This window comes from Sycon ciliatum, chromosome 2 (genome assembly GCF_964019385.1).
Source record: "Sycon ciliatum chromosome 2, ocSycCili1.1, whole genome shotgun sequence".
Classification (NCBI taxonomy): Eukaryota; Metazoa; Porifera; class Calcarea; order Leucosolenida; family Sycettidae; genus Sycon; species Sycon ciliatum.
The window spans coordinates 26,727,310-26,868,886 of NC_088644.1; the positions used below are offsets into that span (position 1 = coordinate 26,727,310).

Here is a 141,577-nt window from a genome sequence, read left to right on the forward strand (position 1 = left end):
CTTTGCAGGTCACTCGACAAATTTTGTGGTGGCCGTGTACGTACCGTCGGACAAGCCCCAGGATTATTGGATTGCCAAGGGTACAGCTCTGCTCTGCCAGGTGTCTGATTAGGTCATGGTGTACGTGTGTGTACACCGTGTGTGCAGCACCCGTACGCATGTGCCAGTCTGCTCTGGACTTTGTCGTGCATTGTCACAGTAGCTGTGCGGCGGGAGTCTCGTCTGCAGTCCCTGCGCACGTACATCGACCAGCCCCGATGTCTCTAGTGCAAGCGCGGTGACTGGTCTGGTCTTTCCTCCATTCCGTGTCAGAACCCCTGGCCGGCTACGTGATCACTTTCTGTTTTATTTCGTATTGATTGCATTGTCTTGCTCGACATTGAATACAACAGGTTTGGCCCTTGAAATAATTGTTGTTGGACCGTTTGAGCAATACTCAGAGCATAGTGGTCTGAGAGTCATCATTGTAATCTGTTGCTAATTCTGAATTTCTTCTTTCCATTCTCTGTGTTCATGCGATTGAATTGTTTTGCACATACCATACTTCTTTGGCCATATGTGTGGCCGTTTACCGTGAATGTGCTCCGTGCCCCCCCCCCCCCCCCCCCCCCCATATTCACTTGTTTTGCTAGTTCATTCTTCTATTCGCAAGGGAAACCTGGGCTGTCTTGCTCGGTGTCTTTACTGTCCAAAGATGAATGCACATTTTGTTTCCTCATACCGACTGCAATGTATACCGTGTTCACTACAAGCACTTGTAATTTTTTTCTCTACCTAAACCTGAGCTTTCGTTGAAGATTGTGCTTTTGTCTCATCACATTGCCCCGTTTTGGGTGTTATTTTGTATGTGTTCACTGTTTAGTACGAACGCTGTGCAGTACACGTAAGGAGTTTTCTTGGGGGAAAGGATGGGTGGGTGTGCCTTATAGACACAGTGGCGTATTTTTTTGCAATCGAAAATGTGTGGTAAATTTCTACTGAATTCTCACTCACCATCACCGTGAAAGGTAATAGCAACATGCCACCATGAACCACACACATGCCACCACACACATGCCACCACACACACGAACGAACACACAAGTATTTGTAATTGTATATCACGTATTCGGTTCAAGGATCCAAGTTGAAGTGTGACCAGCAAACAACACAAGGAGCAGCATGACACACAGCACATGCTGCTGCTGCCGCAAGAAAGGAGTAATGAGCTAAGAAGAACAGCGTAGAAGAGAGCATTGTACAAACACAACGCCAACGCACCACCAGTGCACACCTGAGCCAGCACACTTCCACCCCGTAGTAGAAGCAGCAAGAGGAGGCGGAGGAGGCAAAATAAAAGCACACACAGAGGTAGCTGAGGGTGGAGTGAGTAGTAGCAGTGTGGTGACCTCCGTAAAAATGGCCAGGAAGGAGCCAAAGCTGCTCAGGAGAAAAAGTAGAAAAGATAAGTTGAACTAATGAAAACACACACACACGGCCACACATATCAATGAGCCTGACACTAGGACATATACACACACTAAACCTAGACAACAACTAAGACACCTAAAAATAATGAAAAATAAAGGCACGGACAGTGTCAGCAGCAACAGCAGCCAAATGGGATTCGGATCCTCAACGACATGGATAGCAGGACAAAGAGCGGTGAATAATAGCAAATCAATATGTACAATAGAATAGAATAGGTTAGACAAGAATAACAAACACCAGGATAACACATACTCAGGAAAGACTCGCAGCCATCAAGACAATCTACGATTTTGTAGTCGGTGGAAGTTCTACATTCTATGCACGCACTCGCTCACGCACACTAATCCACAGGAACAAAAGGGGTGAACAAGATACGGTTCACTATGAGTCTTCATCTTCCTCTTCCTCCTCCATTTGACCACTTTCCTCATCTTCCTTTTCTAGCATATCTTCCGGCGGCAGCGCATGGCTATCCGGGTCTTTTGCTGACCTGGAGCGTAACTGGTGCATGAGAGCACGGTCAAATGCCTTGCTGACTGAGCGCCGCGTCCCGGGCTTGCGACACTCCATTAGCTTCTCAGCATCCAGTGACTGACGGAAGCCCAATGGAGCCAGCTTGGATCTTGGGAGCCATTGCCTGTATGCACACACACACACACACACACACACACACACGTACACACACGTACACACACACACACATACCCATAGACCTACGTAAGACACATCGGGATGTGCAGAGATGATTTTGTATTCTCCAATAACCGAGAGAAATGTAATGTAATGAAACTCGGATGTTGAGCCAGTAATAAATGTTGAAAGGAAAGAGACACTGTGGATACAATTTAATGGTAACCGTCCATCACTGTAACAGTACCGAGACATTCAGCGACTCGATATCAAGCTCAAACACATCTCCGGAGCACTAACCAACAGCCTCCCAATTTGAAAGGATCTCGTCATCGTCCAGTGACAATCGACATTCTTTGTTTCCGTGGGACTTCGCTTGTACTCATTTTCTTTGATCATTCCTTAATTGGTTAGCGCTCCGGAGATGTGTTGGAGCTCGGTGTCAGGTCCTCGAATGTCTCAGTACTGTCAGTTGTGTGCCTAGTTGTTGCACTTTCTGTCTGCATATACATGTAGTATCTAGTTACAGTGGTGGACAGTTACTCTTAACTCGTATCCATATATTCCTTTCCTTTCTACAGTTTATATTTCGTTTCGCAAAAAAATTCGATAATTACGGATGGCCCCATATAGTGTGTTATTTTATGACACAGTTTGTGAGACCTCGTGAGATGGCAGACACAAGTCTGAACAAGCTCATTGTGGACATAATAGAGAGGTTCCGGGGTACGATTTCAGTGTTGCCACATCATCATAGCCAAATATCATTAGGATGAAAAAAATAAAAATGCATCATCCGGGGGCTTTGCCCCCGGACCCCCCCCCCCCCCCCCTCCTTCAGAGTAACCCCAATACACAGATACACAGACACACACGCGTGCGCGGAACTGTTAAGAAAACCTTTCACGGCTTTGCATGAGACTCAGGCTGAGTTTGCCGATTTTCCCCAGGCAGCTGATGATTCGCTTAGCACCTTAGGAGAGAGCTATGGAAACACTCGTGATGAGCAGTAATAGCCAAAAATCTGGACCATGACTTCTAAACCAAGCACAAGGGCAAACTTGGATACTTTCATGGCTGTTGTCGGCAGGAGAAGGTCAATTGTCAGCAGGTCATTACAGGCCTCAAAAATCGGCAGGCTACTGACATGTCGGCAGGTGTGGCAACACAGCGATTTTCCGTGCCAAAAAAAGTCTTAGAGAGGACACACCACTGCTTTCAGAGGATCATGTTGGACTCGGGAGCCAGTCTGTCACACATTTCGATGTCCCCGCACGGAGAACATGCATTCTCCCATGGCCCCTTACATGGCTCCCTGGGCTCTAGCCTCTGCAAAATGCTGCAACTCACCAAGTGCGGCGCGAGTCAAAGAACAAGACAAGGTTGTCATTGTCAGTGCGCTGGACACGCAAGACGCCCACTGGTGGTAGTGGTACGTAATATCCGCAACCAAAATCACCTTCCTCTTCAGTCATGGCAGGATCCACAATCTGAACAAGCCAACAAAGTAGAGCAAGACACATCGTCGAAGCTCAAAGAAACTACAACTGAGGACTACTTCACGAGGAGGCTGAGGTGCATCGCTCATCAGATATCTCCTCTGAACCATTTCATGGCATCACATTTGAAAATCGAGCACTGGTGATCGATTACTAACTAGCGTAACTCAGTCAATTTTGGCCACAAACTCGAACATCTAAATATCTATTTTGGAGAGAAAACTCCAGGCTATCTGTAGGAACAATCGCTGAAGCAATACAGTGAACAGCTGCAATGCGAGTTTTCTAGATAGCCCAAGATCAGGAAAATCTGCCAAGGGAAACTGGAGTTATGGATGAATGAAAGTATGAAATAGTTGAATTCTGTGAAAGCCTATTTTGAATGCATTCTGAGAGTGTGAAAGGGATAATTACCGTATGTCCGCACCTTTAAAGCCATGGCGCTATATTCGATTATAAAGCCATGGCGCTATATTCGATTATAAAGCCATGGCTTCAAACTTCCAGCCCAGCAGAAAGGGTGAACCAGTGGATGAAAATTGACATTTCAGTGTGTACTTTGACTTTTACAGCATGGCGTAGTGGGTGAGTCATTTTGCATCTAAAATATCTAGGAAAGCAGCGGTGTTTCGAATATAAGGCCATGGCTTTAAAGGCGCTGACATCAGTAACCCGTTTACCACTGCAGGGTAAAAGGGTTAAACCAGGGTAAAAGGCTCGTGCAGGTGTAAAATATAAATTATAAACCTGCACGACATCGCTTTCCATTCCTGTGATGTCATGAAATCCAATCGGAGAGCCACACCCGCCCACCCACACCCACATAACAACACAGTGACACACATATCCACAAGGCACACAGCAGAGTAAACAACAGTAGAGGACGGGGTGACCGACCCCCCCCCCCCCCTGTTACCATGGTTACTTACCACAGCGGGATAGGAAGGATAGCCACGGCACTTAGCCCATACCAAGTCCATGGGCTTTAGTTCAATAGGAAGTGCGGATTCCTCTGGCTTGCCATCTTCCGCATCACTGCAGTTTCTAAGGTGGCCATTAGAAAACTTGAATACTTCTTCACTAAACGTGGAGTCAGACGATGACAGGGATGTCACACTCGGATGCCTTGCCGGGTTACGCGGCCGACCAGGCTTACGTTTCTTTCGGCCAACGGGTGATGATAAGCTGTTATGGCTGGGTGGTGTTCCTGATGAACTGGGTTTGGGGCTGCCAGGATGATTCTCATGTGGCTGTTGAGTCGAAGAGGAGGCGGAAGAAGACGAGGACGGTGAAGATGCGGAGGACTTCGCCGCAAATGATCTCGGTGTGGCCACGCCTGCGGCGACTTCATGACCATTTACCACACCATCTGCAGAGGTGTCCATCTCCTCTGGTGCCGCCAGATCTGAAGATGAACTTGTAGGACTTCGCTTTATTCTAGGCAGAGATACGACTGGATTGCTGGCACGGCTAGCAACAGCTGGATCAGGGTGCGAGCCAACCAAAGCTGCACCTGATGATGTATCCATTGCTTCTTCTCCAGCTGCAACTGGCACCTGGCCGTTGAAACCACCAGAAAGCGAGACGGGAGTAGCACCGGTGGGAGATATGGACGAAGGTGATGCAGGTAAGTCCAATACAACCTCTCGACTAGATGTACGTGTTACTGTAGCGCAACGCAGCGTGAAGTCATCCGTCTCTCGCATGCGATTGCTCGGCTTGCGCTGGCGCTGCGGTCTCGCACCGGAATCACCTGCCACAAGGCCATTGCGACCGGCTCCATCAGGAGACTTGATCCGCAGCGGTGTTTCCGAGTCTTCCATTGTGAGGTCAGCGGGCCGATCTCCTTCCACATCATCGGTGTCCGGACAGCTTTCTGCCGTGGTACTGTTGGCAGCGTCATTGGACAGATCACTGGCACGGTGGCGTTTTCGCCGTGGGCCTCCACCAGTGCTGCGTCTTTTCTGTGGCTTGAGCTTTGATGACGGGGTTACGCCGTCGGGAAAGTCCATGGGTTCACCTGAGCATAGAAGCGAACACACAATATAAATATCAGATTCGATGTATACAAAGTAAACCAGGAAGCCAATGCTGTGCACTCCATTCAACTTCCTGTCATACGAGAACAAGCATCTAATGTTACAGCCTATTCGGATATGAGTGCAGTGTGACCCTGCTTTCCTGAGCTCATGGTCCATGTGACATGCCATCAGTTTGCAGTGATGCCAAACGCCCGTATTTGTCCGTATTTTTATGGAAAAACGAAGTTTTGTCCGCAGTACGGATTTCAATCGAAATATCCCGCAAACGATCATGAATGATCGATTACTAAAACCTTCGTAACTCCATCGTTTCTTGTGCAAATTCAACAATCGAAGGGTCTACGTGGTAGCGAAAACTCCAAGCTGTCCAATGCAACTATCACCGAAGAGTTACGATGTCGGAATTCATATCACGCGCCGTACTCAGGTAGTCGTACCTCGGCAAATTCAAATTTTTGATAGATTTCTTCGCCATTTTGGGGGTTAATCCCTTTTCGCGTGATCTTTGAGCGACCGAGCACATCAGAATGACGTAGCCGGCTGAAGTTTGAATCGCCTCGAAAAAAATTGAGCGTCCTGCGATAAAGGAGAGTGGTGTTGATGGGACAAATTTGCTTGCATACTGTATTATCTCCCTTATAAACACTGTACTTATATTTTTTCAACCCACCTCGCACCCGTGCTTATAGAGGAGACCGTGATAATACTGGAGACCGTGTTTATATTTTTTCAACCATGAAAAAGTCAAGAAAGTTGCATACCGGTAACACACTCAAATTGGAATTGAACTCGGTTTTCATGATTAGAGAACAGAGAGAAGAAAAAAGAATGATGAGGAAGTGGAAGTCACGCACGTGGAGCACTTTTATGTTTTATATGACTGTATGACTGGCGCACAGCTGCATTCCAGTATTATCACTGTGACTATGTTGGAGACTGTGCGTTTGTAATCTCAACAGCCCTCCGACCTGTGCTTATAATGGAGACTGTGCTTATAATGGAGACCTGTGTTTATAAGAGAGATGATACGGTATTAGGCTTGGACTTTGCTGTGTTACCGCGCCTGATTTGTGGTGGCTTCATCATGCAGCTTAGAATCCTGGCGTTGCTCCTGCCAAGACCTTTCCAACGAGCCCTAGATTGTGAAAATCAAGAGAAGTAGACTAAATTGATGTCCTGGTGAAGTTGAAAATTGTACTGAATTCGTAGGCTTTACAAGTAAACTCCGTGGCTGGAAAATTTGTACAGTATTGATTTGTTTTCCAACTTACACATACAAATTACAGTCAAAATGTGGACCTGAAAAAACGAACACGGAAAACTCTGAAAAATTCTGCAAAATGGCACTGGGCAGTACGCATGGGGGTAGAGGGCACTTAGCAACACTGAGTTTGCAAAAACCAAAGGAGTGGAAAGTGGAACGTCTCTCAAAAAGCTCATCATTTCCACGGCAGCCTGCTCTGATCAAACAGACTGCCAAGAACAATCATTGCACACATACATATAAATCCTTGGGCTAACTTCACAATCAATTTCCACACAAAACAACAAAATAACCCCCTCTTCAAGCCCACCCATTTGTATACCCTTCACACACAAACACACGCGTACACATACACACATGTGTACACCCCCACACACAAACACACACACACACGTGCCTACCATCTGCAATCATGACGCCGACCTGAATCTTCTTATCTACAATCTAAAATTAGTAAACAAAACAAGTCACATGCACACCGACACCCACACACCCACACACACACCCACACACACAAACATGATACATGAGTGGTCATGTAGGCAGCAGCCTTGGACCTTCGGCATGTACTGTACAGTGTATATAGGAAGCACAGCATATAGGTAGGAATGACCAAGGTCAGAAGCAACAACAGAACCACCACACTCTAGGCTGTCTTTCTGTATAGCAGCATCCATGGGCATTCAACTGGAACAACAACTGGCCATACCTCTTGCGCCATTTTCTTCTTAACGACCGTGATCTGCTTGCGAAGAGCACGTAGCCTAGCCGTCTTGCCTGCATGAGCACGAGAAAGAAGACAGGTGGATCGTGAGCGGACGACCAGCAATCACACACAGCACAAGCAAAAGCCCCGCAAGTTATAAACAACAGCCGTCAGGGTCCTTTGCTTCACTTACCGAGACTGGATGATTCCTTTACTTCATCATGCTCTGCCTTAAGTTCCACCAGCTGCTCGGCTAGAGTAAGATCTGAAAGAGAGGGGCATGTAGAGGTCCAGTAAGACCTGGTCAGACAACTGCGCCTGCAACTACATACAAGTGCACATAGTGTTACAAGCACACGTAGTGTATGCTAAAATATAAAATAAAGTAACTTATCGTGTCCGTTCCCAAAGGGAACTCACGACGGACACTAACACCCGGCAAACCCTACAAGTACGCGTGGTGTATGTAGTTCATCTGAAAAGAAACACAGGATACGGCTCTAATTCAGCTCCAACAGTACAGGCAGAGTCCCCCTGCCGGGCTAGAAGTTTGTTAGTATTACTAAAGAAAAATGAACCACGAGCTACAAGTATTACTAATTCCTTCATTTTTTTACAACAACAAAAACATTTCTCATTTATGAAGCCCATGGCTTTATAACTGAGACTGGCTTTATAATCGGAATATCCCTCCATGGCTTTAAAGGTGCGTCCATGCGGTACGCACATTGACTAGAACATCCGGGTAAATGGAGATTTTCCTGGCAAATCTGTAGAATGCTTGAGGCCATGATTGAAGCATTCATCTTTCATTACTGCTAGTGTGGAGCACTACACGCCAACGCAATATCTTCAACATTCGCAACACAGTGTCAATAGAAACAAGTCAAATAACACACTGACCTTGGTCGAGTTGCTGCTGGAGTTTCTCCGGATCAAGATCCTGTTCGACATGCATGCCTGTTTCTGGGTCAATACCAGCCTGCTCCGCTTGTTTGCGAGCAAAGCGAAGCAGCGCAGAGCCGCAGTCGCGTATCTTCACCGCAGCCCGGAAATAGACAGTGTCCTTGGCATTGTAGGTCATGCAGTTGCGGTGAATCAGATGGAAGTCTTCGATGAACGCAGACACCGACATGTACACATGGTTGTCTAGCTTGCGACGCATTGTGCTAAAGTCCATCGGCTGATCAATGATTTCAAGGTAGTCGGGGACCTGAGCACACACACACACACACACACACACACACACACACACACACACACACACAGAGGAACGGAAATTTAGTTAGAGGTCGCCTGGAATCCATTATGATTACAGTAGTTTGATAGCTCTTCATCCAACAAGGAAGCAGAAACCCTCAACACACTGCCTATAAGCCTTTTCATCCATCGGACATCAGGAGCCATGGCTGCAAACATCTCAAATTCTGTCACGGTCTGGCGCAAACAGCAAATGCAAAGGTGCTAACATTACATGGTATAGGGGCACACAACACGGGGGATGAGAACTAGGATGCAGTGTAGACTGAAATCCTAGTACTAGTGCTTGTAGAGAGGTGCTCTACACAACACACACACCTCACCCGCGACAGGAAAACCCATGTAACAATATTCTCTCACCCCCCCCACACACACACACACACGCACGAAGTGTTGAACAGATGCTGCAGCAGTAAATGTAGCACAAGCGAGTCACAATCTAGAATCCAAAGGGTACTTTACCTCGTCAACAGATACAGGCTCAGCAAAGATCTTGAGAACATCCTTCTGCTGCAATTGGTCTAATGTGCGGCGCAGCAGGACTGTAAGTGGCTGTAGCTGAAGATCCGTCATATGCTGGTGCATTCGCAACTACACAAATCAAAACAAATATTAATGAGAGCACATTTAGAAGCCTACAGATTACACAAAAGAAAGCTTTCCCAATTAAAAATTCAAGTCACACATTCAGACAATAGAGAAAAATCTGATAACAAAAGCCAATAATACAATACTCCATAAGGCTCTGCACTAGGCATATTGATCTTCATTCTGCTGTTTACCATCGTCTTCACGGAGTTCGGAATAAGAACAGCAGTGCCATTTCAACAACCGTCAGTGGGTGTGTTCGATTACTGCCATGAATCGATTCATGAATGGAATCTCGTCGCTCGACTTCATGTCACGAGCCCTGGAATCGGTTCGGAATCCTTCACCCTATTCACATGGGGTGATGTGAATAGCCAGGGGCGATTCATGAACGGATTCAACATCGATTCATGGGCAAAATCGAACACACTCACTGAGACATGGCTCTCTGGTATTGTGCCAGATAGCACCAGGGTATTAATTTCAACTAATTTCAGACGATTCCCTTTTCTATTCCCCAAAATAATGAATTTCAAATGGTTTCAAAAAGTATTACTGCCTCACACCCACACCACACCAACACGCACAAATCAACCATTCAGTCCTAAAAGCAATAACAATAAATCAGGACTCACATCTTCTCGCTTTAACTTCTCTCTCTTCCGGATTAATTCGATCAAGAGACGAGACCGTTCCAGGTCATGACGCAACCGATGCCAATGTACAAGCTGTTCCTTGAGAGCAGCAACAGTTTCCGTCTATCACAGTGGACAAGAATGTGGCAAGCCAAGTTGAGCTTCCAGAAACCAAGACCTAACCTGATTAAGCATATGGCTGTAAGCTGACAGAATACTTAAAAGCACTATCTACAGTGCAATGGTTTCAACCTGTACTAAACTGCATAGACAAGAGTCGCTAAAATGTCCGTCGCTAGCTACATGCACGCACACATGTATACACGTACACATACCTCCAAACCACTCTTCTGGCTCTGATGAGACGCTTGCAGTCGACGAAGCAGCGGCACGCCACTCCTAGACTGTCGCTTCAGTGCCCAAAAGCTTCTCAGCTCTTGCAGAAAGGCCATCTTCTTGTTGATGCTAACAAGACCGGCAATATCTGCAAGTCTGAACATTCAAACACAATAGCAAACGGACACGATCAAAACCCACCGACAGGAAATTAAACACAAGCCTGAGAACAAACAGCTCTACTATTCACATACCAGCATTACGTCCCACACCGGACGTGAAAGTTAATTATTAATCGAATTTCACAAGTACACACACTGTGCACATCGGCCGGCACAGCTGTAATGTACAGTACATCTAGCCATGTACTGCAGCCATGTACTGCAACCATGTACTGCAGCCATGTACTGCAGCCATGTACTGCAGCCATGTACTGCAGCCATGTACTGCAGCCATGTACTGCAGCCATGTACTGCAGCCATGTACTGCAGGTGCTTACAATGCAATCACAATGCGGCAAATGGACATGCAACGTGCATACCAGTACGTAGGAAATTTACACTCCAGTTATGTCCAGGCATAGAGACTGGCACCGTAGCCAAGAGCTAATATTTACATTTAGTTTTTCATTTTATTCTGGGCATCGAATGATGCTAGAGCTTGGCCTAAATATCCAATGTGCGCATGTACGTGAGGAATAGTGAAAGGCGGTTACATGTACTGTACAATATGAGGTCATTCGAACTGAAATAGAGCTCGGTTCAGAGCTTTTCGGGCAAGATTATGTAGTCTGTCAGTCAAGAATATCACGTCCATATTTGTAAGGGGCCGTCCAGGGTTACCAATAGCATTTCTAAACGAAAAGTTTTCGTTTGGGGGTGGGTGGGTTTTAGGAGTTTCGTTTTGAAAATAATTATTGCATGCAGATGGAAAATGCCCGGTTACTTCTGGGTGCCGAGAATTGACATCAATATTCTGTCGGAATTCGTATTACCTGCAGAAAAGGTAGGTGGGTGGGTGGGACTGAAAAAATACTAAAATCTTTCGTTTTGTAAAAACAATCGGTAACCCCGGACGGCCCCTAGCCCTAAGCATGTGTGTAGACAAAGTGCGAGATACACACGCCTTGACAACACATTCAGTGAGTATCTACTGCACTTACTTGCTGTCAGCAACGAACGGGATGTTAACAATGGGCGCCGCCGATAGAGCACTGAGCCGCCGTTCGGCCTGCAGCTTCTTTTTTAGTAGGTCGGACGGAGGCGCACGCGGTGCTGTCTTGCTGACGATGGCCTTGCCAACAGTCAGGTGACAGGATAGATCCTCACTGGGCTCTTCTCCCGACTGAGGTGAGTGAACGTCACAGTAGACCACTTTTCGAATGCTCGGTACCGTCTTGTCGCCGTCCGTCTTCTTCAGCACCTCCATTTTCATGTAGAGGCCGGCGTGCTGCGCACACGTGGGATGAAACGCGGTGTAACAGGTACGATTCACGCACTGTATGCACGCACCACCACGCCGATGACAAATGTAGCACGTCAGCCGCCACCGCGCGCCCGGGATCTCGTCGATCGAGTCGATTGGCTCCAGGAAGACGGCGTTAGCAAACTGTACCTCCGGGATCCAGAGTGCACAAACGACGTGCGCCCACTTGCCCTTGTCGGTCTGCTTGAACGCACCGCCTTTGTTCGGACAAAGAGCACAGTCCACAGCACAGCTTGGTGAGTTGAGGCAACGACGGCACAACCACTGGCCTTCCGGAATGAACGGCACACCATAGCACTCTTGATGCACTGCCAGATTACACATGTCACAGAACAAGATGGCATTGCTGTTTTGTACTTCGCCATCATTGCAGATACAGCAGACCGCATCCTCGTCCAGTGCTGGATCTACACCATTGCTCCCGTCACGTCTACTCTCAAAGAACGACTCTTTCTCTAGCCGATCCATCAGCAGCTCGAATGTCTCGCGCGACACCGGGGCCACACCGTCCTTTTTCCGTCTAGCATTGATGCCATCTAACCACTCACTGTCATCTTCATCCATATCATACTCAACTACTTCATCGAGCTCCTCATTCGACTTCTCAATGAAACGGAAATATGCTGACTTGTCCGCGAGCGTCGAGCTCGTACAGGGCGGCTCAATTATGCGTACAACAGCAACAGGCAAGGCAGATGTGCACGCTCCGCTGGATGCTGCTCGCCGCTGTTTCTTTTTCACATCAGGAGTAGATCTGACAGTCTCCATCCCGACATTTTTCGTACCAGTGCAGGAGCGTTTGGGCATCTTACGGCAAGTCTCGGGTGAATCAGAAACTTTACCACCAGCATAGTTTAGACCTTCTGCAGTGGCCTCGGGCTGTCTGTCCGTGATGTTTTCCCGTTCTCCAAGGTCAACAGCTGTGGATTTACAAATTGAATGGTCATTCAGACTGATCTCAGTTGAAGGAGGGCAAGTCAAATCCATCTCTTCATCTTGAGTATTGGCTCCATCCGTTGTTTCCATTCGCGCTTCAGGCTCATTAGCAACAACAACACCAAGGCCATTTCTCATTGAAACACGGGAAAGAGATCCATCCACGTCGACTTGGACGAGCCGTTGAGCTTCGCTGTAAGTTAGAGTTTCCTTCTTGGCAGGAGCTGGCGAGGATGCACAAGACGACTTGAGGCCACCCGACTTACGACTTTTGGGCCGCGATGAGGCTAAAGCCTTCTTCGGGGTGTTGTTCATTGGTCTTGAAATAACGTTTTTAGAGCGCTCCTTGCCGTTTTCATCGTGACCTACTTCCTTCAGGTGATACTCCATTCCACTGAAACTTCGATACATTTTTTGACAAACGAAGCAGCTATACGGCGGCTCCTGCTTCCGAAGGCTGCTCATGAAGGCCTGAATCGTCGCGAGATCTTGTGCTACAGCCATTGTCTTGTCTAGGCTTTGTCTCTCCCTATCTCTTGCTCACTCTCTCGCTCCTCCACTTCACTTCGGCATCCCTGGAAAATATATTTGAAGCTGACTGTTCCAAGCGTCAGGCAACGGCTCTCGCAAACTCAGAAAGACGCGAACTATAAACTACACAGCTAGAGAGAAGACAGAAGTGCACGTCTTTGCTACTTGCAGAATCGTCACTGGCCCAGTAATGGCTGCCGTGCCTACAACACTGCCAACGGCCGCACTGAAACTACGCAACTGATTGCACTGACTGTGATGACCGTGAGTGGGTGATCGTCGTGGGGCCGCAACCACCAACGGCGACGTGGTCGAGTAGCTCACAGAATAGAACGACACTCACTGCTTTCGCAGATTTACACAGCCTTTTTGCTTTGTGCTCTGACAACATGTAAGTCGGAACCATCAAAGCAGAGACGATGCAACGGCCTTTTCCACCGCTGAAAATAAGCAGTAGATTGGTGCAGGTAGTGATTTTGTCTTGGACGATACGTGTTTCATGCGGGAGTTGACTCTTGTGACCTGTGTGCATCATCCTCGCACTTTCTCACACACGAGACAACTAACTAACTTCATGTGGCCTGCAGAAGGCCGACTATACTGTGGGTTCAAACAAAGGCATTCAAGTAGGAACCGAAGGTCAAGAAGAAAGGGGATTACTTACTTGCACCGCCAAGCCTTTGGCTTTGAATCAAAAGCGGCAAGTGTGGTTTTCCAGATGCAGATCAAGAAGCAGTGCACAGCCAGATATGCGGAGCTAGCCCGCGCGCGTGTGAATCCGTTACACAACTGCACCGTAGACTCGTACTCGTAGTACACGCTCCACCACCGCTCGCGTGCACCACATCGCGAATACCGCGTACCGGTGTACCATGCACGTCGAGTCTAGCGTCTACGTCACGTCGACGTCTGGGCTTGGGATGTGCGTGTAGAGTCTACGCCGTGCGCTTTGGCCTGTACCGCGTAGTCGTAAGCTGTAGCATGCATGTAGTCACATGTGCACAACGTCACAAGACTACAAATAATTCAAAGGACTCAAAAACACAGAATTCTTGACATCTTTTTTCCCGCGCATTCTGGACTACAATAATAATTACATTGTATAGCATAGCATACTCTTGATACTGATTGCAATTTCAAATTTGGACTTCACGGAGAATTACTCTTGATACTCCCAAGAGTACATAACCATGAAAACCCCCAGCTGGTTATGTACTCTTGATACTCCCTATATATGATGTCATTTGATCATTTGATTTATGTTTTGGCAGAGCATTCTATTTCCGGCATATGCGAATACCGGTATGTGGGTTGCCAAACTTGCCATTGTGCGGCTGACAATTGCCGCGGAAATGCATAATAACAAGAGTACACATTATTTGCACTCTGTGCATGATATAATTATAGATATAGGGTTGTACGCAGCCCAGCTTTGGGTACAACTCTCTTGTGGTCACTTTGCACTGTTTGCCAGCATAACCTTTTGAACCATGTCACGTGATGTGAATTTTTGGCGCTGCGGCTCTCGCAGCACAGCATACAGGTTGTGCAGGCAGTTGCACACTCTTGGGGGTTATGTACTCTTGATAATAATAATAATAATAATAATAATAATAATAACTAACTCCCTGATATTGTGATACCAAGAGTCGAGTCAACAAGTGTTTATGCACTCTTGGAGTCTTGCTGATACCAAGATTACTAGAGTGCATAAACTGATACATATAACATGTACATCCACGATACAACATGGTACAATATGGCAACGGATTATTTTAAGAAGGAGGCACATTTATGCAGTCTCTTTTCCGAGAGGATTTAAGAACGCACCCTTAGATAATTATGGAGTTGGCTTGCCGAGCCAACTCCATGATCATGAGTGGAGCATTGTCTCGGAAAAAATAAAACCACCGTCTCCAATAACAGCACAGTCTGTAACACATGTAATAGCACACAGATAGCTTTCACCGAAATAATTACATAAGCCTAGGAACCCCGGCGGCTCTTCACTTGAAAAGTGCCGGTATCAGGGCAGGGGCGTCGGACACGGGTACGGTACGGTCACTACGGTATTGACCGTACCACTCCTTTCCCAGGTACCCGTGAATTGATAAAAAGCACTGATTTGGACTCTAAATTTCCAAAAAAATTGGCTCAGCCACCCCTCCCCCATGAGTAAATTGCACTTTAGGTGGATGACCGTACCGCACTAAATTACTTTCCGACGCCCCTGTAGAGAGAGAGAGAGAGAGAGAGAGAGAGAGAGAGAGAGAGAGAGAGTACAATTTTTAATTAAATGTCCTTAGGTACTCTTGCCAGGCTATAAAATTGGACTATTTTCAAACTCCTTGGAGGTCATACTGAAGTTTCGCTGCATGTACACAAATATGAAGAGACTACTCGTATGTCGTCTTGGCTATAATAATGGTGTCATACTCCCTGATATCCGAGTGATAATATTATTATCACTCGGATATCAGGGAGTACATGGATTAGATATTCCAACTCCCTGGACCAGTGGTACCCTCAGTCTGTAGTCTGATGCGGAGTCGTACCACTCCTTACAGACAATGGCATGTGTTTTTTTGTAGTACTGATGAAACCTGGTTTCGGCGACCACACCACATGGCATGGTTGAGAGGCCAAGGCAACCCTTGACCGTTACACACCAGTTCAATGCCAAAAAAGGGTTGCTCCCACCCTGCAGCTCGCACTGATGAGGGGTGAATTCCCGGGAAAAAAAGGAGCAGGGATTGGTGCTTTCTTGTAGGTTTGCCGAGTGGAAGGTTCAACGGATTTCTCGTGTGCTCTGGATGGCAGTCGTGAGTCAGTCAAGCCGGCGGGAAAAACGCGAGTTCCAGGGTGGGAGCAGCCAACTTACTACTTATCAATAAAATCAGCGAAACGGTTGCAGCGGTATTTGCACTGAGGTGGGAATTTCCCATCTGTGACTCTTTGCACGTGCGTCTGAAGCGCTCCAGCAGACATGTACATCAGACCTGCTTTGAGCTAGTACTCCACACACAAAACAGTCAACAGGTTCGAAGCAGTGTCTTTAGTTTTACATGGTTTCCATGTTGCCGAACCTTAAATGACTGATTGTATTGTCTCAACATCCCAGGTATGGTGCCTGGGCATATCTTGAACAAAGGCAAGATGAGTACTCTCGCAAACGTTGCTACTCACAACTAAATGGAAAGTGCAGATCACCTGTGAGATATGGTTAGCCGATAAGCTGATCATTACGGTAACAGCTAAGCCACTAACAATAAATCGTAATCGCTTCAGCACTACATGTAATGGTCACAGTGATCCACACTATTCACAACTGGGTTTCATTAGTTTTCCGACATCATACAACTTGCTCCCAAAGGTTCCAGCAGAAATTTATAAAAAGAAAATAGCATCAGTCCGGAGCTCCCATGTGCAGAGCAGCTCATAGAGCACCCTTCTCTTTCAACTTCTGAATAAGGTCTGGCACACTCTCGACTTTGCTACCAGCCTGGCGCACAGGCGGTTCACTGACGCGAACTGTGCTGACTTTTGATGCTACATCAACACCCAGATCACCAGCAGACATCTTGTCCAGGGGCTTCTTCTTAGCTTTCATAATATTGGGTAACGTGGCATAGCGGGGAGTGTTAAGGCGCAAGTCAGCAGAGACAACTGACGGCAAGCGTACCTGAACGGTCTCCAGTCCACCATCGACTTCTCGGACAACATTCAGCTGCTCACCATCAACATCAATCTTAGATGCAAACGTTCCTTGTGACCATCCCAGTAGGCCTGCTAGCATCTGACCAGTCTGATTGCAGTCATCGTCAATTGCCTGCTTCCCTACAATAACTAGGTTCGCCTCCTCTTTTTCGACCAGCTTCTTCATGATCTTAGCCACTGCCAGAGGCTGCATATTCTCATATTCAGCGCCCTCAACGTTTACGTGAATGGCTCTGTCTGCACCCATGGCTAGGGCAGTTCTCAGAGTCTCCACGCACTGTGCCGGACCACAGCTGAAGGCGACAACCTCCGAAGCCAGCTTCTGTTCTTTCAACTGCAGAGCCTGCTCTACAGCAATCTCATCGAATGGATTCATGCTGTGCTTGACTCCTTGCGTGACAACTCCAGAGCTGTCGGGCTTGACTCGGACTTTCACAGCATAGTCAATCACCCGCTTGCATCCAACCAAGACTCGTAGCGACATGATTCTTTCTTGCCAAGCTACTCAACTCGAGCAGTCCGCCAAACTCAAGACCCAACTAACACTTCTCAAGGCCAAGACAAAGCATCAGAATCGACTCTTCAATCGTGGTGTCAAAATATCAAAAAAGCAAGAGTCACTCTGACCTTTTCGATGAGATTTTTGCGGGCAAGTGCACCAATCATGGTAATGCAGTGATCTAGCGCGCGCGTCGATGACGATGAGCCAAAAACTGCCAGTCCACGACACCACGATCACGAGACTACGCAGTACGAGTGCGACCTGAATCAGATTTTCAGGTCGGGGAGTCGGTATTTGACGACTCCTCCTTGCAAAGACTTCAATCATGATTGTCGTTTTCATCTCGGACAGGAGGATCCACGCCTCGGCCTCCACGGAATTGAAAAGAATCACGAACCAACAGAACTCCTCATAAGTCTAGAAAAGGTTGTTTGTACTTCTTGCCCATGTCGGATGCCTGTTTAACACCGACCACCAATCCGCTCAAACTAAATACTCGTATGAGGCTGTTGTTTGCTCCAGGCAGTACGATTATTTTGTTAGACGATTGTGACTGGATACGTCAGGATTTGTGTAAATTGTTCAGTATGCAGCTGAAGTACAAACTCTTCGATGTTGTGTCGAATTGTTGAATTATCTGCGAATGTAGAATGATGGCAATAAAGTCCTACTACTAGTACTACTAAATTCTTGGTGGAAGCTGCCGTGCACACAGGCTATTGGTACAATCTGCCGACGTATCTCTTCATATTCAAGTTTTGGCGATTTGAATTCCCAACCTCAATTATCACAATGGCGGAGATTAACCACGATAGTGCATTGCAGGTGGCTGACTGGGTTTATAGAGACGAGGGCCACGCCAATATCATCATAGCGAGTCGCTCGGTACGTACTGAATGGCCAATTCCGTCAGCCTGATTTCAAATTATTTGTCGATCAATTACGGGTCCTCTGTTCCACCTACATTTTTCTTCACTCTTTAGTCACGGGACGTATTGAGGTTGCGGAAGTGTGAAATTTCCCACTCACCATCGCAGCAGGAAGTGCCACAAGCCAAAGTACGTACCAGTTCTCTCTCGCAAATAATTAATTGTAGAAAATTACTGCTAAAACTGAGGTGTGTATTGAAAGCTACTGGCAATTTTCTGCCATAATGCACTTGGAGGTTAAGAAGCTTTCTCGTCCTCTGTATCATTGTCACGACCAGCTTCAACTCACGATAAATCCTGCTCGATGTGTTGTATTGTTTCAACCATATACTCTGTGTATTGGTGCATTTATGGCATGCCCTTGTCATGATCATACAATGGACGCATTAGATTACACGTTCTGGACCCAGATTTTTTTATTATTCTCGAATGACCAGAATGAATGGATTGCGCCCACGTAAACGAAGACCTGGAATTTCTCGTGAATTCGTACTCATGATCAACTCGACAAAACCGTGGAAAGAGTTCATAGGCTGTGTTTACATGAGGCGTTTCAACCCGGGTTGAGTTCGACCTGGGTCAGATTTCAACCCACCATGCACACAAAATGAATGGCGCGTTTACATGACGCATTGCGCTTGACCCGGGTTGAAGTTTCGCCCCGGGTTGATTTCAACCCCCCCCCCCCCCCCCAAGGGGTGGGTTGAAATCAACCCGGGTCAAGAAAATCGTACAAACGTACTTCTGTGCGTATCTCGCGCCAGGTTTGAACAGCACTGCACATGCAAATTTCGCGCGAACGGACTCACGTGACCATACAGGACTCTAGAAGTGGACTTTTGGCGGCATATCAGTATTTGACCCGGGTCAACTGTCTTCATGTAAACGCTCACCTATTTTGTCTATCGTTACTAGTATCGTACAGACTTTCAACCCGGGCTGAACTCGACCCGGGTTGAAATTTCTCATGTAAACACAGCCATATACAGTGCTGCCAAACCGTCCGATTTTTGAAGGCTCTTCCAAAAACCGGTCCGAAAAAGGAAAGGTCCGAAAAGCAGCCAAAAATGCCACAGATCAGTATACCAGGTATACTTTCCTATGCAAAAGTCCTGTATTTTCACTTTTCAGCGCAAGTGAGGCACAAATCACTGTCTGTACATGACTTTGTCACTTTGTGCTTCTAAACAGGTATCGGTAAGCTAGAGCTTGGCTGTGGAAGTGCAAAGTACAGACTGTCCGTGTAACATACCTGGATGGCATGTACATGTACACTGTACGGTGTGTGACCACACTTATGCATTGCAAATTCATGACAACTAATGTCAGTAGTGAGTAATGTTACTCTGGGGTGCTATATCGGTTACCATGGCAACGAAGCGAATTTTCATGGTATTTTTGGTGATTTTTGAATTCTCTGGAAAAATTTGCTGAGAAGAAAAATTCACACCCCGTGGCCAGCCTTGGCATATACGGTATAACATTATTACATAATGCAGCAGACACGCGCACGGTCAAGAAAGTGTACATCCAATGCATAAATTCTGGCGGGTTCTAGTCTAGCCCACTTTTATTTTTCGCGAACACGGCAGTTTCATAAGCCTTTTGCGCGTTGCACAGATGCACGAAATCCCGTAGAATCCCGTAGAACCTAATGGGTGTTGACTGTGCAGGACCCTATTGTGTTTTCTGCTATTTCCGCTAAGAAATGGGACCTGAAAGCATTTCAAACGAAAACCTTTTCTGACAAAGACCTAGCTAGTCATTTGTTCTAACCAAAGTGAAGAAGCTGGAAAAGGGATTGTTTGCCATTAATTACGAGGCTAAAATTGGTCAAATGCGCATGCACAGCACACAATGAACACCCAACCGGGTCTGTACACACGTTCGTCCTAGTACTGAGCTTCGTACATCTGCACAACGCGCAAAAGGTCTATTCTTATTTGATGGTACAGTCATACATGTACATTTACGCAGATTTATACTTCTGAGTGTACATTACGGTTTCCGTTCTTATCTGCAAAAACGCAGCCTAGACCATTCTTAAAAATTGGTGATTCTAGACTGGCCGTTCTTCGGTGCTCCGTTCTTCTCGTGAAATTTTTTATTTATTTATTACAGCATCTCATAGCACAGTGAGAACACCGGCCAATACAAAGAGAGAGGGTGTTAGCCAACCACGGCAAGGAAGGGAGAAGGGGAGGAGAAGAAAAAAAAGGAACCGGCATGGATAAGCAGTGATTGCAACAAAAATGAGAAACACAAAATCAAAGTCAAGGCGCGACAAGGCTCTTAAAAAGGCGGAGGGAAGAAAGGTCCTTAGCTTCTTGGGGAAGTGCCAGCCATGCAGAGTACGCAATGAAAAAGGGAGAGTGAAGTAGAAAGGAGGACTTAGGTTTCGGAAGGGAAAGGGAGTTTCTCGTGCTACGGGAAGAGAACCAGTTGAAACAGTGGAGGTGAGGTGGACACAGATTGAGTTTGAGAGAATGGATAAGGGTGACAAGATGTGAATTACGTCTCTTAGACAAAGGGGTAGTGACTAGTGTCAGCAAGGGCATAAAGGATGGAAGATGGAAGCATGCGGGGTTTTCGGAGGAGGATTTTGAGAACTTTTTTGTGGTGAATTTCGAGCTTGGCAGCACGGGTTGTGGAAATTCCAGCCCAAGCAGTATTCTGCATAATCAAAAATGGGGCGTAGGTAAGCTGAGTAAAAGAGGAGTTTACAAGAGATTGGGAGATGGTAACAGTGAGAAGAGAGAATTCCTAAAGATGAACTTGATCGTTTACATATGTAATCGGTGTGGGGTTCCCATGAAAGATTAGAGTCAATGAAAATGCCAAGATGCTTATGGCTGGAGACTATGTCTATAGGCTGGGGGAAAGTGGGATGGAGGAGGGGCGGAACATCGGGCTGAGAAGGAAAGAGCATGATTTTAGTTTTAGACAGATTGGGCGATAACCGCCAAGACGACATCCAGGAAATTACTCTTTGAATCCCGTTAGCTAGGTTACTCATCAGGCCAGTGATGTTAGGAGATGCCCGTAGGAGCGTTGTGTCGTCTGCGAACAGTGATGTGCCCTGGGCAGCTGCGGGCAGATCATTGACGTATAAAATAAAAAGAAGGGGGCCGAGGATGGAACCCTGGGGAACTCCGGATAGTACTGTTGTGTCGGCCGAGGACGTCCCATGTACCGTGACGTACTGCGTTCGCCCAGTTAGGTAAGATGTCAGCTATAGCAGGGGATTGCCGTCTACAGTAAATGATCCACGAAGCTTGGCCAAATCAGCGCCCGACAGTACTGTACTCCCGCTACTGATTTGTAGGGGTGAAGCGAATACGAATATTGACTATCCGAATATTCTTCCTGTTAACGAACGAACGAATATTCGTTCGTTTATGACTTCTTCAATGATAAGTTAATAACTGATAACATGTGGTCGGTTTTCTGCGATAATCAAACAAGGGATCACGCCGACATCGACGCGCTGCCACAGAGCGATGATGAGGAGAATCTCGATGACGCTGAATCGGTGACAGAGACTGCGACCGGCACCGGTACAGCAGCAGGAACGAAGCGAAAGCCCTTCCAGCCAAACATGCCAGAGGATGTAGCAGAGCGCTGTGTGAAAGTATTCGTATTCGTTCGTGCTGAGAGCGTCTATAACTAGTTACTTGTGAATTTATGACCTCTGATTGTATATCATGTACTAATATAGTGCTGATACTACTCTTGTTTTTGTTTTTGTGTGACCGTATTTTGGTTGCAGGTGGACACATCGAAATGGCAGCAACAGCTAGAGTATCAGAACTTTGTAATGCGACCACTCATCGGTCCCAAATATGTCCCGTTAGCGGTGCGTCCTTTTTTTAAATGTACATGTGTGCACATATCGTGTACTTTGCCTTGTTGTCTTGATGATGATCGTGTGTATGTTGCAAAGAAGGATCCACGAGCGGGATTCGAACCCGGCACCCCTGTCTTTCCGGGACAGTGCCCTACCGATTAGGCTACCGGGGATCGCACACACCCGTAGGTCCTTCCTGCGCCTTCATTTCCCGTGGTTACCGCCAGTTTCTTTCTGGGAACTTGTTCTTGCGTTCATTCACCTGAAAGGCTGAAAGTAGATCAAACTGGCAACGCTTACGCATCAGCTATCCGAACTTCAGTCATCCAAGCACGTCAATCAACCCCGCAGGAAATTCTACGATACCAGCTGAATATGATCAACTATCAAGAGTACATGAAACCAGTGTGCAGGTCTGATGGGTTGCTGCCACGGCGAAATTCCGTGATTACATCATTTTAGTGATGTGGTACGAACAAACAGGATCCAAGCAGGTCTCTCTCTCTCTCTCTCTGCACAACTGCAGCTCAGTTGTACGCACTACGCCGCTTCTCGCAATTTTTAGTGTCTGTACTTTTCACTAGTCCAAGCAGGTGCAGGCCCCATGGTTCTTAGATAACTGAGGCAGCTTTCACAGGCTTCACTCTAACCAAAGCTGTGAACGCTTCCTGCTGCACAGCACTCCGGGCGAGAAAAAGCGCGCCACAGGTTGTTCTGTAGGCACACATCACATCTGAGCATTATATTCGGCTATATGATGGGCAAGTCTACATTCACAGGATTGGCCTTGTTGAGATTTATCATGAACAGAGGCATGCTTCAATCGTATCCGAGTGTTGGGCTACAGCTCAGGGGCACGATTATCGTGACTGTGGACATCACATTTATCACTGAGTGGATTATTCGAAATATAATCTCGAGAGATTTTTGCTTTCTTCTTCGGTTATAGAAGTTTTTGAGTTTTGAATTTCCCCTTTCATGCAGTATATTGACACTGCCAAAAATAAGTCTGTACACATTACCAGACAGATATAATGTACAAACTTGGCTTGCATGCTTTTTCACGTACAACATACAACTTGTTCATAATTATAAAGCATGTTCCATATAGGCATTCATCCATATCTGACTGCTCTTGTTTTATCGACAATTGTCCCTCTTGCCGGTTCCACAGTGTTCTCCGTGTGGATTTCGTTGACGTGAGCCTCTCCCGTCGTATGAATGCTCGCGGTAGCTTTTTATGGCTTTCTTCCTGAGCAGTCTGTCGCTTGACTTTTTCCTGTTTCTTTGCTTTGTGTTTTGCATGGTGTGCAGCATTTAGTACAGCTGCCGGAAGGCTTTGTAGATGATGTCAACAAAGCTTGTCTCTCAAGAAGACCAGGTAAATGACCATTGCGTGATTTTTTGTAAGTAGCACTCACTCCCTAAGTCTTCTTCAGTGTTCTCTGTGGCAGGACGATGGTGGACTGTACTTCATTATTTATTAGACACCCTTAGCAAACAACGTTATGTTGTAACGGTATTACCGTAAGGGGGAAAATATCGTGATTTGGACTCGACCTTTAGCAAGACGCACGCTATTTTTAGTACGCTGTTGCCACGAGAACAGCTTTTACTTCGCGCGGTACAACTATTTATGTCACCATATACGCGATACAAGGTGAAATGCGTACGGACTATGCAATATTTGGCCGAAAAACGTACCGTTGATCACAACGATAAATCAGCCCCCATAACGTTTTTACGCTGCAGCTTCAACGCTATTTGGGTGATCAAGGTACGAGTACCGTAAAAAATAGCGTTACCGTTGTTTGCTAAGGGTGTCTATTTATTTATTTTGTACTGTATTTTCCTGATTTATAAGTCGAACCCCACTTTCAGGCTTGAGCCATATTGTTTCAAAAACTTTCAATATATTAATATTATTTACATCAGTAAGATGTCACACTCGATTGTAAGTTGCGTCCCCTTCTTTGCCCTTGAAGTTTAGTGTAAACAGGTGCGACTTATATTCGGGGAAATGCGGTAGTTGTATCTGCGTGAATGCAGAAAAGCCTTTTCAGTGAAATGTAGTATGGTATGCTTCCAGCATTGTGGATGTTCCTTAATCTGTTTACTGTCGCTGGTGGTAATTTTTCGATTGTGTAGCCATTCGACTCAACAAGGCTGGTGACCCATCATGGCAGTGTGGGATTCTTCTGCCGGATGTAGCACTCTTGCCAATAATGAGTAATGGTGAGGATGTGAACACATGCCAGTATCAGATGAAGTGATTCATTTGCTTGGGTTTCTTAAGGCATGCTTTATTTCTCTGTGTGTATGTGTACGTGTGTGCGCGTCAGCCTGTGTGTGTGTGTGTGTGTGTGTGTGTGTGTGTGTGTGTATTGTAAGGTGTTCACTCGATAAGACCGGTGTGTGAGACATGTTGCTTGAGATGGCTGGTTTCATGTGGTTTCTTCTTGTAGTGGCTTTACTATGCCGGTCGCTTTGCAGCATTATTACTTGGCCCTTTGTCCGAAACTAAACTCATGTTTGACTTCCATTTTGACTGTAGGTTCTCCAACATCCTCGTGCAATCCCATGTCTAATGGAGTTCGTGGGGATGTCTCAGTTGCTGATCCACCTCCCACTTTTTGCATTGAACTAAAGGTAACTACAACTGTAGTGGATGACCATACCGTGTATGCCTGCACAGAGACATCTATGCACGCCCGTGTATACCCAGTACTACTACTAGTACTACTAGTACTCATGGTCACTTGTACAGCCTTGCGAAGTGTTGAACTTTGTAATTCCAGCACCCAAGTTCCCATACCTAGATAATTTGCACTACCTCGGTGCAATCACCAGCAGCGATGGGCGTGTCTGAGTTATGTGTATGTGTGCTTCAGTCTGTGTGCACACTGGCCGGTGGTTTAGCGTATTGGGATAGGGAGAGTGCATTACCATGAGATCAACAAGGAGAGAAGTTTGTTGTTCATTATGCTGTCAAGACCTGTTTAGTGTTGCTCCCTCTGGCACGACAGGGCATGAATTTCTCTTGTCTTGCCGAATAGATACTAAATCTTCCCGTGCATGTACTGTGTATTAGGCGCGTAGCTCACATGGGGACCAGGGGGGGGGGGGGGGGGGGGGGGGGGCACATGCACCCCCTAAAAATTTCGACCTAGGTTCAGCATGCACATAATAACCATGAATGACATGCACCAGTCATCCTACACATATGCGGCCGTGCACCCCCTAAAAGGGGAACCAGCTACGCCCCCGTACAGTATCTTTTCCTTGCAAGTTGCATTGATTCGTATCTGACAGTGATTTTCTTTGTTGGTCTTCTCTCTCTCTCTCTCTCTCTCTCTCTCTCTCTCTCTCTCTCTCTCTCTCTCTCTCTCTCTCTCTCTCTCTCTCTCTCTCTCTCTCTCTCTCTCTCTCTCTCTCTGTGTCGCTGTCTCTTCTCTCTCTCTTCCTAGCCAAAATGGGGCTTCTTGCCGGTTTCTCCACATGCGTCCGGAGGCGATGGAGTCAAGTACACACATTGTCGCTTCTGCATGTTTCAGTATCTGAAAGTGGCCGAGGGCAAATGGACGCGTCGCAGTCTCTACTGTCCTCTTGATCTATTCTCAGGGTAAGTGTGGACTGTTCAGAGTGATGTTGCTATATCTCTGCCAAGGGTTTGCATGGACAGTAGACCAGGTGCACAATGTCATTGTGGTGTCATCCACACACACTTTCTAAAATGGGTGCTTTCAAGAGTGCTCTTGGTGCTTTGCAAATCTAAAAATAGTGCAAAGCCCCTTTCATCTTTCAGGTCTGTACGAACTTCTTTACTGTTCACCCGGTCTTTTGCGCTATGCATTGCCTATGGGCAAAGTGATCTGCTTTCATAAGCTGTCATACTTATCCGTTTGGAGGCATCTGACCCCCATTGATCCTTTTGGGTCCTGGCATGCTTACAGCCGTGGGGAAATCGGTCAAACTCGGTCGCACTTGAACCGTGAGATTTAATTTATTAGTACAGTCGTCCCTCTATAAACGAGCACAATAATCAGTAGCCGAAATCTCCTCTTTATACAGGGTACCCCGTAAGAAGGCCTTAGGCCTGTGGGAATGCCCTATTATAATTTTTTTTCAAATAATAAATAATACACTTTCGGATTATAAAAGGACCACTGTAATTTGCTAAACCCTCACCCACACTGCATCGCTCACAGCCCCTTTGCTGCAAACGAGTCAAATTTACAAATTTGAAGTGCACGACACATCCCAGTCAGCACCAAAGAAACCATGAGTAGTGCAGCGTGAGAGCGATTATTGATGCGTGAGTGGTTGCGTTGGAGTTTGCGTACGTTGAGAGAAAAGTATGAATTTGTCTTTTATAATTGGAGTGAAGAATGGTATTTCTCTCAGTTCTATTATACAAGTACGCTTGTACTTGGGACTTTGCTGTCCTAGGCTGAAGTACTAGTAATGCACAGTGCGCTTTGTTAGTACAGTTTGCTGCCTTTGCGTTCGTTGTGTAATTCCATTATCCCTGCTCTTTTTGCCTGTCACATCTGTCCAGCAACCCTGCTCGTATCCGTCATGCCCTGTATTCCATACTGCAAACACCACAGAATAACATCAGGATACTCAAGGTATGTATAATCATGGTGCAGACCCAACCATCCTTATGTAACTTATTGCTTAGCTACAAGAGATGACTGTAGACCCTACACGATGGTAGCGTGTCGATGTTCTATTTCCGTGACGAACCCCTCTTGAAAAGAGAATTTAGAGCGCGTTGTGGAGTGGTGGACACTGGAGTGGCTGATCCTCCTTTGGATGCATTTAATCTGTTCACCAGGAAGGTAGCCTGCTACCCTTCCATCAGCACTGCATTGCACTACCGTCTTCAAATTGAGAAAGTTTGCAGAGAAAGCCATGGCAACAAGCACCGGCGGAGGATGTCTTTTGGGACAATGAAAATAAAATTGCTGCATCCGCTTTAGCACGCAGCAAGTTTTCAGGCTCCTAGCCAATAGTAAAAAACCCAATCTACACCGGGAGATTGCAGCACAAGTAACGGATGTATCACTCACCTTGTCCTCAAGACCAGCATTGAGTCCAGCTGCCTGAACGTCCTTGATGATGCCTCGTAGAATGACATGTATATTTGCAATGGTTTTGACTTGTTCATCACCATAATCATGACAGGAGTGCTTCTTATTCACCAGCTAAATGCTCAGCTCTCAATCATTCATGACCCAGCAGTTGATGCAGACTGCCATCTCTGTCATCATGACTTGTGGAAAACTATGGCCAATCCAAAGCGCTGACTGTTGCTGCTTCCGGTCCTGCTGCTCCAATGTGTGTCTCGTACAGGATGCAACACAAATCTTCAAGGCGAATTCCAACGTAAGCTCTTGCTCCTGCACCTGATACTTTGTAGCACTCATGCAGAACATATATATGTACTCCTCTCTTGCATACTACCTGCTTGGGCGTATAATTATTACTCAGCAGATCATTTTGTCGTCGTGAAGACCAGGGGATTTGTCCTTTACACCGTGTGTGTGTGTCGCCGAAGAAGAAATAACACCACTGTACTTCTAATGGACTGCACTGTTTCAGAAGTTCTTCTTGTCGTTCTTGCCTTTCCTTGTTAGGGCATGGCATCGCAGGAAAGCTGGGAACAACTGCAGGAGGCATGCAGTGGACTGCCTGAAGTAGTGTCCGAGGATGAAGATCGCTACTACGACTTCCTACCCGAGGAGTTCAAGACACAGTAAGACCATGCTCATCTGTTGAACGGTGTCCCGCTGGGCCCCGCTGGGCTGCCACACGCTACAAGTTATTGAATGACGATGCCGGAAAGTGGTTCTGTTGTACGGAATGAGATGGTGTTGGAAGAACTTCTGGCTTTCCTTTGCAGGCTGCACTTCTTGGCTGATACACTGCACTTCTTGGCTGATACACTGCACTTCTTGGCTGATACACTGCACTTCTTGGCTGATACACTGCACTTCTTGGCTGATACACTGCACTTCTTGGCTGATACACTGCACTTCTTGGCTGATACACTGCACTTCTTGGCTGATACACTGCACTTCTTGGCTGATACACTGCACTTCTTGGCTGATACACTGCACTTCTTGGCTGATACACTGCACTTCTTGGCTGATACACTGCTGTTCAGAATACTAGTGCATGTATTAGGCAGTGGTATCAAGCCTAACTTCAGGTTAGGAAGCGATACCACCAGCAATGGCTCTACTGCAAACTCCCCATGCACACGTGTAGGCGAATGTGTGTCTGTGTCTGTGTGTATACCTGCATGCACTCGTTTGCATGTTAATGTAAATCTGCTGTTGATGGCTAACACTTGCCCCTTGAATATATTGTATTGCCTCCCATGTACAGATGCCCCAAGAATGTGGGTACTGTCCTACACATCGTTCAGCAGATACTGCTGCACGATGGGCATAGGGGCCATCACGTCCTTCCCCAGAGCAAGTGGAAGACGCTGCGCAACATTCCCATCTGCCAAGCGGGTACCTTTAAGGACGTGTTGCTCGCGACAAGCTCGCAGTCGAAAAGCTCGGCATGTGCTGGTGATGAATCGAGTCCAAGAGTAGCAAGCGATGATGTGGACATATCACCATGCGGTGGTGTACTAGCTTCTGTACGTCTTGCACAGATGTTGGATGACATGGACATCGAAGGTATATTTCCTCTCGTAACCCGCATCGGTGCACTAAATTCCACTCGGTGGGAGCAGTGGGGACTAAATGGTCCCTACACCAGCGGGGCTTGGACACAACTCTCCACAGAGTTAGGTGAGCATCTGCCCATTAGGTTGGTGCTGAGAGTGTTAATATTTCACTGTGTGTACACAGGACTGCATTTGTAGTATGAACTGCTGTGAACAATTGTGCATTGATGCTGGTACTACTGCTGCTACTGCTGCTACTGCTGCTGCTGCTGCTGCTGCTGCTGTTGGTGGTGGTGATGGTGCTGCTGCTGCTGCTGTAGGTGGTGATAGTGCTGCTGCTGCTGCTGCTGTTGTTGCTGTTGTTGTTGGTGGTGGTGCTGCTGCTGCTGATGCTGTTGGTGCTGGTGCATCTTAGTCCTTGCTTATGCAATTTCAAGTCCATTATTGGAGCTATTGAGCCCAATCCTAGTTTTTGATATGTTTCACATTACAGTCTGTTTTGCCACTGGTGTCCTCATGTATGCGCTAGGTCGTCGTTGTGAAGATGAAGATGATGAGACTGACGAGTTTGCTGTGAAAAAGGTACCGTATTTTTCCGGTTGTAAGTCGACCTTTTACGACTTAAAATAGAAGGAGAAAGGGTGGGGGTCGACTTACAACCGGGATTCGACTTATAACCGGGAACTATGAGCATCTTACAAAAAATGACCTGCACTGCATGCACGAGTGCAACATGTTTACACATTTTTGCCAGTTTATTGGCCTTTTTCAAGGATTGGGACGTTACACCCTCCAATAAGGAATGTTTGCATGATTTGTTGATGTGTTAGCAGCAGGACGTGGTTAGTAGTGCTTCTTTGGGTGAACACTTTAAAACGCAGAATTGAGACCTCCAGATACGGGGGTCGACCTATAACCGGGGTCGACTTACAACCGGTAAAATACGGTAAGTGTCATTGTTGGTCTGCCATTCAAACCCCTCTGCCTCCTGCCATGGCTTTGATGAATACAGGAAGAACGGGCGCCGAAAAAGCACTTCGTCGAAGAACACTAACCGGGCTGGAAAATGCACAATTTTTTAAAAGAACAATCCTGGCTAGTTTTTCGGATTAAAAAAACCCACATTTACAATGTACATGTATGACCTTGTACTGTTTTCTACGTGTTTTCATGATTGCGGAATAAGAACAAAATGACTTTAATTTGAACAGTTCAGAGCAATGCTAGGCTGCACCTTGAGCCCTTGCGTTCTTCATCGCCATACCTTACTGTACCGCTTTCCTCATTTCTGTGTGCAGATTCGACAGTTCTCAGCTGCTTGCACAGCGAAGGATTGCTCTATTATGGTATCATTTCAGCAGTGTACACCTGGCCTACATCAGCCCGAGTAAGTGGCATTCAAGAGTGCATGTTTGTATGTGTATTTTGTTGTCATGTTTTATGTTCCAGTCCTGCCTGGGAGCGTTTTTTTTTTTCAGCCGTGCTGCTACCCACAGTCAGCACGGCGTACTGTACAGCCAAGAGTGTGCAATTGCCAGTGGGCAGCTGTCAGGACTCCTTTTTCAGAATTACTAGTGCGCCATTTTTGATGATGTAACCACTTCCATACGTGCGTTCGAGATCCAAGGTTGAACGTGCTCGGTTCAGTTTTGTGTATGGGGTGCAGTATCACATCACGAGAATGTTGTATTTCCGGCTGAAAGCGAGTGACGCAGATTTATGTGGAGTTGCACGCTCTGGGGAGGTATGTACTCTTGTTACAGGCGATTACTTGTTATGGCTCATCATTGTGGTTGTACTATCCCCATGACATGTCGATCATGTGTTCACCGGCTGCCAGGGCATGGCCAGAGCAGCGTGAATGGGGGGCTGCTTATTTGATGGACAAAATGTCTGAGATACAGTAAACCACCTGTCAAGGCGACCACTCGGACAAGGCGACCACCTGTCCTAGAAGACCACTGCAACCAGGACCAAGAGATGCTAGTTCCAGTCAACTGACCCTGGATTAGGAGACCACCTGGTAATAGAGACCATGTTTTGAAGGTCCCTTGAGCAGTCGTCTTAGACAGATTTCACTGTACTGCGGAGCTTCTCGTGAAGTGACGCTGTACCACCTGCTGTGCTTTTCTTTGCCTTCAGGGATCGCACTGTGGAGGTGGTGACGTCAGCTGGAGTTCAACGATATGCCTACAACATCGCTGTAGTCGACCTGGATATCAAGGAGTTTCAGCGCGTCAAAAAGTACTTTGTCGAAGACCACCAAGTAGTCAGTAACTATGTGGCTGCCACCCAGTCTAAACAGGATGCTCAAGTGTAGTGAGTATATTTTTAATCAGCTGTTGATACTAGCAGCTGATTTTCTTTGGATGACTCGCCAGATCAGTCTCTGAGCAGAGTTTGTAGTGCGCCAGCCTATGGCCACTGTCATGGCAACAAGCTCTCAGTGGCCACATACGCTCACTGATCATCGCTCGATTTCCTGTGTGGAGTTTGTCGTCACAGGATAATGCAAATAGTCTTTGTATTTATGGCCTGTGGGCCGTTCTATTGGTGTCTGCCAGTTCTGGTGAACTACCAGATGGACTGTTCGCGAGTTGCTATCTAGCTCAATTTTTGTATGATTTTCTTGCTTATTTTTCGATTTAGTCTTTCCCAGTTCACGTAGTGCCTCGTTGTCTATTATATTCTCTGCATTAGTTGCCGAACATTCACACCAATACTTCTTTTCTTCCCAGCACATTGTCATGCTGTTAGAAATGAACACGTCTCAATTTCTTTGACATTATATGCTATTGTTACCCGGAAAGTTTCGTTTTCCTTGGTTTTATCCTCCAAGCAATGTAGAATTGTATGTATTTGGTGGCTTGGCGAAAGCTACAGCCGGCATTAGCTAGAGGGCGGCAACCGCCTTCAATGTCTTGTCATGCGTCCGTGCCACCGTTTTCATTATTCCCATCACATCATCGACTACCGGTCGTTACGTTATCAGTCACTCTTTAGGAAAGCGCTCCCCATACCAGCATATGGACAGTTTTATTCTGAGTCAGTGCATGTATTCTGTAATTGCTGCCATTGCTCATCAGCACAGTTTCAACCGATGCGTATGTTTAAAACCGTGTGAGACAGTTTGCCTCGTGCTACACATCAAACCTGGATCTTTTTTACCGCACTTGTTATGATTACTGTATTCTATATTGTAGTGGCTGTGGCTGGCTCCACAGTGGATACCAATTCTTTTGCATTCTAATTATTATTAGCATCTCTGATGTTTCTTCTGCGTTCACTCTCCCTTGCCGTGCTAGAATCTAATCGGATAGTGCCAGTGACGCTGTGTTGTGTGTGTGAATGCAGTGCCCTTGTGTACAATTCTAGTCTGCTCCTAATCTAGCTTGAAGAGTAATCTTGCAAAATTGACAGTATGGCGTGGGCTGGCACATGCTTGAAACACTAAAATAATAATCTAATGGGACCTGATCATCCATTTCCAGCTTCAAGAAGTTCTGAGTGTTTAGATCAGGGAGTAGTACAATACCATTATTGTACTACTCCCTGGTTTAGATCTGCGGATCGTAGGCAAGCATGGCATCTGTTACCAATGTCGCATGCAGTCATGTCTTGGTCACTGTCCCCTTGGAAAAATGCGATTCCGCGGTCGCGGCAAATTTCGCAGAAATTGCTATCACCCGCGGAAAACACGGAATCTACACTTTTGCCCGCGGAATTTGACTTTTTCAGGGTAAATTAGTAAAATTACTACTCAGAAAGCAGCAGAAAAACTACCTCGCGATCTGTTGGAGCACATTATGCTCTTGCCAGTGTGGGTGAGTGCAGGATCTCCAAAATTCTTCACTCTCATGTCAGTTTGTGACTGCAAAGGATAGTGTGAAAAGTGCTCCTTCATGCAACTAGTTGTCATATCCTCTACAAGGAGGGTGAAAACTTGCAGAAAGTGCCGCAGATTTTGATTTTACCAGTTCCACAGAAAATGCCGCAGAAAACCCCCCTTTTCCCCGCAGAATTTGCCGCGGAATTTTGAATTATTGGCCGCGTTTTCCCAAAGGGACAGAACTTGGACTTTTTTATTATAGCTTGTAGATATTATGATAGAATTTGAGCTGAATCAAAGAAATCTGGATATAGCAGCGGAGAGGAGGCGTCCAGATGGTTAGTCTGTTCTTCGAGACGGCAGTGAGTATGTATAGCTGGCGTGTCAAGGGTAGAATACTTGTGTGATAAGGGAGAAGTGTATAGGCAGATTGAGGAAGGCCAGGGCCAGACATAGCAGTATTGTAAATTAAAGTGCAATGCTTTATAGAATGTACAAAAACCACTGGCACCAAGATTATAATTATGTAGACGATAGTTATGTGCAGGTGGGCATTTTCAAGGTACCATGGTCCTCTTATCCTGTCAACGCATGTCCTGCTGTATGTACAGGAGAAATTACGCAGGACAAGTGCAAGCAGTTGCACGCAATAAGAGCAAATGGAAAAAACGCCTAGGTGTGAATGTGCAGCATAGGTCAAAAGTGAAATTCGAAATTTGTGAAAATAAAGTCCTAACAAGATTTACTCGTGGAATAAGATAAAGATGTTGAAGACTGCATTAGTGCACTGAAGTAAGTGTGCGTGTGTGAGTTGTACAGCAAATGGGTCTGCACTGGCTGGCACATGCATGCATTCAATATAGGCCTGTCAGAAAGCAGCAAGGGACTGCAGAAGAAAATTAAAAATCACCAGCTAACTTAAAGTACAATGCGTTCTGTCAAGAATTGGTCAGTACATAGCCGTGGCGTGATTGAAGCCTTCTGTCAGCATGTCTCCACTGCTATTTAGATCGTTCTGTAGAAGGGGCAATGGAGAAAATGTGCAAGATACATACAAGTGAGATGTACTGCACCTTCATCGTAACGTTATGTCGAGTAATGATTCTATTTGCTGCCCTGGGATTAACCTGTCCGACTTGCGTGCATGCAGTGTCGCATGGATGGAATCTATGCAATATGGAAGCACATGCCCTAACTTGGTCAGGCTGCCAAGGCACTAGTCAGCCAACAACTGTTTCGCGAGAAGTATAGTACTGGTAGGCATTGAAAGGATCAGCAGTTCACTCTAGTTTTCAGCTAGCAGGCATATAAACAACATGGTGCAACGTTCGGTGTGAGGCGATTCTTATCAGATGCACACACCAAAATAGCACCCCAGTGGAGCAATTGGTATGCACGGGGGGTCGAGGAAACCGACGTCCGAAAATACACCACCCACTGACGCGACTGAGGCTACTGTCAGACCAACCGAATACAGTATTGGCAGCAGTGTACGTGGATTCCCAATTTGGAAATGACTGGCATACTGGTATTGGTGTCTTCTAGTATTTTGGCATTTCAACCTGTACATGTAGTTAGTCAACTGCCATAGCTACTAGTAGACACTGACACAGTTATCAGTGTTATTCATACTGTATACTGTAGTACATCAGGGGTTGACCACTGTCCTGCACTCTATCCATACCTCTTACCTGATAGAAGTGGCTGATGAGGTCGTGCATGGAGGCGTGGATTTTCGGATTGGTTCCCAACTGGAACTCGTTCTCGTCTCGCTGCGTGATCATGAAGTGCTTCATTCCCGCACCGCCCCTGGAGAGAGGATGCACACAAGCACCACGAGCACAGGACATGTTGCTCATACTGTATTGCAGGACTGTGGTGATCTCAGTCAATGTCAACGACAAAGAGCTATCACTGGCTGGTACTCTAGTATGGCGTGTTCATCGTACTACTTGTAGGACTTTTCTCCGGCGGCATGTTGTCAAGCCAGAAAGTCTGCTACCCTCGATTCTAGATGCACCAGCAGTTCTCACCAGTATCACCAGTAGCAGTTCAAAAATTTTAATGGAGATATTAATTTTTTTATACTTCAAAAGTGTCAGATAATATCTGACACTTTTGAAGTGTATAAGAGACCTCCGTCATTAATATAGCAGCACAAGTGACACCGTCGACTTACCTCACAGACAAGGAGTATCCCAGATGTCGCTCTCCAATTCGAACCAAGAATGTCCCGACGGGCTGGTCCTTTAGTAGACCATCAGCCTCTCTGTGCAAGTCAGTGGGGAAGAGGACAGAGTGTATTTGTTATTACCTGTGACAAATTACTGCATGTCAAGTTGATAAGAGGCATGGCACGCCCCATGCACACGTGCCCAGTGGCAGGCTGTGCAACATCAATTTCCCAACAGATACCCACACTGTCCCAAGGAACACACCACTTTCAATAAAGCTGTCAATGAACTGTTGGTGTTGGGAAGAAGTCACGTGAAGGTAGTGGATTTCTCTCATCCCCAGTTTGGTTTGCTTACAATGCCACATATTCATAAAAGCTCTTAAATGAGAAGCGAAAATGGTTTCAAATCGCACAGTTGGAACAAGTTTCTTCGTGGGCCTGGTCTAGTACAAGTCGTACAATGCTTACTTTCTGGTGATGACACCGTGAAACCACTCTGTTGGTACGCCATCCAGTTTTAGTAGCTGCCGCCCTGTGTTGCCGCTTGTCATGATGCTTGCCTGTGGCGGTGTGATGCTGGAAGACACCACTGGGGCACCATTCGATACACCGCGGGACTTCTGCGAACCGAGCAAAACAAGAAGCAACAGGGGAATGCATTCATGATGCCATCCGTGATTGACCATTGCATAGTGATGGTCTTCCACCTAAGCTGTAGCTACTGCCCACCGGGTGAGCCTCTTTCTTGTATGAACTCACAATCAGCACACTGGAGTAAAATCAGCATACATATTGTTGCATCAATAAACAAGTTTCATACATATGCTAGTATAAAGTAACCATTATTTATCTGGTGCTTTCAAATGTACACTTACGGAGGATGACAGCGACTCCGATGGCACACTAACTCTTGGTTTCGGCCGTGGCGCTTCTTTGGGCAGCTTTGGAGAAGCACGGCTCGATACCTTTGGGCTTGGCTTCTGCGCCGTCGATGGGCGCTGCGCACGGCCAGGGCTTCGTGAGGCTGATGGTGCCTGTGGCAGCCTAGGTTTCGTATCCTCGTAACCAAGCCTCCGCTGGACGTCCACCGGAGGAGCCTCCTTGACACTTTGCAGTTTCTATGCAGGGAACATCAATCAAAACACACACAGGGAGAGAACAATTTATACATTTCCATCTCCAAACATTATAATTATGCGGCCTTGACTCAGGAGGCCAGCAATAGCTCAGCATCTGAGTGCACATAAGGCTTCAAATAATGTCACGAGTAATAAGCTAGCTCTTCACTGGAAGTCTACTGTTTTGTTAGGCAGCAGTACTCCCAGTGCTCCCAGTGCAGCAGTACTCCCAGTACTCCCAGTACTCCCAGTGCACTTTGCCTGTTTCCCTATTGGAAGATCAATGGAATTATATTGACCCTCCCCTTTCATGGTTAACTGGGACAATGTATTCTATAGTGTGCCTCAGTTGACTGGACCATCAGGGTTAATGCATATGGCCTCAGTTGCCACCACTCCACCAGATATCCCAGGACAATGACAGGTTGCAAAGGAACTTGCAGCCAATTCCTCCTCACACCAGGATTGTCACCAGAGCAGTAGTCAGTATTAGGCTTTGTTGATCAGTCAGTGCAATCATGAATGTAGTGTTGTACACTTGAACGTACTGCGTAAGGCTTTGTTGTGTTGCATTAGTGCATCATCATGAGCTAGTCCAGGGCTATCATGACTGACTGAGGCTCTGTCAGTACATGTATAGGGCTTAGTTGTGTTGCACAGTGTGCACTGCCGCAATCCCAGTAAGGCAGCAACACTGAGCAGTGCGGCATGGCTGGTAGCACTGTTGGGTTAGCCCAGAGTTCTAGAGCGCGCACTGCCAATCTCCAACATCCTACAGTTATAATAATTGAGTTTGTCATACAGTTTTACGTAGCTCAGATAGGGACATCATGGATAGCAGGTCACCCCATAACACCTAGGAATCTTAGTAAGTACAAGGACCCAACTGGCTGCAGCTCCATAGCTGTGGTGAAGGCTGCACACGACCCCTGTCAACACGTCTAACCAGTAATGACGCAGTTTGCCTCCGCAGCCGCATGCTGTCCACACTTCTCCTAGATCCTGACCACTGAGGCCTTATCGTCATAAGGATGGGGGTCTACACTGAAGTCCCCGGCTTTCCTAGTAGTATATTGCTGTGACACTTGTGAGTCTGTGCAGTGTCAGCCTATCTAAAGCAGTTGATGGGTAGTTTGACAGGGTGCATACAACCTGAGGCTGAGGCAGGCCAGGCCCAGTGCACTGTCAACCTCAACTATGCGGCAAACATTGGCACTCCATCTGTGAACCATCATACATTGGTATTAATTTATTGCAGATATTTCTTTCTACATTCATGTGTGATGCTTGGTTGTATGCCAACTCATTCATTTGGTGACAGCAGAGGAAAGTGGGTTTGAAGGCGAGCACTCAAGGTAAGTAGGCAAGAAAAGCCAGAGGTGCACACTGCCATCAGGGAGTCCCGCTACACTGTAGATCTACTACACGCATGTGTCACACTACTAGCTTGGTGGGATGACCCAGTGCATGCACACCATCAATCAGGTTTCTATTCTCATACAGTTCAAGGTAAATACTTAGAACAATGAATGGTCTAATTGGTAAGAGGAAATGAGAGGACGCACGTTGCACGTACTACTTCTGTACTAGTACTAGTAGCCACTAGCCAGCTCAGCCATGACCAGCATGCAGCAAAAGCCAAAGGCACATAAGTTTATTTTTTTATTTATTTTTTACAAAAGTATACCAGTAGTACTGCATACACATAATAATATGTACAGTCATATTTCACTACATGCAGCTGCTGGGACTTGGGAGACACGTATCTGTGCAGAGTGACACAACTGGCGATGATAAACTTCCCAGTAATGCCCAGACCGAAATCCGCCCTCACTCACCTGTATCACCAAATCGTCCAGGAAGTTTCTCTCGTTCGGCAGTGGAGCTGGAGGCCGTTCTTCATCTGTCGCCACACTACATTGAGTATAAACAACAACATAACACAGTTACGTAATTACATAAGCGAGACCCTATGATCCCATGGTCAAACAAATCCTGGCAAACAAACACGAAAGGAGACTGCCAGCGTGTACAGAGAATATTGATTAGTGAATGCATTGTTCTAACTGCCAAAGCACTTATGGCGAATCCCACAAACGCACAACACCGGGGAAATACGCGTGCCAGTTTGCACCTCTCGAAAATAGATCATAGCCATTGCAGTAGCATGGACTTAGCGCCTAGCAAACTGCCCTGCGCACAAAACTGACCAGGCAGTCAGTTAGAGCGTGAAACTAATTACTTGACAAAGTGGTGGCCAAAATCACAAAATGAAATTGACTTACTAGTACACATCAATAAGTATTACCAATCTATTCTGCCATCAGTCACCACACGGCTATTACATCTACACGATGTGTGAGAGGTGTACAACTACAATTATTGTAACACTCCACATATATGTACATTCTTTAGCAAACAGCGCCGCACCACCGCCTTGGCGCATGTAGCGCTAGAACAGTAGAAGCAGAAAATCGCTCAGAAACAGGTCTTCGCGCGCACAGCAAAATATAATCGCCACGATATTTGAAGACAAAACTACATTGTAGAATACACCGTCCGTGTACGGCAACATACCTTGCTGTGTTCTCTCCCTGCGATGCTCCTTGCAGAAGTGTAACATAAGCCGGTTGGATTTCCGAAAACTGAGTCTCCAAGAGATCTTCTGGCAGAGCCTGACCGAGCACGTCTAAATTCTCGTAGCGCGGAATCTGCTCTTCGCCGTCGACGCTACAAGAGTGGTGTAGGCACGATCGTGCCATCATAGCAGATCTGTCCGGACTTCTAGTAGTGATCAGAGCAACCACAGTGCTTCCACCACACGCGGTTAGCTGTCCCGGCTGCTGCCGGTTGACGAAATGTTTTTCAGCTGCAGAATGCCCCACTGCCAATCGCTGCTGTTGCACTTGTTGCGCAGATGAACGGAAAGAGCACGGCATAAGCTGAACAGCCATTTGTTTACTCGATGCTGCTCAGCGCACCGTGATTCAGATGGTCTTTCTCCTACGGGTCAGACTGGGGGTATCCACCTACTGATCTGTCTATAACTAGTATAAGTCACAAGTGTGGCTGCACCGCGGCAAGTGATCAGAGCTGATGTCCGGAAGCTCGAAATCTAGGAATGAGAAGGAAGGAGATACTGATAGTGATGCACTGATAGGGCAGTGTTGATATTCGCGGTCCTAACTTTGCTTTGCTTCACTCCGGGAAGAGCGCTTGCATTTGAGGATGTAGCAAGGGACACAGACAGAAAACTGGACCACCGACGGCGACGACGTGGACTCCTAGGGCATGCAGGTATTAATATTCACAACTGTTCGCGCTCCGCTCAACTGAAATCAAGGAAATACCCGGCAAAAATCAGTCCAGTCATTTTGCCATCGTGCTGCTCAGATGATGCTTCGCGCCCCACCTGCACCTGCGTGCAAAGAAGCCTCACGAGACCAGCTTGGGCGCATGGGGAGTGGAGTGCGCAGCGTGACGCAGCCAGCATACCAGGTAAGTGACAGAAAGCATTGGTAGTGACGCAAATGTTCATGATGCTAGCGGTTCGATATCTCTTTGACTGAAATAATATTCCGCGATGAAGGGTCACGGGTTCTAAAACTACCTAATCATTATGTACTTGAAAAAGTTGACAACTACTACTGAAGTACAGTATTCATTTAAAAAAAATGAATGGTCGTCACAGGATACTACCATTGGTACAGGTGTGCATAGCCTTGCATGAGGTGGCAATGCCACAAACCTCCCAATTATTTCCAACTAGTGTGGTTACAGTCAACTTTGCGTATAACGACACTCGGCGGGGCATCAGAAAAGTGTCCTTATTCGCGAAGTGTCCTTATACCCGAAGTCTCATTATACATGTATGTATTACAGTTAGATGGTACTTTGCTCTGGGCATGGAAATGCTGTCGTTATTGGTGAATTGTCTTTATATCCGCAGTCGTTATTCGCGAAGTTGACTGTACCTCCCCCCCCCCCTCCCCCCCCCCCCCCCCCCCCAGAACAGACAGCAGGAGGTTATCAGACGTAAACTTGATTATAGATGTTAGCCCCATCCCTCACACAAACAAGTCAACAAAGAGGCATCTTTGGATTGAGGAGTGCTGGTTTCGAAACAACTGGTTTGAAGCTCAAAGTAGAGCTGGTGTTAGCTCAGAGCAGAGCTGCTGTTAGCTCAAAGTAGAGCTGCGGTTAGCTCAAAGTAGAGCTGCGGTTAGCTCAAAGTAGAGCTGCGGTTAGCTCAAAGTAGAGCTGCTGTTAGCTCAAAGTAGAGCTGCGATTAGCTCAAAGTAGAGCTGCTGTTAGCTCAAAGTAGAGCTGCTGTTAGCTCAAAGTAGAGCTGCTGTTAGCTCAAAGTAGAGCTGCTGTTAGCTCAAGGTAGAGCTGCTGTTAGCTCAAAGTAGAGCTGCTGTTAGCTCAAAGTAGAGCTGCGGTTAGCTCAAAGTAGAGCTGCGGTTAGCTCAAAGTAGAGCTGCTGTTAGCTCAAAGTAGAGCTGCTGTTAGCTCAAAGTAGAGCTGCGGTTAGCTCAAAGTAGAGCTGCGGTTAGCTCAAAGTAGAGCTGCTGTTAGCTCAAAGTAGAGCTGCTGTTAGCTCAAAGTAGAGCTGCTGTTAGCTCAACGTAGAGCTGCAATGCTAAATGGATGTAATATAGCGCAAGGCAGAGCCGCAGCAAATAGCTAGATAACACCAGTTGTGAGAGTGGACCCGGTTAGTGGGTACGATAATATTATGATGGTGTGAATAAGTTGGATAGGGAGGGATGGTGGGAAAAGAAACACTGCTGAAGCACGATCCGTTGTCTGGAAGAGCACAACAGGGCAAGCAAGATTTGTTTTTCTTTTCCGCAAAAATGGGCTGGTGCCATTTGTGATTACGCAGCAAAACAAAGCGCATGACGTCAGTCTTGAATGCAGTACAAAGCAATGCAGTGCAGTGTGTGCGCTAGTTCGGATTGTTGCTAACAAGTACTAGCACAGCTAGTACACCAATAGTAATAATAGCTAATGCAGCAATGTGCTAGCAAAGAAGTCACTGACAGCTGAGCATGCGTATGCAGAGTCACGTCTAGCCAGGGAAGAATAGTGGGGGGGGGGGGGGGGGAGGGGGGCAGGGGAAACAGTTGCCTCGTAACCCATTGTTCCGTTTTCCAAAAGTGTCTTGCCATGCCAAATGCAAAGTTCTGGGATGAACCCCCGACTTCACTCCACACAAATGTGCCATTGTGAACCCTCTAGTAGTGACTAGAGACCGCATTTTCGTTGAATGGCATGAAAAGACACAAACATAAGTCATTGACGAATAAGTGGGGGGGGGGGGGGAAGGTGCTGCGCCCCCTACCCCCCCCCCCCCCTTTGGCTAGAACTAACCGTAGCCAGCTCATTCGGTGATACAGTCTTCATGGGGTTTTCCTCAGTGAAGCTTTTTGACCCATTCACACCAGTGGATTATACAAGCAAGGCTCTTTGCTTGCCCATGATTCGCGTGCATCCACTGATCATAGTGCATAGGTCGACAAACCTTTGGGACAGGTGTTCACAGGTAATTTAAATTTCTGAGTCTCTGCTCAAATACATTGTGGGTACGGTAACAGCGTTCCGAGTGCACGTCGAGCTAGTGCAAGTACATACAAACAACAACGGCAGAGCTACAGTCTGTGTGGGTAGCATGCATGTGTTGTGCTAGGTTGGTTGCCATGATTACCACCGTATTCTTTTGTAGTTCATTCTTGTGCTGACAATAATACACCTGGGAAAGTGTATTGCCCCTTATGGACTTCGATTTCCAAACAACGGTCTCCAACTGCCATCGGGTCCTTAGTGATGCCAACGCAACACAGACTGCCCCTTATGGCTTTCAAATTTCAAACATGCAACAGTCTCCAACTGCCGCCAGGTCCTTAGGTGATGCCAACGTAACGCAGATGTTGCTAACATGCCAAAAGTACGACCTATTTGAAGTGCAGGCGTTGATATGTTGCTTTTATCAGGATGGCCATCTGTTACAAGTAGGTTATCACAACGAAGTGTAGGCTTGTGCTGGAGGATACCAACTGGCAAGATTGACAGCTCAGTGCCCACAGAATTAAAGGGCTTCACTCCGAAGATGTCAAAGCCGGACAGGGTTGGTGTCATGGGCAGCCTGCCACTAACTGTCTGGATCACAGCACAGTACATGTATTGCCATGGTCATGTCTGTGCTTCAGTGGTCTGATGACTGATGCGTCACGGCTAAGTCTTACGCATCATGTCGTGCGTTGGGGCAAGATGATAGTTTGAATGGAGCACCGGCATACATGTAGTTCAGACCATGATGCATCTTGAGGGGCGACCAAAGTGCCCGTGATCTCATTGGATATGCCAAGACGTTCTTGGTAGCTGGATGCCGTAATCGGACAAGCTGGATCAACTTGATTTGGGGCCAGGCCAGGTTTGCAGAAGTATGGCGCAAAGTTTGAGTCGTGCTTGTCAACTGTTCAAATATCAAGATGAGTGACGTGTGCAGGTGAAATATCCGTAGATGTGAAATCTGGACACTCACCTTGAACTTTTTCCATTCAGCTGATGGCTTCCGATATAGCATTCAGTGGGGCTTGGTGGCTGCTACGTGCCAGTTGGTGGAGCGGTGGTTAAGTCTAGAAGTCTGAGTATCAGTGTCTGCTGTTCGTCTGAGTGGGGCAACTGGCTCGCCGCTGCAGGAAACATACAAGTACACGTACAGTGTTTCTCTGGAAGTTGGTAACCGCTGACAACTTCAAGTTGAACACCAAAACATTAAATATCCTCCAGGGACTCTTAGGGAATCGAGGCATAGTGGACTGGTCCAGGCGCTGCGTCAGAGAACATGATTCAGCCTGCCACGTGACTGCTCTGAATAACAGTGACATGGTGTAACATGTCACGGTGCGGAGATGCTTCCACGTGTAGAGAAGACCTGGCTTGCCGGCACGATGCATCCACTGCAGATGGCATTGTGCATTTGCGGTTGACAGGGCTTTCCCCGTCATCACAGCAACTAATTACTTGAGCAAGCTAGTCAGGCATTGCATGTTTGGGTGGTTTCTATCGGCCTATTTTTACTGGTGATGTAATGGGGCCTTGATTCTCCAGTACTGGCATGTTACCAACCGGGTATCTGATATGAATTCAATATACCGGTAATGTACTTCGAAGTGAATGTAGCAGTTACCATGGTTGCGGGTCAGATAGTGTGTGATGAAATCGAGGGCTTGCTGGGAACCTGCCCGTGGCGGAAATGGTATTAGGGGTTCAAGTAATGTTCCCAGTTCACGACATTGGTCCTATTGTTTTGTACGTAGGTGAGCAGTCATGGGGTGTATCTGCCTGCTGTGAATATGGCTGTGATTATGGTACATGCAGCTGCATGCTGGGAGTTTGCCTTGCCAAAACACACATGCGATATTAGTACTGAGATTGGCTGTTGCATAATGCTGTACTTACAAAAACAACTAGAGCGAATTTTCGTCTTGGCACTTCGCTTTGATACTCACAATGGCTACTTACACCCGGAATAATCCAGCGGCAGATGCAGTGCCTAATGGTGGGGGCGATAAGGGATAAGTCTCAAAAGTCAAAACCACTGCGACCGAGCTGATGCTGAGTATTTGGTCCAGCTGTCCCAGTGCTGATCAAACCGGGAAGGTGCGTTGCACTGCGTCATCATTGCCATTGGACTGACCTATTCTGTCATGTTCGCTTGCAGCCTACGGCATACAACACACCAGAGCCTGGGCCACATGGTGTCACTGTGTACTGTGATAGTTCACCTAATACTGTAATAGCTCAGACTCAGGCACTGGTTGGTGTTATCTCTTCACTGCCACCCGTCTGCATGGTCAGGCATACTGACACACACACACACGCTAAGATTCCGGATGGCAGTCACTCAGCCTGGACTGCATTTCAGCATTCCACAATGTCAAGACATCTTTATCGTGATCGGCAGACTCTGTCAGTATGCTGGGCTACACATCCTAGTATGTAATGATCCCCGATGCTTCTCAGCTGTAATCCCGGTCAGACGTAATCAGCATAGCCATATTTGGCTCCCGGTGTCCACGCATGGCAAATATTAATTGGCTGCTATGCGGGGCGGGCCAGGCACCACAGATATAGCAACAAAGTAATCTACATTTTCTGACAACATTATGAAGTCATGCCACATGGGTGAACATGGTGAATGCCACACGGGAGCCGGAATTGTGAGATGCTGGTAACTGCTATGTCCGTGCACGGATTTGATACAGGCGTGTATGGCCCGGGGGTAGTCATACTCTTGCAGCCAGCGTCGCAATGGACGTACAATGTACAAGATATTGTCTTCGCAAACTACCTGCCAGTGTGTGCACAGTCGAGGTATTCAGTGCAGGTTTCGTATCTTGTCATGTGGTGGGGGATTTTTAGAGGTACGATGGACCTTCAGCATAGGCCTATGCCAAGAATACATAACCCCCCAAGAGTGTGCAACTCGACTATGGGTGCTGTACCGACAGAATTTCAAGTTGACGTCATTTTTATGATGCAATGCGCACTGCACACGGATTATCAAACGAATCCGGAACCTGTGGTGCACCAAAGTCCATCTGATCCTGTACAAAGAAAAAAACGTGTGATGCGTTGACACCCGTACTCATGTTGTAAATCACTGGTGCAAGGAGCATTGCATCATTAATAATGACGTCACCTTGAAATTGTGTCGGGACAGCAGGGTATGTGGGAGTTGCACACTCTTGGGGGGGGGTTATGTACTCTTGCCTATACCGTAAAATCCCGCCAGAGCGCCCCTACCTCCTCGACGCTTCGGGTGGGGAGGGGCGGATGGGCGAGTCCTACTTGCCGCATCCAGTGCTACATAAAAAAGTACTCACCCTACGAAAAACTGTTTGTGCATCTCGTACACCGACCAAAGGTCAAGAGCCAGGAGTCGAACAGACCCGACAAAACGCAGGGTTTGTGCGATCCCTGGTCAGGAGGGTGGGCATTGTTGCGTACATTTCTAGCGGGGTCGAGCACGCGTCTGCAGTGCAGTACAGCATCACAGACTGCGATAGAGTCACACGAGGATACAATCAATCACGTCCCTGACAAGAAGTCAGGGAGGGGCGGATGGGAGAGACGGGGCGCTCTGGCGGGATTTTACGGTACATGTACATGGGATATCTTTCTGGATTGTGGTCTGGGTTTGTAGTTTCTTAGTTATGTGTTGGTCTGTTGGTCTAGGGGTATGATTCTCGCTTAGGGTGCGAGAGGTCCCGGGTTCAAATCCCGGACAGACCCAACTTTTTTTTGATTTAAGGAATTGCGTATGAAAATGACGTAAGAACTGCATCTAATTTTCTTACGTAGAAATCAGCGCTTTTGGGTTTTGCTCTCGTACTTGATTTCTCCACGACTGCTAAACATGCCTTGTTGCTTTGGAGACGCGTTGGCTGTATGCGACCACCGGTGCACCGCACGCAGCATGAACCGAAACCACGTTTTTCATTTTGTTTTCTGTGTACCTTGTGTTTCGCGCGGCTTGAACGCTGCCATGGATAAATCAGGAAATGCGAAAAGTATTTCAACATAGGAAAGAGCTTTCCTACGGAAATCCGTAGAGAGAATTACGTATGAAAGTTGCCCTCTCCCGGCGCGTACGGCATGCGGATTTTCACACGTAATTGCTAGAGCTAAACCTCCCTACAGTGCTGTCGGGTAGCGCCGAAGAACGGCCAGGCTAGAATTTTACCAAGCACAGCATACGAGTACCAATGTATCAGTACACCGTGACTCAACTATGCATCGACATGAAAATAGGAACGGTCTAGGCTAGAAGTAGGAGGCTGACACCCCCAGTTCTTCGGCGACCGACAGTACTGTATTGTAACTAATACTTGGGACTGTATTGTAACCATGGTAACTAATACTTGGGGACTGTAGCATTCTGACTACTACTGAGTACTAGTAACTTCTTCGTAGTACAGTACTGGCCAAAGAAATCCAACCTCATGAATAAAACAGCATTGCCGGGCGCTACGCAGCCCTAGCACTACAAACACTGTTCTGTACACTCGAACGCGGCGCTACTTTATTCATGAGGTTGGATTTCTTTGGCCAGCACTGCACATGTATTTCACAGGGGGAGGGTGGACTCTTGGACTTGGAGCTGACCCGTGACCAATCTAGACTTCTTGGCCCGGATAAGCAGTGATCACACTCAGGCAGGTGTTCACAAGGGAGATGACATGGGCGGCTGCAACACTGAACAATACAGACTTCCCTCCCAGGCTGCCCGTTACAGTGGGCCTCGGGGCAGGGCAGATTTAAACACACTTGCAGCAGACATCACTCGTCTGGGCCATGCTTGGGGTCAGCAAGTCAAGGCTTGTCCCCATGGAAAATCGCAAAAAAAACGTGGTATGCACCTTACATCAGGGTTCTAACCAGGCCAAAATAGTGGGGGGAGCGGGCAGGGGAAACAGTCAACCCATAACCATTTCCCCATTTTCCAAAACCTTTTTGCCATGCAAAATGCAACGCAGTGGGGAGAACCCCGACTTCACCCCAGACGAATGCCTTTATGAACCCTCTAATAGTACCCATCGACTGCATTTTCGCCGACCGGCATGAAGAAACACAAAAATCGACAAACGAGTATAGGGGCGCTTAAAATCTGGGATCGAAACGCACATCGTTTTGGGTACAACGATCCTGTGTCGTTTCTCTAGATGCCACGACCCTGCTGTTCACCCCAGATCAGCATGGAAGTAGCTAGCGATCACTCCTGGATTCAACACAGTCCATCATCGAGACGAGCCACGTCCAAAGTAGGCAAACATGCAACAGCTTGTGCACACACACACACACCACGGCAAGCAAATGTGGGCACCGCACCGATTTCATCATGCACGCACGCACGCACGCACGCACACACACACACACACACACTGGTGCTCTCAGTACCCAACTCTGCACCACAAACCAGCCAGTGTCAAGATCTTGGAAGTACTTGAAACTCAAGATGGAAATATGCACAGAAGAAAAACACCATTAAAAAACAAACAATTTGAATCTAGATTATGCACTAGTAAGTGCATATGTCGTTGGGTGCTTTACATCATGGCAGTACAAGACCTTGCTAACAAGCATCGCTGCAAAAACAACAGCTTGTACCAGTAAGCTGAAAGGCCTTTCAACATGATATTCCAAAATGTCTTCAATTCAAAGCAGTACAACACAAGTACTCATGCTGCACCTGCAGCTTGCAGAACACACCAACCTGCACCAAGGGCACTGCACTTACTAACCCACATGGGTCTATGACTCAAAGAGCACGGAACAGCACATCAAACCAAAGCTAGCAAGCTTGGCTGACTTTCAAAGCGATCACACCGCCAGCAGGGTTGACGTAAGTGGAGAATGAGGTGGTCGCGTGACTATTGACGTGTGTAACCAGGTCCCTGATACAATAGGTACGGCCCGCGGACAGTCCAACCTACGGCAAAAAAAGAGAGAGAGCACACACTGAATCAGGCAAGGCAGCATACCGCAAGGTGCATACCAAAGAAAGTGTAGTCCAAGAAATGCCCAGCCTGGTGAACACAGTCTTGAATACAGTAAATCGAAAGTTTCGATAATGTACACAAGAAGTTAGTGTACAGTTCACATGTACGCCCAGCATACGTCCGTGGAAAATACTCCAGGGAAGATCCCTGCCTGGTCTGGGAAGGAGATACGAAAATAAAGCTTGCTGGATGCGCCTCTGCCCGTAATACGTTCCATCACTATCCTGTAGAATATTCCCCGCCCTACAGCAATACCTCTGCACGCGGAAAGTAAGACACCTGATTCACAGATGAACAGATCTTTCTCGATACTAGCATCTGGGTAATTACGTTAACTTACTGTAATCCCAAGATGGGGTTTTCAACAACAGGTCAGGATTAATTCTCGAAAATGCTTCTCATTCAGTGAAGTGTTTGACTGGCCAACTACTTGGCAATGGTAGTCCTGTTCACATGCCCTCCCATACCGTAAAATTCCGTAAATAAGCCCACCCTAAATAACGCCCATGTCCGATAATAAGCCCAGTTTTAGGCGGTGTACACTTCAAGTCCGTTTTAGCGCCCATGCCCGAAATAAGCCCAGGGTGTAAAGTGGACTCAAAATGACCAGCGTGCGAGCGTGCGTTCGCGTACAAACTGTAGAACAGCTGTAGGCGTTTTCAGCCATGCCAGTACCTGTTGAGCCTTGTACTTACCATAGCAAGTGGTTTACCTATCAAATCTGTAATTTATCGCTACATTCTTGGTTACGACCAAATTTCCAGCTATGGTTTGATGTACCTGTACCGCGCTCAGTGTGAATGGTGGTTCACTGAAACTAGTGGGTTGCTGATAGATTGATCTTCTGCAGATTGCGTCCGAAATAACGCCCATGCCCTAAAATAAGCCCATGCCCAAATATACGCCCGGTTTTGACGCTCTGCAAAGTATACGCCCGGGGCTCATTAACGGAATTTTATGGTATATGCCTTGCGCAAGGTAAAGACTAAAGAGTGCATACATGCCATGCATACTTGTGTGGGTATCACCACAGTGTAGAACATACCTCTGCGAAGGTCACAGTCATTAGGACGGGCGTGCCATAGGTACTGCGGTTCCATAGGATAACACCAACGGATCCATCGGCAAGTTCCTTGCGCCAGATCTCACGTCCTCCGCTCGCCGACACGCGCTGTGCCATGCGTCCAAGTGGGTCCTGGTTGATTGCGATCAAGTCGGCGTTCAGAAGAATCTCTTTCGTCCAATCTTGAATCTTCGCCAGATCGTTTGACATGAACAGAGGCGCAGAGAAGTAGCACCAGAACACAAATTGGGCAATGCTCTGGTCTTTACTCAAGCTATAGTCTCCAAGTATCAGCATGTCGGGATCATTCCACTGGCCTGGCCCGTTCACGACGCCAAAGTCGCGGTAGTTTTTCGGCTCGCCGTAGAAGTCAATGATCGACGTAACGCTGTCCCACGAGTCCTGGATATCGATATAGTTGCGCCACAGATTACAGTGCTTGGCCACATTCTCGTAGCTGACGTTCATCCCTGCAATTCTCTGATAGTCCGGCCAGCTGCAGGAGTAAACAATCTCACGGCCTGTCTGGTTCAAGGCTCTCGTAACCTCCGCATATCCTTCATTCATCAGCTTGACGTCAGCGTAGCAGCCATCCAGCTTCAACATATCGATTCCCCAGCTGGCAAATGTCTCGCTATCCTTTCTAATGTAACCCATCATGCCTGGATAGCCACCACAGGTCTTTGTTCCGTAATCTCCGTAAATGCCCAGTTTCATATTCATTTTGTGAAGCTTGTCGGCGAGATATTTGATCCCATGGGGGAAACGGACTGGATCTGCAACCAGTCGGCCATGTTCGTCACGATTGTGGAGAGGCCAGCAGTCATCAATGTTCACCCGATCATATCCTGCTGCCGCATAGCCGTTGTCATTGAGCAGATTCGCCATTCGGAGGAAGAGGTCTTCGTTGATGCAGTTATCCGGCTCCTTTTCGCAATCAATGTTGCATCTGTAACGTTCCCAAGCCAGCCATCCCATCGGAGGCGTCCGCACTAGGCCATTGTTCAGGGCATTGCTTACTGCAATGCTGAGACCCAGCAGGCACAGCACGGCGTAAACCTTCACCATTGCTGCTCACCAGTGGAGAAACCGAAAGAAGTTCTGTCTCAAAGTTTCAAACATTACAATGTCATGTCTGCATGCGCATATGCGCATACGTACATGCGTGCTGCTGTTTGTTGCACTTTTTTATGCGCTTTTTTTGCGCGTAGCTATGCGCGCGACGAGTCCATCGACTAGGGAATTTCCCTTTTCACTTTTGAATGAAGTCATCGCACGGTACTGTGAGCTCACCGATCATTTTCGAAAGCTTCCTGCTCGAGTGAACTCAAAATCAATTTTTCCTCCAGCTGCTTCAAGCTAGTTTGGATTTGGCATTTGGAACTCCACATCTGCTTCGTTGCTTTCTGTTCACTAAGTTTGGGTGACCACAAGGTACTTACCTGCATAAGTTTTCCGTCTAAAACACATAGGATCTCCCGCTTCTGCTCTTTATTGGACAACAAAAGTAGAGCTTTGGTGAGAAGGCTGCGCACTCACAGATTGAATGCACCACTCAATTTTGGAGCAGCGTCAGGGTCAGCCGAGTTATGGAACTGGCAATTTGGACAACCACGCAGTAGAGGCTTTGGGTGCGGGTGCTGCTACGCGCGACGAGACGATGGGTCGGCGGGGCCATGGCTTGGAATCAGTTCCGCTGCGGCCCAGTCGTAGAGTGGCGTACGAAGAGTTGGCACTACAGTCCGACACAGACTACGAGACTGAGGACAGCAACCTGTACGAGCGGAAAGGCAGGAAAGCGCAGAGCTGGGTGCTCACATGCTACCGATGTTGGAATTATGTGTCCTCTATCCCGGACACATGTTTCAGGTGAGTGCTAGTACAGTGTACGTGCTCTTTCTTGTGCTATGACCTTGGTTGGTTGGTTGGTTGGTTGACATTGAGGGGAACTTCCACACTGGGGATTAATTTGCCCATTGTCTGGCACAGGGTTGCAGCTCGTTCTTGTACAATGCTAATGGAGACTCCCTGTCCGAGCCCGTATCTTTGCCAAGGCAGGGCGAGAGCATTTGCTTTTCATCTCGCTCCCCCCCCCCCCCCCCCCCCCCCCCCCGGTATGCACATGTCTTTGTTCCCGAAGCTACGCAGCTGAATACGCTATGATCAGTGGCGCCTGGTGCAATCCAGGGTCCACGGCACTTCTTTTCGTGTATGTTTGTGTGGTCGGGCGGGCACGAACCACGTGACTGGATAGAGAGTTGTCGTATCTGTATGAGTAGAGCAGTGACCATACACTGTCCCGTACCGTACAGTCAAAGGTAGCCTGAAGAGCCGGCCCCGCTCCGACCTTCACCCACATACTCAAATACTGTACGACAGATAGGGCTTTCGACGACATGATCATAGCGCAACGCGACTTGGTAGAATGCAGATGTATGTGATGTGTATCGAGCGACTACATGCAATGCAGCAGTTCGGGTTTGAAGCCTGAGAACTGCACCCACAATGCCACACACGCATGCACACATGCACACACATACACACATACACACACATACACACATACATACAATGCGAGAGAGCTGCCAGCTATGCTTGGTTTTTACCTAGGTCATCAAGCGTTTTATTGAAACTGATAGAAACGTCTTTGCAGTACGAGTACCGTGTGCATGTTCTTATTGCAAAGACATTGATATCAGTTTGAGCAACATGCACGGTGACCTGTGAAAATACTAAGCATAGCGACTCGCGACTTTTTATTAGTGAGAGTCCTGAGCTGGCAACTCTAACTTACCACACTCATGTGTTCAGCCAATTTAGTTATTTTGCTCTGTGAGTGACGACGTGATAAGACGTTCAAAAAAAGCTTCAGCTTTTGCACACTTTGTTCAGATGTACAGCATACCGTGGAATACTGTAGAACCCATCGAGTGTCGGTTGTACTGGGCCCTGTTGTATTCACTGCCATTTCCACGCATACCAGTGCACTTCGTGCCTTGACCTTTTTTTGAATGGCCGCGAGACATTCAGTAGTGCTGTCCAGGATTACCGTACTTCCCCACATATAAGCCCATGGGCTTATAAGTGAAAATTTGCTACAAAAAATAGTTTTTGCTGTACGAACATGTTCGGGTAGAAGCCCATGCGCTTATATGTGCAATAACGGTTTGTCTGTGTCCTAAACAACGGTGTTATCACAATGCTTAGCAGTATATTCAGCTCCCGGGTGTTTCACCAATAGTGTTCACATATAAGCCTATGCGCTTATAATTGGGGGGTGCGCTTATGTCCGGACATAAGCACATGCGCTTATATGTGCGGAAGTACGGTATGATTTTTATGAAGGTGCATGTAGTGAAAAGCGTTGGTCTTCTGCCTAGAATTTGCGAAATTTGGCGAAGCGTATGTATAGCGCACATCGGACAACCAACAGGCCTGGTACCCATCTGTGAACTTTTGTACATATGTGCAATGTGCAAATGCTCATTGGCTGAATGCCCCTATCTGAATACAGAGAACATCGAGAGGTAAGACCAGTGGGGTGATGTGTCTGCCTACTGGAGCTAATTTATACATACAAATTGGCAGGTTATCGGGCATGCATGTGGAAACAAGCTTGCTTATACCCTGCACCTTCAAATGGTGGGAGTAATATGCATACTACCTGGCTTGCTGCCATTTTTGTCCTTTTTTGCTTTGTTGCTGTTATGTCACAGCGGCTGTGCATCATGTGCGGAAAGCCTGTGCGAGTGTTTTATGCGGAAGCCTAGCAAGGAAGACCGCACTATTCAGCTTGGAACGCCGGTGAGTGTGTGTCGGGGGGGGGGGGGGGGGAGGGGACAGCAACAGAGCGGCAGAGGTGTTGCATGGTGCTGTACCTGGCACACTGATCATTGCCTTTTGCAATGCAGTCTATGGTCTCGCCTTTTGTGTGTGTGTGCAGGCGCGTGCGCCAGTGCCCTTCAGGGGGGGGGCCTCCCCGTGAAAATTTTCAAAAAATGAAGTAAAAATCCTGCATTTTGAGCGAAAAAAAGGGGGGTTCCGGGCACCCAGGAACCCTTCGGGGCACGCACCTGGTGTGTGTGTGTGTGTGTGTGTGTGTGTGTGCGCATGTGTGTGTGTGTGCGCGTGCGTGCGTGCGCGTGTGTGTGTGTGCGTGTGTGTGTGTGTGTGTGTGTGTGTGTGTGCCAGCTAGTTCGGTTGGTGGGTACACTTATGCCAGATAGTGTTGGGCCTGTTGCCAACGGGCTCGGCTGCTTGAAGGTGTATTGTTGTACCTACCACCTTTGTTGGTTTCAGGGTTCATATACTTTCTATTTGAAGTATACATACCTGTTAACCATGGACTGCTTCTGGCTAGATTAACTCTTGTGTAATCAATGGTGCTAGTGAAGCTTATATCAGATCCACTCTGATTTAGCCACCCACACTAGTACCAAGTATTACTTTCACTGGGGGCAGGGGTACCTGCAGTTAGATCCCGGGACGGATACCCTGATGCCGTCAATCCTTTTTCTGCACCTTGTCTTCACCCACTTACTGAGGTGTGGTGAGCCCGTAAGTGGGATCATTTCAAGTCCACCCTAGTTTGGGGATTTCAGGGGGTGTCGGCCGCTGGGTGGTTCAATGGCCAATTGAGTCATCTTTCCAAGATTCCTTTTGAGTCTCTCTCCCCTCTCCCGGGGAGACCCACGTGACCAGTTTTGGCAGTGAGCAAGTACAAGTACAAGTGTGTGTGTGTGTGTGTTTGTGTGTGTGCATGCGCATGTGTTTGTGTGTTTGTGTAAAATAATTAATTATGCTGGTGTCGTTGCATGGACGCAGTCTCGAAAGCCAATGCCGACACCAATTTTCACTCATCAATATGTGTCCAATGTTGCTGCTTGGCTATGATTATCTGTGCAGGATTTCACTCATCAGTATGCATCCAATGTCACTCGCAATCAGAAATATGGTCTCCTAACATTTGTTCCTCTGGTTAGTCCTGGACTTGGTCGCGATTCGTCTTGGTTGCTTTCGTGCACACGTGTGTGTGTGTGTGTGTGTGTGTGTCTGATAGAGCGTCGTATGGTGTTCGCTGTTCTCGCTGCAGCCGTCAGTTCCGTCGACAGAGTGACCTGAGTCGTCATCTCCGTTTCTGCTCCTGACAATGACTCTGGCTCCTTTCGGAGTGGTGTGGCCCTTGTGGCAACCAAGCTACAGTAGTAGTAGTAGTAGTGTGTGTGTGTGTGTGTGTGTGTGTGTGTGTGTGTGTGTGTGTGTGTGTGTGTATGTGTGCGCATGCGTGTGCATGTTTGTGTGTTCCGCATTGTGCAATGGCACTCGTGTATACATTGTATATGCCACGGGTTACTAGTAGTATTGTATGCACGGCATTCTTCTCGTTTTTCTTTCCTGATTAATACGTGCACGCGGACTGTGATTTGCCTTTCTGCTGTGATATACGATATGCTTCCCGTGTCCTGGATGATGTACTTCGAAGTACCATGGTGTTTGTATTAGGGGTCAAACGGGTGTACCTTTAACTAACGAACGGGTACTTTTCTTAACGGGCGGGTTAACGGATACCCTTTAGCAGCCATGTTGAATTTTTTGCCCAATTTTCACATAAATCAAGATTTTAATTCATCTGTTCTCGGGTTGCATTTTGATATCACATAGTCATTGTGATTTGTAAATCGATTGGTGTCTGATAGTCGCAGGAGTAGATCTACTACTTCGAAGTAGGTGCGAAAATGCAACAATGCAGACATCCAGCGTGGAGTTGTAAATAATTGACTCCCCCCTGGAATACACGATCCCAGCAGTGTTGCTCCGTACTGACTGGTTCATCAAAATCCAAACGGGTACCCTTTTACTAACGGTACCTGAGATTAACGGTCGGGTACCCAGGTACCCGGCACACCCCTTTGACCCCTAGTTTGTATTTGCTTTGTGTTGTGCTCTCCAGGTTCTTTTCCACCAGTTCAAATTCTTCCTCAACCTGTACTTTCTGCTTGTAGCACTAACTCAGTTCATTGATGCTCTCCGAATAGGTTATCTGTACACCTATTGGGCCCCTCTGGTGAGTTTGTGGACACGGCGTTCCTGAGAACGTTTCACTATCATCATTCCTCTGTTTGCTTTGTGAGGTGCTTTCGCAGGCCTGGACCAATGTGATGAATTGCTGATCCATCTTTGCTTTTTTTTTGCTAACCCCACTCTTCCTTCCTATAATGCCTATTAGTTGTACTTGAAGTACTGTCATTCCAGCATTTGAACTAAATGTAGTTTTCTCTCATCTCTCTTTATCTCTCTCTCTCTCTCTCTCTCTCTCTCTCTCTCTCTCTCTCTCTCTCTCTCTCTCTCTCTCTCTCTCTCTCTCTCTCTCCCTCCCTCCCTCCCTCTCTCTCTCTCTCTCTCTCTCTCTCTCTCTCTCTCTCTCTCTCTCTCTCTCTCTCTCTCTCTCTCTCTCTCTCTCTCTCTCTCTCTCTCTCTCTCTCGCTCTCTCGCTCTCTCGCTCTCTCTCTCTCTTTCTCTCTCTCTCTCTCTCTCACTCTCTCACTCTCTCTCTCTCTCTCTCACTCTCTCTCTCACTCTCTCTCACTCTCTCTCTCTCTCTGTCTGTCTCTCTCTCTCTCTCTCTCTCTCTCTCTCTCTCTCTCTTTCTCTCTCTCTCTCTCTCTCTCTCTCTCTCTCTCTCTCTCTCTCTCTTCCCCTGCCTCTATTCCGCCAAACATACTTGCCTTTACACCAGGGATTTGTACTCTTTGTCACAATGGTACGGGAAGCATGGGATGATGTACAGCGCTGGCGACGTGATCGTGAGATGAATGAGCAGAAGTACAAGAAGTTGACGAGGCAAGGTAAATCTCGCATTTCTCTAACAACATTTTCTCAATTCAGCATGCTTTGTGACTTGAATGTTTGTTTTTTGGTAACATCACCCATGAGTGATGTTTCAGTGTGCTTAGGGGTGTGTGTGTGTGTGGGGGGGGGGGGGGTAATACAATACAAGAAGGGGTGTTGTGTTCAAGGGATGATCCCAACTCCTGTGCCGTCTGTGTCTGGGTCCTTTCAGGCGTCGTCACCATTGCCAGCTCTGAGATTCGCGTCTCTGATATTTTACTTGTGGAAAAGGTAAGCCTCTTCATGGCGATTGGTCCCTTGTGTGAGTCTAGAGAGTTGCAAAAGAATGTGCTCAAGATCATATGAAAGTCTCCTCTCAGAGTACCTACATATGAGTACTTTTACTGAAAGAAAATGTAATATACAAGAGGTGTTGCGACTTTGCCGGTAACTATCGAGACCAGCCAACTTCATGTACACACATGTATACTGTAGAAGTAGTTCAGTGGTTGGATTTTAGTTGCCACCATTATAATTATGTGTTCGGGCCCATGTCGGCCATGGCGGCCTTCCTTGATTATTTTGGTTGTTGTGTTCTCAATCCACTGCTTTTGCAGGACCAACGTGTCCCTGCTGACCTGATTCTGTTGAGGACGACGGAATCCACAGGTAAAGTGACGTTGTGTTAGCGTGAATGGCATGTACACATGGTCTCTTGGTGTGGATTGTGTGTGGTGTGCGTACACACACATGTGCGTGTGTGTGTGTGGGGGGGGGGGGGGGGGGGGGAGGGTGCATGCACATGTGTGTGTGTGTGGGGGGGGGGGGGTGCATGCACGTGTGTGTGTGTGGGGGGGGGGGGGTGCATGCACGTGTGTGTGTGTGGGGGGGGGGGGGGTGCATGCACGTGTGTGTGTGGGGGGGGGGGGGGGTGCATGCACGTGTGTGTGTGTGGGGGGGGGGGGGTGCATGCACGTGTGTGTGTGGGGGGGGGGGGGAGGGGTGCATGCACGTGTGTGTGGGGGGGGGGGGGGGCGTGGAGGAGGAGAGGGTGTACGTGTGCGTGCGTATGTGCGTGCGACAACTCTTGACAACTCTCTTGTGTTTGTGTGACCTGTAAGATAAAAAGGATTAAGGCCAGGTGGTGGATGTACCGTCTGTGTTTGTGCCAGCAACATTTGAGTTTTTGGTTCTGCTATGATTTTGCATAAATGACAAGTAACCTCTTGTACCATGATAGGTAGGGTAAAGGTAGGTATTTGAATCCCAGCTGCTTGCGATTGTATTTAGTCTCGTAACATTAGACTATTGGCTATTCACTGTGAAGGGTCGTGCTTCATCCGAACGGATCAGCTCGATGGAGAGACGGATTGGAAGCTTCGAAATGCTGTGCCAGCCACACAGAGACTCATGCAAGATAAGGCGAGTTATGATCACGCCGCACTGCTGCCTCTCTCTGCTGCTGCTGCTGTTGCTGTCTCTGCTGCTTACTCTGTTGCGCAATCTGCTTCTATCTACTATTCATGAGAGTATTGATTTTATCATAGTATTCCTCCGGGATATTAAAGTATGTGTGCACTGTAGTGTAGTGTAATAGGTGACAATTTAGTAGTGCCATCTGTGTCTACTTGGCTCTCAACACGTAGAATGGAGTTTTATTTTCCTCTGTTTTTGTTTGTTTTTTCGCCCGCCCGCGTAGCCAGAAGTTTCCGATGCGAAACATGGCATTAACTTGGTGTGGCCCTAGATACTTTAATTGTGAGATTCCATCAAGATTTGACCGCGTTGCAAAAGATGATTGAAGCGATAGATTTCAACATGTTCAAGACTAGTGTGTATGGTGGTTAAAGGGGAATTTCACCCTGCAATAAGAACATCACAACGTGTAGTACGAAATGCACTGGTTTCCAGCGGTGCAAGTCCCAGGTTGATCAGAGCAGCCAGCAGTCAAAGTCACTCAGGTAACAATTGCTAGCTACCATTGCCATTATTCACTGGTTGAGGGAATGGAAAGTATCATTGACATTTCTGTCATAAAACACTGCTTTGCCTTGTTCGTTCTCAGGAGGTCTTTGACATCAGTGGAGTCGTGCATGCTCAGAAGCCGGACAAGGACATTCACAATTTTGTGGGCCGTTTCACTTATGTAAGTAGCGCTGCACTGACACTGTAGTTGTGTGGCGGCAGGCGCATGCATGATCATTGATGTATAGCTGCTGTACTCATGTACTTATATTCTATGCATGATGTATAGCTGCTGTACTCATGCATATTCTATGCATGATGGATATTCTATGCATGATTGGCTCTCAATCCGAGTCTTATAAAACAATTTGTGATGTTTATTCTTTGCTTAGTCTATGCATGATGGATGGCTGCTGTACTCATGTATATTTCATGCATGATGGATAGCTGCTGTATACCATGCGTATTATTCTTTGCATGATGGATGGCTGCTGTACTCCATGCATATTCTATGTTCTTGCTGACTGCTAGCACTCTAACACCTTGTCTTCTGTACACATGTATTTCCTGCTTTGAACATCGGGGCACTCATCTCCCTGCACTGTACATGTATTAAAACTGATGTGTTTGTGCTGTTTGGGGAATGTGTTCTCTTTTCAGGGCGGCGGCAGTACAGCACAACGTTTGCCACTCAACATTGAGCACACCATGTGGACAAACACGGTGGTAGCGTCAGGTTAGCTGCCGGGACAGTACAGTGACACGTGTGTGCATGTTGAGAATTGGCGTAACGCATGTAGCAGTTAGAATGGTTTGTTCTAATCACGAGGTCTTTCGGAACTGCTGCTCTGATTGCATTGGGTAGTGCCCTGGAGTGCATGTGCTGGTGTAGTAATGGATGTTTTGTGTAGGATGTGGGTGGGTGTGTGCGCGCGCGCGTGTGTGTGTGTGTATATATATGTCATTGTGTGTGTGTGTGAGCACGTGAGTGTGCGTGTGCATATGACCATGTAAATATGTATGTGCATGCACAAGTTGTTGTGTGATGATTGGCCGACTAAGCCATGAAACTGCAGAGTAGCAACGAAACTTAGCCTTGTTCCTTTGCAAACTTGTGTGTGCATTTACATGTGTGTATGTGCATGTGTAGGTACTGCGGTAGGTCTGGTGATGTACACTGGACATGAAACACGCTCTGCTATGAACACATCCACTCCGCAAACCAAGGTAACGCTCTCATCATGTCTGTCAGCCTTGAACCAAGTCATGATCTTGCCAGGGCGGTAATCACTGCGTTAGCACTACACTGTACATGATTGTATTGCTTACAACATGGCAATGCTACTGTGTGTTGTAGTTACTGTACATGCCGTGGTTGGCTATCAACCTTCATTTCACATTCATTTGTCATTGGCAGTCGTTTGACGAGCCAGGAAATGTTGAATAAATACAAATACACTGTACGTGATTGTATTGTTTACAACATGGCAGTGCTACTGTGTGTTGTAGTTACTGTATGCAGTCTCACTCTATCTTAGTACAGCACTGCCGAGTGCCGAAGAACAGAGTGCCGGAGAGCGAACAGGCTAGGTTTTCACCAAGCACAGCGTACCGATATATATTCACTATTACACTGTGACTCAACTCTGCACAGGCCATAGTACAATGAAAGTAAGAACGGCCTAGGCTACGAGGCTGACCCCCCCAGTTCTTCGGCATCCGGCAGTGCTGTAGTTGTGATCCAGTTTCCCGCCTACTACTCGTGGCTCCACTTTGCTTTCTCTGTGGTGGTATCCACTTGTATCGTGCCTGGCCTGTGGTATTGTGTGTTCAGATTGGCCGTATTGACATGGAGATCAATCGTCTGACCAAAGTCCTGTTCCTGCTGACAATGGCGCTGTCGTTCTCGCTCATTGCCCTGAGAGTAAGTGTGTTGTCAGATGGCTGCTGGGCTGGGGATTATTGTCGATGCTCACTTTATTTAAAAGAAGGTGGCTGCTCTGAACGCTGGAGCTCGCGCTTCCGACCGACTAACTCGGCACTTGACTGACGTGCTTCTCGTGTGGTCCAGACGGCAGCCGTGGGTCAGTTGAGTGTCAGTCAGTCGGAAGGAAGCGCAAGCTCCTACGTTAGGAGCAGCCACCTTCTTCACTCATTACAGCCGATATCGCGTCTTAGCTCACTGTGTCATCGTGCTTCTGTTTGTTTGAAACTGATAGGCAAGTGCAACGCATGGATGCATGGGGGCGACACGGATGCAATGAATGAGATTTTTACTACAGTCCATTCCATATAAGTGTGCACTCTTTTCCAGTCAAAGGGCCAGTGTGCGCTCTTTTCCATCCAGTCAAAGGGCCATTGTGTATGCCCCCATACACAATGGCCCTTTGACTGGATGGAAAAGAGTGCACACTGGCCCTTTGACTGGAAAAGAGTGCACACTTATATGGAATGGACTGTAGTCAACCACTTTGTGTATTGGATCTCATCTTCTCACCTCCCACCACTTATGGAGCTGCATCTACATGTACACTGTTATCTTTGAGGGCGGTGGTGGTGTCTCCTTTGTTGCTGAAAAGTCTTCCGGACTGACTCTCTCGTGAGACAAGAAAATTAAATGCGAAGATCTGGAAGTCCTCAAGGCACACAGGGATCTGGCGAAATTCACTGCGAATATCGAGCTTGGACAGATACACAGGCTGTGGGCATGCCATGATGTTGATCGCGTCGTCAATGCTCACGGTAATGCGGAGAGAACTGCTCGGCGGGAATGCTGTCATTCGTACTGGCACCTTCCAGCCTGGACAGATGGTGGATCATTCGTAGTTTGCCGTTATTGTTGGGGACGGCACCGATGCCAGAGCAGCGCATAAACTGAAGTGGATGAGACGGAAATGGACATGCGGTCTCGCCTCGGGCGCAAGAAGCAGTTAATTGCTCGGAAATAAATGCAGACTGAGTGAACGCCGAGGGCAGAGTATCAGAGAAAACAGAAATGCTGCGTTGTCCGGCAAAACCAAGAGCGAAACCATGACGCAGGTCATTGAGAACGTACGAAACAAATGACCTACCTGGTTGGCTACGCAACAGGCGGGCAAAGTGGTCGGCTAGTAATGGGGTGTAGGAAGAGTGTATAGGAAAGAAGCTATGTACAGAGTCGAGTGATTCAGTGGCCATTCTACTGGCAGCGGCATGGTGACCGATTGGTTGCGCACTGCTGGTGTTTGCACCTGATGCGGGGGTGGGGGATCCTTGCCGCACTGGCTGCAGGTGTGGGAGAAACGGCACGACGACGATGAACTGCGATCTCCATTGAAGTTGTGGCAGATTTCTTGGCCGTCGCTGGTATGGGTGTAGCCACTAGAGATAAGTGCTGCTGGCTTGAGGAATTGGGATTGGGAACGAAAAGGACACAAACCGTCCCTGGATGGACCAACTTGCTGTGAGCACATGTTTGGCGTGCATATCCTGTGAAGGCTATCTGCCACAGATTCACGTCAATGTGGTCCAACCTCTGCATGCCTGGTTGCTGGGCCACGAGCATCCGCGGCTGGTGGTCATACTCTAACCACGCTCCTGGGTAGAACTGACGGTTAGCGGTCAATATGAGCTGCTGATACGCAAGCAATTCGGCAGTGTGGTGTGGTGTGGTGTGGTGTGGGTGGGGCAGCAGCCATTATTATAGCCATATATGCGGTCCATGCCTCAAGCGAGGTTGCTGTGATGTCATGAACCTTGCAGCGCACCTGCTTCACGTCATCAGACTCTACGATATTTAGCCGACTGTCATTGTTCGGATCATGCACCAGCCAGAATGTTCTGCCAGAGGTGTGAACGGGGGCTGCAAGAACTTCAGGCAATAAGCTTGAGGAATCCAGGAACTCACCTTGCACAATGCGTTCCTGTACGACCTTGGGCACTGCTGGTGCGGGTGGCTGATCGGGCGGGTTGTAGGAGCCTTAGTCTTGGGTTGGCGTAGTGGCGGTAGCAGCCGCATTGCCTTGGCCTTGGGTGAGGAGTGGCACAACACTCTCCGTAATGGCGGCCGACAAAGCCGAGTGCACCTCGTCGCGCTTGAGAGCGCAGAGATTGGATGAGTCCGCATCACTTGAACTAGTGGCGGAGGCAGTGGTGCCCTGCTCTGTTTCTCCCTACAAGACGTCATCGATGAATGCCGCTTTGTCATCTGCGTCGCTCAGAATATTGTCAATGGGTCAATGGGGTGCCATTTGTGATTACCGTACTTCCCCACATACCGTATTTCCACAAATAGTAGGCCGGTCTACTATTTTTTCAACCTCGTCCTAACCCGGCCTTATAATCGAGGACGGTCTTGTATTCGAGGACGGTCTTTTATTCTTTCAACCCAGTTTGACCCCGGTCTTCTATTTCTCGCCACACAATTTTACCCCCGTTCTTCCATTTTCTTCTACACAGTTTGAGCACGGTCTTCTATTTTTTCCCACAGTTTGAGCACGGTCTTCTATTTTTAACACAAGAACAAAGACTCATTTAGTAGGCCCGGTCTTCTAATCGGAGACGGTCTTTTATTTTTTCAATCGCCCCCTGCCCCTGCCTTGTATACGAGGAAGGCGTTGTATACGAAGACGGCCTTTTATTTGCGGAAATACGGTATAAGCGCACAGGCTTATAAGTGAAAATTTGCTACAAAAAGATTTTTGCTGTCTGAACATGTTCGGGTAGCATCCCATGCGCTTATAATTGGGGATGCGCCTATGTCCGGACATAAGCACATGCGCTTATATGTGCAGAAGTACGGCACACAGCAAAAAGCACATGATGTCAGTCTTGAATGCATTGCAAAGAAAAGTAGTGCAGTGTGCGTGTGTGCTAGTTCGGATTGTTGCTAACGAATACTAGCATAGCTAGTACCCCATAAATCCATGTCATCGCTTTTCGGAGAATGGCCGAAAGGGATTCATTCTATGTGCGGTTTGTATCTAAATCCATATTTAAGTTCCAGTTTTGAAATGGTTCTAGTCAGATTTTGAATGTGAAATTTTGCCTGGTGGTGCCCGGAGACCCTTTGATTAGCACACTGAGCTGAAAATCTCATTTTCTCAAATTTTAAACTCGGATGCTGAGCCAAAGTAATCATGGATAAATACAAAGGACAAAATATTACGAGTTATGACTAACAGTCCACCAACGTAACCAGATCATATAGTCAGTGAGTGCGACAAAATGGCACAAACCTGACAAGGAGTACTGAGACATTCAACGACCTGACACGTAGCTCCAGCACTTCTCTCAATTTTTGTGCTTTAATAGCGGGTTTCGCATGTCAGCTCTTCATGTAGATAAGTAATGGGCTGACTTCCACTGTTGCGTTGTATTACTCCAGCCACAGTAACTTCAGTTGGAGCTGTTCTCTCGTACATGTACCGCTGTTGTGTTGCAGCCTGTGCACACATGTGTGTGCGTGTGTGTATGTTTACTTTATATACACATCATGTGTGTTTCTGTTTGTTGCTCCAGGGTCTCAACGTCAGTGGTGCACACATCGAGTTCTTTCGCTTTGTACTACTCTTCTCGTCCATCATTCCTATCAGGTACGTGTGTGTGTGTGTGTGTGTGTGCGCATGTGTGTGTATGTGTGTGTGTGTGTGTGTGTGTGTGTGTGTGTGTGTGTGTGCGTGTGTGTATTTGCCGTGCATAGAGTGATATAGTTTGCTTCTCAATTTTGTAGCAAATTTCTATACTGCTTTTCAGAGCAGTGATCACTGGTGTTGCAAGAGGCTCTGTGTGTTCGATTTTGCAATGACATCTTACATGCAATACGATTGTCTTCTTCTGTTTGTGTTTCAGCCTCCGTGTGAATCTGGACCTGTCTAAAATCTTCCATTCTTGGTCCATCGGGCGTGATAAGCAAATAGATGGAACGGTGGTGCGTAGCAGTACCATACCCGAGGAACTCGGACGCATTGTGTACTTGCTGTCTGACAAGACAGGCACACTCACGCAGAATGAAATGGTGAGTTGTGTGTGTACGTGTGTACGTGTGTTTGTGTGTGTGTATGTGTATGTGTGTGTGTGTGTGTGTGTGTGTGTGTGTGTGTATATATGTGTGTGTGTGTGTATATGTGTGTGTGTGTGTATGTGTATGTGTTTGTGTTTTTGTTTTGTTTTATTGAAGTGTGTGTTTGTGCTCTACTGCAATGTTCGTGTACTGAAGCATGTTTTTGTTAGAGCAATTCCTTTGTGTCTGCGTTATGAACATTTGTACTTCAAACGAGAGAGCTTGGAAGCTCAGGGCCCTACGCTATGCTTTTCTGCCTTGATGACCTAGACAAAAAAAAAGCATAGGGATGTTTTAAAAAATTCCTTTTTTTTTAGACATAACCTGGGATTCGAACCCGCACTATCGCGCGCCCTGCATGCATCCCCCGATACACTTCGCATACATACTAATTCTTCCAAGTTGTTTCACATTGTGATCTTGCATTTGAAAGCCCTATTTGAATATGCATTGTGGCCAGCCGCTAGCCGTCTTTGATGGCACGGTACGGTAGGGGATAGGTACGGGACAGGTACGATCGAGGGTAATACGACACCGTCTCCCGTACCGTACCGTACCATCAAACACAGCTGGCCACATACAGTTGCCCGCAATATTCAAATAAGGCTTTCAAACGCAAGATAATAACGTAAAGCAACTTGGAAGAATGGGTATGAACTGTGAATGCGAAGTGTATGGGGGAATGCATGTAAGGCGATAGTGCGGGTTCGAATCCCAGGATATGCCTGAAAAAAAAAGGAGAATTGACAAATTTATAACATCCTATGCTTTTTTGCCGTCAGATACGGATAGCGCCAGGCGTGACACAAACAAACACACAAACAAACACCAAATTAAAGCTGTGTGGACCCTGGCTAGCGCCAGACGTTACTGAAGTAACGTCTTCTGCATAGCTACGGGAATAAATAATTTATATTTTCCTGACCGACGGCACATGCCATTGCCGATTGTTGGTGCTCTGTAGGTGTTCAAGCGACTGCACCTTGGTACTGCTTCCTATACGTCTGATACTGTGGATGAGGTAAGGTGGTGACTGGGCTTGGATTCCGAGCACATTGCTGCTGTGCGTTCTGCTGGGATACCTGAAACTGGAGACGAAATCTATTCTACACACCTATTAGTAGTGTATGAATTGCGAGTTACAGTGAGTAGGATAGCATTCTTGTAAACAGTGTACATTGTGCCAGCATGGATAGGGGACATACACTGCTGGCAACAGAAATCCGACCCCCTGAGCGGTGCGCTCAGCTGATCAGGGGGTCGGATTTCAGTCGCCAGCACTGTAGATTTGTTGTGGTATTTCCCCCTGCTCCCTTGTCCCCCCGCTCCCTTGTCCCCCCGCCCCCTTGTCCCCCCGCCACACAACGACTCTCTGACTCATTAGGTTCGGTAAGAATATTACACTGTTATAACTCACAAACTGGTGGGCGAGAGAACGGGGACGAAAGACAAAGAAATAATAAACAACCAACAGTTATAAACAGAGAAAAGGGCGAACACATCGAGACGACCAATGAGCGACCAGTACGTACGATACACGTGACAAGAACCAAGACAACAACACCGTGGACGAATCACGCCACTCCCTCGCACCCGAACCTTACTCGCACAGCGCATGCTCCACATAGTCCACGCATGCGCAACAACTAGTCAACAAACGCACTCGCACAGACGGAAGCAGATCCTCACACTCTGACAACACATACACCACATATCCCACGTCATACGCACCACACCCATATACTGCACACAACGCACCACACTCGTACAGACAGAAGACCATATTTGACCCCGGACAGGACGAGACAGCGAGACCAGAGACAACAACGGGTGCAAATAATAAGCGTATCGAGTTTCGCAACAGATTGGTCCTGGGATGTACTTGTACTCGTGTCCAAGTACACTGTTCATCACACCTGGCGATCATTGAGGTTAAATATCAAGATTAGCTAATAGGTATACATGGTACAGCCACTCAGTGGTCTACTCGGCTCACCGCTTCTGCTCTTTTTCATGTGTGCTGTCGGCTAAGCTGTACGTTTCTAAGTTAGTTGCCTGTGTTGTGATTGATGTTGAACCGCAGATTGTGAGCCATGTTTCGGCCACGTACCCTGCTGGTGAGACCGGTCCAGTGCATGGTGCTCGCTCTGGCAAGGTGAGTAGTCACTCTACTACAGTGTGTACATTTGTATACTCGTACAGTACAGCACTATACACAAGCTGTGTGTGACACTTTTGTTAGCTCAACTTCTCCCCGGAAATCTACAACAGTACTAGTCTAGGTAATTATGTTCACATTCGCTTCTGAGCAGATCTTTCACCTGGTTCAGCCTGACCTCATTCCGCTGCCAGCAGCAGTTTTGGAGCCGAAATTAATCGATCAAACTGAATGGGGATGGTTATTGAGTCTATTTACAAACACCGTGTCGGTGTTGTGTTGCCGACATGCTCACTTATGAATCCCTGTTTGAATTTCCTTTGTTCTTGGTTTGACTAATACGAGAGCTTGACATACCTGGGATGAAGACTTTCCTGGATTAGCTTGGCACAGCACTGACAGTATTCACTCTCAACATCAGAGTTCTAATTTGTAGATAGCTGCTGACATTTGGGATAGGTCGAACAATGCCGCGGTTCGTTTAGGCTTTTCCGGTCAAGCACTCATTGGATTGGGCAGCTTTATCTTCACTACCAACTCTTCACTTCTTACCACTGCCGTTGTTGTATTGTGTCATTTGCCCATGGTGATAGGCTCGCAAGACCGAGGCATCCCGCGCTCACGATGCCGTGCGTGCCATAGCGCTCTGTCACAACGTTACGCCGGTGGTCGATGACGCCGACACTGCTCACATGCCGCAGGCCTCGAACAGTGCAGACATGGAGTCGTCCTTCTCCGCTAATCACGGTGCGCTCGCGGCTGACTCCCACGTGCCCGTCACGTACCAAGCGTCTAGTCCTGATGAAGTGAGTGGTTTCTTTTTAAGCGAACGAGTCTGGTGCAAAGCTCGACGTGGCCACTATTATATGCAACCTCATGTGCATATATGCGCGTGTACAGCACCAGTGATGATGCCGGGAGCATAACAGTACACATACAGCCGTGATTGTATATCTGCATACACAACAGTCCTACTACATGTACATTTACTATAATCTTGGTACGCAGTGAAAATGGTGTTACCTCTGTTGGTGTTTGTAAAATGGTGTTGCCTCGGTAGGGAGCAACACACACTTCCCCAACTATCGCCGAAGTCGCACCAACCTCTTCTCCACGCCTCTGTTGGTGTTTGTAAAATGGTGTTGCCTCTGTTGGTGTTTGTAAAATGGTGTTGTCTCTGTTGGTGTTTGTAAAATGGTGTTGCCTCTATTGGTGTTTGTAAAATGGTGTTGCCTCTGTTGGTGTTTTGTAAAATGGTGTTGTCTCTGTTGGTGTTTGTAAAATGGTGTTGCCTCTGTTGGTGTTTGTAAAATGGTGTTGCCTCTGTTGGTGTTTTGTAAAATGGTGTTGTCTCTGTTGGTGTTTGTAAAATGGTGTTGCCTCTGTTGGTGTTTGTGCTCCACAGGTGGCTCTCGTATCTTGGACGGAGAGCGTTGGACTGGCTCTTGTTGAACGGTCTCAGCAACACATTGTACTGCGTGCTCCAAACAACCAGCGTCTTCGCTTTGATATCCTGCAGGTGTTCCCGTTCTCGTCGGAAACTAAGCGCATGGGAATCATTGTGAGGGTAAGAGAGTGGACAGGCATCCTTCTTTTTTTTTCTACCCACTTTAAGCAAACACTTGGTGCCGGGAACTGTGTTTGTTAGCAGAATTTCATGTTGCCAGGTAGCTCAGCTCAGCTCAGTAACTCAGGTAGTTGTATTTGTACCAGTGATGACGGCGCAGCTTATTCTATAAGACTTTTTTAATTATTATCTCATCTACGGTTCAAAGCCAACTTTGTGATTTGGGTGTGACGTATATATGCAGGACTGTGCCACTAATGAGATCACATTCTACATGAAAGGTGCTGATGTCGTCCTCACCAAGATGGTGGAGTACAATGACTGGCTTGACGAAGAAGTGAGTGTCATTGTTTGTGGTTTCTGTGGTGTGCGTGCGTGTGTGCGTGTGTGTGTGTGTGTGTGTGTGTGTGTTTGTCCATACACTGTATTTAACAGTATACCCTACTTGTTGGGGTCAAAGCCGCCTTTTGTACCAAAATCGGGCCAAATTCGCCCCTGCCATTAGACCCCGAACATGCATTTTGTATCCAATAGGGGGTGCGTGTGTGCATCATCCTTACGGTGTACCTCTCTCTGTCTCTCTCTCTCTCTCTCTCTCTCTCTCTCTCTCTCTCTCTCTCTCTCTCTCACTCTCTCTCTCTCTCTCTCTCTCTCTCTCTCTCTCTCTCTCTCTCTCTCTGTTTTGTTGTGACTCAGTGTGGTAACATGGCTCGGGAGGGACTGCGCACTCTGGTTGTTGCCAAGAAGTCTCTCAGCGAGGAGCAGTACAAGGATTTTGAGGTTGGTGTCATGTTGCAAAGTTGACTTGCTTGATCGAGTAGAAATCATGTGGCATGTGGCCGTAGTGTGTGATGACAATCCCACCATTGTTATCTTGGTAGCTGAACGGTAACCTAGTTTCTGGTGAACAGGAAACAGAAAGGATTGCATTGTGCTTGTGATTTCACTACAAAGTACAATTAAGCCGCCCTGTTCTCAGAGATTTGCTGTAGAGAGCATTATCATACTTGGTGGTGCTGGTGCCTTGGTGCAGGTGCCTTGGTGCTGGTGCCTTGGTGCTGGTGCCTTGGTGCTGGTGCCTTGGTGCTGGTACCTTGGTGCTGGTGCCTTGATGCTGGTGCCTTGGTGCTGGTGCCTTGGTGCTGGTGCCTTGGTGCTGGTGCCTTGGTGCTGGTGCCTTGGTGCTGGTGCCTTGGTGCTGGTGCCTTGGTGCTGGTGCCTTGGTGCTGGTGCCTTGGTTGGTGCCTTGGTTGGTGCCTTGGTTGGTGCCTTGGTGCTCTGTTCCATTTTGTCAGGGAGCCTACTTTGTTTGCCTGCCTGCTGTGATACGAGTGTCCGCTCTTGAAGCACCGTGCCACCACTGTGTTCACCAGTCTTGCTCTGTTTTTTTTTGCGTTCTTGCTTGCGCAGGGTCGTCTGAAGCAAGCTCAGCTGAATGTGGTCGACCGTGACACTGAAGTGCGCCGGGTCATTGCCACAATCGAAACTGATCTACAGTTGCTTGCTTTGACCGGAGTGGAGGATAAATTACAAGTGAGTGATGTGTGCAGGGAATCCTCAGTCAGCACTATTTTTAGGTGAAGTTGTGGACTGCTGGCCTGCTGCGGTTCAATCTGCTGATCTCAAGCGGCATGTAAACTAATTTTGCTGTTCTTGTGTTCATGATTCTACCTGTCGGTGTCGTGTAGGTGGATGTCCGACCAACCCTGGAGTTATTGCGCAATGCAGGCATAAAAGTGAGTGGCTGTGTTGTACATGTACTGGTGGATGGCCTGTCCTGGGCTCCAGCTTTGCGTCTGGCTTTGACGAAAGACACCTCCTGGAAGGGGTTGTACTTCAAAGACACACACACACACACATACGTACGCACACGCACACATTTGCCCACAGATGCACACATACGCATACAGATGCACATGCATGCATGCACACACACACACACACACACACACACACACACACACACACACACACACACACACACAGCTGTTACCAGGTGGGGCCATTGCAGTAGCGTGCATGCAGATGGTTCCGGAAGACTGACATCACACTCACAGCTTTCGCTTGTCATTTTTGTTTCATAGGTATGGATGTTGACTGGTGATAAGTTGGAAACAGCGCGGTGTATAGCTGTCAGCTCACGCCTGGTTGGTCGCGATCAGCCTATGCATACGTTCGGTGAAGTGGCCAATCGTGCCGACACTCATCGAGAGTTGAACGCTTTCCGACGCCGCAGCGGTGCTGCTCTTGTCATACCGGGTCAAGCTCTGGAGGTAAGATGCTATGGAGTACAGGTACACATGCTCTGTAAACAAGCCATTGGCATCCGGTTTCTAGAAGGGCTATACAATACATACAGCTATGCATGTACTTTAATAGTGTGGGTTCTTAGTACTTCAGTAAATCTCTGTAGTGTGAGAGTAGCTCTCTCTCTCTCTCTCTCTCTCTCTCTCTCTCTCTCTCTCTCTCTCTCTCTCTCTCTCTCTCTCTCTCTCTCTCTCTCTCTCTCTCTCTTTGAGAGTATAGCAGCTGTACAGTTGTTATCCATGCTGTTACTGCACAGCCGTTATCTGTATGCAGTTGTCCTTTTGTGGGTGGAAGTGAGAACAATCAACATGTGCGTATGTGTGTGCGTGTGCGGCGCGTGGACACGAGTGTGTAGGACTGTAGGTGCATGCATCTGGTGTGTTGTATGTAGGCCCTCACTGAGTGTGTGTTTGTGTTGGGTTTCACATACACAGTACACACATTGCAGTTTTTGACTATTTTTGTTCATTGGGTTTCTCCGTTGCGTGTGTCCTGACAGCCGGGGAACTACTGCCATTGATTTGCTCATGCCCGTTGCTTGTATTCTGTTTTGTGTGCTCATTCCCCCGCTGCTCTAGATATGCTTGCTGCACTATGAGAGTGAGTTTGTGGAGCTGGCATGCCAGTCGCCTGCCGTTGTTGTCTGCCGGTGCTCACCTGACCAGAAAGCCTCCATTGTATACCTACTGAAGAAGCATACGCGCAAACCAGTCGCAGCCATCGGTGGGTAGCACTGACACCATCCCTATTAAAAATTTGATAATAATCCCCATGGTCTTAAGTGGCCCGGGATGCTGCATAACCCAGACACGAAACCAATAAAGCCGCCCCTAAATAATAATAATAATAATAATGTCACAGTGGCTTGCCTCTGATGTTGTCAGCCATTTTCAGGTGTTGAACCTCTGTTCCTATCCTGTAGAATTGTTTAATGGAGTGAAGCAGAGGTCCCTAGAGTTGAGCAGTGTTGTTCTTTTGGAACTGTTCACCTCTCGTGTACACTGTGTCACCATGTACTGTATTGGCAGTGTGAATACTGTCAGTGGTTGAGAATCATTTTTTGTATCGTTTTCTTCCTTTACTCTGCAGGAGATGGAGGAAATGATGTCAGCATGATTCAAGCTGCCGATGCAGGCATTGGCATTGTTGGAAAGGTGGGTAGACCAGCTGGTGCATGCAGTCTGGAAAGCTTGCATACGCACACACTGCTCGCGTTGTGGACATCTGACCTGGCATTCGACTAAAGTGAATGCACTCCCTGCCAGTCTATGCATGTGCACATGCGTACAAGTGCTGGTGTACATGTAGTGTGCAGTAGCATATGCCTGGTGTAAAACACGTGTGCCTCCTCCTGTCCATTCTTGTACCCATCATTGTTGGTGAATAGGAAGGCAAGCAAGCCTCACTGGCTTCAGACTTCTCCATCACACAGTTCAAGAACGTTGGTCGGCTGCTGGTATGGCATGGCCGGAACAGCTACAAGTGCTCGGCCGCTCTCAGTCACTTTGTCATGCACCGCGGCTTGATCATATCCGTCATGCAGGTAAGTGCAGTGCGATAGTCTCCACTTGTCCTATCTCAGTACAGCTGTACTGTAGTGCAGCAGCGCTTTGCGTCACAGCAGCCCGTCCTTATTATGTGTCTGCTAGTTGACTTGGGTTCTATGCCACTGTGTAGGGTTTACCGGGTGTTAGCAGCCGTCGTGAGTTCCCTTCAGGAACGGACACGATGATTTACTTTTTTTAATTTTTTATGCCACTGTGTGGTAGAACTTGGTGAGTGTGAATATTTGGGTGGGTGGTTTCCTCTATCTAAGGAATGTTTCGCTCTTTCCTGTCCTGTTTCTTATGGATGTGCTGTGCCCGCTGCAGGCAGTCTTCTCTGCTGTGTTTCTCTTTGTCTCCATACCTCTCTATGAAGGATTTCTTCTTGTTGGGTAAGCAGTTTTAAACTGTGTTGTGTGCAAGTTCAATTTTTGCCCTGTTGCTTAGCTGGTACGGTCTTTGTGTTCTACTCTGTGTTCAGTGACTCACAGCAAGTGTACGATTGCTATCATGTCTTTGATGTGTATATGTGTATGTGTATGTGTGTGTATGTGTGTGTGTATGTGTGTGTGTGTGTGTGTGTGTGTGTGTGTGTGTGTGTCTACATGTACAGTTACAACACATTCTACACAATGCTGCCGGTCTTCTCCCTGGTGCTGGACAAGGATGTGAAGGATGAGACCGCTCTCATGTACCCTGAGCTCTATAAAGTCTTGATGAAGGTAACGCATACATGAGTGCACAATGCTGACTTCTAATCGTTTCATCATGTTCTCCAATACCGGCAGTACTCCTCGTGCCTTTCTCTTTCTGTTCTTGAGTGATTCTCGTATGTTTTCGTATTTGAGAATGACATTAGCTTGCACGTCAACATGTCATTGCAACTATGATCGTCTATGTTCACATCTACATCTACGTTCTCATAGCACTTCATGCTACTCAATGAAATCCGATCAAGCGGGTGAATTTCACGCCGCCACCGGGCTCTGTGCAGCCCTATAATGTAGACCTGCAAACGCTGGGATGCGAACTGGGTGCAGGATGCAAAGTTGATTCACGCGATCGGATTTCATTGGCCGCCACTGTACTTCATGCTCCAAACAGCAACAACATAATATTATCTATCTTCTAGTTTGTGTTCACGGAATATTGCCGTGCGTTGAAGGAGGCTAATTGACTTGTGTGTTGCATGCTCTGTTTCACTGCCATGCTCTAGGGTCGCACGCTGAATTTGAAGACGTTTTTACAGTGGGTGCTGATCAGTACATACCAAGGTGAGTAACTTTTGCTGAGTGCTTGTAGCTTGCAGGGTGAATATTTGGTGTAATATTGGTCACTACGTGAAGCTGATTACTTGTCCACGTGTAGACTGTATGGATTTGGAAGTTGAAACTCTTCGACTGTATTTGTGTGTGTGTGTGTCCGTGTGTGTACGTGTGTGTGCGTGCATGCGTGCATGGTATGCAGGTGGTATACTGATGTACGGCGGTATCCTACTATTCGACGCCAACTTCATTCACATTGTTGCCATCACGTTCACCGCTCTCATTCTGACTGAGTTGCTGATGGTGGCGCTGACTATACGGACATGGCACTGGCTAATGGTGGTTGCCGAGATTGGCAGTCTTCTGCTCTATGTCATATCCCTGGCTGTGTTCAAAGACTATTTTGGTAAGTAACCAACATCTAGATTGAAATAGCTTGTCTGCACGGCTTCTTATTGCCCGTTGTTACTCAGGGGCGTCGGATGGTATTTCAGGGTGGTACGGTCAGCCATCTGAGTTACACTCGAGGCGGAGGAAGTGGGGTGGTGGTAGTGAGCGCCGCGTGTCCGCCGCCTCTGTTACGAGTATATGTGCTACCTTTCCATGTTCCATGCGTAGAATTGAGAGCCGCCGAGCTACTCATTTCTTAGCTTAACAAGAACGAACGAAGCTTACCAGCATGTGTTGCCTCTCTTGTGTGCTCGTACAGATTCCCAATACCTGCTGAGAGGAGAGTTTGTGTGGAAGACTATTGTCATCACTCTTGTCAGCTGTCTCCCTCTCTACGTTCTCAAGTTTATCCGCACGCGGTATGCGCCGCCCATCTACAAGAAGCTGCAAGAATAGTTAGTCTTTGCTTCGCTTTGTTTTTCCGTAACCACGTTTCTGTATTCTTTTCTTTCTATCAGTCTGTCTGCCCGCCCGTCTGTCTGTCTGTCTGTCTGTCTGCCCGCCTGTCTGCCTGTCTTGCTGTTGTACATATCATAGTGTGATATGAGCAGCACTACCTGCATCATTCTCACCTCCTCAGTCATGAACACCAGTGGGCGGATCCAGCAATCTCTACAGCAGTACAGGGAGGTTCCAATTTAGTCAAAACTACATAGCGGATACATGTACATGTACGCGCATATGGTTTCCAGTAGCGTATAGATGAAACTTTGGGGTTCCACGCTGGAACCCCTCCTGGATTCGCCCCTGAACACTTGCTATGCATGTATTTGCTCAGGAGAGTAATGTTGAAGACCCCATGTGTATTTGCTGCATAAGTATCCTGCACTATAAGCTACAGTGTACATGAGGGGACACTGCTGGGCCAAACTCATTCAATGTGCTGTTTTTAAAAACAGATTTAGGCACCTGTATTATTTCAGCAGTCATATTTGCCTTCGTTGGGTTTCTCTATTCCGAATTTTTTTCTCAGCACACAAAGTAGGTATTTTCGAAAAAAAATTATGATTTTATTGATGGAAGGAATTTTGTGCCGGCCATGAAACACATTTATTTTATTGAATTTTAGCTAACTGTTTACTGTTGTATTTCAAACACTGCGGCTCTCTTGTTCCACTTTATCGATTCCTCAAAGCATGTTTTCGATTCCTGATAGCCACCGTTGTGTGCCTAGATCATTGTCACAGATGCCACATGCAAACATTTGTTTCAGAGTCTGGCTTCAAGCACGAGTACATTGGCCAGGGTAACTTGATCCAGTCTGCCGAATGCCCTTCTGTGATGAAATGGATGAGTTATTTGCCAATCGGGCCCATATGATATCTGTGTACACAAGTGCCCGGACGCATGTCAAACGGTATCAAGAGTCCATAAACGTGATAAACATTATAACCACAGCTGCATACTCTTGTTTATGCACTCTAGACGGTATGCTAAACTTAGCATACCGTTAAAACGGTTTGACATGATTGTACTGTATTGTGTTTTTTCTCTCTCTGGGGAATGGACTGCAAGAGCATATTTTTTCTAAAGGAACACCAGACCACCTTTCACCTTCAATCATGCAGTACGTGACTGTACAAATTCAGTTGAGCATGATCGGTGGTTTTTTGACTTTCATCTCCAACAAGTCTCCCACCGCGGCCAAATAAGCCTGTAGGTGGCAAAGGTGTGACAGTGTGGTACGTTGTATCAAGACTGATGTACTCTTGGTTATACCAGGAGTCTACTATACACTTGAAATCCTACGGTAACGACAATAACACGTTCTGTACACATGAGATAAGCTCCTTTCCAGGTTGCTATGTTTGTGATGTGGGTGCACCTTTTTATAGTATTCATCGCGTTACGATTAACACGATGCTACTGCATGGCAAAGCTCCGTTGATGCTGCCTTGAAAGACACTAGCATGCATGCGCCTACAGACGTAAGCATCGCCCATAGAGGGGCCAGCAGTTCCCTGTATGGCAAGCACGGTTTCGCTGACCACTTTGCCTGTGAGTGCCTGTGAGGGTCTCAAAGAGAATGGGGTGCACTGTAGTAGGCTTTCCCCAAATCGGCCCGTTGTTGTTGTTTTTTTCGCCTATTCGGCTTTTCACTAAGCTCAAAAATACATCAGATTTGGCTGCAAAATCAGCTGATTGTTCGAAAATCGGCTGCAAATTTGGAATATATTGGAAATTCGGCTAAAAGAATTGTTGGCATATTGACTTCAAAAATGGTGAGATAGTGGAAGATTTGGTGGATTTTCGGCGATTCTCAAAGAAACCCTCCAAAATCAGCGAAAAGCTTAGCGATTTTTCGATAAGTCTCGTTTTTGGCAAATTTTTCGCCCTGCCGATTTGTGGATTTTACTAGTAACAATGGCTAAAAGGCTAATGTTTGATTGAGAGGAGGTCAAAGGACACGAGTCACACGACTTCAACGCACTAGTACTACAACACTTGTACAAGTACTGAAGTAGAGAGCTAGAGCGGTCATGCTTGCAGCAACATCATTCGTTCGTGAACGCACTTTGCAACAACATTTGGTAGATTTTCGGCGATTCTCAAAGGAACCCTCCAAAAAGTGTCAGTGGCACATACACACACACACACACACACACACACACACACACACACACACACACACACACACACACACACACACACACACACCACACACACCACACACACCACACACACACACACCACACACACACCACACACACACCTTGACCTTGACCTTTGACGCCCCATCTCCAGTGGAGATGATAGGCTACTGAGTTGGGCAGTACTTGAGGTGACGCTTCAAATCGCCACGTCTCCTTAACGCTCTGCCGCATGTGCAGTGAAAGTCCTTCGGTGCCGGGGGAGGAAGACGATGTTGATGGACCCTCCTGCGCCATTCCGGGTGATCTTGTGCGAGCCGGTACCACTCGGACTCCAGAATATCCAGTAAGCGCAGATCACCGACAATCGTGTCTCGCCAACGCTTCTTTGGCCCATGCTGTGGTCTGGTTGCCTCGAGCTCCCCAAACAACACTTGTTGAGGAAACACACACACACACACACACACACACACACACACACACACACACACACACACACACACACACACACACACACACACACACATACACACACACACATGCGTGCGCGTACCATGTACCATGTATACACCCGTCGCAAGAGAAGCACGCAAATCTGAAAATGCACTGGATGTGCACCCACAGATTTTCCCTTATATTACTAGTATTATACTTATAGCAACGATAGCGGACAAGATCTGAATGAGACAGATAAAGTGCCAGATAACTGCCCAATCCACACAACCTGCGAAGCCATGTGAATCGATCACCAATGCACACCTGTATACCAACAACCTCAGCCATGAAAGCTAATAGTAACGACACACTGGATTGTGGAGCCGCTCGCGTACACACACTGTGACACGCACACACACACACACACACACACACACACACACACACACACACACACACACACACACACACACACACACTGTGACACACACACATACACCGTGATCGTGACACACACACGCAAACACGCACACAGTGACACACACACACACACACACACACACACACACACACACACACACACACACACACTGTACAATGACCCATTGAGTCAACGACTGTACTGTAGACTGTGAGTGTAGACCAGGGAGTCGTAAATAAAAACTAAAAAGTAAAAGCCCGGCTTTACTACTCCCTACAATACATACCTAGTACCTGGCCGCTATCTTGTGCTTCAATTCCTTGAATTCAGGCTTACTACTAATACTAGGCTACGGTACCATGGTGACAGAATATGGCGTGGAACGCGATTATTTTTATAATATATTGCAAAAATCGTGTTGGTGGTTCCAGCAAGAGTTTCATGTACTCTTGGTTCCAGCTACATGACTCATGAGCTTGATCTTGATGGTGATCATGGACATGGTTTTCGTGCAGTTGTGTTGACAGCGTAGTTTATGCTACGCCTGTCGTGGCCGATCTGAAAGGTTCGATGTTTTTGGTATTTGAGAACACTTCAGTGCCTGCATGAAATCTACCGTTTCCTGGGCTGGGCTGCTAGCAAACCTGAGTATCACATCGAGATGCCTTAGCTGTTGTTCCCCTACTACCAGTACTACTGAGTCCGACGCTGCCGGTATCGTAGGCCGCGACAAGTAATAATTGGTTGGTATCGAAGAACAGCTCGCACTCAGCGAGCGTCCGAATTTCAGCTACCAAACATGTCCGATCACTGTGCTGGAGACGACTCGTCACAAGCAGCTTCATTTTCTCAGACAAGTGGCAAACCAATGCACCCACCGATCGATATCAAAGGCAGTCTTGCAGCAACGCGACGGGAGGCGCACTTTGCCGCTTCGAGAGATCATGGAGCTGCTCAACCGACAGCCAGTGGCGGCGACGAGACGGACGGTGGACTGCCTTCAAAGATGAGCTGGGAACAGGACGGAGTGGCAGAGCTACAGCACGCCATCACTAGCTGCGGGCCATCTGACTTTCCCTCGCCGAACAGCCCTTCATTTGAAGTAATCAGTGACAGTGAAATACAACTGGCACCTGCACTGGCTAAACTCAGGAAATACAAAGGTACACACACACACACACACACACACACACACACACACTCACAAAAGCACACACACACACACACGCACGCACACGACATGCACATGAGCACGAGCATGTAAATATTATAAACGACAGGGAGAGCGTTAACTCCATCTAGCATGGTTTCGTTTTGGATTACGGTACTGTCGGGCGCCAAAGAACGACCAGGCTAGAATTTCACCAAGCACAGGATCCCAATGTATACGCGGTGACTCAACTGTGCATAGACTGTAATACATGAAAATAAGAACGATCTAGGCTAGGAGACTGCCCCCCCCCCCCCCCTCCCGCCCAGTTCTTCGGCCGCCGACAGCACTGTAGGACGGCTGAGCGAGTCCTGGTTATAGTGCCTTAGTGGGTTATATGTTCTCAAATGTGTCAAATGGGTCAAATGGGGTCAGGACAAAGCCAAGGGTCAGGACAAAGCCAAGCGAGGCTCAACCGAAGACAGGAGCTGGAGACGCAGAAGCATTGCTGGAGAGTGAAGTAGGAGAAGCACACACTCGGGGGCATACCGTATTTTCCGGAGTATAGTGCGCACTTTAGATGTGCTACTTTAGACCCTAAATCGCAGGTGCGCACTATGCTCCGAATATGAAATGCATGTACTTCAATGAAGATTGAAGTGCGCACCCCCAATGAAGATTGGGGGTGCGCGTTATACAAAGGTGCGCACTATACTCCGAAAAATACGGTACGCAGGGTTCTGCAAAGGGGGGGGGGGTTACATCAGCGTGCATGTAACCGTGTAGCGCGTAGATATCACGATACCGGTACTCTATGCGTATGCACGTGCAGTGCGGGACGAGAATCTGGGGGGGGGGGGGGTCGTCCGCACCCCTCGATCCCTCCCCGGGGGGCCTCCCCTCCCCCCCGGTACGCCCCTGACTCTATTGTAGTCGGTATGCAGGGCCACTTGGTGCTATGTGACATGTGCACTGCCCAAGTATGACAAACACCTACTACTTGGTAATAAGAAGGCAGTTTCCTGCTGTGTTCAAACTTCAAAGTGCTGTGGTTTTGGGGGGTGTATCAGTGTTGGTCCAGGTGAAGACAAGTCGAAGGCTTGATGAGGCTTGCTGCTGTAGACTGTGATAGGATGTGAGTCAGGATGTGTGTGTGTGTGTGTGTGTGTGTGTTTACTGAATCACGGTAATGTTTGCAGAAGAAGACCTGGTGAATGCATTTACCCAAGTGTCCATGAGTGATGAGGTAAGCCACGGTCTGTACAGTATGGACATCGTTTTAGCCAGGTTGCCGTGGGGTGACAGTAATGGATGATATTCCACGTGACTTTAGTGTTCTGATAATCAGACTGCAGGTTATACGGGCTCAAAGCTAGTGCCTTGGTTGGTTAGACCGAGGTGGCCATGTCCGCCCGCTTCCTGTGAAACTGGTCCCGTATTGGATTGGACTGGTTTATTTAATGTCGAAGAACAAACAGGGAGTGTTGCCGTATTACATGAGATCGACTACAGGCACACAAATATAACGAAAAAGGAAAAGATTAAAAAAGAAAAGAAAAATAGAGTAGGGTTTTTAAGACAGCAGAGGAAAGATTACATAATTATTTGATCAGTGAGCAACGTTAGTCAGTGAATTTTCAGGTGGGATAAAAGAGCGGTCCGGAATTGACCTGGTTTCTCCAGTGATCGTATAGATGCAAAAACATGTTCACACAGCAAGAGTGACCGTCTTGAAGGAGGGACAGCTCCAGGGCTCTATAAAAGAATTTATAATAAGGTAAGGCATGTCGAATATGGGACCCGCTCTCTGGAATAAGTTGCCTGCATCTATACGATCACTGGAGAAATCTAAAATGTTGATAATATCTACATCTGCTGCTGCTGCTGCTGTGTATACTTTTATTGACTCTTATGTCATAGGAGCTGGTAGATATGCCTAACCCGAATGCACTGGCAGCAATGGAAGCCACCACGGGTCACATCGCGGAGAGCCTGCATCACATGATGGGAAGCATCACTGCCAACTTACATGCTGTAAGAGCCTACATGCCGCTACTGTACTTGAAGTAGTCGTGTTGTTCAGCTATGCGTATTGTGAATCAACTACATAATTATAGTGGACATTCGAAAGTGACCTTGCCAATAGCGCTAGTTTAGGTTTTAGACCAATTTCTGTTTGCCCTAGCCTCATAGGATCCGCCAGCAACATGTTGCCGGGTTTCTGTATAAGAGCTGCAGTGCAACAAGACGAGTGCCATATCTCCGGGCATTCTACTTCTCTATCTGACTGTGTGTCTGTCTGCCTCTCTTCCATCCTCCTCCTCAACCTCCTCTCTCTCTCTCTCTCTCTCTCTCTCTCTCTCTCTCTCTCTCTCTCTCTCTCTTTCTCCCTCTTTCTCTCCCTTTGTCATCAGATTTCTGGCAAAACCCGGGTCTGTGTTGGTGCTTACGGTGGTGCCGTTGATGACCTTGGTGATAATGTGGATGAAACCATTCAGGTACTAATTCTAGTTTAGTAATAGCCTAATAGTAAAAGGGTTATTCTTGATCACTTACCAATTCTGTAAGTAGTCATGTGACTTTGGATTCTCATCAACAGCACGACATATACTGTGAAGTACAGTTAGCATGGACTTGCCGGCCTGAATTATACATGCAAGAGTTGCGCTCCAGGCAAACGGGTCTGGTGAGTAAGTTGGTACCTTGCATCAGTGCCCTGCACCAGTGTTTGCAGGTCTGGGGCTGGGTTCAATAAATGCCCTGCAGACTACTGAAGTACCGTAGAATCCCGCGGATAAGCCCATGGGCTTATCTGTTTCACAAGGACATTTCGGTGGGCTTATACAAGAACATGGGCTTATACGCGGGCATGGGCTTATACGCCGACACCAACATTGTGCTATTGAAAAGTGCCAATGAAGTGAGAAGTACATTGCTGAAAGCCACTGTGCATACAAAAGCAACCGATGATTGTGTTGAAATGTACAACAAAAAAAAAAACCCTAAACACTCGTACTACGTACATGTACAATCATCATACATGTACATGGTACGACCAAGAGTCCATAATTTATGGACTCATGGTACAATTTAGGCCCATGGGCTTGTACGACGAAGCCTTGTGATGTTCGAACTTTCCCTGGGCTTATGCGCGGGCATGGGCTTATACGCGGGTGGGCTTATCCGCGGGATTCTACGGTAGTTAGATTACAGCACATGTTGTTCAATGAGCAGGATGGCACAAGCAAACATTTGCTCTGGCACTGTGTGGTTGTATTCACGCAATCCTGCCTTGACTCTTAGTGTTCACACGACAGCCTTCAGCAGCAGACTACCTTTCCCCGGTATTTATTTGATATACAGTGAAACCTCGTTAGAAAGAACACTGATAAGACAAATGTTTGCCTTAGAAGAACTAGTATTCGTAACTGTATTGGATAAAACCCTGTGTATTCACTGGGTAAAACATATGGATAAGAAGAACTCCTGTTATTGCGAACAAATGTCATCGGTCCCGTGATGTTCATCCTAAAGAGGTTTGACTGTATTTTACTACCGTGTCAGATGTGTCAATATTATTATGGCGAATGGCTGAGGAAAGTTTGTTGGATGGAAACTGGAATGTGTTCCTAACGTCATGCTTTGTGCCTGTGCGTGTTTGTTTGTGTTGTGTTTGTTTGCTGCTGCTGCTGCTGCTGCTGCTGCTGCTGTTGTTGTTGTTGTTGTTGTTGTTGTTGTTGTTGTTGTTGTTGTTGTTGTTGTTGTTGTTGTTGTTGTTGTTGTCGTTGTTGTCGTTGTTGTCGTTGCTGTCGTTGTTGTCATTGCTGCTGCTGCTATTCTTGTGGTGGTTTGGTGAAGATGATGTATCAGCTTATAATGTACTGCGAGAAAATCTCACAGAACATGCAGTATGTGTATGCACTGTCCGATCAACTGTATCCTCCTACACTGTGCTATGCTGTGCAGATGTTCACGTATGTGTATATAGACATAACCAGCAATGTCTCAACCAAGTTCTTTTCCGCCGTTACTCAGAGTTTCGTGTGAAACACTCATCAGACAGCTGCAGTCTGACGAGTGTTTCACACGAAACTCTGAGTAACAGCGGAAAAGAACTTGGTTGAGACATTGCTGTGTGATCATTGTATATGGGCATAACCATGGTAGATGCCATTCAGTGAAGTGTTCTTTGGTTTCTATTCATAATGTCTTCAGCACAGTTACTTAGCAATGCAATGCATGGGAGCGTGTGAAGGCATTTTTCAAATTTGTTGTGGACTATGTTGTAGTATCTAAATGTTCTTGTAGGTGTGTTCCTTGCCCGTAAGATTTGTTATGTGCCGGGGAGGAGGCTATGGTGGTGGCTTGTTTCTCAAATGGATGCCGGCTCTCTGTATTCCTTGAAGAGATCAGTCATGAATTTCTGTTACAATCCTTTTCGCCAAACTTGACGAATCCACCCACAAAGGCAACGTCCTGATGTTGGTACCCCCCCCCCCCAAACATACATCCAATACAACGTATCAATGCTAGGTAGTGAGTAAAGTTGGCTACTCCTACGTGGAGCACACGCTTCCTGCCGAACCCGGCACTTGACTAACTCACGACTGCCATCCGGAGAACATGTCTTCCAAGCTTGTAGGTAGTGGACGTTGGGGTTAATAGCACCGCTCTGCTCATACTCTCGAAGTCACTTGGCTTTTAGTAGTGCAGGCTGTGCTTGCAGCAGAGGGTTTAGAAATGCTATCGTATTTTCATGTCTTCCTTGACAAGTTTTCTTACAACAGGAGGAGCATCAAGGCGACGTTGGCTGTGTTTGAGAAAATGGTGAAGTAGCGCACCGACAGGCTACCATTGTTGTGCCTCGAAGCTGATTTGCAATAGTGGAATTGCCATCTTGGCTACACGGTGACGATGCTCGGGTATCTGCTGCTGTCACGCGCACCGCAAAGCTTCCAGCAGCATACTGAACATCCGCTTGATTATGAGTCGAATTGGGTGATGCATTGGTGCAGCATATTGATCACAGCAACATGCTGATTGCCTATCGATGGATTCCGAATCACAGAGTGCGCACGCTCGTAACAGTGGTGTTAAGCTCCAGTGGCATGCGAGGCTACACGGAGGATTGTTGCAATCAGGATCATGTTGCTACATGTTCTTGCAACTCGGTGACTCAGTCTCTGGTAGGGACTGTAAGTGTAACTCAATTTCAAGCGGATGCTGGGCACCTTTCAGGACCTTTGCATTTGCTTCACTGAGTGTGCGAAAGGAGCCAGTTCTAAACAGCCCCACAAGCATGTGCATACAGTCACGTTCTGTACGAAAAAGAGTGATTGATCTGACATAGCCGATTGCTCTTTTTGCTAAGATGAGACGTTTGATATGGGGACTATGTGACCCGGTTTCCAGGTGGCTCTGCTCTTGCTGGATCATGGATTGTGAGTATGAGGAGCATGTTGCTGTTTCTTCAGATCGATCAGTGACTCGACATCTGAACAGGATTACCGGTACTTCACGTAGCATGTGAAGTTGTGAACCATAATATTATTATGTCTCTATTTTCCTTGAAAGTATTTTTTAAAAGTCTTTTTTCAGAACTATGTAAGTCTTGTATATCCAATTTTGAGTAGATTAAGATATTGTATTCTACACTGACTAATCCTACTTCCACAGCAATCATTCACTAAAGTTTTCTGCCCTCCTATGCCAACTCACTGAGTGCAGATTTCCCACCGTTGCATCATAACCAAATACCTGTGTCTCGGCCCGTTTTACATGTATACCCTGTTGTTCTTTTAGTCCGTTTGGACGCTTCCGGCAGCTTCCTATCAGAAACAAATTATTTTGGGTAAACCACCGCCACTCCAATTCTCGCTGCCATTCACTACTGGGTAAGCCGATGATTCTGTTTTCCTTCCTAATTCTTGCTGTGATTCTTGAGACAACTATGGCGTTTTCTAGAAATACATAGCGCCGTTATGATACAGGTGTATGCTTGGAGCTGTATAACTTACTATCCAATAGAGTTAGAAACAGGATGAGAGACTATCAGTCTGGCTGGGATGCGTTGCATGGGTTCCTGGCAGTATACGAATTTGAATGCAAACGGAGTCCGGGATGCCGTGGCAATCAGTGGGTTGGTCTGAGACCGTGGTTTGGAAATGAGAGATGTGAGTAGCAGTCCTGCTTAGAAGCGGATGGGTTTTCCTAACAATGCTGCAATTGACAGTCAATTGGGAACTTGCTTCTTGTCACAAGGGTAAGAGTGTGGATGCAGTAAATTATCTGGACCTTAGTTAGGCCTTTGGTCCTCTGGTTGGTTGAGCTGATCTCAGACTAGTATTCTCTCCTCTATAAGCACATTTTCGTCACTGCCACAAATTCCGAGGAAGCAAAAAAGCTATGGACTCCAAAGGGATAAGAAATAATGCTGATCATGAGGTGGTAGGTCTACATGGCGACCTACGAGAAGGGGAGTCGAGGGTAGTTCTTGACCCACCCGTGCCCATACCTGCTGCGTGGATCCGGTACGCCATAGGATCTTCTTGTCTTTCAGTCACAATGCAATGGTTGGGTTACCAGCCGGAACATTCCAGAACATGACATGACATTGTAGTCTAGGACATGTCGACAGTAGGTGCTTCATGCATGCTTTCTGTGTAGGTTGCTGGGGAAACCGCGGTCAGAGCGCTCGTCATCAAGGAGCGGAAGTAAATTCCGCTCCCTGCATTTAACGGGTGGACATTCGGGGCCTACTGCGGGGTCCTAGACAGGGAGTTTGTACAACTCCCTCATGATCCTCAGTGTGGACCAGCTATGAGCCAATATGAGTGAGACAGCTTCATAGCATACCCTGCTGTTATGGATGTACTTGTAGTCATGTAGAATAAGATGGTACTATTCTACTTTGAAGTACATTGGTAGAAGGAGAAGTGATGGGCGAGCGGAGCACTAGCCAGTCGCTACATCATGTGCAACGTTGTATGAGTGATGTAGTACAAGTCCAGGGATAGGAGTTGGGAGATGCCCTGCACGGCTGCAGCACGCTGTAGCCTGATTATGATTATTAAAATCCTATCCGTGTTTGTGACTGGAATAGTCCCGGTGGTGTGGCAATCCGAGCCTATCGGTCTTGGGCAGTTTGGGGCTATTGAAGAAGCACCCCCGCTCTATGCAGGGGCTGAAGTGCCTCCTTGCTGCCACTTGCTCAGCTAAGCCCAAAGGCCGACACTGTGAAAGGGTCAAGTCCGACGTTCACTTCAAGCTTGCTGGCGACCTGTAATGCTAGTGTGTTGTAATTAGTGTGTTTTAATGATTTATCACGCTCAGTGCAATCTTTAGGCTGTAGTGTTCTTCCAACGCCTTGAACAATGCTTGAAAGTAGAACAGTATGAAGGCGTGTCACATTGTTTATACTCACACCCTAGCTAACTACCGGTAGGCCTTCGTTCTCACTCTCAGACTGACCGACTCTGATCTGTGCCAAAGACTCTTGGTATCACAACGCACCTAGCTGTTGATCGTATAAACACAGCAGTACAGAAGCAGAGCTACCCATAAACTAACATACCCGTACCCGGTTATCATACCCTAAGTCAACCCATGATGCTTACATAATCATCGTAGGCTGAACTATCACGACCACAGCGAGCACAGAATCCATAGACTCTACCCTTGCCGCTGCTACTACGGCAAATGAAGAAGCTCTGATACGGAAAGATCGCAGTTGCATGCGGCCCATTTTCTGGCCACAATTGTATTTGTAGCTGCACTGGCTTGGAATTGTGAATTGCCTACCGTTCTGCATGTGTTGTATTCTTGGGGATCAGCCTAGAAGAAAGCGGTGAAAGAACGAGCCCTTCGCGTTACGTGCCCTGCTGTAGCGCGAGTAAGCCACACAGCCAGTCATGGGGACACCATACGTGAAGCTGCTGTTGTCTATGTTTTCAGTAGAACTGCTCTACCGACAGCAGTGTATTGCGTTTCCTGTCTATCAGGCAAGACTACCCAACGTAGGAAGTGTCAGTCGTATTCCGGCACCCAGTGGCCAAGGTATCGTCATCAGCGGTGTCTCCGTCACGGAACCGGGCAGGTAGGCCGCGGCAAGTCACTCAGGATTAGGGAGTTTTAGCCGAAATTTAGGATTTATCGGACATCCTGCATGCTCAGATCCGTCAGAGTAACCCACACAGCCATGCAGTGCACCGGACGCGGCAAAGTATGGTACGAACCATACACATGGGTATAGCACACAACCACTCCCCCGAGCCCCGCCATCTTTATTTCAGGATTACCCAAAGGATAACGCCTATATATCTCGGGGACGAAGTGGCGGTTGCACGTAGATCTACATGTATGCGCCGGTGTGGTGAGTGGAGATAAGACAGCGTAGTCCAAACTGACCAGAGCAAGGCCCAGGGAAAGTCCATTTGGGACTGGCATTACACTGTAGATCTACTAGTAGACTCAACCGGAACATGAAGCTCCATAGAATGGGCAACGTCATGTTGCCGTCACGGTGAGCATGGTGACTCTGAGTGTGAAACCAGGGTAAAGCCTAAAGGGGTCGTGTCACACCTGTGTGTAGGCTGTAACAATACATGTTTGCAGTTTGGTAGCCGCCGTGTCGATCGACATGCTCGTGTTGATCGTCACCGTCCGTGATCATGGTGGTCTGATCCTGAACTGCTGGAGTAGACTAGCTCGCGACTGTAGTGTAGAGTCAGCGCGACTGATGATCGCGTACTTTGTACTTTGCACCCTCACTGCCTCAGTCTTGCAGTCAGTTGATCAACACAGTAACACTACAAATACACTACACGATTAGCGCTAAAGCATGAATCAAGGCGGCGAGTTGGGTGGTGTGTTGGCGCGTCTGCCTGCCTTGGAAGTAATAGTTAGTTGTTGTTGGATGTCTTTCCTGAGCTCAAGATGTCGAAACTAGTTCAAAATACAATGAACTCTGAAAGGAGGCTACAAAGTCATGTAGATCTACCGGTAGCTTCATACTTCGCTACCTAAGTATGTGAGAAAAAGCAATACTTCTGATACCCAGCGACTGTCATTGCTTGAAGAGGAGATTGCCGTAGTTGATAGCACAGCCTGTAGTTTATAGCTGCAAAGTAGCACCTGAGCCCGAGCAGCTCCAGTCGTCGGTCCAAGGGCGCTCGAGGATGACCAAATCGTTGGTTAGAGGAACAGCCTTTTGTAGCCGGAGATTCGTAGTCAGGTATCTTCTGACCACTAAGTTAGTTTTAGATTTTTCAGTCGTATCCACATGGATTCAATATTGTGAGCAGAAGGGATGTGAAGGGATGTGAATCGTTTGTAGGGTAAGCTACTGCTGTGGCCTGCTTACGTTGAGTAGCATGGTATAATGAACATTGCAATCATAATGTATGAAGAATGTGTCTTCTCCGAACGTTGGACTAGCGCTTCCAGCCGACCAATTCGCTTACTCAAGCTCGATAGATGAGGGGTGGATTCCTCGAAACACTGACCTGTGAATCACACCGTGAATGATTGCAGGTTTTCAGAGTCGAATGTTCGGCATGCTTCTCGTATGCTCCAGACGGCAGTCGTCACGGTGTAAGTCAAGTATCGACCAGGCGGCAGGAAGCGTGCTCCAATGTTGGGAGCAACCACCTTCCGCACATACCGGTATTACCACCGAAATCGCAACATTTTATCTCCTGTACCGGTATATTGAATGTTTCAAGTGCTGGTATGTTGCTTTTCTTAGGAGCGGTCTTCTAGGTCAAACAGACTTGGCATTTTCAACTGACGACGCAATGTCGCTTACCACGTCACGGTGCGTGATTATATTCTTATTCCTTCCTTTCCTTTTGGGCTTTGCTCGACAGCTTCTGTCAATCCGTTGGTCATGCTGAGCAATGTGGAGGCAGTCCGTCAGGTGGTGGCAATCCGTTTGGTCAAGATTTTGTTCAAAATGGCGCCGTGTACAGCTCTGGTCTATGCACTGTGGATAGCGATGGCGATGGGTACACGAACGGTGTTGAGCTAGGTGACCCAGACTGTGTGTGGACTGTGGGTTCAGACCCCAGTCAATCCACCTGTCTATCACATCCAGGTAACACACTCTTATGTTGCATGCTATAGCATTATAGGTCTCTAGATCACTGTGTGCGCCAGGACTCTCTAAGACGTTAGTGCTCAGCTTGCACATACCATACAATCCCGGGCGTCACAGAGTCACAAGGACAGTCATGCCAGTGCTCTCTAAATACTAGTACGGGGATGCATGTAGGAACATTATGCCTGGATATCACAGGAAAGAGGAACCCAATCAGCCTGGTTGCTACACCCGCCTCCCAAGAATGTTCATACCATGTTCACGAATAGTGCCAGATTGTGCGAGAGTGGTTGCATTTCCATGGTTTGGGAAGGACACCAAGAAGAATTTGCCAGAGCAGGGAGAAAACCCGTGCACTTAGAGCTGCAAGAAAACGGAGAATGTGCTCAATACGGTGATGCCAGGATGTTCACACACACGGACGTATGTGACCACTGGCACAAGTGCAGAGCACAGCGATAGTCATACCGCACTTGTATTGTCTATTTATAAGTGTGGATCTGCAGTTCTAGCACAGTGTCCAATACTGTAGCACACTGTGAGTGCTTTTTGAGACATTAGTGGCACGGTCTATTAGCACAGGCCCAGTGGAATTCAGTGCTGCATGCATGATATCTACTGCATATTTCTCAGTCTTGCTCTGTATGGAGTTATTGGTTGAAATATACAAGCACGGTATAAGCACGAGGTAGAGGAGGAGGGGGGGGGGGGGGGGGTGTTGAAAAATGGGCACGGCGCTTATAACAGAGAACCTGCGGTAAGCTTTCTTGCACAATTGCAGCTGCTTCTTGCTCAATTTTTGTGCTTTGACCTTTCATTGTCCAGGCTTTCCTTGCTCGACACCATGTGATCCGTTCTGCCAAGGTCAGTGATATGGTACAGTGTATGTGACTATGAGTGGCCGGCCACCACTTACATACCCAGGCGCGTAGCCCATATAGGGCACCGGGCATGTGTATCCCCTAAAAATTTCGACCTAGGTTCATCATGCACATAATGACCATGAATGACATGCATCAGCCGTCCTACACACATGCGGCCGCGCACCCCCCCCCCCTAAAAGGGGATCAGCTAGTAGGCAGCTACACCCCTGACCTCTGTACCTGCCGGCACATTGTGATATATAGACTGCCGGAGGAACCGGAGATCAATTCCAACAATGCCGGTGTCATATAGTAGAATGACCCCCGTAGTGGAAGGCCCCCCCCCCCCCGGTCATTGTACTATATAGTAGATTGCCCCCGGGGTTACTCTACTATATAGTACAACGACCCCCCTCGGCCGCTATTTTAGTAGAGGTCCGTGAACTCCTGAACTCCTGAATAATCCAAAAGGAGCAAGGAGCACACAGAAAACGCAAAGGAACACTGAACTTGCAAACTTTCTTCCAACTCCAAAACAAAAACAATCCAACACAAGGTGGGATGTTCATGTCTCCTAAAGAGGAAAAGTGCGCGACCTATGTACAAACGTTGTGGACTTTTCACCACATATTCCCACAATCAAGAGTACATAACCCCGGACTCTTGCCACAATCCATAATGTCCACGTGGAATCTGTGGTGTAAACTCCATCCCTTTCTACCTGCACGTGCGAAACGACAAGTCTGGTGGACTCTGTAGTAGAATGACAGGGGGCAATCTACTATATAGTAGAACGACCCCCCCCGGTCATTGTACTATATAGTAGATTGCCCCCGGGGTCACTCTACTATATAGTACAATGCCCGGGGGTCCATCTGCTGGGGGGTCATTCTACTATAGTACACCGGCACTGATTACTGGTGCTGGTGGCGCTGCTGTTACTGCTACTATTACTGGCGAAGCTGTCGGTTTACTCATTGCCATTGAATTGCTGTTACACGTGTTGAAGTCTTGCACATCCGCAGTCACAATCTCTAGTTGCTGTTGGATAAAACGAGTGTATTGAAAGCTTTCAAATGAGCCTGGCAGCTTTCCTCAGAGCCAATACTAAAATGGAAGCCAGCTTATCAAAGGTCACAATATTTCCTACACCGGCACTCAATCCCCTCTCATATGCAATAGTGTAAACAACAGTATGTTGTATGCGGGGTTCATATATTTCCCGTGTACTTGGGAGGTGGCTAGCAACTTTGCATAGGTGCCGTGATCTGTGCGCTACCATCCGCAGGCTTTACCATCACTTCGAAACCGTGACAAACTCCCAACTCACTATTGTTGAACTTCAAGTATTGGGAAAGTTCTTGTCTGCCCAAAGCACTTGCTTTAGCCCTTCATGTGTACTTCCTGAATGCTGCCTGTCATTCTCTGCTCTGTTAAGGACGTTCCACTCAACCCAGTTGCCCAGGTTGTCTTGTAACAACCATTGTTCCAACCAGTCCAGTTCAGACCAGCCCAGTGGTACCCACATTGCCACGTGAGTGAATCAGAGAACGACCTCCGATTGTCGTGCATTTTCACTCAACACTGATGTCGTGGAACTTGAAGAATACAGTAATGTTGCTGGTCTTGCATTTGGGTCATATTGCACTGTTACGTGTATACGAGTCTTCAACCTGCATTAAACAGTTCCCTACATTGTCACTCTCTGCATGACAATTTTGAAGTTCTGGCAGAGGCTTCACAGCAGCTATGTACAGAGACAGTCAAATGCAAGGCCATAATTATGGAGGCCCAAGTGTTTTGTTGTGAATGATTGGGGGCATTTTCTGGTGTTGGTTGGTGAACCATCAAGATCGTACTTGTTTTGTCCCACTCCTTTTCTTACTCCTTGCAGCCCTCTCACCAACAAGTCGTTTCTTCTCTTGCTGGAGCACAAACCATATTGATCTTCAGGCTGCACTTCCCATCCTTGCACCAGTCGAAGATGTCGACTTTAGGTCTTCATCATTCAGGCCCAGTGGTCCTGCACCAATTGGACCCATATCTGGAAGGCAGTGCAGTAGTTTGTGCCTCCGGGATGCTTTCAGAGTGTCTGGCCTGGTTAAAACCCCGCTGACCAACGAATATACCTGCTTTTGTGGAGTGGCATGGCTTGGATTTCCACCAACGGCAATTGACACGGCAGGGGCTGAGTGCGGGAACTGCTCTACTGATGTGACAAGTCAATGCCCCATGAATAACATGTCTGTTGCTGTCTATGTCAGTGACATTGGTAAGAACCTGAGCATGGACCTCAGACAAAGCATGCCGAAATTGATATGATAGTTGTTCGAAGGTATGTCTATTCTCTGAGCCCGTTGCATATATCAGACCAGGATGTCAGTACAGTGTATGCTGCAGCATGATGTTTTCCTTCTCTATTACATGTTACCCTGACTATCAGGCTATTTCTCGATTTGCATTACATTGTACCACAGCTTGGTGCTGTTCTTGTTGTGAAGAAGCATGCCATGGTGTTGCGTCGGCTGTTCCTCCAGACTTCCAACCTGCTGATGTCTCCCTGGTGAGTTGCTACCAATTTGCCACCGACTTGCAGTCTACCATCCAAACCGGAGTCCTTGCATCCAGCTTGGTGCAGAGTATACTTGATCTGGAGCAGGCTTCGACGTGCGTCAGCTTTTGCTTTCGTCATGGGTTCCGCCTGGGTGGTATTTCGGACGGTTCGGCCTGCTGGTGTTTTCAGAGTTTCCCGTCCGCAACCACAAGCAGTGGATGCTCGCAGCTTTCTTGCCTGGCAAGGGCAGTTGGCTTCATAGATAACCTGTCATGTGGAGGAATTGGAGCAATTGCTCTCTACAGCATTACTGGTGGTAAGTTCAGCACTGAATGTTGTCAGTGTGTGTCTTGCTGCTATTGATTACGTCTTACAAAACAAAGTCGCAGGGCAGATACCGATTGTCTAAGCTGAACTTGGCTTGTGCTCTGGGCAACTACCTACCCCGCCAGACTACCTACCCCGCCAGACTACCTACCCCGCCAGACTACCTACCCCGCCAGACTACCTACCCCGCCAGACTACCTACCCCGCCAGACTACCTACCCCGCCAGACTACCTACCCCGCCAGACTACCTACCCCGCCAGACTACCTACCCCGTCAGACTACCTACCCCGCCAGACTACCTACCCCGCCAGACTACCTACCCCGCCAGACTACCTACCCCGCCAGACTACCTACCCTGCCAGACTACCTGACAGACTACCTACCCCGCCAGACTACCTACCCCGCCAGACTACCCCGCCAGACTACCTACCCCGCCAGACTACCTACCCCGCCAGACTACCTACCCCGCCAGACTACCTACCCCGCCAGACTACCTACCCCGCCAGACTACCTACCCCGCCAGACTACCTGACAGAGCCAGACTACCTACCCCGCCAGACTACCTACCCCGCCAGACTACCTACCCCGCCAGACTACCTACCCCGCCAGACTACCTACCCCGCCAGACTACCTACCCCGCCAGACTACCTACCCCGCCAGACTACCTACCCCGCCAGACTACCTACCCCGCCAGACTACCTACCCCGCCAGACTACCTACCCAGACTACCTACCCCGTCAGACTACCTACCCCGCCAGACTACCTACCCCGCCAGACTACCTGACAGACTACCTGACAGACTACCTGCCAGACTACCTACCCCGCCAGACTACCTGACAGACTACCTGACAGACTACCTGCCAGACTACCTACCCCGCCAGACTACCCGCCAGACTACCTGACAGACTACCTGCCAGACTACCTACCCCGTCAGACTACCTACCCAGACTACCTACCCCGTCAGACTACCTACCCCGCCAGACTACCTACCCCGCCAGACTACCTGACAGACTACCTGACAGACTACCTGCCAGACTACCTACCCCGCCAGACTACCTGACAGACTACCTGACAGACTACCTGCCAGACTACCTACCCCGCCAGACTACCTGACAGACTACCTGACAGACTACCTGCCAGACTACCTACCCCGCCAGACTACCCGCCAGACTACCTGACAGACTACCTGACAGACTACCTACCCCGTCAGACTACCTACCCAGACTACCTACCCCGTCAGACTACCTACCCCGCCAGACTACCTACCCCGCCAGACTACCTACCCCGCCAGACTACCTACCCCGCCAGACTACCTACCCTGCCAGACTACCTGACAGACTACCTACCCCGCCAGACTACCTACCCCGCCAGACTACCCCGCCAGACTACCTACCCCGCCAGACTACCTACCCTGCCAGACTACCTGACAGACTACCTACCCCGCCAGACTACCTACCCCGCCAGACTACCCCGCCAGACTACCTACCCCGCCAGACTACCTACCCCGCCAGACTACCTACCCCGCCAGACTACCTACCCCGCCAGACTACCTACCCCGCCAGACTACCTACCCCGCCAGACTACCTGACAGAGCCAGACTACCTACCCCGCCAGACTACCTACCCCGCCAGACTACCTACCCCGCCAGACTACCTACCCCGCCAGACTACCTACCCCGCCAGACTGCCTACCCCGCCAGACTACCTACCCCGCCAGACTACCTACCCCGCCAGACTACCTACCCCGCCAGACTACCTACCCCGCCAGACTACCTACCCAGACTACCTACCCCGTCAGACTACCTACCCCGCCAGACTACCTACCCCGCCAGACTACCTGACAGACTACCTGACAGACTACCTGCCAGACTACCTACCCCGCCAGACTACCTGACAGACTACCTGACAGACTACCTGCCAGACTACCTACCCCGCCAGACTACCCGCCAGACTACCTGACAGACTACCTGCCAGACTACCTACCCCGTCAGACTACCTACCCAGACTACCTACCCCGTCAGACTACCTACCCCGCCAGACTACCTACCCCGCCAGACTACCTGACAGACTACCTGACAGACTACCTGCCAGACTACCTACCCCGCCAGACTACCTGACAGACTACCTGACAGACTACCTGCCAGACTACCTACCCCGCCAGACTACCTGACAGACTACCTGACAGACTACCTGCCAGACTACCTACCCCGCCAGACTACCCGCCAGACTACCTGACAGACTACCTGACAGACTACCTACCCCGTCAGACTACCTACCCAGACTACCTACCCCGTCAGACTACCTACCCCGCCAGACTACCTACCCCGCCAGACTACCTACCCCGCCAGACTACCTGACAGACTACCTGACAGACTACCTGCCAGACTACCTACCCCGCCAGACTACCTGACAGACTACCTGACAGACTACCTGCCAGACTACCTACCCCGCACGGCTGTCTCAGTGTACATGAATCCGCGCATGGAAGTACGGGTATGAGTACAGACGGCAAGGCCGTGAATGTGGGGAAACCCCTCACTCAAATTCAAAAAAATTCTCAATTGCACTTGACGCGACCACTGATATCTGTCGGTGTCGAGACCATTCTGAGCTGCACATAACAACAAGAATCTGTTCAACTAGTCTTATGCATGCAGGATAACGGTACCTTGATGCGGACGAGCCGAAAAAACTGCTTCTTTCCCGATTCAGCTGTTTCTTTGCTGAGTTCGTTCTTGATCAGTGCTACGTAGTGACAGTTGAGTAACGATTTCGATGTGATTTTGAAGACGCCTGCATACCCTACCGGAGCAAACGCCGCTGCTTTGGCAGGTTTTTGAAGGCAGAATCATCCTTCGTCTCCACGCTGAGAAAAGTTCGTCGTGTTCTGATGGGCAGATCCATGTTCTTGGCCGCTTATTCAAAGGTACTTTCTGTTGTTTTTGAATTTTTTCATATTTGTGTGCATAGGTTCTGTAGAGTGTTACGATGAGTTCTACTCTTGATCATGCATTTCATGTGGAGCATGTAAATTCCCTGTGTCGTTTGGGTGGCTGCAAATTACCCACAAATCGCAAAGGCCACAAGTCATGGAGTGCTACTACTTACACCGTCAAGGAACACTCCCTTGATATATTCCGTGCGTTCAACGTTAAAGTTGAAGAGGATCAAGAGGGAGTGCATCCCAATCAATTTTGCAAATCGTGTTTTGATTTTTTGCATTCGACCCTGAAGAAAGGCTCATGCAATGCAGGTGGCTGTGGGCAAAGTTTGCCAACTGTTCACGAATGGTATGCACATACAGACAGCAAATGTAGCACCTGCACTCGCATTGTTGCAAGCAGAAAAGGTGGACGGCAAAAGAAGGCAACGAAAACGATTCGCGGCGCACGCATGACACATGGTGACAGTGATGTGTCTACTTGCACCAATGCTGTTGACATTGACCAAGAGAAGATCGCAGCTCTGGTCACTGACAACTATGTTTCTTGTTTGCCTCTGTCGCCGGACCGCTTCACGTTTGTGCCGAGCGCACTCATTTGCCACATTTGCGGTCTTGTTGCAAATCGTGCTGTGCAATCTCCCTGCTGCAGTAAATTAGTTTGTGCTGAATGTATTGTGGGCTGGCTGGAAACCTCTTCGTCCTGCCACTCCTGCAAAAAGGTTGTTCTCTTGTCGTCATACCAATCTGTACATCCGTTTGCTCGGGTGACGTTGTCTGAACTTGTCCTGTCCTGTGACAATGCTGGTGAATCAGTGCTCGAGGGTTGTCCAGCCAGAGTCACATTAGCATCTTTGCAGAGCCATGTTGCCGAGTGTCCATTCGCCAAACACCCGCCACCCAAGCGCTACTTGACGCTTTCCTCCACCGTGGCAACTGTGTTGGCTGCACCACATGACCTTTTGCAAGGTGATGTTGCTTCCAAGCTCCTTAACAGGCTAGTTGAAGCTCGAGCGGAGGATGGCCGACTTGAGCAGCGGACGCGTGGCAGCACATCACTGTGGCACAGGGTTCCTGTGGCAAGGGTGTCATCTTCAGATGCCTCATCGTCCACGCTGCGGCGAAGAGAGAGCCTACTCGATGGCATCCAGCAGGCAGCATGCGGAGGAGCTAAAGGCAAGGAAGCGCAGAGCGTTCACGCTCTGCAGTCCCTTCGCCGAAGCCAACGGGAAGACCTTCTCCGTGAGGCCGGCTTGCTACCGGAGGGGCTCCAGTCTTGCCATCAAGTCTGACCTCCAGCTACCCTGGAATGGGCTGCGCAAGCTTCGCCGATATTTGAGATTGTGTGGACTGTCGCTGGAGTCGGAAAGAGAGATGCGGAAGCAGTTGTCCGAGGAGCTGCCGTTTCCCCTTGTCGCCAAGGAAGTTCCCCTTTTGGACAGTTCTGGCACTGTCATCATGAGCCCTGTTGTCTGCTTTGACAATCTGGTGGAGCTAGTTCTTCACTTTGTCGAGTTGAATGAGGAAGCTGGCACACTTGTCTGGGAAGGTGCCTGCCCAGAAGATGAGCTTTGGGTGAAGATAGGTGGAGACCATGGAGGGCATTCATTCAAGCTTTGCTTCCAGCTTGTGAATGTCCTCCACCCCAACTCCCTTAGCAACACAGTTCCTTTCTTGGTCTTTGCTGCGAAAGACTCTCCGTCAAACCTAGCCACGGCGTTTCAACCGTATGCAGAGCAAGTCGACAGACTCCGCAGCTGTTCTTGGAAGGGAAAGAAAATCAAAGTTTGCCTCTTCGGGGACTACGATTTTATGATGAAATTGTATGGCTTGTCTGGAGCAAGTGGAGTCAGGCCTTGTCTGTTCTGTCTGGCAACAAAGAAAGACATGCAACCATCCCCTACCACCCCCTTCCCCGACAGAACGCTCGACATGCTGAAAGAGGACTTGGGTCGTTTTGTGGAATCTGGCTCAAGGCTGCAGAACGCCAAACAGTTCAATAATGTTATTCGCCCACAAATCCTGCCAATTGAACTGGATGATGTATGTGTCCCCATCCTGCACCTCGACCTGGGAATCTTTCCCTTGCTTTTTGAGGCTATGGTCCGAGATGCAGAGGAGATTGACCTGATGCTAGCCAGAGAAAGCACAGACACATCTTCGAGCTCCACATTCAACGATGCAGCTAAGATGCAAAGAGAGTTGTGGGTACTCTTAGCAGAGAAGGCACAGCAAGAGCAGCAGCTTTATGTCGCACAGACACAGCTACAATGGGCAGTGCTAAATGCAGCTCAGGCCATGCAAGCCAATCATGTGGCAGAAGCACAGCACGCAGGACTAGCTGCTCAGCTACAACAGCACTGGGCAGCGCAGCAGCAGCAGCTCAACGACATGAATGTGCGAATATCTAGTTTGGAGGAACGGCTTGTGAATGCAAAGGTTAAGAATGGCCCTTGTGCTTCATCATTCGAGCCAGTATTGGTGAAGCACAGGATAGATCGGCAGGCCTATCACTCGGGTGCTTTCGTTGGCAACCACATCAACAAAGCACTACAGCCATCAGTGACACAACAGATTGTGTCTGCTCCGTTGACAGTGGTTGCTTCTTTTGTAAATCCGGATGGTGCCTCCTTTGCTCCCACGCAGGCACAGCATCAACTACTGAAAGCTGCCGAAGAATGCTCCGCTCGGTATGCGTCTCTCTTTGGCAAGTACGCTAGTTGCAGAGCCATATTCGCATCGACTATCACTGCAGACGACGATATGGTCAAGAGCTTGGAGGAGAAGATCGTATCCTTCATGGCGAACGTGCGGTCGGAGGTTGTTGTGCGGCACAAGCGTCCTGTCACGCCCAAGTTGCATCTGCTTGAGTGTCACCTCGTTCCTTGTGTTAAGAGATTCGGCATGGCGCTTGGTGCTCTCGGAGAGCAAGGCGGTGAGTCAATCCACCACAAGTTTAACCTGCTGCGAGAAACACTGCAGAATACGAACAAGGATGTCGACCGTCTCCGGACTCTAGTGGCTCAGTACCTGACGACAGCGCTGCCAACCCACAACAAGCTGATCGTGCCAGCTGCCAAGCGCAAGAAATCAGCTAGCTAGTGACTTGGCAGAGTTCGTAGCAGCAGGGCCCGACAGCTCCAGGATCCAGACTTGGTGCAGGTAATTCAATTGTGTTGCTAGTAGTTCTGACATGTTCTCTTGATTCATATGAATGTTGTATATCCACAATTTACAAGGTAGGTGAAACTTGTGCAGGTAAGTGGTATCCACACATTTGAAGAAATGAATAAATCACTGCAGTATTTTTACTTTGTGAGGCGCTGCAAAATATCACCTTGCTGGACATACTGGCATCCAAGCTCGGAACATGGCTGGTTAGCATGCAAGGTACGTAAACCATGGTCGCTCCTTCAAGAACGCACTGCAGGCTGGAGCAGGTGAGTCGAAACTGCAGAAACTCTAATTAAATCTATATTTACAAGTTCAACTAGACTGGCTGCGATTGGAAATTCGACACAAGGTACGTAGATGCTCAGCTTCAGCGGCTTCCGTGTGTGATGCTTGAGCAGGTTAGTCACGTCCACAAGGTGAGGTATACTAGTATTGACGCCATCATCGCCACTTGGCGAGAACGCAATCGTAACCCAATCGTATAATCATTCTGATTCTAAAATAAATAATTGTCTAAGGTGGAACTGGGGCGCTCTTTCAAGAGCGGGTGGCAGGTGGGACAGGTAAGTCACTTCTACAAAATCGAACCAATGAATAGAGCACTTCACAGACATACTTCTGGGGAACTTGCCTTCTAAAGCTCAAAAACAAAGCTGATAATGAAGCGAGCTAGCTTCGAATGAGCCTACAAGAAAAAGAACATTATTCAAAAAACGCCACAAAACACGATCGCAAGTACGGTCGCAGCATGACGCGTACGCGGATCACCATCGAAACCTTTTTCGAAAAAAAGTGCGTAAAAAGACGCCATCTTGCCATATGCACAGCGCGAGTCAGCCGTGGGCCCGCCAGACTACCTGACAGACTACCTGACAGACTACCTGCCAGACTACCTACCCCGCCAGACTACCCGCCAGACTACCTGACAGACTACCTGCCAGACTACCTACCCCGCCAGACTACCTACCCCGCCAGACTACCCGCCAGACTACCTGACAGACTACCTGACAGAGCCAGTAGGATACATGCTGTACACAAGTACTAGGGAGAGTGTACCATGACTGTGTTAACCCCAATTTAGTTTTGACTTCGATCCCCAAAAAGCTTCAAAAAAGAGCAGTGCATGCATCGATGCTGCACGTCACCCCCCCCCCCCCTCCAATGATTCTGTGCCAGAATCAGATCAGCTCATTAAAAAATCACTAGTTAACAGCCTGGGTTAACTAGGAGACCCTCCAAACTGGTCAATATCGTATTGTGAGGGCACATCAGCGCAAGTGCCATCATCCGGGGCATTCTACACAAGCATTTCTTGGTAATATTATTAGGGTTCTAGCCAATGGGGGGGGGGGGTGTAGCACCCCCCCCCCCCGCCCGTACTCTGATGGTTTACCCCTACTCAGATTATGTGCCCCCTTCTCTGATAGTGCACCCTCTACCTATGTATCGACTGTTCCTCCCACCCCACCCCGGTCCCCTACTATTTTTCTGGCTAGTACCCTGGGTATGTATGCGAAGGTACGCATCGGCCGGTCAACTCTATGTCCACCAAAATTATACGTGGCACTCTCCACATTCCTAGATGCAGTGCCAGTTGGTTGAAATGGTAATCAGCGGCAGAATTATAATCCAGGGGCGTCGGACACGGTACGGTCATTACGGTATTGACCGTACCACTTTTTGCCCCCGGTCTAGTACCCCGCGAATCAATAAAATTCACTGATCTGGACCCTAAATTTCCAAAATTTTCGGCTCAGACATCCCCCCCCATGAGTAAACTTTACCTGTATCTCATTTACTGTGGTTCTCTGTAGATGCCCCAACAGCTACATTGCCTGGTAGCAGAGTGCACAATCTGACAATTGGAGACGAGTTCCGACCACTTTGCCTTGCCGAGGCCACCAGCAATCACTTGCTGTTGAGCGTGGAGTGGAGAAACGGCGCCGGTGCAGTCACCACAGCCATACCCAATGCAACTGTTCAAGGTTTTGTTAGCATTTCACATCAGCCAGCAGTGGGTGAAGCTCTGCAGGGAGAATATCAGCTGACTTGTGTTGTCAACAGCTTGAGCGATTCCAATCAAGCAAACCAAGAAGTTACGGCTTCGGGCACATTCTCCGTCAATGTCTTCAGTGAGTGCAACATGGCCCACTTACCATTTCCCTATGCCCTGGAGAGTTTCTGGCACAGTAAACCTGATAGGTACATGCATGGGATGTACATAGTTTGCGCTGAGAGTACACTTGTGTTTCCCAATGTCAGGCCTACCACATTCTTTCTACTTCAAGTAGTAAGCCTAACAAGAGTGAGTTAGCTTTTGGACCCTCGCTTTGCTGGCCAAGCGGGGGCAAGTGTTTAGCCGCTTCCATTGCCACCATGTCGGAATCTCGACTCGGAGAAGAAGACAAACAGAAAAAAACATGCACACACATGCATACACACACGCATGCACACAAACACACACAAGACAACCAATGTAGTGCGCTAGACCCTAGCTTAGCCATGCGTCCTACTTTCACTACATGACGTCATCCGCAATTGGCAAAGCTCGGAGATAACAAATTCTATTGCTTTCGGTGAATGCGTGTATGGCTGTATGTGTATGTGTATGCGTGTATGCATGGTTTACATGTATGCTTATATGCATTGCCGTGTGTGTGTGTGTGTATGTTTGTGTGCATGGCTACGTTCATGTACGTGTATGCTCATTTGCACGGTGCACGATGCGTGCGTTGTTGAGTCCAGCTCCCCCAGGTGCCCAGCTAACTGCTCTTGGAGTACTGGCAGTGGGTGAAGTCTTCGTCCTGTCCTGCCTGAGTGACAGCAATGGAACAGCGGTCAACTTCATCTGGTCAGGACCTCGCTCCAGCACCGGATCAGAGCTGAGATTTGAACCGCTGTCCTTGGCAGACCGGGGCACCTACACATGTGAATTTACAATCCAGGAAACCGGACGCGTTGGAAGAGTATCTACGAATATAGTGCTGCCAGGTACAGTATGATAGCAAGGGCAATACACTGTATGGGATTGTTTGTTTGTTTGTTGAAGTTTTATTTTACATCGCAAACCAAACGGGCATTGATGCCTAATACTGTCATGGCGATAGAATATAATAAAATGTGGCTCGATAAAGCTGTACTCGAGAAAATGAGAAAGCAGTCGATAGGAAATATATGTACCGGCAATTACAAGATACATGTACCGGCAATTACAAGATACATGTACCGGCAATTACAAGCCAAGTTCGATTGTAGAGTACTCCCTGCATCAGGCCTCTCAATATACCGCAGACTAACGTGTATTCATTAGTTTGAGGAAGTTGCAAACGGGAAAAGTCTGAAGAAAAATTGACTGTCACCACCGGGACTTGAACCAGGGACCCTCGCTTATTGCACAGTGTGTCCAGGGATCGATTTACTTTGATTTTTTGCATAGCAGTCACTGCTTCACAGTTTTACAATTGACTAGCAACTCCCAGTATTGATTAGCAGTTTTCCTGCATCGAAAGTTTACATGTATATCTGACAGATTATCATTAATGATATTATCATTATCTGTACAATAGCAGGATTTTGTACAGAAGAGGACAATAGCTGCAGTTGCTATTTGCTTTTCCAAACGAACGGTTGACCTGAATATTTTACGTCAGGGTTTTCGCTTGGGCTTCTTACATGTTCAGCATCCATCCGACTTCGAGTTCTTCACAACACAATGTCCTTCAACAGGGCAGTTCCACTGATTCCTTCGACAAAGAAAGCTCAGGAAAGCGCTCAAACGATCGTGACACTTCGTTCAAAGCGCACAGAATTTTCGCTTTTCTCCATCAAAACGAATCGACACTCCTGGCGCGTCCAGTTCTTTTTCCCACTTCTGGACAGTGATCAGATTCACTGATATGTTGGCTACATGAGACTAAGAACCATCTACTTCAGCTGTGTCTTGTCGAACAGAAACAAACTGAATTGAGCTTGAGAGTGAAAGAAGAAAGGAGAACTTCAGGGAAAGTCGCCGCCGTGTACAAAACTTCAAAAGACTGCAGTCTTGTACGACCTGTGATAGTACTAGTGGCTAGTGCAGTGTCCAAAAATCAAACAGAGCGCGATCCGCGACCCGCACGCGGACTGAGCAGGACAGGCCAGTTGGTTGGAGTAGTAAATACTACTCCCTAGTCAGCAGTTGTGTACAGCAGTCGCATCCAAACTGCACACAAACAGTACAGAATGGTCGTTGTGTGTAGATCTACCGGTATGCATGGCCAGTGCATCGCAGTTTTGGGCGATAAAAAAACAAAAAGCGAATCGCAGCCAGCGAATTTTGATTCGCAAACTGCGATGCGAACCCGGATAAATCAATCCCTGCGTGTGTGACAGTGTGCGCTGCGGAGCATGTACTATAGTTGATGCCCCTGGCCTTGCACATACATTGTACATTGACTCGGCTTGGGTATGCGTGCTGAGATCCAAGGTATGGGATATCGATTCCCAAAGCTCTAACTCTGTTCCTTCCTCCATTCACTTCTTTGACGCTCTGATATTGTGTATACTTTTCCCCGTGATCCCCAGTCATCTACCCCCCCCCCCCCCCCCTGCGTATTTTCTGTAATCTTTTGTTTTTGTGGAGCGCTTGGGTCGCAGTGAAGCCGAGACCATATCGTCGGTCAAGCTGCCCCTGCCTCTCTCCCACTCCTGCCATTCCATATGTCTCATCGCTGCCTTGCTGCGTTGTGACATCAAATGGCGTGTGGTTTTTGTATAGCAAAATGTGGTAAAGGAGCATAAATGAAGCGCTGGTCAGTCACGTATTTAACGTGTTGCATGACTGTACGAATGTTCATCTCCATTGCAGAAAATCCTACTACTATGCCTTCCACGATGACCAGTTCACCAACTATAACACCGACCACAACACCAACCACCACACCGACCACCACACCGACCACACCGACCACCACACCAACTACAACACCGACCACCACACCAACCACCACACCAGCCACCACACCAACCACCACACCAACCACCACACCAACCACCACACCAACCACCACACCGACAACCACACCAACTACAACACCGACCACCACACCGACCACCACACCAACCACCACACCGACCACCACACCGACCACTATTCCAGCCACCATCTCTGTTACTACCATGCTGCCACCAACCATTCCGACTTGCGGTGGGAATCAGGTATACGATGAATGTGGCTCCCCGTGCTATGCCACCTGCGAACCAATTGCCTGCAACCAGGCGGAGATATGTGTACCTGGTTGTCGATGCCTTCCTGGATTTGTCCTACACCAAGATGTCTGTATTCCAAGATCCATGTGCCCTATCCAACCAGGTAAGGAACATGTGACTAATTTGCAACACTCTGCTTTTCTGCATCCGGCCAATGTCCCTCTGCTGTAAGGAATTTCCCTCTGCTGCAGGATAGCAGGGTAGCTGAATTGCTCAGATTGCTGATATGCAGTTGCAAATAAATCGCATTGTATAACTGATGGCTTTCTCCAGAAATTGCATTGTGATGTAATAATGATGTCATCACCATAACACTATGCTTTCATGACAGCACCATTATAAGTATGATTGTTCTCACGTGTACAGATCCATTGCGCAATACAAGGTTCTTCACCTGCTGGAATATCAACTACATACCGCTTGATAATCCCATACCTATCCTGGCACCGCTCGAGGATATCGACTTCAGGTCATCCGTGTTTCAGCCGCGGTTTAGCGGAGCCAGTACGTCTTTAACTGGCGTGGAATGCAGCAACAGATGCAGTGACAGCGGTTTCCGCGTCTCCGGTCTGACCTTGAATTCCCAAACAAACGAGTTCTCGTGTCTCTGTGGAGTGGCGTGGCGTGGGTTTCCAGCGGGTGCTATTGACACTACAAATACAGAATGTGCCCCCTGTCCTACCAGTGCAGATAGCCAATGCCCTTCTAATAACCAATCAGTCGCCGTGTACTTGTCGGACACAGGTGGGTATACCGGCGCCGCTGCTATCCACTATTGTACTGTGCATATCTATGTGTACAGATAGAAGTAGTATAATTATGAATTTATGATGCTGCCTGGGCATGCACGTGTTGATGTATGTGTGTGTATGTATGTATGTATGTGTGTACGTGTGTGCATTTGTGTGTGTACATGTGTGTGTGTATGTGCATATGTGTGTGTACATATATGTGTACATATATGTGTATATATGTGTGTATATATGTGTGTATGTGCATATGTGTATATATACCACGGCTGTCAAGAAGCGGCAACTTAGAAAGATGGCGTCGGTTCGAGATGGCATGGTAACCGCGCACGTGCCGTGGTCCGTGACTTGCTCATGTATGCACGCAAATGCAAGTCACAAACTCACAAAGATCGTCTTTGCATTTGGAGAAAATATCTTCGACTCTCTTTGGAGGTTGGCGAGGTTTGCCTAATCTTTACTTGATTGCGATGCCGGTATGTCCTCTCAATAATTAGAACAAAGAGAGCTGATGATCGCTTCATTGCTGAGCAGAAGTAACAATCAACTCTCCTCATGAGTCATGTCCTCAGTGCCAAAGGCAGACGACTGCAATTCCACAACGAGCATTTCACGATGATGGAAACAATAATCGTGTACTAGTACACACTTGGACCATTTGGTCATCCCTATTCTAGCCGCTAGTCCGTCCAGCAAGCAGATATTGACTATTACGATAAGTACAACTGCGTGAACGAGGGCTCACGCAGCAAATTCAATTCAAGACGTGACTCCAGTCAAGAATTAGGGTCTTTACTCGAGAACTTCACAAATACAGGTCAAGGCACCCCACAAAACTGATAGATGGCACGAACGAAAGACAAATAGGCTAGACAAAGTGTCCCAAGTGATTGAAAACAGCAGATCTACCAAATATGACAGCTACATGTGTCTAAACAACGATTCCCATACAGTACAGAGTAGTATCAGGCAGAATGAAAGCCTTGGAAGTGCACAAATACAGCCACGACCGCCACAAAAATTGGACGACCGCCACAAAAAAATTCTCATTGCTCTACCTCCTTGAAGGGTGAAAGTTACCAGTTATCCTATAGCGATGTCAGTTTATGCCTGTTGGAACCCCCCACAGCCCGCACGAAATACCTTTCAAATAATTCCAGGATGCAATTGCAGCTCCAGACAGGAGGAAGAAGAACACCGTGAAAAATAACGGCAACGATGCCCAAACTCTCGGGAAACGGCTGAAGTCTTCCTGAAGATGTTAACATTGAATAGCCATCGATTACCAGCGTGGTTTGGTGACTTTAGAACTGTTTTGAGACTTAGAACGAAGCGATATCTCAAATTTGATGGAATTGTTACCTGTCAAATGCGTGGGCGAGCAGGCCAGCTGACTGGTTATGCATGAACATGCATGAGCATGCATTGATTTTTCATGGTTCACGTGCAGAAAACTAAGTTGCCGCGATCCAAGTGCAGCTAACAGCCGTGATACGTATGTGCATATGTGCATATTATGTGTGAATGTGTGTGTCATTGTTTGGTAATAGTATGATAACTGGGGGGAAGGGGTAAATTCAGTTGGATTCCGGAACGGATATCTTGATGCGATACCCTGATGCCGTCAATTCTTTTCCTGCACCTTATCCTCACCCACTTACCAAGATGTGGTGAGCCCATAAGTGTGATCATTTCCAAATCCACCCAGAGTTTGGGAATTTCAGGAGGAGTCGGCCGTTGGGCGGTTCAATAGCCAATTGAATCATCTTTCCAAGATTTATTTTGCATCTCTCTCCCCTCTCCCAGGGAGACCCATGTTGCCAGTTTATGGCAATCAGCAAGTACAAGAAGTTTATGTGTGTACAAATGAGCACAGTGGCACACACACACACACACACACACACACACACACACACACACACACACACACACACACACACACACACACACACACACACACACACACACACATACACACATACACACTTGTACTTGTACTGGTACACACGCACACACACACACACACACACACACACACACACACACACACACACACACACACACACACACACACACACACACACACACATACACATACACACACACATACACACACACACACACACACACACACATACACACTACTACTACTACTACTACTACTACTACTATTGACAGCTGCCAAGAAATGGCCACGCCGCTCCCCGAAGGGAGGTACTGTCAGAGAGGTTAGGGGAGAGGTAGGCAGTGCTTCAAATGGCGCTCCAGGTCCTGTCGCCTCCGAAACTGGCGTCGATTGCAGACTCGGCAATGATGTTCAAAGTGCTGGCGATCAGTCACTGTAGGGCGATTCGGGCGGGGTCCACCGTGATGGCGCTTGAGGCCAGCAGTAGACTTTAACGTACGCTGGCAGGCTGTACATACCGGGACCTCGGCAACAGGATGAGCATCACTAGGTGGTCGGTCGTCACACATACACACACACACACACACACACACACACACACACACACACACACATACACGTGTGGTCAATGTATTGTTTCTTCAGGTCATCTGGCATGAAGGGCAGGATTTTCATGTTTCCAGATAATTATGGATAGTGGTGGGTAGTTGTTTGGACCGGCATAATGCGAATATACCCAGCCATGTCAGATAGGACATACTTTGTCAGAATGTTTTTGAAATCTCCTTAAAAAGAGATCAGCCGGACGCATGTTTTAATCTTCTTTTTACATTGTGTTTTCTCATGGGTTTCCTTTGCCTACGATAGTGTTTGAGCAGGCTAACGTATCTTTCTCAAACTGCTACACATTCCGCCCATTCGAGCGCACCACTGGAGTGCTAGCGTCTTCATTATTCGCCAGCATTCTGGAGACAAACCAAGCCTCGACCTGCCTCAGCCACTGTTTCCGACAAGGCTATCGGCTAGGTGGCATGGCCGACTCCAGCAGCTGCTGGTGTTTTCAGAGCTTTCCGCCGACACTGCTGACAACAACGTGCTCGCCATTTGCCTGTCTGGGCTCAGTGGCAGCAGTTTCAGACAATCTCAACTGCGGTGGCATTGATCAGATAGCACTTTACAGCATTACCGGAGGTGAGTCACAACCAGAGGCCCGTGACCTTTGTGTATGTACATTGCTTGTGTGTGTGGGGGGGGGGGGGGGGGAGGGTAATCATAGGCTGGAACAATCTGTTCATGTACATGCGATTTCAACAGAGAAAGCCTGTTTGTAATCTGCATCAGTCTGCATGTCTGTCTGTCTGTCTGTTTGTCTATTTGCCTGTCGGTCTGTTTGTCTGTTTGTCTATCCGACAGATAGACAGAGAGACAGACAGTTAGACAGACAGGCTGTCTGTCTACCTGACTAATTGAAATAGGCAAACCAAACAACAGGAACTGAAAACATTACAGATACTGACATATTTCATGTTTCAACAAGTCAATGTCCTCATAAATGATCATGTTCTCATAAATGATCATGTTGTGTATTTCAGTTACGGAGTTCAAGTACATGTACTGGTGTGTCATCGTGTGGAAATCAAGCTTCTGCCAATGGTGTGCCTGTCTCTCTCCTTTCTCCCGCTCCCTCCCTTGCGGCACCAATAGCAACATGAACAATGGTAGCTTGCATCAATAGGCATGTACTACTCCTGGTACCCAACAAGGGGATTGTGTTAATTTTGAATGGAAGTTGTCGATGTATGTGTGTTGCCTCTGTGGGTAGGTGCACCTCGCATAAGCATCCCTGGCAGCCCCATTAGACACCTGCAGCTGACAATTGGTGACCTTTTTGTGCCAGAATGCCTGGTGTTTGCCGAGAGCAACCATTTGCTGCTCAGCGTGGATTGGCGCACAGACAATGCCCACGGGCCTAATGTCACCGTTCCAGAAAGAGGCTTTGATCTCATCTCTCACGCCCCGTCGCAAGGCATCGCAGAGGCAGGAGTCGTTGAGCTGTTCTGTGTAGCGCAGAGTCTCAGTGACTCCAATCCTGCTAACCGAAAAGTCTTTGCCACAGCTCTGTTCAACATCACACTGTACAGTAAGTACCGTGACTACATTGCAATCATCGGTGCCGTGTACCATGGTGTACTACTGTGTAGTACTGTGTAGTACCGTGCACTGTGCACTGTACTGTGCACTGTACTGTGCACTGTACTGTGCACTGTACTGTGCACTGTACTGTGCACTGTACTGTGCACTGTACTGTGCACTGTACTGTGCACTGTACTGTGCACTGTACTGTGCACTGTACTGTGCACTGTAAAGAAGCATGACGGTGGCAAATGTGTGTTATTCTCTGGCGGTGTACATACACAGCTATTGGCGTTCAGCAGCAGGCAGTGCCACACCCTGACCATCTTTGACCTAGCTAGTAGTTATCTGATCTCCTGCCGGTCTGTGTCACTCATTTGGGCATTAGCACCTAGCTAGTCATGCAAATTGCGCACTTCAGTCATTACTCATGTACATGCCACAAACCAGGGTGTTGGTACTAGAGTAGATGGACTCTTTTTCGAACAGTGATCCTTTCAGCAGTTCTGTTATGATCAATGCAGTTGCCTTGCGCGGATGAACCTCTATTCTTCCTGACATACATGTACCATGGTCCCTGTATAATCCAGCCTCATTGATTTTGTGCTCCGGAAATTCTGCTGGATTAGGGAGGGTGCTGGATAAACGAGAGAGCTTGGAAGATGAGGGCCCTATGCTATGCTTTTTTGCCTAGCTCATCATGCAGGTTATTGTATTGCAAAAATCTGTTCGCCGGAATAACATGCATGATGAGCTAGGCAAAAAAGCATAGCGTAGGGCCCTGAGCGAAAGAAATAAACGTTCTCTTTGCATTCGAGGTTAATACGACATCTTCTACCACCTTGATGACCTACTGAGGCAAAAAAGCATAGGGATGTTATATGAGGCATCGGCAGCAAGAACCGGGGTCCTGGCGATTTTTCAAAATGCCAATATTTGCGAAAAACCGAACCTATGTCGTTTTTTAGTCACCGCGATCAAAGCGGAAAGACTTCTTGCGATATCGCTTTGAAAGTGCATTCCTCTCGGTGGCTTCGCTATAATTTGTAGTCATTGCAGTTGTAGTTTATCCGCCAAGCACTTGGGACGTCAAGGTAGGCGCTTTCAGCCACCATGGAGGCGTTTGCGCTCTGGGTAGCGTCTGCAAATCATGCGCTGAAAAGAGAGCGGAACAAATAATTTCTTGGCGGAACGATCCCGTCACGAATTCTGGATGGAGCACGAGCGACTAGAATATTTGGCAGCTGGATCTCCAGAGATACTCCGCTGCCTGTGATAGTCCCCCGCAAGAAGAATCAGGTGAAAGTGAAGAGGTTTCGCTCAGATGACAAGCCATCAGCGGAGGCAGCGCAGACGACGAGTTTGAGAGCTCCGTGACACGAAGTGGCGACGCGGACAGCAGCGCTGAGAGTGACGGACGAGATTCAGTACTCCGTGGCGACTATTCGCAGCTGGATAAGTTGGTGAGATACGGAGACAGCCCTGAATGAACTAAACCTTACTTGATACAAGATATTTTGTGAATAAAATTGTTGCAAGTATACATGCACGCTTGCGGTGCGCATGAAATTTGTCACAGTATTATACATGTATCTACGAGCTGCTGTGCGTAGGAGAGCAAGACATGCTTGGTGGATGTATCTGGCTTGGCCCAGCATGCATATCTAGTCTTGTCCTAAGTAAGTTGCAGATTCTTCCCAGCCATGTAAAACGTCAGTTGCTTGGCTTCTTTCTGTCTGACAAGTCTGCATACAACACCAGACCTGCACATGACAGGGATTGAGTTTTCAAGTAACATTGCAGCAAGTGCAGGCAACAATGTTACTATAATATCAACTAGAGTACGCTGTGCTTCCCTGAAGACCTATAAATATGCTAAATAGTTCTCAGTCACTCCATTAGATCTTGCTGTAACTGCGTTCCATTTTGCCTTTTTGCTGACCATTTTTGTTGACCGCCACCCATCATTTCGGGCGTTCTTTTTACCATCTTGGAAGGTGCCCAGAGCTCCAAAATTTGGCCCATAGATCACTCATTTAGTGGACGGTTCAAAGCCATCAAAAACTCATTTTTGCCAAATATCACCTAACCCTGGTTTTTGCTGCCCATGCCTCATATATTTTTCATTTCTCCTATATATAATTTTTTTTTCAAGACACAACCTAGGATTCGAACCCGCACTATCGCCCTGCATGCATTCCCCCGAAACACTTCGCACACATACTCATTCTTCCAAGTTGCTTCACGTTATGATCTTGCATTTGAAAGCCCTATTTGAATATTGTGGCCAGCTGTCTTTGGTACGGTACGGGACAGGTACGGGATAGCGCCAGGGATGCCGATGGCACAAACACACAAATACGGAATTAAAGCTGTGTGGACCCTAGCTAGCGCCAGATGTTACTGAAGTAACGTCTTTTGCATAGCCACGGGAAGAAATCTGATTTACTGCAGCAATGTGCATGAAGAGGACATTTTGGCTGCTGCAAATTGTGCTGGTTTATGGAGAGTTCTGGTTTATAAAGTACTGGATTACAGAGAGACGACTGTACATGTGATTGTAATCAGGGCTCCCCTGTCAGCTACGTAATTGTACAGAAAACCATGACTTCTGAAGTAAATGGCTTATGAGAATTTGTGCATACAATTGTAGAGAGGTTATGCAAATGATTTCATCGGGATTTTCATCTTCAAATGGGCACATGTGTACAGCATGAGTCAGCATATTTTTCTAACGGGCACTAAGTACGCAGCGTGAGCCGCTACTGTAGAACGGCTAATTCTAAGCGGGTAAAACATTAGATTTTTCTGGAATCAGGACCAATTCGCGATGTAAGAATTAAGCGATCCGAGTTTCAGAGTAAAAAAAAAAGAAGATGACTAGTACTGTACTGTACATGCATCATTTCGATTGGCGTGGCAGAAAGTGGGCGAAAACACTCCTTTTGCTAAAATATCACTGGCGTTAAAATTAGGCCTGTTACAGCAGTACAAGTGTTGTGCTGTGCTGCGACTCTGCGAGCCCGCGACTTTGCCAAGAACCTCAACTTATGATGTGATCGCAGAACCTCTATCGGAGTATACTAGAGTGTTGGAGTGACGTTTCAAAAATTGTGTATGCGAATTATATTCTTAAAAGTAGTGTTAAGTAGTGGAAAAATGCGGAAGTGCATCAGGTTTTAAAATAGATATTCTGGGGAAGCGGAGACATGCTTCAGTGCACGTGTAGGCACAGGATGCAGTGTTCACCCATCTCCCGGTCTATCCCATGTTTTCCTCACTTTGCTGCATTCAGCGCTACCTGGTGCTCAGATTGAAACCATTGGAGAGCCGCTCGCTGGACAGCCGTACACCCTGGTTTGCACTAGCTCCAGTAATGGCACTGCTGTGAACTTCAGATGGACTAGTCCCAGTGCGGTCCAGGCCAGCAACTCACCCACGCTAACCATTGACTCATTGTCCGCCACCGATCAGGGCGACTACACATGCCAGTTTACGATTCTGGAAACCAGGAGTGTCGGGGTTGCATCTATTACCCTAGTTGTTCAAGGTGAGCATTCCCAAATCTCATGCATGTCCTCCAGAATGTATGTACTCTAAAACCATACAGAAAATGTACTGTTATCACCTTGGTTTGCGGCTTGTATCCCCGGTCCATGTGAGGACTGTTTTGCAACAGCCCCGTCCATGCAGGTTTTGATCCGCAGTGATCATGTAACCATTATGGTGACACAGAGATCAGCGAACACTTCAAAGTTTTACATGTAGTGTGTCTTGCACCCAATCGACGGGCATAGCACTATAGGTAGAAACTATTCCCATGTATCAGGTACTTCAGTACATTGTTTGCACTTCTCCCTAATAATACTGCCTCCCAGCACATCTGGTGCATGCATGGCTAGAGTGGTTCATGATGGGAAATACATGCCCTGGTACATGCATTAGCGGCTTTGCGGGTCCTTGCATTCCTTTAGTTCTGATCAGGACAACTGTTGTGGAAATCTCTTCTTGTGCATTCTCTGTGGTAACTAGGGTTGACATCACCAGTGCCGACCACTGCTATTGGACCAACTTCTACCCCTCCAGCAACCACCGCAACAACCACCACATCAACCACCACACCGACCACCACACCGACAACCACACCGACAACCACACCAACCACCACACCAACCACCACACCGACCACCACACCAACCACCACACCGACCACCACACCGACAACCACACCAACCACCACACCGACAACCACACCAACCACCACACCAACCACCACACCGACCACCACACCGACCACCACACCGACAACCACACCAACCACCACACCGACAACCACCCCGACCACCACACCAACAACCACACCGACAACCACACCAACCACCACACCGACAACCACACCAACCACCACACCAACCACCACACCAACCACCACACCAACCACCACACCAACCACCACACCAACCACCACACCAACCACCACACCAACCACCACACCAACCACCACACCAACAACCACACCGACAACCACACCAACAACCACACCGACAACCACACCGACAACCACACCAACCACCACACCGACAACCACACCAACAACCACACCAACAACCACACCAACCACCACACCAACAACCACACCGACAACCACACCGACAACCACACCAACAACCACACCGACAACCACACCAACCACCACACCAACAACCACACCGACAACCACACCGACAACCACACCGACAACCACCCCGACCACCACACCAACCACCACACCAACAACCACACCGACAACCACCCCAACCACCACACCGACCACAACACCGACCACCATCCCAACCACCACACCGACCACCACACCGACAATTGTGTCAACGACGTCTCCTCCAGGTAGGCCAAGTGCTACAGTACTGTAGGGCGGGTGGGTGGGTGGGTAGGTAGGTAGCAGGTAGGTAGGTAGGTAGGTAGGTAGGTAGGTAGGTGGGTAGGTAGGTAGCAGGTAGGTAGGTAGCAGGTAGGTAGGTAGGTAGGTAGGTAGGTGGGTGGGTGGGTGGGTGGGTAGGTAGGTAGCAGGTAGGTAGGTAGCAGGTAGGTAGGTAGCAGGTAGGTAGGTAGCAGGTAGGTAGGTAGCAGGTAGGTAGGTAGCAGGCAGGCGGGCAGGTAAAGCCTCTTGTACGGGCAAAATGAATTGCACATATCATCAAACAAATTCAAATTCAGTAAACTACTTTGAAGTACGAAAATCAATTAAAATGCTTGTAAATCAATTGGAACACAAAATAAAAAAGTAAAAATCAATTGGAACACAAAAAAAAGAAAAAGAAAAACTAGGTAAAAGACCCCACAGAAACATTACCGCACTGGCAAAGAACGGCAGCTATTTACGAAGGCCCTATTCCTACGTCTGTATGATGCCCGAGACCCTCTGATACATGTGATTGCCCAACGAAGCAGACACAGTGACAAAATACACCGTAGCTGGCCCATGACTACTGAATACAGCAAATCATGATTCTTCTCCAATATGATAGCTACCAAATTCTTCATAAAGAGAGATGCTTCAGGGGTACACATGCCCGTTGTAGAAAACACTAACGGTGTAGAAGACCAACTCTCAACACTGGTTACCCGAGCGCAATACTGCCTCTTCTTCGCCTGGTCGTGGGTTTTGAGCTGATGCAGGACGTCTGTACGCGACTGCAGGGTTGTCTTCGCGTGTATAACCCGGACATCAAAAAAGGCATTCTGCTACCGCGTCCAGAAACCCTGCGCCCGAATGTCCAGGCGAGCCTCCAGGGAGCGATAAGCAGTGCGGCAAGGCAGAGTCTCACCCTCGAATGGCAATAACACTGATTCCACCTCCACATCTGGAAGGACCTTGCCGATAGTGTCCGCCAAAACGTCACGAATCTCATTGTGCCGTGCAGTAGGGTATCCTCCTGCTGGGCAGGTGAGCGCGTGGCCAATCGTCATGGCTGGTCCACAGACACATACACAAGATTCACCATCCAAAGACAAGCCGTAATGGATACATACTGCGTCTCGAAAATCCGACTTGTTCAGTATGGATCTGGGAGATGAGAAGGCTGGTATCGCGGATAGCCAACTTGATACCCCCTTCTCCGCAGCTGTCTCCAGCAGAAGCTGCTTTGGCGTTGGCAATGTAGCTCGCAGCTCTGCAGCTTGCTGCACATGGCCGAGCCAACGCATGTGCCTCATCTGTCGTGCATTCGAGCGAACGGTCGCAATCGTGTCAAAACATTGTCCGCGTTAAAGGCAGGAGGAGGAGCCACTAGAGAAATGCCTCCAGGCTCCACAGAACCGAGCGAAGACGGCGGCGGAACCAGGAGACATCCCGTTGGAACACCGAGCTCCACAGTTCTCATGGGTTTGGGTAATGACGGGAGGGAGGGACTAGAAGATACACCGGGACCGGGCAGAGACGGCAGCGGCGGAGCTGCGTCATCCCACTCCACAGTTCCCATAGGTTGGGATGATGGCGGGAGGGAGGCACTAGAAGATACGCCGGGGGATGCTGAACTATCCTCTGGTAACATCAGGCGCACAAGTGGCTCAGTAATTTTTGTTGAGGCTTCATACTCTGCGGATGAAATGGCGCTAAGGCTTGGCACAGCCAGACCACCACACCGTGTCGGTAGTGCCAGTAGCTCCCTTTGTGGTAGGTGGGTGGGTGGATGGGTAGGTAGGTAGATAGGTGAGCATGTAGGTATTTGAATTCGCAGAACCAAAACCTGTGCAGTTGCCAAACTATTGAACATGATACTATTGTAAGTATGTACTGTTGTATTATCTGTGTCATGATTGTCATCATTGTCATGCCTGTCATGATTGTCTGAGGCTATTGTCTGTGTTGTGGTTGACTTCACTCTTTAGTACTATTGACTGGCATTTCGTACAATACCTATTGATGTCTAGAGACACACTGTCTAGCCTTCCCCTGGTGTGCTTATTGATACTATCCAGCTGTCCAGCAGCTCTCCTTCCACAGCTCTCTATCTCGCTATATTTAAGGAGTTAAAGCTTCAGTTTCTTCGTCCTAAATAATCTCACCATTTTCGTCATACCTCTCCTTGCTGTACTCTCTTTTGTTTCTCTCCTTATTGTTTAGTTCGCTGTGGTTGGCTACCACCCGACTTCTCATAAATATTGGCAGTCTTACGACGAGCCAGGAGATGTTGAATAAATAAATAAAAAATAGAAATAAAACTCTTCTTCAGACTTTATAAGTCTGTGTCTTCTTTACAATAAAATCAGTTCAGTGACTGACCAGTGCAAGATCACAACATGTACATCATACAGCTGTGTGAAGTTACCGGCATTTGGGGTGACCAACTACATCAAGATCTCTCAACATAATGTGTATGAACTCTCCAGCACACCAGCACAGGTGTTACAGCCAGATAACCTTGTATAGTCGTCATGTATTCCAATTGCTGTTGGACTGAAAATACTTTCCTTTCACATTTAGATTTATGCTGTTTGTCCCTCACAGGCCCAATTGACTTTTGCCCAGAGCTCGCGACGGGCGGCAATAGCCTCACATCATACCGTCAATGTATCCAGCGACTCAACAGTGACTTCCGCCAGCAATATAATCGCTTCGCCGCCAGTGATCGCCAAGCGTGCATGTTCGGTGGATGACATCCTTCGAGTATGGAGGTTCCCTGCGAATTAAACCGAAGCTGATTGACGGTTTATACACGGTGCCGTATGGATTGGTCACTCAGTGTTGTATGACCGTGCACCAATTGGAATCACCATCTCGGCACAATCATACTCTTCCCAATGATTTGCACGCTTACCAAATGCTTTTAAGCTATTGTGGCCTATGATGTTCTTTTGGCGTCATTGCCGTCGTGATTGGCTGAGCACTGAATGTGACATGTGAGCTACAGAACGCAATGGGGTGTCAATTTCAAGCAATGATCAGTCATTATATAAATTCGCCGGTGTCGTGTAGACTACTAGTATTGAAATGCCTTGCGGGAATGGTGGTGTAAGTCAATATACTGACCTCCTTTTCCCTGCCCTGCAGTACATTGTAGTGCGGAATGTGTGTAGGACTAACACTTGAATGTGTCTTATGTAGCCGGTTGTCCATATTATGCATTCATCCATGCTCTGATGACTAACTGCTAAAAAGAAGAGTGTCTCGTTTTTGTTGCTATCCCCGAAAACCCCATTGTGGCCACTACCATACCACCCGAAACCCTTTAGCGGCACGTGCAGCGCGGTCTGACGGGGTGAGGTTTGTGAGAGAGAAAGAGAGAAGCCAACCAGGCAGGTTTTAACTCATGAATACTTAGATCATGAAGGCTACTGCATGAACATGTACTAGGCTTTTTCGAGAGTGATTTTCCAGCCATGTTGCTACCTACAGTACTACCAGCTTGCGGCCAGGCACCGTGGTAATGGGTACATGGATGTGTGGACTCAGTTGAATGCCATGGAGCATTTGACATTACATGTATGTTGATTGTTGTGCCAGTAGGCATCAACCCACCATTTAGCAAGAACGTCACCACCGACATCGGACATCGCTTCCTCCAGCTAGTGGCCAAGCACTTCCCTAAAGGCTTAAGCCTCAACAAAATCTTCAACCGAAACTCGGAAAAAGTTAGCTACAGTTGTATGCAGAATATGGCCACCATCATCAAACAACACAATAACACGATTCTACGATTCTATGACCCAAGAAACAAGCCAACGGAGGTGACAACGACACCAGGACTTGTGGCTGTCGGAAGAAAGAATTATGTCCACTGGACGGAGCTTGTCTAACGGAGAGCATTGTGTATAACTATAAGGCAAGAGTCACCCCAGGTACGGAGAAGAAGGAGTCACATGATACTGGATTAACAGCAACAACATTCAAACAACGCTACTATAACTGCCAATCATCATTCTGCTACAGACAACACGAGAAGGACACCCGTCTATCACAGGACGTCTGGGCCAAGAAGGATGAAGGGAAGGCATGCAGCATTCAATGGGCGGTACACCGCAGAGCAGTGGCCTACAGCAACTAAAAGCAAAAAGTGTCTGGCGGAAAAATTAGCAATCGCGCAAGCACCCAAGCACCTCTCTCTCAACAAGAGGAGTGAACTTGTGTCGAAATGTCTCCACGAGAATCAGTAGATCTACTACCTTCGGAACTTCAAACCATCCACATGCAGCCATAACCTAATCAAGTAGGAGACAACCAGCTCCAGTGCTTGTCATTAATTTTGAAGTGATGTCCGTTCACCACTGCTGTCATTCTCACCTTTTGCCGGATTTGCGCCATGATGCAGTCATTTACGCTTTGCACTGCTGTCATTCGCACCTTTTAGATTTGCGCCATGATGCAGTCATTTACGTGACTTTGCATTGAGGGTCACGTGATAATTAATACTGAATCAGATTTACTCATTACTGTGTTTCTGATGATCGCTTACAATTATAGTGCGTGAAACTCAGAGTTATAAACTTATTACACTTTTTCCCTCCTCTTATTGTTTAGATTCTTTTATCAACCACCACAACACACCGCTGCGCGCGCTCTCCGGCCGACCTCAACACGTAACTGCCACAGCACACCATCAGCCTGTGACGACACTTCAGTTGGTACTCTGCTCCTTCAGACAGCAGCTGTTTCGATCATCAGGTGTCGTTTTGCTGATGGTGTGCTGTGGCAACGTGTTGAGGTCGGCCAGAGAGCGCAGCGGTGTGGTGTGGTGGTTGATAAGAATCTGGACAAGGCCGAATTCTGCTACTTACCCCTCTTGATCTCTTATTGACCCCTCTTGATCTCTTATTGACCCCTCTTGATCTCTTATTGACCCCTCTTGATCTCTTATTGACCCCTCTTGATCTCTTATTGACCCCTCTTGATCTCTTATTGACCCCTCTTGATCTCTTATTGTTTGCCAGTTTTAATGCAACGTGTCTTGAAAAACTGTTGTTTTTGTACAACAGAAATCTTCAGAGAACCATCATGCATTGCACGGTAAAGGGGTATTGATGACTCTGTCTCTACCGAGTGAAGACGATCCACACCTTGATCTGGTGAGCTGTGTCATAGGCATTGCCATTAGACATGGTTAGCATTTTACCGTTTATGCTAAATCCAACGGTACTCCTACCCACCACCCAAAATACTCATTTCGACGGTAGAAGGCTCTGCTTACCATGCTTACTGGATGAACGAAACGGTAAGATTCCAACTCGTGACTTAGGATGACGTTACACTCCTATCGTTGTGTCAGAAACGGAAATGATCATGTCTTGCACACAACTGCACACACCAAAAAAGGTACAGGTCAATGGTCGACGTTAGGGTGAACCAGGGAGTTGTATAAGTAGTACGACACCCTGTGGTGAACGGTAAAATGCTAACCATGTCTAACTGTCTACTAAGTTGAACTGGCACGCTGAGCCAATGTTATCATGGATAAAAGGAGGACTATTTTCCCGGTTCTCCTTTTTCATCCATGTCTTCTACAGTCAGACATCGCTTATCGCCTCTTTTATCCGGATCCCTCGCCACCCGGAAGAAATAGTTGGTTACCGGGAAGAAGGAAGGAGTACAGTAAGACCTTGCATAACCGCACACATCCGTTTTCAACAAACTATCCGGATAGGTGAGGGAACCCTAACCGGATAATCGAACACACACACTGTATGTATGCATGGCATATGCTGTAAATCGGTAACCAACGGTTTTCTGCCGGATGGCGAGGGATCCGGATAAAAGAGGACAGGATAAGCGAGGTCTGACTGTATACAAATATACCATGAAACGAGATCATTTTCAAAATGGCAACAGTGTAGTTTATCAGCCTAGGCATGATGCATGCTTTTGTCCAAAACAATAATTATTAGTAATAGTTTCATTCTCAAGTAGCCTCGTAAGTCTCATCTTAGTTGCCATGGTAACCAGTCACACTAATGTGATTACTTGAACCAAGAGTACTCGTTATTATGTACTCTTGCTTGAACAGAAGTCGGGTCCATTTTTGAAAAAAAAATGTGTGCGGTGGTATATACAATATGCCGAAGTCCTCGCATACTTCCACTAATATCCTCGGGAGTAAAATAAGTAAAAAGTAAATTATCGTATCCGTTCCCGAAGGGAACTCACGACGGCCGCTAACACCCGATAAACCCTAGAGTAGTTGGTAGTAACTTCCAGGCTATTTTTCTCCCATCTACATGTACATATACATGTGTATCTGGAATACCATTATTATGTTTGTGGACGGTGTAAATCTGGTCTGGGAACGAGGTCTGACGGTTCGGTGTATCCGATATCATCCCAGCGGTTTTTAACTCCAGAACCATCTACATTGTATACAATTATTTTGTACGGGATATTCGGAAGTGTACTGCTCCGTTGCCATGGTAACACGATTTTGGTAATATGGCCACTGAACTGGATATGGCATAAAGCAAAATGCCTGGGAAGAAGGAAACCAAGATCGTACTCACTAGGATCATTTCTATAGTACGTATCCCGTCTTTGTTCTCTAACAAAGACAACCGCATAAGTCACGATGATGACAAATAGCATCCTCTCTTGAGCAGGAAGCACACCGGTGCGACAGCTCCATTTGGAGCAAGAGCACTGGTGATTGATGACTGTTCTTGGCTGGTCTTCTGATCAGTTTGGAGGGAGAGGCTGCTTTTTGAGTGACTTTTGTAATCAATCCAAAGACTTTCTTTCTGTTTCATTGTTCCTTTCCTTGTGAAAGGTTGTATCTGAGGATCTTTTCGGTGGAGTTGCCTCTGAGAGACAAGTTGGAAAGATTGCAGACAAGGTTCCTGAAGCACGATCATCACGCAGCTACTGGACATCCTGTGGGACAAGCACCCACCCGCAGAGCCATTGCAGGAGCACGCGCTGATCCCGGGAGAGCCACCAGTACCTCCACATGATGTAGGCCTTGACGGATTATGCTAGCATAATTTTTCGCATAATTCCTACCAAAATCGAATAATCGCATAATTCGAGGCAAATTGCATACGAATCGCATAAAATTGTAATAATCCGCCTGTTCGCATCAAATTCCATACATCGTACATGTTCTACAAGTACAAGTACAAGTAGATGCACTAGGAATTTGTAGGTTTACGACTCCCTTGATAACATGTCCAGCCCACTACAATCAGTGATGGTCGTAGCTAGGTCGGACGGTGCGTTGATCCCGTTGAACTTTTGCTACTACAGTACAACGCCCTCTACAAAAAAATTCCCCTGTTACTTTGCACAGAACCATTATGCATTAGCAGCATATGTGAGCATAATGCGGCATTATTATGATAACTTTTAGCATAAAAATAGCATAATTCTGCATTTTTTTCAGCAATGCGAAAAGCATAATTTCACGAAAATATTAGCATAATCCGTCAAGGCCTAACATGATGGGACCACACCCACCCCTTTGAGTCGCTGACACGTGCATTCATACGCAGGGCTGCCCTCAGACCGGCTGTGTGACACAATGGCTAGCTGCGCCCGGAGGCTCGCGACGACTCCGAGTAGGGACCGGCGGATTCTGCTCGAAAGGGTGGCAGATTCTGCTCGAAAAGCAGTGAAATTGGCAGAACCATACAAACCTTATGGCGGGCAATTCCTCGAATTCTGCTCCATTTTTCATCCACATACCAAACATGCATGAAACTTACCAGAAAAAGTACCGAAATCTGCCAATTTTCTGCTGGCAGAATCCGCCGGACCCTAGCGACGAGCTATCTGGACCCAACATCCCTGAGTGCCTATGTTGCTTGCAGGCTGGTCCCCCTCGACAAGCAACCTGGGGTTCGACAGATCGGCATCGGGGAAGTCCTACGACGCATTCTAGGGAAGGCAATTCTCTATGTGATCGGCGACGACATCCGCGAAGCAGCAGGAAGTTTGCAGCTATGCACAGGTCATGACAATGGCATAGAGGCAGCTATCCACGCCATGAGAAGCGTCTATGAAGACCCTGAGTCCGAGGACGTACTCCTGGCAGACGCACGGAATGCCTTCAACAGCCTAAATGAGTAAATCGGCAAGTGGGTTTGAAGAACATCCGGCATCTTTGTCCATCGCTGTCACCATTGGTTACCAACACCTACCGCTATCCAGCAAACCTCTATGTGGAAGGAGAGACCATCAAATCATTGGAAGGAACAACACAAGGCGAGCCGTTGGTAAAGGCTGTGGCTGTCGACCGAGCTACCCAATCCTGGTTTGCCGACGACTCGGGTGCGGGTGGGAAGCTTGTCAAACTTCGCCAATGGTGGGATCTCCTGGTCGAAAAGGGACCCAGCTATGGGTACTACCCGAATGCCGAGAAAACCGTCCTCAGCGTGAAACCGGAATTCTATGCAGATGCAGTCCAGATCTTTGACGGCACTGGTGTCACCAGCAACATCAACGGATGTCGGTATCTGGGTGCAGCGATCGGCTCCACCGACTTCACCACGGCGTACGCGAACGGCAAGATAGCCACCTGGACACAGCAGGTCAAGCGACTCGGGGAGATAGCTACCTCGCAGCCACAGGCAGCGTACTCTGCCTTCACCCGCGGCCTCCAGAGCAAGTGGACCTTCCTTTGCCGCACCATGCCCGGTCTCGCTGAGCAGCTTACGACGCTCAGTGATGCAGTCACCAACTGCCTTGTTCCTCCTCTCCTTCAAGGCTTGGCCGTCAGGTTAACGACACGGAGAGGGCACTGATCGCCCTACCATGTCGCCACGGCGGTCTTGGCCTGACACCTCCATCGTCAGTTACCCAGCAATACGAGTCGTCAGTTCGGGTCTCTCGGGCGTTGTGCATTCTACGACAGGACTTTTGAGCTGGGCAATGCCATTGCGTGCGTCCGCCAGGCAAAGGCGCAGGCCAGATCCGATACCCGGGATAGCGCTCGAGCCGATGCTTTGCTCCTCCGCTCATCGGTGTGGGCGGAAATGCAGAGAACCCTGGATTTGGCAGAGGAAAAAGGAGCCTCCAGCTGGCTCACCTGCAGACCTCTTCGCTGTCACCGCTTCAACCTCACGAAAGGAGAGTTTCGCGACGCTGTGTGTCTGCGGTACAATTGGCTACCTCCACGACTTCCGACATCCTGTCAATGCGGGAAGGAATTCTCTGTGTCGCATGCCCTGTCGTGTTCCCTGGGGGGGGGGGGCTTCCCAACCCTTCGGCATAATGTCATAATGAGATCCAGCAGGTCGCCCACCAAGTAACAGTTGCTGTGGAGCCCCACCTTCAACCACTGACACTGACAGGGGAACAGCTACGGTACCGGTCTGCCAACATGCACCGATGACCATGATGACCGAGCCCGGCTAGATCATAGATGTGGCAGCACTGAGTCGTATAGCCGGTTGTAACGCGGACGTGCAAACTTTACTTCTTTTTTACTTTAGTACTTTAGTACTAGTACTGGCAGTACTGCTAGCAAGAGTCCGTAACCCCCCCCCCCCCCCCCACACGGGGATTGTGGACTCTTGCTAGTACATGTCGGTGCTGGTTAGTGAGTGAGCAGCGTAATCTGGTAATGGCGAGCAAGGAGAACACCAGTCGTAATGACTATGTAGCAAAGTGCTCAGGTCAAGATAGCAGTGAACGCGCAGCGAACGAGTCTACCATCACAAAAGAAAGTCGTGTCACTGGTCAAGCGGATCAGGTAAGAAACATACCGGAGGCAGTGTGCAGGTTGAGAGATTTGTTAGTTCAGGAATATGACATTGTAAGCGCAACCGTAGATATGGGAGAAGGCATTGTCGAGGAAGGGCTCAGCGAACCCAGTGTTTCAGGCCGCGGTTCAAGTGAGGCTGATCATACTGTCCAGACCTGAGCTCCGAGACCAGCTCAGTAATGCGAGTTTTGATTCGATAGGCGACGTGTGGCGTGTGGACATGTTTTCCGACACACACACACACGGTGCCAAAGGCGGCTAGTAGCTTGGAGAATATCTCGCTAGAAAGTCTCTTTGATCTTGATAAAGAGCAATGCAAATGCTGGAGTTCTCTAGCGGTGGTCGAACCTATCGTATCTTGGTTGTAGCCAGTGCTGGCTGCGGCAAAACATTCGCCATTACCAAAGTAGCTCCGTTGAAATGGGCCCTGAATGAAATGTGGACGTCGTTTGACCTGGTGGTAGCGCGGAAGCTGCGACACAAGGAGGTGAGACAAGCAACAAGTAAATTATGCTCTCTGCTTGGTGTGGAAGAGCACGGAGAGTTCACGAATCACGACACGAGTGACGAACGGAAGAGCATCGACGGCTTTGCAGGGCCGGAGGAAGGAGTTCGTCCGGCCAACCTTTGAGGGGGGGGGGGTCCGGGGACCTCCCCCGGGAGAAATATATAAAATTTACGTGAAATAGAGCGAATTTGGGCATCTCTAAGGCTCCAGAAAATGCAGAAAATTGTAGTAAAAGAACACAAACACAACCTTTTTTCATCCATAATTGTGCAGTGCCGGTCACGGAGTCCTGAGCTACTTCGAAGCACATCACACGTCAGCAGTACAGTCGAGTCATGTACCTCTGGATTTTTTTACAGCGGTTTTGCACGAATCACGACCATCCAGCTGGGAAAGTGGTCCGGCCATGGCCGGACCAGCCTGACCGGTTCCGCCGGCCCTGCTTTGTACACTAGCAAGCACAGCGAGTGTGCTTAGTATTAGGGCACTCTTTGACTTTTCAAGAAGTTTCGTTTTTCTGAAGAGGTGGCCTTACTGTATACCACCTTTATTTCGGTGTAATTTTAATCTCGGTAACTTCGGTACTGGTCCTGGATCGCCTAATTAAAGGGGAAGTTAAGGCAAAAATTAAAATTTCACCAGCTGTAGTCTTCGGGGTGCTGAGTCGAATGGTCTTGGTCCGAGAAAGCTGAGACGCTCCCTTCCTACTTGAATCCCAATCGAACTCGCGCACTTCCACCGAAACTGGGTGACTGCGCCCTACTAGATGGGGATTTGTATGCAAAATGTCACTAAAAGCGCCATTTCGTTCTTATAAAAGCACGCATGACCGCGATTGGCCCATATGTTGTAGTCTTTTGGACACTGAGTCGATTGGTTTTGGTCCGAAAAGGCTGCGATGCAGCGTTCCTCCTTTATTCCCAATCGAACATGGTTGAAGAAGCGGTCACGTTCTCCTGCGTACACCAGTCACCTGGTCACCGTGCCTGCAGGGTACAACTTACTAGCCTGTTTGACCTTTTTTGGGTGCAGTCCTGTCACTCGAGTTGAACCTTGGTGTGAAAGTTGTCGCCTGCTGGCGTGGTGACCAGGTGATTTTGGCACCCAGGAGCACGTGACCACTTGTTCAACCATGTTCGATTGGGAATAAAGGAGGAACGCTGCATCGCAGCCTTTTCGGACCAAAACCAATCGACTCAGCGTCCAAAAGACTACAACATATGGGCCAATCGCGGTCATCCGTGCTTTTATAAGAACGAAATGGCGCTTTTAGTGACATTTTGCATACAAATCCCCATCTAGTGGGGCGCAGTCACCCAGTTTCGGTGGAAGTGCGCGAGTTCGATTGGGATTCAAGTAGGAAGGGAGCGTCTCAGCTTCCTCGGACCAAGACCATTCGACTCAGCACCCCGAAGACTACAACTGGTGAAATTTTGATTTTTGCCTTAACTTCCCCTTTAACATTTACCTAAATTTTCCGAAATACCAAAAATATGGAAAAATCATGAAAATTACCGTAAAATCCCGCCAGAGCGCCCCTACCTCCTCGACGCTTCAGGTGGGGAGGGGCGGATGGGCGAGTCATACTTGCCGCATTCAGTGCTACATGAAAAAGTACTTACCCTACGAAAACTGTGCGTGCATCTTGTACACCGACCAAAGGTCAAGAGCCAGGAGTAGTACAGACCCGTCAAAACTCAGGGTTTGTGCGATCCCTGGTCAAGAGGGTGGGCACTGTTGTGTACATTTCCAACGGGGTCGAGCACGCGTCTGCAGTACAGTACGGCATCACAGAGTCATACGAGGATACAATCAATCACGTCCCCGACAAGAAGTCAGGGAGGGGCGGATAGGAGAGACGGGGCGCTCTGGTGGGATTTTACGGTACAGTCGAATATCAGTTATCCGAGAAGCCCGGGAGTGGTAATTTTATGACTCTCAACAGTAAGATTCTAAAAATAAAAAAAACTTTTTTTGTATAGTATACGCCTATACGGTGTAATATGCATTTACTTGAAGTAGATGTAGATGTGGTGGTCAAGTACATGTATGCTAACATGTATGTTTACATGGAGCAAATCATGAATATGCATGAATATATTTTGGTATTATGTACATAAATCAGTGAAATCCAGCCATATAATAATAATATTATGCACATAAAAAAATGATATCAGTTATCCAACATATTCAGTTATCCAACATGCCTGATTCCCGAAGTGGTCGGATAAGTGACATTCGACTGTACTGTCAAATTAAAAAAATCAACTTGTATACAATCATGTACTGGTATAGTACATGTACATACCGGTACACATTATGTGGAGCCTAGCCGGAGATACTGCAAGAGCCGTTTTTTTTTTTTTTTTTTTTTTTTTTTTTTTTTTTTTTTTTTTTTTTTGGTGCCATGCATACCGAATTTATCCTTACACCGAAAGGTCAGGGGTTGGCTTTTACCGAAATTTTACAACACCGAAAATGAGGTGATATACAGTATTGGCCTCTTCAGAAAAACGAAGCTCCTCGAAACTCATCGAAACTCATCCGATGGGAAGGTGGATTACTTTCGAAGAGTTTGGAATAGGTACGTCACGTAGTACGTGGAGATGGTCGATCTGATCGCACGTCATCATCGCGATGACAATTCCACTGAAAAACTCTAAAATGATAGAAACCGTTCTAATGGGACACTTCAACTAATCTCTTTATAAAATTTGTTGGACCAGTTGATGAAGACAATTCGAACGCGCCCTTAGATGGTCTTGATGAGATCCGCCTTAGTGACTGCAGTGGCTTTGTTCGTGACATCATCAACGGGTCTAAAGTGAAGGGACTTCGTCTAGTAGTGACCGTGTGTTGAGCTACTGAGCCTGTACATGTGTGACCAAAAGCAGTTTGATCGCCGTGTGGAACTTGTCGGTTTCCGGCAGGAGGATATACTAGGATGTAGAGGAGTACATCGGAAAGGTGCTGAGATCAGCGGAAGAAGCATCCGCACTGGTAATGGCAGTACGGCGTGACCAGATACTTGCTAGTATGATGGCTACACCAGTCCTGGCCATGCAGACATGCCAGATCTTCCACTGTCGTAAGCGCGCTCTGCCCCGTTGTCTCTCCGATATCTTTGATATGATGACCATCCAAGTAGCAAAGCGTCACACCGGTGAGTCGTACAAGAATTGGAATGCGATCCCCGCTCGCGTGCAGTCCCTCATTCTGGATCTCGGAAAGTTCTCTTTCAGCATGCTGAGCAAACAGCAGCTGGTATTCACTGATGCTGACCTGGAAGCGCGTTCGATTGCCAGGGAAGCAAAGTCACTGGGCCTTCTTGTACTGGCTGACAACAGCAGCAGGGATAAGGACCGGTTATGGATATTCAGCCATCTGACATTACAAGAGTCTCTGGCTGCTCGCTATGTGGCTGTACACAAGACAACAACATTGGCACACATTGTTTGCCTGGTTGAGTCACTGGGACCCCGAACCAGCCACTTACTGACGTTCTGGATGCTGTTGTCGGCCCAGCCGGACAGGGATAAGGGCGACTGCTTGATCAATGGTCTAATAACACGCAAACGATCAGAGGAGAGAGATTGGCAAGATTGGGACGAGAAATGTGGTGAATCGATCGACACAATGGCACTGAAAGCGTTCCCTCTGGAAATGCTCGAGCCCCTAAGTGCCGGATTAGACTACGATGACATCCATCGCCTATCGGAAGAGTTTCTATCTGATCGCATCAACGGTCGAAGCAGCAAACAATACGAACCGCAGCAGATACGGTCGATCGTCTAGCGGCGAGGAATTCCTGAGAACAATGTTGCTGGCTTGGGTTGAACGCTGCCCGGACGCATCGCCTGCTACACTTTCTACTGCTCTCTGACGCATGGGTAAAGAGGTACTGGCACAGTCTCTTACTGCTAGCAAACTGGAAAAAGCCACTGCCACAGAACAGTCCCTTTCACAATGATATAACAGAACGCGATAGTGCAAAGTCGGAAATCGCCATGCTGTCCTACGCCGAATATTTTCATCACCATGGCAATGATCCCCATCCCATGTCCAGTATTGCTGCTTTATTTCAGTACGAAGAGCCATATTATCTAGGTGGCATCCATCCTTCACTGATGCGTGCCTATCATATAGCCATCAATGTCCACCATAGCAGTGTGAGGTCTGTGAACATTGGGGGCCTGCACCACAACAACCCGTCAGTATCGCCGACATCTTTGCTGAAGTGCAGCAACATCACCAATCTCACTATTCGAGGATGTACTGGACAGTGGCAGGAGATTACCGGCATTATCAAATCATCGCACCTACACCTGGAGAATATCTGTGTGATTGTGTGTGATCTCAGTGATGCTTCCAATGCCGGAGTAGCATCACACACAGTCAACGCAGCACCAGCACAGGCTACACGCAGTGGAGAGGTAACAGCGACAGAAGAGATTACCAGCATTCCCGCACTGCTCCTAGCCGACGCACTTGCTGACGTTCCCTCTCTCCAGGAATTTGTGCTTTGTCAATGTGCCGGCATTGGCAATGCGGTTCTGCACGTGATTTGTAAAGCACTGCGTAGTGCTTCGAATCTGTCTGATGTGCGTTTTCTTTAGGTCGAGTGGACCATGGTGGACACAGTCCATGAACAGAAAACCTGCTCACTGCTTGGCCCCGCATATTAGTAAACAAAGCTATCGATCGGTGATGACAAGAAGCCACTACAGCAGGATACCCTAACTGACGATGATGTCACTGCGTTCCTGCATGTCATCAACAGCAATATCTCTCTGCGGAGACTCAGGATCCACGCCAGGATTACTGGACAGTCCCCGGGCCCATGGACGCCTGTCAGCGTCTCTTCAGCTGCAGCTCCTATAGATCTTCTTTGGACACGAAACCTCTGGCTAGGACAATGCCGTCGTAGTGCCGCAGCTATCTTACCAGTACCCACTTTTGACGATGCCGCATGACTAGGCGCGTAGCCGGTAGTAATTCCAAGTTACGCTTTTAAAAGACAGCATAAACAACTGTCCCACTATCCAATACAGCTTGTGAACACAGCTCGTACTTCAAGTACATTTGAACTACTAGCAGTTCATTCATGGCTATGTATTCTCTCAGATTAGTCTGACTAGAGCCACATATATTTTAATTAAAGGCTGCATACCCTGCATAAAGATTTCAAGAAAGTGTTGTCTCCATATCCTTGTGAGGGGTTCTGGCCTTCACCTCCTCCCCTGTCTCCAGCGTGTACATACTCTGTTATTCAACCCCTGCCGGGAGGGGGTATACAGTCAACTTCGCTAATAACGACTGCGGATATAACGACAATTCACGAATAACGACACTGACTTTTCATGCCCAGAGCAAAGTCCATTCTACCTGTATACATATAATGAGACTTCGGGTATAACGACACTTCGCGAATAAGGACACTTTTCTGGTGCCCGGCCGAGTGTCGTTATACGCAAAGTTGACTGTATACCCACACTGGACCCTGGGCCTCGCTTTTGTAGTTTCAACCCTAACACAGTTTGCTAATTATCAACTCATCACCAATTCTTATCTACTCTTTTCCAACAGAATACTCTATCTACTCTATCTATCCCCTCATCACTGCCTCTTCCCTAGCCTCCTCCCTCCTCGTCTTGAATCGTGGTCTTCTCATTGTCGATAGCATCGCTTTGCGCGACGTAAAGAGTGATGGTCTAGCCAGGAAGAGTGTTGACGAAAATCTGCATCCCACCACGGAGACGAAGTACCAAGTGAATAGTGGACTCCTGCTGAATGTTGTAGTCACTCAGGGTTCGGCCGTCTGCCAACTGCGTGCGGGCTAAAATCAAACGCTGCCGGTTTTGGGGAATACCCTCCTTGTCTTGGTCAGCAGCCTGCATGTCGTCATCCTCATCAGTTTCGCCATCACAACCGGTAGTATACATGTAGGTAGCGGGTCGCTTGGAATCGCCATCGGAGTCTCCAGTGAGTGCCGTGCGGAGAGACGGGTGATCCACGCTAGCACCCCGACTGTGCTGCAAGCTAATAAGCAGGGCCAGTCCCAGGAAAGCAAGAAACATGATTCTCATCTTGATTCGTCGCACGGAGCTGCAGCGGGTTGAGCCATGGGGGTCTGGGATCGAATCACGTTGTTTTATTTTACAAAAACACACCGCTGCCACCAATGTAACAGGTAGCCGAGTGGTAGGCGCGGTGAAATCAACAAGAATTAGTTTTATTCTACTTCTCTCAGGTACACACCTGAGATATAATTATTAGTGAAAGAAGAAGCGGCAAAATAAATAACTTTCTCTCCGGTGCTCACCTAGAGGTTGACTACTTCTTCTTCGAGTTAGCTTTCGTTGCTATCTAATCTAATCTAATTAAGGCCAAGTAAAAAAAAAAGCTAGATGATCGTCCCCGTCCGCCCCAGTTTTTGTCAGCGCCCCAAGAAATATTTTATTTTTTAAATCGTGAGTTTTACTATATGGACCACATACTACTAGTATATCACAACGTCAGTATCGATCTGCTGAAGAAAGAAAAAGAAAAAAAGAAAAAAAAAGAAAAAAAGAGAAAAAAACCTTGATGTTGTTGTGTACACTGTGTGCATGAGAGGGTAAAAAGTAAAAAAATAAAAATAAAATCCTCCCGCCCTCCCCGATTTTTCCAAAAAAAAGGACGATCATCTAGTAATTTTTTTACTCGGCCTAAAACAGAAATGCGCAGCCGCTTTAATGCAGCAGACGCCGTACTCTTACATACGGAGATACACTAAATATACATCAGGCAATGCTCCGTATTAGTTCCGTACTACTTCCGTATTGGTCGGGCAGGGATACTACACATATAATGAGACTTCGGGTATAACGACACTTCGCGAATAAGGACACTTTTCTGGTGCCCAGCCGAGTGTCGTTATACGCAAAGTTGACTGTACACCCACGCTGGACCCTGGGCCTCGCTTTTGTAGTTTCAACCCTAACACAGTTTGCTAATTATCAACTCATCACCTTATCTACTCTTTTCCAACAGAATACTCTATCTACTCTATCTATCCCCTCATCACTGCCTCTTCCCTAGCCCCCCACCCCCACCCACTACCTCCACTCCCTCCACTCCCCACAGACTACTTATCTCTAGCTACCCTGGCATCAATGTATGTGATTTTAACTAGGCACAAAACTGACAGGAGTACTGAGACATTCGACGTCCTGACACCTAGCTTCAACGCATCTCCGTAGCGCTAACCGATGCACACCTGATGAGCCGTCACGAACCATACGGCGAAACGTACGTCTTGTGAAACAACTTGTTTTGTAGTCAACTAGTCCATCACAATGTCATGCATGAGGATTACTGTAGGAGTTTGGCTTTCGGCTTGTACAATTCGTTTTCGCAAAGCTTCCCCTTTCTTTACTTATCTTTGATATTTATGACCCACCCAAGTTGGGTGGTGTGCTGCTTTGCTGCTTCGAATTGTATTTAGACCGCTTTGTCAAATATCGTACTGGTCTCGTCATCGTCCAGTAACAATCGACATTCTTTGTTCCGTTGGGACTGTAGCTTTTGCTCGTTTTCGTTGCGCTTGCCTTCCCCTCTTTGGTCTTTCCATAACCTTGAACCGTCCAAGTTGGAAGGCTGTTGGTTTAGCGCTACGGAGATGTGTTGAAGCTAGGTGTCAGGACGTCGAATGTCTCAGTACTCCTGTCAGTTTTGTGCCTAGTTATTGCACTTTCTGACTATATAATAGTATCCAGTTACAGTGATGGAGAGTTACTCTTAACTCGTACCCATATGTCCTTTTCCTTTCTACATTTAGTATACTTGCCTCCTTTTTCCTGCTGCATGATGTACATGTACATTGTAGTGTGGAATGCTTGTAGGACTTGAATGTGTCTTATGTAGCCCATCGCCACCATGCATCTCATCCATGCTCCGATGACTAACTGCTCGGAAGAAGAGTATCCCTTTGTCCCTGAAAACCTCATTGTGGCCACTACCATCCGAAACCCTTCAGCGGCACATGCAGCGCAGTCTGAGGGGACGGGTTTTGTGAGAGAGAAAGAGAGACGCCAGCCGGGCAGGCTTCAACTTAGATCATGAAGGCTACTAGTTGTATTAGCCGGGTTTTTAGAGGTATTTTCCAGCCATGTTTACCTAGGAGATAAACCAACTTGCAGCCAGGCACAATGGGTACATGATGCCGGGATGTGCGGACTAATGCCATGGGCCATTTGACATTAGGTTGTGCCAGTAGGCATCACAATCCATCACTAGCAACCACCGTAGCTGCGGTCATAAGTACCGTATATGATTGTGTTGTGCTACTGATGCTAACTATATAATAATATTAATGCAATGTGGGCTTCAAAAAAAACGAAAAACTGTTGTTTTTGTACAAAAGAAATCTTCAGAGAGAGGTATCGATGACTTAGCTCAGATTGTGCTGCGGTTCGTTGTTCCGACGTAAGGCATCTTAGTTACATGTGCATGTACATGTATCAGACATCACTCAGGAACTGCCTATTTGGCAGCATCGGGGAGCCTCATGTACATGTACAGTGAAACCTTGTTAAGAAGAACACTGATAAGACAAACTTTCGCTTGAGAAGAACTCGAATTCAAGCGCTATTGGATTCATCACTGTGTATTCACTGGGTAAGACATATGGATAAGAAGAACTCCCGTTATTGCAAACAAATACCGCCGGTCCCTTGGTGTTCGTCCTAAAGAGGTTCGACTGTACATGTACATGTACCTCGACTGTCTGGCCCACACTCCTACTGCCATGTCCAGGGGAGAGGGGGAGAGGGGGAGTATTAGTTCAGCTCAGCAGCAGCTGACTACTCACCAACATCTCCAATGAATTCATGATACTGTCACGTCTCCTTTGTCCCATTACACTACAGTGTTACATTATACTACAGTGTTACATTATACTACAGTGTTACATTATACTACAGTGTTACATTATACTACAGTGTTACATTATACTACAGTGTTACATTATACTACAGTGTTACATTATACTATTATACTACAGTGTTGAAAACCTTACACACCATCTTCTTCAAATCAGGTGGTCTCTTCGCTGCAAATTAATATCTCAATCAAATTTTCAGCCAGGAGCCATCATCAGGATTGAGGAGAAGAACAAGTGAGGTGGACCTATATCAGGCAACACAAAGTGGAACGAAACTACACCATACGTGATAAATTGCACCATCCTTTCGCACAGGCACACACACTCACACTACGGTGTTGCTCAATGAAATCCAGTTTTGTCATTCAAGTGCACGCTGGGCCGGTTGCTGAGCCCTAGACCTGCAAAAACTGGGCTGTGAAATGGTGCAAGGCGCCTACTAGTACTTGAGTTATGCCACTGGATTTCATTGAGCAGGACTATAATGCTTTCAGGGGTTTAAGTGTTGCACTTTTTGCACAAAAATCAGACCAAAATCGCCCTTGGGCTTTTACCCCAGAACTACCAGGCAGAACTAATTGGAATATGACATTTTGTCTTTTGTCTTGAAGAGCATGGTACGGGGGGGGGGGGGGGGCACATGAATATCCAGTGAGGCATGCACTGCTGACACCAGAAACACAATGTGCCATATCATGGTTATTGTACATGCAAGTGCAACAATGATGATGTTATACTACTAGTACATAATACAAGTATACACAGCTTCCTGCATGCGGCTATGAATGTATGAACGTTGGTGTTTGTATTCTGGCAGAAATTTGTGCATACATATATGCAGGGTTCTAGCGAAAGGAGGGGAGGGGCGGGGAGGTGCAGTGCCCTCCTACTCTGATCGAGCACCCCCCCCCCACCCCCTGTTAAAAAGTGGTGTTCCCCTACTCTTTTGGTAACTGTTTCCCATACCGGGCCCCTACCATTTTGACCTGCCTAGAACCCTGATATGTATGCAGTAGTGTGCGCATACGCGCGTATACGACCCAGTAGTACAGTTTCTAAGAACGTGATATACGTTTTAAAATACTGTATAAGAACGCAGCCAAGTTTAAGTTAGTTGCTCAAAGATAAGAACGTCCCAGCCGTTTTCCTCCATTGCTTTGTGTACTGCTCTGCACATTTAGCATGGAGCACTCTGCTTTGAGCTGCCTCGACTGGCCTTGTTATGTACAGTAGATCTACAATGTGTATGTAGGAGTCGTGTTGCCCAAGCTTGCAAGGAGGCTCTAAAAAAGTAAAAGTAAGTTTGAGCGTGGTGTTTTTTAAACTTTTTTCATTTATACTAGTCATGTAGACCTACATGTACATGATTGTATGTATGTCAGTCACGTGCCACGTTACAGCTAAGCTGTGTGTACATGGTGTATGTGTTGTAGATCTACATCGACTAGTCAGTGGGGAAATACTTCAAATAGTAATGCATTAAAAAAATTAGTTCAAGTTGTCTGACGATCTACATGTAGCTAGCTGACTGTTCAAGTGTTGACATGTTCCACTTACCACTTCAATGGTCGAATCAAGACCAAAGACTTGGATTGGAAATCTTATCTTGCCTTGGCATGGTTCCAACCAGAACCTGTAACAGGTGGGGAAAGGTCCTGAGGGTCCGAGCTATCCAGCGGCAGCCGCCCTCCACTACCGGTATGTATCCGAACAGACCAGTCAGCCAGTCACGGTCGCGGGTTCCACTTTGTTGGAGTATCCCATGCCCAGGCTCTGCCGCCTAACCATCAACTGGCCAGTGCCGCACAAACTTCGTGTCGTGATGAGCTTGGATTACTACTAGTACATCGTGTTTCGTTGCACTGGTTCCAGTGCTCGGTAGACAAGTGACGGGCCGGATCGCGGAGAAGGTTGTGAGCGGACCGTGACTGAGCGTGTTGCATGCATGCAGTGCACGCGGTTGTGGCGATAATCCCCCGAAGGGCAAGTGAGTAGTTGCCGGTGAGTCGAACTGGAGAAGGCTCGCATAATCATACTGCACGCCGTCACATTGTCGAGGAGGAAACATGCAGACACTATTGCTGCTGCTCGCCTGCTTCCTGGCCACTCTGGCGATGAGCAGGGCGTTTGAACATTACCAAGATGACATTCCGAATGTGGGACGAGGTACTAGCCGCATTCCGGCGCCTATCAACCAAGGAATTGCCATCAACAATGTTCCTGTGACACAACCTGGCTTGTAAGTCCAAATTACATGATGTAGATCTACATTGTAGAGTCTAGTGTCAAGTGAATTGTTTCGGCTGGTCCATACCGGTATTCTATTGTTTGAACTTTGAACCATGTGCACGACGGGTACGTTATAACGTGATGCATGCATTTTTTCACCGCAATGATCTGATGATTGTGTACTTTCTGCACTGTACACAGGCCTTCCATTATTATTAAAGGGGAAGTTAAGGCTAAAATCAAAATTTCACAAGTTGTAGTCTTCGGGGTGCTGAGTCGAATGGTCTTGGTCCGAGGAAGCTGAGACGCTCCCTGCCTCCTTTAATCCCAATCGAACTCGCGCACTTCCACCGAAACTGGGTGACTGCGCCCTACTAGATGGGGATTTGTATGCAAAATGTCACTAAAAGCGCCATTTCGTTCTTATAAAAGCACGGATGACCGCGATTGGCCCATATGTTGTAGTCTTGTGGACGCTGAGTCGACTGGTTTTGGTCCGAAAAGGCTGCAATGCAGCGTTCGGCCCTTATCCCCAATCGAACATGCTTAAACAAGCGGTCACGTGCTCCTGCGTACACCAGTCACCTGGTCACCGTGCCTGCAGGGTACAACTTACAGCCCAGTGTTTGACCTTTTTTGGGTGCAGTCCTGTCACTCGAGTTGAACTCGAGTTGAACCTTCGGGTGTGAAAGTTGTCGCCTGCTGGCGCTGTGACCAGGTGACTTGGGCACGCAGGAGCAAGTGACCGCTTTTTCAACCATGTTCGATTGGGAATAAAGGAGGAACGCTGCATCGCAGCATTCTCGGACCAAAACCAGTCCACTCAGCGTCCAAAAGACTACAGCATTTGGGCCAATCGCGGTCATCCGTGCTTGTATAAGAACGACATGGCGCTTTTAGTGACATTTTGCATACAAATCCCCATCTAGTAGGGCGCATTCACCCAGTTTCGGTGGAAGTGCGCGAGTTCGATTGGGATTAAAGTAGGAAGGGAGCGTCTCAGCTTCCTCGGACCAAGACCATTCGACTCAGCACCCCGAAGACTACAACTGGTGAAATTTTGATTTTAGCCTTAACTTCCCCTTTAAGTCCGGTTACCCCCCCTCCAACCCACCCGTGGCGTGATGAGGGTACCCTGTATGAGTGCGAATCAGAGCTTTTCGCATCTTCAGTTGCAAGTCCTGTTTACAAGATAAGACTCGCTATAAGTTAACATCATTTAACCGCCCAAAGGCTACTCTACTAACGAGGGAAGGCATGTACAGTCAACTTGGCTAACAACGACTGCGGATATAACGACTGCGGATATAACGACTGCGGATATAACTACAATTCGCGAATACCGGTAACGACAGAATGTCCATGCCCAGAGCAAAGTTCCATCCAACTGTAATACATATAATGAGACTTCGGGTATAACGACACTTCGCGAATAAGGACACTTTTTTGATGCCCCGCCGAATGCCGTTATAAACGAAGTTGACTGTATACCGGTAACGACAGAATGTCCATGCCCAGAGCAAAGTTCCATCCAACTGTAATACATATAATGAGACTTCGGGTATAACGACACTTCGCGAATAAGGACACTTTTTTGATGCCCCGCCGAATGCCGTTATAAACGAAGTTGACTGTATTCGGATTTCCGGGCTTCAGATAATCGAGCTTTGATATCCAGGTGGGAGTAGCTGGAGGATGACTGAATTGACCAGTCGAGGCACCTGATCACAGTCAGGGCACCTGATCACAGTCAGGGCACCTGATCACAGTCAGGGCACCTGATCACAGTCAGGGCACCTGATCACAGTCAGGGCACCTGATCACAGTCAGGGCACCTGATCATAGTCAGGGTACCTGGTCATAGTCAGTCTTGTACAAGCACCATGGGCATGGCCCGGGCACTCAGTAACACATGGTATGCATGCACCCTTTCATTCGTGATCATTTCCATAATGTGGTAGGTGCAAATGCTGCCCCCCCCCCCCCTCACAAACAAACGTGTACACCACACACACACACACACACACACACACACACACACACACACACACACACACACACACACACACACACACACACACACACACACACACACACACACACACACACACACACACACACACAGTGTCTGCTCTAGGATTGTAGGACAGCCGGGTACACGTGTACCTGGCGCAACCATTTCAACCGGGTCGTAGCCGGGTACACATGTACCTGGCGCTGTCTCACCAGCCGAGGCACATGCTTTAACTGGTTGGTTGGTTTATTTTAATTCGGACAATAAACGGGAACTAGGTCCAATGATATAAAGGCGAATGGATAAGCCGCATTTAGAAAAGAGAGGGCAGGAATTAGAAAATTACGAAAGAAGAAGAAGTATCTGACACATACAAGCCATGTGGTCAGCCTTTCAAAGTTCGAAAGTGTAAAGTACCAACCCGGTCACAGGTGACCCGGTACTATATTTTCAACCGGGTCCAAGCGCCGCCCAACCGGGTGGATTACCCGGCTCACCCGGCGCTGGAGCAGACACTGACACACACACACACACACACACACACACACACACACGCACACACATATATACACACACATATATACTTTGTGAAGTACATACACACACACACACACACACACACACACACACACATACACACACACACACACACACACACACACACACACGTGTGCACATGCAATACAGGGTTACGGACCTTGGCTATGCCAGATGAACTTCTTCATTTTGTGACGTCACACACCTTTGACATAGCTTTGGGCATCACCTCCACAGTCATCAAGTTGGGGAGTTGAACAACCGTCATGTTCGAACATGTGCTTTGACATTTATACTGATTTTCCGTGTGTACTTGTAGGGTGTGCCAGTCTATCGGACATGCCAACCAGTGTGGTGGCCCACCATCCGATGGGGGTAATGCCTTCGGAATGGCCTTCAATGTTCCAAGATTCTTGGGCTCGTACACCACCGCCGTGTGCATGGCAGACAGCGATGATGATGGATATACCAATGGCGATGAACTTGGAGATCCATTCTGCGGATTCATCACCAGCAGACAGCCAAATCGTACCACGTGCCTTTCCCATCCAGGTGAGCACACCACAATACACCGCGGGCATCAGGACGGGAACAAAAGAGCTAGCGTTAGAACATTGCAACAGCGCATGCAATACACCGTGCATTGCAATGTGCAGTACACTGTGCATTGTGCTGGGGAGGGGTGCTTCAGTGCAGATTGTGCATTGTGCTGGGGAGGGGTGCTTCAGTACAGATTGTGCATTGTGCTGGGGAGGGGTGCTTCAGTGCAGAGTGGATCAGGACTTGAGGATGGGTGTATGCACTGTGGAAATGTACTGTTTCAAGTCGTTTTCAGTGGCTGACCAGAACCGGCCACAGTTTCATTTTGCGGGTAGAAATACGCAAGTACTTGTACATGCAATATGCTGTACGCATAGGCGGCAAGGAGATGCTCATGATCTTTATTATAGCAATCAGAAGAATTAGCAAGGCGGACATTGTACGTAGCAACAACAATACATGCGTTCTTATATTTTGTTTTTTTCCTACGTACAATGTCCTCCTTGCTAATTCTTCTGATTGCTATAATATGCTGTCCATCCTTCGAACTTCCATTTTCTACGTACCAATCTGGGAAAGATCTTGCTGCTGCTACCTAATAACGTTATTAATTTTGGGCTAACACAGAAGTCAGGATTGTCAGTTGCAACTCAGAGCTTCACGTTGACTAATGATTGCTCAATCAAACGCGGAGTTGCAATCGACGATCCTCACTTCTGTCTTAGAGAGCTCCACCCAGTGCCCCCCCCCCCCTTCCAGTGGACAGTGGACAGTGCCCCCCCCCCTTCCAGTGGACAGTGGACAGTGGAAGTCGACTACTGTGTAATTTAGCTACTGGGCATAGTATAGGTGCAGCCACGGTGGGCTTTCGATTCGTATTGGATTGTTTGGACTACAAAATCGAGACTTGGATACATGATACCATTGAATGTACATCTACACGTATGACCTTTTATAGTATCTAGGTGTTGCTATTGGTACTGGTATGTCCAAGTAATGCATGTTGCTATTGGTACCGGTATGTCCAAGTAGTGCATGTTGCTATTGGTACCGGTATGTCCAAGTAGTGCATGTTGCTATTGGTACCGGTATGTCCAAGTAGTGCATTTTGCTATTGGTACCGGTATGTCCAAGTAGTGCATGTTGCTATTGGTACCGGTATGTCCAAGTAATGCATGTTGCTATTGGTACCGGTATGTCCAAGTAATGCATGTTGCTATTGGTACCGGTATGTCCAAGTAATGCATGTTGCTATTGGTACCGGTATGTCCAAGTAATGCATGTTGAAGTGATGACTGTAATGTATGTTCAAAACAATATGCTGCTCTGCCCTGCTCTGCCCTGTTCTGCCCTGTTCTGCCCTGTTCTGCCCTGTTCTGCCCTGTTCTGCCCTGCTCTGCCCTGTTCTGCCCTGTTCTGCCCTGTTCTGCCCTGTTCTGCCCTGTTCTGCCCTGTTCTGCCCTGCTCTGCCCTGTTCTGCCCTGCTCTGCCCTGTTCTGCGGGTTCAATGTTCAGGTTTTAATTGCTCAACACCAACTGATCCATATTGTGAAGGTAATGCTATGAGGTTGCAGTATTGAGTTGGGTCATATCTCATATGGTTAAGGCTCACCCCTGCTTCCTAGCTACACACATCATGTGTGTGATCTGCTGATGCAGCGTTGGCCTGCATAGAGTAATTGAGCATCCACGTTCTGCGATGAGTGCAGTACAATATGGCACTGTGGGCAGAGCTGCCAATGGATGAAGGAGATGCATTTGTACATGTATGTGCGAGGCCTTCTGCAGAGTTCTTATGAATCTTCAAAACCAGGAAACACGTGGGTGTTCATAAAAATGTTTATGCTCACCTCATACTCGTATGAAAGTGTCAATTGTCTGTACCACCATGTGGAAGCCAGCATGTACACTCATACCTCGTTTATCTGGGCAGTCCGGGACCAAGCACTGCCCATAACTTCGAGATGTCCGGAACTCCGAATCGCATACATTTTGATGGATAACGGCTATAGATATGACATACGACGTCACTATTTCCACAAAAAAAGTGACAAAAGAGTAGTAATATTTCCATTGAATTTGGCCCAAAGGGTGCCCGGTAAACCGAAGTGCCCGTAACTTCGGGGTCCGGATAACCGAGAGGTATGATTATACTTATAGTTTGTGTACTGGGCCATTTTCAACTTGTATCATAAGACTTAGTATGTATTCTGAGATGGCATTGTTTGGGCTTCGGAAACGTATTGGGTTTTTTTTGCATCAGCCCGGAATCAGTGTGGTAAACCAGCAATCTGTGTTGTGAATGTGCCACAGGATTCACAACTCAGCTGCAGTGTCTGGCAGCAACAGGTGCAACATCTGCTACTGTCCCCGTCACCACGGCTCAACCACTGACGTCCGGTCCAGTCGTGTCCCCTGAAAGCAGCGCACCAACCACAGCTAGCCCGACGGCACCTCCGGCCGAAACGAGTACTCCAACAACAGGCCCACTACCAACAACAGGCCCACCTCCAACGACAGGCCCACCTCCAACGACAGGCCCACCTCCAACGACAGGCCCACCTCCGGGTAAGTACTGTTTTCTTTTCTTGGGAAAGTCATGCTCGTGCTTGTGTGTGCTCATTTTAAAATTACAGTTTAATCATCAGACCAGGGCAAGGTAGGGAAGGGGAGGAGGTTGCATAGCATGAAGCATGATCCGATGCCTTGACTTGGAGAAACAACAGGTTACTCACTTTGATTGTGTAGCTTCGGGATGTTGTGTACGATTGATCTGACCGAGTCTTTGCGATATGCTGCACATCTATGACGTGCCACAAGGAGGCTATGCATGTTTAGAAGTCGTCCAGCTTCTGTTCTGGCCCAATTGGGGCCACCAGTACGCTGGGATACGGTATTAAGCCGGGCTTCAAAATTGGTACTCTCGCGTCTCAACTTGTCCTTGCAACGCCAACAGAGTTGTCTGATGTGCATGCCACGTGGCCAAGGTAATTGGTTGGCCAAGGTGTGAGCACATCACCAAGGAAATTCGTTGCCCGGTAATCTAACGGTTTTGGCTCAGTTTAACAGAAGCCCAAAAAGTGCATCTAACTCCATGTACTTAGCAATCATCTGCTGCAGCTGCTTACATTGCATTGCATTGCATTGTGCACTGATTCTACATAGCTCTACGTTACCGGCATGATCACTGTGCTGCACCTTTCTCCCCGTCTCCCCGCGTGTTCCTCCAGACGAATGCCCGGAGATCGTCCAATTCAACAACCTGGCCTCCTATTTCACATGCATCCGCAGGCTCAACGGCCTCTTTCTGGATGAGTACCGTAACTTTGCTGCCAGCGACCGCAGCGCCTGCACACTGCTCAGATAAGCCCTAGCATCGCCATAGCAACCGCACACAGACCAATCCTGTCAGTACTTATTTGCATTTCACCCATCTACTGCACAGTGCATGTCTCTCGCATGCGGTCAGGTTGGTAGCACATGCCACTACGTCGTCTTAGCTAGTTTGATGACTGGTCTTAGCGGATAGCTTGTTTTGTCGCCTTTCTGTTCTCAGTATGAATAGTGCTGTGTTGGACACATTTCTGAGCCTACTTTTCTCTGTGGAATCTCCCGCTGTATTTCTTTTCACTCTAGCCATGCAGTAGCCCAGGTACTACCGCCACACCATACCGGCTGCATGCGTGTGTTGTGTTCATACCGTCACACACACACACACACACACACACACACACACACACACACACACACACACACACACACACACACACACACACACACACACACACACCATGGTGGTGGTGGTGGTGGTGGTGGTGGGGGGGGGGGGGGTCGTGTTCTTTGAAAAGCAGACTCCATTGCTGGTGTTTGCCTAATGGAGGCGTGCAGAGCCTTACAGGTTCAAGGGGAATATCATTTAGTCAATGGGTGCAGCCATGACCACAGCATTATGGTGTTCGGCCAGGCCCCACTTTCATCACTGGCAGCTACGCCTTGTACCATGTGTACTGCATGCGTACTGCACTTGTACCATGTGTACCATGTGTACTGCATGTGTACTGCATGTGTACTGCATGTGTACTGCACGTACATGTCCTTGTACATGTACAGTGTTGCTCAATGAAATCCAGTCACAGCGTCACTCAAGTACACGCCGGGCGTTGCGCAGCCCTAGACCTGGGAACACTGGGCTGCGAAACGGTGCAAGGCGCAAACTATTACTTGGAGTGACGCGACTGGATTTCATTGAGCAGGACTGTCCATGCACTTAGAGATAGGGCTGCCATTGTTGTGCCTTAGCTGCGCGACCTCGAATGGCTGCCGGAGCAGAGCATTGCCCAGCATAATGCCGGATCCCGCAATGTCAAAATTACACGCTTGAATCAAAAAGTGTTTCTGCAGAGTGTTGTAACTCTGTGAGTTTCATGATCTTAATGGATCCGATCAGACAGCAACAGCAACTAACTATTATTGCTAACTATTATTGCTCGGCTCTGCAACTTGTTGTGCTGAGCACTGTCACGAGCAACCGCAACTCCCTCCGAGTGTGCAATGTCAAGATTATGTCATGGGCTCTCCTCACCAAGTGGGTGAGGACAAGGCTTAGGTGCAGA

General features: G+C 47.7%; 10 protein-coding genes and 2 non-coding genes across 16 annotated transcripts in view; 8 read left to right on the top strand and 4 right to left on the bottom strand.

Annotated features, from left to right (window-relative positions):
• LOC135809429 (dynein axonemal heavy chain 6-like) overlaps positions 1-882 on the top strand; it is a 70,117-nt gene extending 69,235 nt beyond the window's left edge. Inside the window, exon 96 of the mRNA XM_065322780.1 lies at positions 9-882. Coding sequence (XP_065178852.1) covers positions 9-112 — 104 coding nt within the window. The 3' untranslated portion in view covers positions 113-882. The remainder of the gene's footprint in view (positions 1-8) is intronic.
• A 202-nt stretch (positions 883-1,084) lies between these two features.
• Positions 1,085-14,076, bottom strand: LOC135809430 (peregrin-like). Of its 2 annotated transcripts, XM_065322781.1 has the most exons (11): positions 11,593-14,070; positions 10,430-10,586; positions 10,095-10,217; positions 9,334-9,462; positions 8,515-8,824; positions 7,805-7,876; positions 7,615-7,682; positions 7,307-7,349; positions 4,529-5,619; positions 3,451-3,590; positions 1,085-2,107 (listed from the first exon to the last, which is right to left on the bottom strand). In XM_065322781.1, the coding sequence occupies exons 1-11, from the start codon at positions 13,353-13,355 to the stop codon at positions 1,852-1,854; spliced, it is 4,152 nt and encodes a 1,383-aa protein (XP_065178853.1). In that variant the 5' UTR covers positions 13,356-14,070; the 3' UTR covers positions 1,085-1,851. The 2 variants fall into 2 exon arrangements, with proteins under 2 accessions (XP_065178853.1, XP_065178854.1); XM_065322782.1 differs by lacking the exon at positions 3,451-3,590 and having other exon boundaries at positions 1,902-2,107; positions 11,593-14,076.
• Positions 14,077-16,422: 2,346 nt separating this feature from the next.
• Positions 16,423-17,711, bottom strand: LOC135809432 (electron transfer flavoprotein subunit beta-like). Its single transcript, XM_065322783.1, has one exon. It carries the CDS (start codon positions 17,581-17,583, stop codon positions 16,819-16,821), a length of 765 nt encoding a protein of 254 aa, XP_065178855.1. The 5' UTR covers positions 17,584-17,711; the 3' UTR covers positions 16,423-16,818.
• Positions 17,712-17,983: 272 nt separating this feature from the next.
• On the top strand, positions 17,984-32,394 carry LOC135809433 (inositol-pentakisphosphate 2-kinase-like). The gene is made up of 14 exons (XM_065322784.1): positions 17,984-18,486; positions 18,585-18,659; positions 22,300-22,386; positions 23,692-23,758; positions 24,526-24,612; positions 24,932-25,026; positions 25,845-25,999; positions 26,936-27,008; positions 27,736-27,768; positions 28,020-28,138; positions 28,774-29,189; positions 29,595-29,647; positions 30,364-30,452; positions 31,208-32,394. The coding sequence occupies exons 1-14, from the start codon at positions 18,394-18,396 to the stop codon at positions 31,383-31,385; spliced, it is 1,620 nt and encodes a 539-aa protein (XP_065178856.1). The 5' UTR covers positions 17,984-18,393; the 3' UTR covers positions 31,386-32,394.
• Positions 32,395-33,098: 704 nt separating this feature from the next.
• Positions 33,099-39,510, bottom strand: LOC135809434 (SH2 domain-containing protein 4A-like). Its single transcript, XM_065322785.1, has 7 exons — positions 38,766-39,510; positions 38,027-38,102; positions 35,946-36,188; positions 35,539-35,690; positions 35,074-35,163; positions 34,586-34,703; positions 33,099-33,909 (listed from the first exon to the last, which is right to left on the bottom strand). The coding sequence occupies exons 1-7, from the start codon at positions 39,140-39,142 to the stop codon at positions 33,844-33,846; spliced, it is 1,122 nt and encodes a 373-aa protein (XP_065178857.1). The 5' UTR covers positions 39,143-39,510; the 3' UTR covers positions 33,099-33,843.
• Positions 39,511-45,419: 5,909 nt separating this feature from the next.
• Positions 45,420-45,491, top strand: Trnap-agg (transfer RNA proline (anticodon AGG)). Its single transcript has one exon. It is a non-coding gene; the product is annotated as a tRNA-Pro (tRNA).
• Positions 45,492-47,184: 1,693 nt separating this feature from the next.
• On the bottom strand, positions 47,185-49,952 carry LOC135809436 (alpha-N-acetylgalactosaminidase-like). The gene is made up of 2 exons (XM_065322786.1): positions 48,804-49,952; positions 47,185-47,688 (listed from the first exon to the last, which is right to left on the bottom strand). Exons 1-2 carry the CDS (start codon positions 49,887-49,889, stop codon positions 47,551-47,553), a joined length of 1,224 nt encoding a protein of 407 aa, XP_065178858.1. The 5' UTR covers positions 49,890-49,952; the 3' UTR covers positions 47,185-47,550.
• A 175-nt stretch (positions 49,953-50,127) lies between these two features.
• Positions 50,128-74,200, top strand: LOC135809447 (probable phospholipid-transporting ATPase IIB). Of its 3 annotated transcripts, XM_065322797.1 has the most exons (31): positions 50,128-50,690; positions 52,538-52,625; positions 53,727-53,798; positions 54,772-54,885; positions 55,558-55,666; positions 55,882-55,940; positions 56,267-56,318; positions 56,977-57,071; positions 57,715-57,795; positions 58,275-58,350; positions 58,765-58,841; positions 59,449-59,538; positions 63,114-63,187; positions 63,444-63,609; positions 64,619-64,675; positions 65,738-65,809; positions 66,406-66,618; positions 67,218-67,379; positions 67,624-67,716; positions 68,076-68,159; positions 68,790-68,912; positions 69,068-69,115; positions 69,464-69,652; positions 70,265-70,409; positions 70,776-70,840; positions 71,074-71,229; positions 71,558-71,622; positions 71,844-71,952; positions 72,447-72,504; positions 72,698-72,901; positions 73,205-74,200. In XM_065322797.1, the coding sequence occupies exons 1-31, from the start codon at positions 50,368-50,370 to the stop codon at positions 73,339-73,341; spliced, it is 3,456 nt and encodes a 1,151-aa protein (XP_065178869.1). In that variant the 5' UTR covers positions 50,128-50,367; the 3' UTR covers positions 73,342-74,200. The 3 variants fall into 3 exon arrangements, with proteins under 3 accessions (XP_065178869.1, XP_065178870.1, XP_065178871.1); XM_065322798.1 differs by lacking the exons at positions 50,128-50,690; positions 53,727-53,798 and having other exon boundaries at positions 53,881-54,885; XM_065322799.1 differs by lacking the exons at positions 50,128-50,690; positions 52,538-52,625 and having other exon boundaries at positions 53,914-54,885.
• Positions 74,201-76,897: 2,697 nt separating this feature from the next.
• On the top strand, positions 76,898-83,527 carry LOC135809437 (uncharacterized). Of its 2 annotated transcripts, XR_010552197.1 has the most exons (7): positions 76,898-77,555; positions 78,742-78,788; positions 79,463-79,576; positions 79,957-80,040; positions 81,401-81,477; positions 82,330-82,632; positions 82,669-83,527. XR_010552197.1 is itself a non-coding variant. In XM_065322787.1 (6 exons), the coding sequence occupies exons 1-6, from the start codon at positions 77,192-77,194 to the stop codon at positions 82,376-82,378; spliced, it is 735 nt and encodes a 244-aa protein (XP_065178859.1). In that variant the 5' UTR covers positions 76,898-77,191; the 3' UTR covers positions 82,379-83,527. The 2 variants fall into 2 exon arrangements, 1 of the variants encoding a protein (XP_065178859.1); XM_065322787.1 differs by having other exon boundaries at positions 82,330-83,527.
• Positions 83,528-85,288: 1,761 nt separating this feature from the next.
• Positions 85,289-115,692, top strand: LOC135809438 (mucin-2-like). Its single transcript, XM_065322788.1, has 15 exons — positions 85,289-85,637; positions 87,409-87,635; positions 88,464-88,502; positions 89,940-90,035; positions 90,396-90,773; positions 91,039-91,371; positions 99,312-99,629; positions 100,243-100,488; positions 102,344-102,847; positions 103,111-103,488; positions 106,267-106,590; positions 107,222-107,539; positions 110,828-111,082; positions 111,565-112,416; positions 115,040-115,692. Exons 1-15 carry the CDS (start codon positions 85,453-85,455, stop codon positions 115,186-115,188), a joined length of 4,602 nt encoding a protein of 1,533 aa, XP_065178860.1. The 5' UTR covers positions 85,289-85,452; the 3' UTR covers positions 115,189-115,692.
• A 3,310-nt stretch (positions 115,693-119,002) lies between these two features.
• LOC135811079 (small nucleolar RNA U3) lies at positions 119,003-119,222 on the top strand. Its single transcript, XR_010552547.1, has one exon. It is a non-coding gene; the product is annotated as a small nucleolar RNA U3 (small nucleolar RNA).
• A 14,272-nt stretch (positions 119,223-133,494) lies between these two features.
• LOC135809440 (uncharacterized) lies at positions 133,495-140,635 on the top strand. The gene is made up of 5 exons (XM_065322789.1): positions 133,495-133,883; positions 136,744-136,976; positions 138,480-138,518; positions 139,278-139,532; positions 140,195-140,635. Exons 1-5 carry the CDS (start codon positions 133,711-133,713, stop codon positions 140,329-140,331), a joined length of 837 nt encoding a protein of 278 aa, XP_065178861.1. The 5' UTR covers positions 133,495-133,710; the 3' UTR covers positions 140,332-140,635.
• The last annotated feature ends 942 nt before the right edge of the window (positions 140,636-141,577 follow it).

What these genes read in the sequence shown, in the direction of transcription:
- LOC135809438 (XM_065322788.1), top strand. Translation starts at nt 85,453, where the DNA reads ATGGGGACACCATACGTGAAGCTGCTGTTGTCTATGTTTTCAGTAGAA. An exon ending in ACTTTACAGCATTACCGGAG is followed by an intron (nt 106,591 to 107,221) that starts GTGAGTCACAAC and finishes CTCTGTGGGTAG; the next exon opens with GTGCACCTCGCATAAGCATC. An exon ending in GTCAACGACGTCTCCTCCAG is followed by an intron (nt 112,417 to 115,039) that starts GTAGGCCAAGTG and finishes TGTCCCTCACAG; the next exon opens with GCCCAATTGACTTTTGCCCA.
- LOC135809437 (XM_065322787.1), top strand. Translation starts at nt 77,192, where the DNA reads ATGTCCGATCACTGTGCTGGAGACGACTCGTCACAAGCAGCTTCATTT. An exon ending in TAAACTCAGGAAATACAAAG is followed by an intron (nt 77,556 to 78,741) that starts GTACACACACAC and finishes TAATGTTTGCAG; the next exon opens with AAGAAGACCTGGTGAATGCA. An exon ending in ATGTGGATGAAACCATTCAG is followed by an intron (nt 80,041 to 81,400) that starts GTACTAATTCTA and finishes GGTTTGGTGAAG; the next exon opens with ATGATGTATCAGCTTATAAT.
- LOC135809436 (XM_065322786.1), bottom strand. Translation starts at nt 49,889, where the DNA reads ATGGTGAAGGTTTACGCCGTGCTGTGCCTGCTGGGTCTCAGCATTGCA. An exon ending in TGACTGTGACCTTCGCAGAG is followed by an intron (nt 47,689 to 48,803) that starts GTATGTTCTACA and finishes TTTTTGCCGTAG; the next exon opens with GTTGGACTGTCCGCGGGCCG.
- LOC135809433 (XM_065322784.1), top strand. Translation starts at nt 18,394, where the DNA reads ATGGCGGAGATTAACCACGATAGTGCATTGCAGGTGGCTGACTGGGTT. An exon ending in TCATCATAGCGAGTCGCTCG is followed by an intron (nt 18,487 to 18,584) that starts GTACGTACTGAA and finishes TTCACTCTTTAG; the next exon opens with TCACGGGACGTATTGAGGTT. An exon ending in AGGAAGTGCCACAAGCCAAA is followed by an intron (nt 18,660 to 22,299) that starts GTACGTACCAGT and finishes TTTTGGTTGCAG; the next exon opens with GTGGACACATCGAAATGGCA.
- LOC135809440 (XM_065322789.1), top strand. Translation starts at nt 133,711, where the DNA reads ATGCAGACACTATTGCTGCTGCTCGCCTGCTTCCTGGCCACTCTGGCG. An exon ending in AACTGATCCATATTGTGAAG is followed by an intron (nt 138,519 to 139,277) that starts GTAATGCTATGA and finishes AATGTGCCACAG; the next exon opens with GATTCACAACTCAGCTGCAG. An exon ending in AACGACAGGCCCACCTCCGG is followed by an intron (nt 139,533 to 140,194) that starts GTAAGTACTGTT and finishes GTGTTCCTCCAG; the next exon opens with ACGAATGCCCGGAGATCGTC.
- LOC135809432 (XM_065322783.1), bottom strand. Translation starts at nt 17,583, where the DNA reads ATGTCGCTACGAGTCTTGGTTGGATGCAAGCGGGTGATTGACTATGCT.
- LOC135809430 (XM_065322781.1), bottom strand. Translation starts at nt 13,355, where the DNA reads ATGGCTGTAGCACAAGATCTCGCGACGATTCAGGCCTTCATGAGCAGC. An exon ending in AGAAGTTAAAGCGAGAAGAT is followed by an intron (nt 9,463 to 10,094) that starts GTGAGTCCTGAT and finishes TGATTTGTGTAG; the next exon opens with TTGCGAATGCACCAGCATAT. An exon ending in CCAGCAGCAACTCGACCAAG is followed by an intron (nt 7,877 to 8,514) that starts GTCAGTGTGTTA and finishes CCTCTCTTTCAG; the next exon opens with ATCTTACTCTAGCCGAGCAG.
- LOC135809447 (XM_065322797.1), top strand. Translation starts at nt 50,368, where the DNA reads ATGCACCACTCAATTTTGGAGCAGCGTCAGGGTCAGCCGAGTTATGGA. An exon ending in TGCGCAATGCAGGCATAAAA is followed by an intron (nt 69,116 to 69,463) that starts GTGAGTGGCTGT and finishes TTTGTTTCATAG; the next exon opens with GTATGGATGTTGACTGGTGA. An exon ending in TGATCATATCCGTCATGCAG is followed by an intron (nt 71,230 to 71,557) that starts GTAAGTGCAGTG and finishes TGCCCGCTGCAG; the next exon opens with GCAGTCTTCTCTGCTGTGTT.
- LOC135809434 (XM_065322785.1), bottom strand. Translation starts at nt 39,142, where the DNA reads ATGGCTGTTCAGCTTATGCCGTGCTCTTTCCGTTCATCTGCGCAACAA. An exon ending in TGGACGATTTGGTGATACAG is followed by an intron (nt 36,189 to 38,026) that starts GTGAGTGAGGGC and finishes TTCCCTGCATAG; the next exon opens with AAACTGCAAAGTGTCAAGGA. An exon ending in CGGAGTCGCTGTCATCCTCC is followed by an intron (nt 35,691 to 35,945) that starts GTAAGTGTACAT and finishes CTCGGTTCGCAG; the next exon opens with AAGTCCCGCGGTGTATCGAA.